This window comes from Mus musculus, chromosome 9 (assembly GCF_000001635.26).
Source record: "Mus musculus strain C57BL/6J chromosome 9, GRCm38.p6 C57BL/6J".
Lineage (NCBI taxonomy): Eukaryota > Metazoa > Chordata > Mammalia > Rodentia > Muridae > Mus > Mus musculus.
The window spans coordinates 15,002,068-15,133,885 of NC_000075.6; the positions used below are offsets into that span (position 1 = coordinate 15,002,068).

Consider the following 131,818-nt stretch of genomic DNA (forward strand, 5'->3'; position numbering starts at 1 on the left):
CATCCTCTGGCTCCATCTTCAGTGAAGTGACTCCTGAAGACAGCAAGAAAGACAACTCTCTTTGTTACTTGGGAAAGTTTTATTTAAGGAAACATCATAGCACAAAACTAAAGCACCATTTGCTGTTGTCTGCAGACACAACAGACTCTTTAGAAGAATGTCTGTGTGTGGGGCCAAGCACCTTCCATGGAAGCACCGAGTTCCAAGCACCTTCCATGGAAGTACTGAGTTCCAAGCACTTCCCATGGAAGCACTTAGTTCCAAGTACCTCCCATGGAAGCACTGAGTTCAGCAGTACAATAAGCTTTCACATGTTCTTGACACCATCATTTGGTCTCATCTTCTGGACTTTGTGGAATGAATCTGAAGATGAACTTAAGTGTTTAAATCCATTCTTCATTGGCTCAGTATTTTTACCAAATGACACAGCAAAAATAAAAATAAAAATAAATAAATAAATATTAGTAATCACTCAAAATTTAACTTAGCCAGGTATATGGCACATGCCTTTAGTCCCAACACCTAGGGAGGCAGAGGCAAGTGGATCTCTGAGTTTGAGGCCAGTCTGGTCTATGTGGTGAGTTACAGAATAGCCAGGGCTACATAGAGAAACCTTGTCTCAAAACAATAACAACAAAAACAACAGAAGAATTCTGTAGCCAGGGCTACACAGAAAGAAACCCTGTCTCAAACACTACCACCACCAACCCCCTCTCTCAGTGAGAAACAGAGAGAGAATTAACTTAGCTTATATACTGAATGCTAGCAAAGTGCAATTATGGTGTTTTTTTAAAAGGCCAACTTGTTAAAAAGTGGATCTGATGGTGTCTGTTTTTCTAGGGAACACTTGTCACATTGCAGAATCATACAGTTTTCTCCTGTGGTTGAGGAAGAAAAAAGTACCTCAAGACACAAGACACTTTGTAGTTTCAGGAACCTAAGAACAATTACTGATTCAAACCTACATGCTTCAGTGACAACTAACTTCACAGCTAAAAAGAGATCTAGAAACACAATACTTCTAATTTAATGCAGGCAGGAAAACCAACTACGAATTAGCACCTATTATACTCTCTGTCACTCTTCTAAGAGGGTTTCACTGTTCTTTCAAGAAATAAGGCTAAAATGCCAATGATTGCCCCAAAGGAGCCATTCATCGCCACTGCTCAAAGACAAAACGTTAATTGGTAATTGCACATTTTAGCCTGCAGCTCCTTTAAGAGGTTTATTCTGTATTGCTGAGACCAGGACCTTAAGACACCCACTTCCCTAGTCACTGCAAGAGAGCCTTGAACTTAGGCTCACTTGGAAAGTGGTCGTGACTCATCCCACATCAAAAGCTGAGAATCGCCAGTGTTCACAGAAAGGCTGTGAACTCCTTCCTGCAGCACAGCCTTCTACAGTCAGTGGAACAGCCCTCCCACTGCCCTCCTCCTGTGGAAGACCCTAAATGCCAACAAACAGGACTCCCTGCTGCTTCCCAGCTCTCTCACTTCAGTTTAGAGGGCCAGGGGTGTCTCAGGGTCTCCGTGCTGATTTAAGAGTTGGCCATACAGCAGCAAATCAAAGCGCCTGACCTTTATAGAGCTATTTGTGCTGCTCTTACACAGATTAAACCAAGCAGGATGTATATCCTGGGAGGCAGAGCCATCTTTCACAGGAACAAAGTCTCAGGGTCTTGGGTGGGAAAGAGTCGTAACAGCCTTTCCACATGTTAAAACATACATGCAAACCAGATGTACAAAGCCACATGGGAGTGTCTAGCCCCTCACAGTGCCACTGGAAAGCGTGGTGATGTCCTGTAAGTGGAATGCTGTCCCCTTCCTCCCTACACTCCAGAGATGCTGAACAGGGAAGCAGATGGGACAGAAATATGTGTCTGTAGCTTTAAAAGTCGCCCGCACGGGCCTCTCTGTGTCCCTGGGTAAACTGCAAATGTGCCAGAACTCTGCTTCCACAGTGATCGGTGTGGCTTCGCTGCCACCCATGTGCATCTGCTTTGCAAGCCTCAGTGGTCCACTAAGGAATGAAGTAGTTCACTAAGGCTGGAAACAAGGTTAGTGGCCCCAGGGCGGCCCTTTAGGGTCTGTGTGTCTGTAAGAAAAGGATGAGCGCTTACAAAGGAAATCTATCATCACTAGAGAAGTGCTCCAAGTCTCCAGGTCACCAGGTCACCAGACGGAAGGGCTGACCTCCAGGCCAAAACCACTGCTGGGCATCTGCATACCAGCCCCGCCAGCCCCCCCGCCAGCCCCGCCAGCCCCGCCAGCCCCGCCAGCCCCGAGGCTGCTTCTGTCCTGGAAGGGAAGTAGAGAAGGCAGCTAAGCCCAGCTGCTCAAAACCACAGTGCTACTTTACCTAAACTTCAACTTAGAGAACCTTTATAGCTGAAGTAGTCATTGGCCTCTAGGAAAATACCTAGAACGTATAAATCATTATCTGTGGAACTCAGTGCAGGGGACCAGAGTATGGCTCCTCCCACCACTACAGAGGGATTTCTATTTTCTGTGGTATTCTGTCATCTCTTAGTGCTCGCCTATGTCTTTACTACCTGTTGCTACGCTCTGATGTCACAGGCAGTAACAAGTGTGATGTCTGGGATGTTGAAGGCCCTCAAGGAGCTAGGGGTGAGAATGAGAGGGCCAAATGAAACAGAGGTCGGGGGCCCAGGCACCCAGTACACTCTTGATATTAGCTTTCCAACTTAGAAAGTATAAGCAAAACCTGCTTTTCTGTACACTCCCAAAGGCAGCTAACCACTTACATAACGTCTGACTTCACCAAGAAGCAATTAGACTAGGTAAACAACTGTCCCTAAGATTAGCCCAAAGTAACCTGGGAGGGCCCTGAGGACTGCCACTTAAACGTGATAAAATGTGAACGTATAACACATTCATGTGGTCAGAATGTCATCAGGCTTTAACGAATTTCAGGTCAGCATACAGCTCTAAGGCTGGGCCCGGGGCTCACACCTGTAGTGCCAACACGTGGGAGCCTGAGGGAAGAAGCGTGAGGAGAGCCTGATGGTGGCCTGAGCTATAAAGGGGAAGGGGTCCATGTCACAAAACAAAACCTAATCAGTGCTGGAATGTTCTTCTCAAATGACTTCAATTATATAAATCAATCTGCATTTTTAAAAGTCTGGCTTAAAGTTAACCAATGTGACTCTAAACAAATGGCTGAGGTCACTGTTGTATCAGTTCCATGTTCTGCTCTCATTGGACAAAGTGCCCCTCGCTGTGTTCTCTTCATGCACTTCAGTAAAACCTGCTCTCCTGTCTCAGGCACCCTGACATCTATCGATAACCTCTAAACTCAGGTTTCCCACTGGGAAGACTTCTGAAGCCTTCCTTCCGGGAGTCACCATGGTATGACTGTCTCCTTCCGGGAGTCACCATGGTATGACTGTCTCCTTCCGGGAGTCACCATGGTATGACTGTCTCCTTCCGGGAGTCACCACGGTATGACTGTCTCCTTGGCCGGGTTCAGTCGGCACTGCCTCAACCTGCTGTCCCTGCAGAGTCAAAGGGCAGCGAGCAGTGGGAGAGGACAATCAGCTGAGGCTGGGGAGTGACAGGACAGCTTGCCTGTACAGGAGCTGAGACCCAGGTCACAGCCAACTTAGGACACTGCCGCGCATGCGCACAGGCTGACCTCCCTGGTAGGCCAGAGAATGCTTTTCTGGTTCAACAGCGAGTAAGGGCACAGAGGGTGTCATTAAGTTTCATCCTCACATGTTTATTACCTCACAAAACAAAGCATCTTCCATGTGCTTGCTCTCTAGAAGCCCCAGGTCCTCTAGCACCTGCCAGTCCAGAATGCTGCTCCTCTGTGGCTGAGGCTCTGTGCTCTTAACAGCCCTGCAATGAGGACTTCACACAAAGCACACTTACTCTTGTGGGACGTTTCTAATCTATTCTTCTATGACGCTGTTGGCCATTATGTCTATTAGAGATTGGTAGGACACACACTACATCAATACCAAAAACATCTACTGCAAACTAACTACAGATCCAACAGGGGTGCGTCAGCCACAGAAGTCACAGGCTTGAAATTCAAGAAGGAAACCATTAGCAGGACGGATTCAGAAGCCTCTGGCGAGAGTTCTTCTCCCCATTGTTTGCTGCAGCCTCGCTGCTCAGGTCCAAATCTGTCAAAATTAAAAGCATTATTTATAAGGGAGGAATAGCAGGAGGCATCGGTGTTAGCCCACTGTGAAGGGACTTCTCATACATACCCTTTACCATGGCTGCTTCTTAGTCTAAAGTCTTAAAGTTGGGTCGAGAAGTCAGTAACCCCCTCTTTTAAGTAAGAAGTCACAGAGTGACTTTGGGAGCAACCAGCCACTCTCTTGGTTATATATGAGGCCTGCTCCATAGGAGAAAATTCACACCTGTACAGTAAACATGGCCCAAAGCACACAGCTCAAGAGATCCTAAGTGCTAGAAGAGAACCTACTACTGCTATTTGGCTAAATGGGCATGTGGTCGAATTCCCTTCTGAATATGTCTGTCCTTATAGATTGGTGATAGATTAATCTCTCAGACAGAGAACCCTGCTTTTGCAGCGGGCAGCTGTCAATGCAGAGACTCAGAACTGGCCCAAGCCAAGAGCAAGTGAGATGGCTGCTGAGTGCCCAGCCTTAAATAGGACCTCTAGTCCAACCCCCGGCCCTAGGTCAGGCTCAGGGAATGTCCATGAAGAGGAAATGGGGTTAGTGCCAGGGGCAGGGGGTAAAAGGCTGGCATCTGAACATGACATGGCCTGGATCATGGACTTGCTACAGCTCAGCTACACAAGATGAAGAGAGCCAACATGATCAGCCAGCGTCCCTACAGGAGGCACTGACTGAACTCCGTGGGTCACAAAACATAAAGACAATATGAGGGTGGGAATGGGATATATGGGGTACACACATATGGGGTACACACATATGAGGGAAGCTGGATATGATCAAGATACGCTGTAAACACACCTGAAATTGTCAAAGAACAAATCACAGAAGGACAAAGAGACCAGAGGTACAGACAGGAAGACAAGACAAAGATGTGGGGTGCTAGAAACCGAGGTGGAATATGAGACAGCACACAGAACACAGACAGAACAACCAGACAAAGCTGAGAGGAAGACAGGGAGAGGACAGCAGAGCCATCCTTCTTTGGAGCTAGGATAACACCAATTTGTCCCTGTATCCTTGCAGTCTTGGGCTCCTGCAGGATAACACTGGAGCAAGGGTTCAAGTGACAGGCAGGGTAGGGTAAAAAGGTGTGCCTGCTCAGAGAGCCCACCCTACCTTTGAACTCCACTCTCTGGCTGCCCTGGTCCTCTCCCTTGGTCTGTAGGGACGTGGGAATTTTTCCATCAATGATGTCCATCTTAATCATGCCCAGGTTTGTCAGGAGTAGCATGGGGTCAATGCCCTGCCCATTGCTTTTAATGTTCTCCAGCACCTTCAGACACTTGTACGATTTGAGCTCACTTATGTTCTCTTCCAGAAAAAGGTTGTAGAGGCTCAAGTCATTGTAGCCTTCAGACTTGAAATGTAGAACATCGAAGGTGGGCAGGATTTCATACACTTTGAGAATGTCCGTTTTCTGCCGGAATGGGATGAAGAACGTGTAGACGACCACGGGAATCAGCAGAGCATACACAATGAGGTTAATGAGGCTGAGCAGCTGGAAGATGCCCACGGCGATGAGCTTGCACTGGAAGCGATCGGGGATGGTGCTGTCATTTTTCAGGACGCCTGATTTGATGCTGCACAGAAACTCGTCCGAGAGTGAAGAGAGGCTGAAGTAATAGCTCAAGTAGATACATGCCAACAGTATAACCACAAATGTCACCAGCCGGCAGCTAATGTATTTCATGATTAAATGACTAGAGTTCTTTTTTGTCTTCAAGTACTGCTCCACGATTGGGTACTTGAAGTGGCTTTCAGATATCTCCCACAGACTGAAAAACAAAGCAAATAAAAATAATTGGGACCCTGGCCAGTCTCATCAAGTGTGAAAGGCACGGGCATTGTCAACACTGTCACACTGAAAACTTCAAACAGTAACTGTAACTTCATCTGACTGCTGCGGAATAAAACCATGCTTAAAAACCATTTTTTCACTAGGCAGTGGTGGCACATGCCTTTAACCCAGCATGCAGAGGCAGAGGCAGGAGGATCTCTGGGTTTGAAACCAGCCTGGTTAACAGAGTGAGTTCTAGGACAACCCCGGCTACACAGAGAAACCCTGTTTCAAAAAACCAAGACAGACAAACAAACAAAACCTTTTTTTTTTTTCTTTAAATGTTTTAGACATTTAAAATTTTATATGAGTGCTCTGACTGCATGTGTGCAGTGCCCTCGGGAGCCAAGAGAGGATGTCAGATCCCCTGAAACCAACACTCTGGCCTCTGCAAGAGCGGCAAGTGCCCTTAGCTGCTAAGTCCTCTCCCCAGCCCCATCTCTTTTTAATAGTTTAAAGACAATCTGCTTGGTTAAATGTGAGTTAATACTTAATAATCTTTAGGGTAACACCTGGTACCCACTGCTCAATGTTTGTTAAATAAATTTATCAAATCCAGAATAGCAGCTGGTGATCTATTATTGTTTTGAAATGATAATCTCCCACTAAGAATGAAACGAATGAAACATAGAAAAGAAATTTCCAACCCATGTAGAACACGTGTCTATCAGGGAGGGTGGAGGCCACTCAGGGACTCAAATGGTCCACAGCTCTCTAAGAAATTACAGAACAGTGTTTATCTATTATCTAGAAATAAAAGGGTGAAAAAACAGAAGCAAATAAATGCATTGACTTAATAATGTTGCACTCAAACCCAGTGTCTTGAATTGTGATGAGTTTTATGTCACCTTGACACAAGCTAGAGTTGGTTTACAGAGGGAACCTTGATTGAGAGAAGGCTCCCACCAGGCTGGCCTGTGGATAGATTTGTGTCGCATTTTTTGGGTTGATGATTGATATGGGAGGTTGGGCTCACTGTGGGCAATGCCATCCCTGGACTGGCCATCCTAGGCGCCGTAAGGAAGCAGACTGAACCACCGTTTAAGAGCAAGCCAGGAAGCGGCACTTCCCCAGGGCCTGGGCATCAGAACCTGCCTCCAGGTTCCCGCCCTGCTTGTCCTGTTCCTATTGCTGTGATAAAACACTATGACCAAAAGCAGCTTGCGGGGAAGAATTTAGTTTAGCTACTGTTTAAACAGTGCAACATTACAGTCCATTAGTGAAAGAAAACGGGGCAAGCACATGCTGGCTTATTATTGGTTTTAAACGACAATCTCCCACTAACAGGAAAAAATAAAAGAAATTCTCAGCCCAACTAGAACACATACACATCTACCCAGGAGGGTAGAGGACACTCGGCGGACCCAAATGGCATAATTAGTGTCTCTGGCTCTCATAATTCTTGCCCTGGTTTCTAATGTTAGCTAAAATAAATCATTCCCCTTCGAGTAGCTTTTGGTAATGGAGTTTTATCATAGCAACAGAAATTCTAAGACAGGAATATAGCAGGTATCTTTAGAAATAAAACAGCTGTTGCTATTGTTGTTACTACTAGCAATGACAGAACCTGAAGAAGAATGTAAGAGAGGGCGGGACCTCCACTCAGTGAGAGAGAAGGCGGGGCCTCCACCGTTCTCATCCTTTGTACATGCTTGGCTACCTTAGAATCAATCCTCTGTGCCTTTCCATTATAGGAGATCAAAGCAAGCAAGCTACGGGTGAGACCTGTCGCCCCTGTGAGAACTGCTTTTCAAAGGATGAAACTGGACAGGAAAGGATGTTAACCTGAGGACAGTGAGGTCTGGGGAGAACTGGGTCCCTGTCAGTTGACGGGTGACACCCTACCTACCCCCTTCCCACTCTTGGCAATCAGCACCCTGGGCCAGCACAGCAGGACAAAAGGGGCAAGGAACTGATCCTAGGGTGCCTATGGACAGCCCTCTGGAGCCATTACCTCTGCCCCACATTCTCAGTCACTCCTGGGGGTCCAGGTCCGTCTCTTAGGTCCAAATCTCGAGCACTCTTGGCAGCCTTGATGGCGCGGTTGTAGACTTTGTCAAGTTCCTCCATGATAAACTTCAGGTCTGAGCAGAGGTGTGGAGCTGCAGAGAAGCGCCAGAAGAGTGCGGGCAGGTACAGGAGTATGGCAAACAGCAGTAGGATGTAGGGGAAGAACTGAAAAGCAAGAGCCAGTCATGGTGAGCACCCCCTCTCGGAGCAGAACAAGCCTCCCTGGACACTTCCTGACTCTGCCAGGAGCTACTTGTGACCTCATTTCAGGGACGAACTCGCATCCCCACGTCACTGACAGACACCTGCCTGCTGCCTGTTGATTAATGCTTGTATAGATATCTGACCCAGAGCTGACCCCTTTCCATTCAATAGACATCAACTGGTAGGAAGTGGTGACTACATGGAGACAAATAGTACTTCCTTCTAATCACAGAAAAAGAAAAATAAATACATTTTCCTGTCCTGCAGAATGGTTCCTCATCACAGCCCTAATTAAGTAACAGGCAGATGTCACAGTGGCCTTCGCTGGGTTTTCCTTTCATTTGCTCCAGTTTAAAACTCTCGTTTTTTGTCTTGCTTTTCTCTTCTCTGGACACTGGGAAAATGCCAAAGAAACATTATGACAAATTCTGGCTTAGGTGGTCTGGTGATTATCTTGTAAAGCAGTTGGAATAAGCACCTAAAAGTTACAGGATGTGGAAGGAGGGACCCTTACCGCTGACCGTCACTCTACAGTTGGACAGTGTCTTGTGCGAGACGCCGCAGCAGTAACAATCACAGTGAGGCGCCAGGGTTGGGGGACACAGAGCAGACCAGAGGGATGTCAGGCAGTGGAGGGTGATCTGGAACTAGTCCAACTAGAAGCTTGGGAAGATATGGAGCCTCTGACCCTCAGTTTCCTTCTCTGAAGTGGTTGTGTGATACAGGAATCATGAAGATGCAACTGGATGGCTCAGGAAAAGAAGCTAGACGTGGCTGCTGTCTGGCCTGTCCAATGCACTGGAGATCACCAGGAAATACCAACAACAGAACAGGACCTCCTACCTGTAGCCCATAGGCCTGTGAGGATCACTCCTGTCTGAACAGGGGAGGCGAAGCTGGAGTAGGTTCTGGCTCCAGATCACAAAGCTGGCAAGTGACCCAGTTAGACTATGACGCCCCAAACTATAACTCTACACAGCATTTCACGACCCTGTTCTAACTTTACAGTCACTGTAGTGACACCAGGGTCATTCTGACTGGACACACATAGGAGTAGGCAGGCCCTGTGCCAGCCCTGGACTGTCCCTGCAGTAGGAGACTGAGGCTGCAAAGACCCTGTGGGCACTCCTAGGAACCCTACCTGCTTTCCAACAGGAATGCCTTCCACTTCCACCGCATACATGTACCTGACACATTACTATGAAGTGTAAAAATCTCAGGCTTTGGTTTGTATTTCACTGGCTTTCCATGGCCACTCTCCCTCCACTCTAAGACCCCAGGTGACCATGACCCCTGCAGCTGCTGTGGCTTCAGGGTTCCCTTGGTTTTGTTAGGACTCCTTGGGTTGTGCTTGGTTTTCTTGGAAATAATGTTTCCTTGTTTTTTTTTTTGTTTTTTTTTTTTTTGTCTTTAAATGCATGAAGCAACACATACAGGCTTACAAAGGAAATGGGTTGTGCTGATACAGTTACCAAAATATGAAAAAGCCAACTTGCACATGCTTTTGTTAGTAATCCTGAAACAGGGTCTAGTGGATGGCTTGATAGCCATTACAGTTCTTAGGCAGAGATGAGGGAACCACACTCCATTCAGAGGGAAAGTGACTTCACTGGGTAACAAAGCCCTTGCCCAATGTCTTGTACACGTAAGTTTCAAGTTAACGAGAAAGAGGGAATCATCTGTATACAGACATCCTGAGCCATGAGCTCTTCCAGAGAATCCTTGATGCAGAAGAAACAGAGAAGGAGACCCAAATGCCCCAAGTCCTACAGTACCCTCCACTTGGCTGTACTTTGGGGTTCGCACAAGACAGAGTCTTTCAAAGTTAGCCTGATCTGCAAAGAGCTGACATACAATGGAGCACACTGCAGGCTGGACATCGCAAAACTACACTTGGGGGGGGGGGGTTAGTTTACAGCTGGCTATGTTCATTCCATCCTTGTCTCGTCTACTCACTGACTACCACTGTATAAATAAACTAAAGCCATGCGGTGTCCAACACTGAGACAGCCAAGCACTGGAACCATAGGTGGCAGAAATCAATCAATCAATCAATCAATCAATCAATCTCTTTCTCTCTCTCACAAATTTGTTTATTCATTATGTATACAGCACTATGCCTGCATGTATGTCTGTAGGACAGAATAGGGTACCAGATCTCATTATAGATGGTTAAGAGCCACCATGTAGTTGCTGAGAATTGAACTCAGGACCTCTGAAAGAGCAGCCAGTGCTCTTAACCTCTGAGCCATTGTTCCGGCCCCGTGGCAGACATATTTCTAACTTAGGTTTCTGAAATATTTTTATAAGTCTTGTTTGTTTTGAGGTTATTTGAATAACATACTCACCTTGAATTTTCCCCCTAAGGGAGCAAGTATAAGTCTGTCTAGCACACCCAAGCAGTGTGGCATTTAGCCCAGTGGGCAGCAGAGCACAATTCACTGTAATTAGAAAATGAGTGTTTAAGGGTGTTACGTGGAGATGTTTGTGGTTTCCTAAATGTCCCTGTACTCTGGTTAACTCTGCAGGGACACATAGGAAGGCCTTGTCTACTAGTTTTCCCTAGGCTTAAATTCTCCCACCCCATTGAAAATACAGAAACCATCCTACATGCTTCAACAAGGCAGTCAACTCAATTCAACTTAAATACAAATCCAAAAACCACTAAATTATAGCCTTTACAATTCTTTTGCCAATTAAGAATGTGGAAAATAGCCAGGGTGTCGGCCTTAGGGGAGTGCTCGGCCACCAGTGCTGCCTGCTCTGTGTTAGGTCTGGGGTGCACATCATTCAAGGCTCTGACTGCACCCCTCGGTACGATGCCCCAGATGGCCAGCAGTGCGCTCTTCCCAAGACAGTGAGACCCTTCACAGAAAGACAAGCAGCCGTTCTATCTGCAACTTGTAGACTCCGTGCTCTGGAAGGGGTGGAGGTTACATGACCTGGGTATGAAAGGAGACTGAGGTGACCTAGAACAGCCCCCATCTGTGGTCCAGCTCTTGCCTCATCTAAAACAAAGATCCAGGCAAGCAGCTAAACAACGCCCTCCAAGGGATATGGCCCTCGCCTTATCGAATGTGGAAGGGGATGATGACTTAAAACATATTTAAGGCCCCGGGCATCTGCTTTATGCCAGGCAGTGCACAGGATGCCCCTGCCTGCCCCCAACACACACTGGTTCAAGTAGCAGCACCTTCCCAAAGACTACACAGCCTAACAATTAGAAATCAAAGCCCATGGTACACAGACATGTATGAAGGCAAAACACACATAAATTGAAAACAAAAAACCAAAACCAACAAAAAACAAGAAACTTTGAGTCTGAAACTGTTTGAAATATGGTCTCTGCAAACATAGTTAGCCAAAAAACTGGTGGCAGTAACGACAGGCCACAGGAGGGAGTCTGGTGAGATGAAGGCAGACACTGGACACCTCTGTCTACCATCCTCTCATCTCTGTCAGCATTTCCCTTTAGAGTTAGTCAATGGATCATGCAAGAGAATGAATCCCCACTGTGGAGTTTGTTCTGATCTGTTACAGTTTTTTATAGGGGCTCTGGGGAACATAAAATGTTAGCCAGCAAGGAAACTATAAAGGACCCCAACTCTTTTACACAGCAGGAAACCACCAGTAGAGAGTGGTCAAAAACACTTTTGCAAAACCACAAAGCCTACAGAGGATGCAGAGGCAGCAAGGCAGGGGGCACATAGCGGCACATCGAAGGTGAGAGGCTGGTAGGAGATGCCTCCAGTGAAGAAGAGCCTGGTGGAGCTACACAATAACAGGTGAGAGGAAAGGGAGGGTCTGGCTTGTGCTTCAGGTCCTGAAAGAACAGACAGCTGTAGCCAAGGGTACCATAGCACTGATCACCCCGGGGCGGGGGGTGGGGGGGGGGTGGGGGAGGACCCAGAGAGAGGAAGCAAGCTGGGGCCCTGCGATACATCAGGGTCAGACAGAGTGAATACTGGAAGGGACAGGAAGCAGGCAAAAACTAAAGCATCTTGTATTGAAAGACAAAAGTACAAAGGATGTCAGGCCTGTGCTGGGATGGTCAGATAAAAACTCACCTAGAGTCAGTTTCCAAATATGGGAAAAAATGGCAGCAATGAGCCCTGAGCAGTTTTCAGAATGGAGACAGGAAAGATGTCAAGGAGAAGACAATCAGGCTTTGTGCCTGTTGGCATCTGAGCAGCGGGTAGCACCTCAGAGGCCTGGAGAAGACAGCAAGCAGAAGAAGGAAAGGATGGAGCCAGAAGATTCAGAGCATCGTGCAAGAGGCAAAGCTCTGCCTGGGTCTAGATGTCACAGTGGTACTCTGCCCTTGTCTGAGAGCACTTCAGTACTGCAGACCAGACAAAGTTCTCCTGTGAAGCACCCTGACACTGGGAGCCACACTGTTACCTCTGCTGCCATTCCCTTTGGCTGCAGACTGTGAGAAGAGTGTGTAGATTAATGGGTAAGTGGTTACTGGTATAGAACTATATTTGGCTTTGGCTTGACAATATATGGTGTCACAGTTAGCCAACCTGACCTAGTGTTGTGGTCCTCAGACCAGTGGCTTCTCTCTCATTCCTGAAGCTGCCAGAGTCCCTGTAATGGCTAGCTTTGTCAACTTGACACAACTTAGAATCATCTAGGAGTCTCACTGAGAGACCATGTACATTGATTCGACCCAGGGCATGGTTGTGGGAAACTGCCCTAAGACAATCGATGTGGGAAAGCTAGCCCACTGTGAGAAGCACCATTCCCTAGGTGGGGCTGGGGTCCTAAACTGCACGAGAGTGGAAAGATCAAGCTGGGTACAAGCAAGCAATGACCACGTTGTATTCATTCCTCTCTGCCCTCGTCCGTGGATGCGATGTGGCTGTTTCAGGTTCTGTTGCCTTGACTTCCCCATAGTCAGATGTATAGACGAAGACATGGGCTATAACCTGCAGCTGACATTAGCTACTTCTCCTGTAAGCGGAATTTGTCAAGGTGTTCTATCACAGCAACAGAAATGAACTAAGCCAGACATGGAATTGCAGGTCTGAGTCGACATCCCCACAATGGCACACTGGTGTGCAGGCTCACACTGTCTGAGCAACAGCAGTCTAGTCTGGTGGCGCCCACTCAGGGATCCAAGCCTGCCCAGAATCTTGAAGGATTCTGAGAACACCACTTTCCTGGCACTAACCCCAATGTTAAAAGTTCTACTCTAGCAAGTGTGGGTGGGGTTCATTCCCGGGTTTGTACATATTCCAGGTAATGCCAGAGGTTTCCAGTGAATCCTCCAAGTCTCTATGACTCTGCTTTAGAAAAATATTTTGCCCACTTTGTTAAGTATTTTCTATTCTTTCCCGTTTTCTTTTAAGTGCTCTGTTTCAGAGAAATCTGATTAATCTTTGTCCATGATGAGCTGAACGAGACTAGAGAACAGAGTTCAAGCAGTCTTAGAGCGCCCTCTGCTGGTATCCTGGATGCACTCACTTGCCCAGCAAAAAATACCTGCTCTTAGTGCCAGGGGTAGCCATCAGCTGTGAAAAAAGCAGGGGTAGGAGTCCAGAGGAAGGGATAAGAGAAGGTCAGCCTAGTCAACAGGGAGAATTGACAATGCCAGTCCATGGTGACAGACACTTGAACATTACCCTGAAGAATGTCTCTGGAGTTTAGCTGGCACTGAATTGAGACATGCTTACACACACCCTGAACCCCTAGTCCCTTGAGAGCCATGCCTGGTGGACACACAAGCTAGGCGGCTGCCAAGAGCTGAGGAATGGGAGTTTAGTGGACACTGAGCTTTGTCTGGGAGGTCGGAGCTCAGTGGATGGATATGCAGAGGACTGTAAGCTGAACAACAGGAATTAAGCACGATTAGTCACTCAAAAAAGTGACTTAAAAAGACTGTTCTGAGGAAAGGGGTTTTGTAATCTGAAAATTCTCCCATTTCTTCTATTTAAAGCTATATAAGATCATCCTATTGCATTGTTATTTAACATGTAAATTGTACCACTATAACATATGTTTACTGTTTTTTTAAGTTTTAGATTAAACATATTTCTATATTTTATTTTTACAAGGCAAAAAACTGAAAAACATTCCGTGTGGGAATATAGCAGCTATGATTACTGATTTGTGCCCAACTCCAAAGCCACAGCTTTATGTCCAGTTGGCATGGGCTACTTCTCTAGTTAGGGAACAATCTTGGAAAAGTATATATTTTAGATTTACCTAATTTTTAATTATGTCTATGTGTGTGAGAGTGTGTGTATTAGGTATGTGTGGGGGTCGGATCCCCTGGAACAGGAGGTACAGGCAGGGGTGGATGCTAAAACTAAGAGCCTCAGAGACCAAGGTCCTCTGCAGACCAGAGCCTGCTCTTAAACAGTGAGCCATCTTGACTGTAAGCCCTGCTCATTTCCGGGACTCTCACAATCAAATCCCACACACTGCAAGGCCGTGGACAATGAGTCTTTTCTCTGACTGTTCTGTAGGCCAGTCCTACAGAACTCCCTCCGAAGGCCCTGGGGAGGCCACCTCCCCCACAAGTGTCCCCACATTCTCTCCCCTTGACGTGTGTCTATGTGCAATTTTTCTCCTCGTAAGAGGACACCATCAGCTCCAGGGTTGGTCCTCATAACTCACGACTGAATCTCTAACAAACTGTTCAACTCAAGTCATACTCTCAGTATACAGGGTTAAGATGGCAACATAATCTTGGGTGACAAAATTCAACCCCTGCCACCACACCCATGTCCTTCATCTTGGTCTCTGCCCCAGAATAGCCCTGGAAGCATCTGGCTCACCCTACTGTACTGACAAGCTTATATGTACAGGATAATCTGCCCTTTACTCCTGCCTCTCAGTGCCACTGCTCCCCAGAGTCTGTCCTCAGTAGCTTTGACTGTCAGCTTGACACAGCCTATAGTCACCTGGTGGGGAGCCTCGGATGAATTCACTTAGAGTGGCCTGGAGGTGTGTCTCAGGGGCAGGGGCTGTCACTATTACTAACTGATAGGAGGAAGTAGCCTATTGCAGGCAGCACCACTCCCTGGGCAGCTGGTGCTGAGCTGTGTAAGAAAGCTAGGTAAGTATGAGCCTGAGTGTGAACCAGAGTGTGAGCCAGAATGTGAGCCTGAGTGCGAGCCCGAGTGCGAGCCTCAGTGAGAGCCTAAGTGCGAGCCAGAGTGAGAGCCTGAGTGCGAGCATGAGTGCGAGCCAGAGTGCGAGTCTGAGTGAGAGCCTGAGTGTGAGCCTAAGTGCAAGCCTGAGTGCGAGCCTGAGTGTGGGCCTGAGTGTGAGCCTGAGTGAGAGCCTGAGTGTGAGCCTAAGTGCAAGCCTGAGTGCGAGCCTGAGTGTGAGCCAGAGTGTGGGCCTGAGTGTGAGCCTGAGTGTGAGCCAGAGTGTGGGCCTGAGTGCAAGCCAGAGTGTGAGCCAGAGTGTGGGCCTGAGTGCAAGCCAGAGTGTGAGCCAGAGTGTGAGCCTGAGTGTGAGCCAGCAAGCAATGTTCCTGGTCTCTGCCCTCATTTCCTTCAGTGGTGGATTACGACCTGCACATGAACCACATGAACCCTTTCCTCTCCATGTTGCTTTTCCTCAGTATCTTATCACAGGGACAGAAAGGAACTAAAGAGACACCATCCCTTCTACACCCTCGGTCTCACAGCTTCCACACATCACCCTGACAGGTGCCCCGAGTGGGCGCCACCAGACTAGACTGCTGTTCCTCAGACAGTGTGAGCCTGCACACCAGTGTGCCATTGTGGGGATTTCTACTCAGACCTGCAATTCCATGTCTAGTTTAGTTTCATTTCTGTTGCTGTGATAAAATACTTGGACAAATTTAATTTATAGGAGAAGTGGCTTATGTCAGCGCCCCAGACACCTGGCATGCTACCCCAGTGGTTGGTCAGCTGCTACCACAACACATAAGCATAAACACAGTGCCTGTCTTCCTGGGGTAGCTTTAACAGTGACTGTGTGGCTTTCAAGATCTCTTGGTGTCACCTTGTGATTGGCTGTGTGGTATCAAGCCCTGTGTGCTGTCGGCACGTTCCCTTCTCAGAAGCGCCCACATCCTTCCGCTTCTGTCCTGACCAGAGCCTTCCCTGAGCCTGACTGGTGGTCTCCACGCCTCTCCTCTCTGACACACTAGGCTCTCCCTGCTCCCCTCCTGCCGACCAGAACCCACCTCTGTAACTGGCGAGGCTTCCCCTGCCTCTCCTCTCACCACTAACCACCACCACGACTTGGCTCTGAGGACAGACTCTTAGAACCAAGCATACTGCCAGGCCCACGCAGCGGCTCCCACTGGTCCAGCATTTGCCATATGCCTGTTTGGCAGTCACAGATCCTACTCTCCATAACCCTGCTTCCATTCCACTGTGCCGTGGCCACCCTGCTTCCCAACAGGACGAAGCATCTCCGGGAAGTGCCTCACCCCACACTCCCAAGGCCAGTGGTTCTCAACCTTCCTGATGCTGCGACCAGTTTTACAGTTCCTCATGCCATGGTGACCTCCAACCATAAAATTATTTTGTTCCTACTGCATAACTGTTATGTGGCTACTGTTATGAATCATAATGTAAATATCTGCTATGCGACTCCCCCACAGGTTGAGAAGTGCTGCCCTAGGCAGTCCTGCTGGGTTGTTAGCTCAGCATCTCCATGTGGTCTCCAGCCTCTCAGCCACCTCGTTCTCGTGACTCACGGGACACAGTCTTCCTGGTCACACCCTTCCCTCCTGTCCACCCAGCTGTGTGTAAGGAAGGCACATTTTCTGAGAAGAACAGAGCCAGGTTTTTTGTTTCTGTTTTACCAATCACTACTTCTATACACTCACTCTTCACCCACAACCACCTGGCTGTCGCTTCACTAAAGCCCTGCAGCGGGAGCACTGAGGAATAACAGATCCAGTGAGTTGGGCTCCACTCGGAGAACAGCTGAGGGACAGGAGAACTCACGGCTCTGTCCCTGGGTTTCTGGGAAAACCATGCTTTATCTTTTCTGTCTCTCTTTCTAATTCAGTTCACCACCAGGGAGAATCTGAGAATCTGAGACGCATTCTGTGGCCCACTGCTGCCAAGCAGAGCATGAGGGCCCTCGATCAACATCAGCTAAAAGGAACTCCATGTCGCTGTCTGCAGCTAGGAAACCTGATTCCTCCAGCTCCCTGAGACAACCTCCATGTATCTCAGTTCCTCGAGCCCACTGGTAGTAGTGATGGGTCTGATCAAGACCTCCTACGGACATGTTTCTGTTGTGAGTTTTCTCTGGATTTTCCTCATTTGTGGTATGTCATATGTGTATAAATGCCAAACACCCTGCATAAAGAGCCAAAGAAAGCACACGGGTGATGCTCTAGACGATGTCCCTTTCCTCCAAGGGGGGGACTCAGCTTCACTCTGGCAAACATGTAACTTAGAGACATCGTCAATGTCCAAGTAGTCTCATTGTCCAGGCTCTGAAATGACTCAGACCAGTACTCTAGTCCCTGAAATGACTCAGACCAGTACTCTAACCTCTGGGAGGGAGGGAGGGAGGGAGGGAGGGAGGGAGGGAGGGAGGGAGGGAGCCCCTTACTCCCAGCTAAGCCTGAGGGTTGACCAGGCAGGTTTCTTCACTTTCTGTCCCCAGTCCTAGAGCCTGGTAAGAGCTGGGATACTCAGAACCGCCATAGCAAATGAGCTCAGCTCCAGAAAGAGCCTCAGACGCTCATCCCAGCAGGTCCCCTTGACTTGCAGACCTGGGTTCTGTTTGTGCAGCCCCAGACTACTCTATGACCCCAACATCTGGAAAAAAAAAACAAAAACAACTGAGGGTTTCTCTTGCTCCAGTGGTCTTGTGGCAGCTCAGGTCCCTGCCAACCCTTACCTTAAGCAATCCCTGCTACAATCTGAGGCTCAGCCAATGCCAACTCAGACTGGCCACAACTTGGCATTTCCACAATGACAATTTAACATGGACTTAAAACTACAGCAGCACAGACCGAGATTTACAAGGCTTCCTGTTTTCTGCAAGCGTCCACCTGTGCTGAAGGTCCTTACAAGATGATATGCTGACACACAAGGCCGACAAGAACCCACTCTGCACGCAGGCTGCACATTAAAGGGGAAAGGCCAACCCAGGCATCACGTGGTACCTCCACGTCAAATGTGCATGGAGTCTTGTAAGAGAAGAAGGCCGACTGGGTGTCCAGACGCAGTTACAGTAGCAGAGGATATGCAGTCAGCTCTAGCCCTGCAGAAGATGCACATCTGTGTTTTCAGTAGATTAGTATCAGATGAGACAAATGTTCTGGTTGGTTTTTACAAGGGGCAAAAGAACCAGTAGGACAGGCTAAAGCAGAGTCCTGCCTCGGTATGTGCAGAGGAGACCCAAGATCTCAGGGAAGACGCAGAGTGTGACACCACTGCTCACAGGAAGACCCAGAGTGTGACATCACATCACTGCTCACAGGAAGACCCAGAGTGTGACATCACTGCTCACAGGAAGACCCAGAGTGTGACACCACTGCTCACAGGAAGACCCAGAGTGACATGCTCATTCACAGAGAAGACTTGAGATGTCACATCATCGCTCATGGACAAGACTGAAGGTGGTCACTTAAAGAGTGCTCCTCTGCATACTTGCTAGCTCTGGCTACAGTTTCTTACTTTCCTGACCTGCACCTCTTCTCTCTAACCTGATCAGCCTGGCTGCCAATGCCTTTTGTGTAGTACTTCCCCTTCCGTTCAGTACATCCACCTACCAGAAAGCCACTCAAGAGCTGTGTAGGCAGGATTCACCCCCGGGCTTCTGGTCCTCCAGTAACACAATGGCCAGAAGCAACCCAACTATGCTAGTCTTTACTTTGTCTAAGTGAGCCCTTGTGTCACATTCTGCAGGGGAATTAAGGACACAACGGAGACAAAGACGTACAAGGTGCCTCTCACTGAAGAGCTAAAATTCAGAGAGCATCTATTTCTTATCTGCTCCCCATAGATGTCGGATGCAGTCACTGCTGAGGCTCTGCCGGTGGCTGACCACACCCTCTGGCATATCGTGGACTGTGGCTGGCACCGCCTTCCCAGGCCTCCACATCTCTATCTGTAGAGCATCTCATTACCTTGTGCAGCCACAGTGGGAGGTTTCCAGACTCGCTCTGCAGGGAGCTCTTCTGCTGTACAGCAGCCCAGCAGTATGAATCCACAAAGGCAGCCTGTCGCCAGGAGAAAGAACTCGGGGAGAAGCAGCTTATCTGGGTACCTGGGAAGCAAAGCAGATAGTTCCAAATGAATGAAGCACGGACCTGCCTTCCTCGCTCGACGGAACTATCCCCACGGAACTTAAGTGCTGTCTGTGGTCAGCGCTTCCTGCACTGAGCTGCAACATCACACACTAACTGAATGCAGGTATTTAAAAAATCTTGACAGTAAAAGGTTTCTGGATATGCAATGATCAAAAATTCAAATTCAAATGTGCAACGAATCCAAGGTTTGCTGGAAGTGCTCCTCCGTGTAGTATTGCACAGTCTCATGGAAACCTGGGTTCTGAACTCACAGTGCACACTTGGTACCATTCAACACTCTGAATCCTGCCAGAAGCAACTCAGCTCACAGCCAAGACTAGGGTACGCTATTGTACTCCACAGACGCTCTCAACTTGACACAGGCTGGAGTCACGCAGGAAGAGAAAAGCCAGTGGAGAATTAGTTCTGTCTTGCCTGTGAGCATGTCTGTGGGATAGTTCCTTAAGGATACAGGAGGGCCCAGCCCACTGTGGGCACCTGGTGGGCTTGCGTTGTATGTAAGTAACTGAGCAGGCCAGGAAGAGCAAGCCAGTAGCAGCACTCCTCCCTGGCTTCTGTTTCAGTTCCTGCTTCCAGGTTCCTGCCCTGGCTTCCTTCACTGATCGAAGTGTAAACCAACCAAACCACTTCCTTCAAGTTGTTTATGGTCCTGGTGTTTATCACAGTCATACAAGGCAAACAGGGAGAGTTACGAACTGTAGTTGTTTAACTGTGCATACAAAGCTCTCATGGAAGCATAATGGCTAAATTATGAAAAACAAAGACTAAATGTTGTCCTAATATCACTATTGCATAATGGCCAAATCAGTATACCTTTCGGATGAATTACGGCAACAAGCACACCCATCAGTACGTAATTTTATTAAAAAAACAAGAATGGTGTTAAAGACATATATAATTTATGAATAAATACTTGATTTGCACACCCACACACCTGAGTGCTCATAATGGCCACGAGTGGAGAAAGTTTAAGAAGCTTGGTCTGGGCCGTGAGCACCAGGACTGAGGAGGGGATGACGGTGAGGAAGGGACTAAGATAACACCCAGCACATACTGGAACTTAACACAGTGAAAGCACACCTGGCTGACACTGGCCCTGACAGCAGCTTGGGCTCTGCTGGGAGAATATTCTAGAAAGAAGTAAACTACCATAAAAACAACAGGGAACGGGAAAAGAATAAACAGAAATGCTGAAATGTTGCCTTTAGGGAGTCAACAAAGAAGTGGTGGGCAGACTACAAGGTCAACTCAACGCAGGTTCATGTGGGTACACAGAGTCCAGAAGTCAACCTTGAACAATCCTCCTACCCTTATTCATCCTCCACCTTCTTTCTTTTTTTATTTTATATGCATTGGTGTTTGCTGTATGAGGGTGTCAGATCCCCTGGAACTGGAGACAGTTGTGAGCTGTCATGTGGGTTCTGGGAATTGAACCTGGGTCCTCTGGAAGAGCAGTCAGTGCTCTTAACCCCTGAGCCTCTCTCCACCTTATTTCTTGATAGAAAGTCCTTCACTAGAACCTTTCAGAGCTTGGGCTAGGCTAGCTAGCCAGTAAGCCCTAGGGTCTTTCAGCCTCAGCATCCCCAGCAGGCATGTACTACTGGCCCATTGTACCACACCTCACTGTGCCACGCCCCATTGTACCAAGCCTCACTGTACCACACCCAACTACCACACCCCACCTTTTAGTGGTTTCTGGAGATCAAAGTCAGATTCTCATTCATATGCAGCACTTTACCCTGTGAGCTTTCTCCACAGCCCTCAGGGAAAAGAACTTGTTTTTGTCCTAAGAAAGAAAAGTCTGAAGGGACAATGACCACAGATGCCTGCTGGGCAAAGCAGTAATTTTCTATTTCCTCTAAAGGAAAAAGGTGGGGGGCATAAACCAAATTGTTTCCTAAATGGTTTAGATTTAGAAGGCAAATGCCAAAGACGATGAACTTCCCAACAGGAGATGAGGTTGTGTAGGGATGAGGACAGAAGACCTGGGTCCCACTCAGGGCTCTGTTGTAATGTGTTCCTCTGAGAAGGGACAGTGGAATGTGACCTTCTTGTGACTGCTGCGTTTATAAAAATATAAAGAGGTATAAGATATGTTCTATGGGGGTGTGGTGAGGCATGGGAGAAGGGGATGTCTCAACCGGCCAATACCAAGGCATCCTCCCTTGTGAGGGACCTGCCACAAGATGGTATAGTATAGAATGGAGTTTATTCAGGGCATAGGGAGGGGAGTTAAGAGAGTAGTAGAGGCAGAGGGAGAGAGGAAGAAGCAGAGGCTGGCCATGACCACGTGATGGGGGGGGGGGGGGAGAATGGGGAGAGAGAGGGAGCAAGAGGCAAGAGAGAAAGGCAAGAGGGCAAGAAGGGGAGGACGGGGCAAGCAGCCCCTTTTATAGTGGGTCAGGCACACCTGGCTGTTGCCAGGTAACTGTGGGGTGAGCCTTAGACAGAATCCTAACAGTGATGAATTGTATATACTCAGCCTAGGGAATGGCACTGTTAGAAGGTGTGTCACTGTGGGTGTACTGGCTAGTTTTGTGTCAACTTGACACAGGCTGGAGTTATCACAGAGAAAGGAGCTTCAGTTGGGGAAATGCCTCCAGGAGATCCAGCTGCAAGGCATTTTCTCAATTAGTGATTAAGCGGGGAGGTCCCCTTGTGGGTGGGACCATCTCTGGGCTGGTAGTCTTGGTTCTATAAGAGAGCAGGTTGAGCAAGCCAGGGGAAACAAGCCAGTAAAGATCATCCCTCCATGGCCTCTGCATCAGCTCCTGCTTCCTGACCTGCTTGAGTTCCAGTCCTGACTTCGTTGGTGATGAACAGCAGTATGGAAGTTTAAGCTGAGTAAACCCTTTCCTCCCCAACTTGCTTCTTGGTCATGATGTTTGTGCAGGAATAAAAACCCTGACTAAGACAAATTGGTACCAGCATAGTGCATTCCTGTGACAACCTGACCATGTTTTGGGGAGGACTGTGGAAGGACTTTGGAACTTTGGGCCAGAAGATCCATTCGGTGTTAAGAGCTCTGTGAGATGTTGTGTAGGAGCTTGGAAGATAATGTTGAAAATAGTGCAGAAAATGGAGGCCTGGCTTGTGAAATTTCAGAGGGAAAATTAAAGACTCTTTTCAGGGCCATTGCTATTTTGATTGTGAAGATTCTGTGGTTTTGGTTAGCTGGGGCTGAAGAATCAGCTGTGATTAACAAGATACCAGAACTACTAAAGTGAAAACTTTTCCTTACTGGGACTATTAATGCTGGTTAGCTGGAGCTAAGAAATTAGCGGTGATTAAGAAGAGACCAGCATCGTTGAGATGACATCTTCTGGGAAGTGTTTTCTGAAAGCACAAAGAGGCTGTGTTCCAGAGATAGCCAAGGTTGTACCTTGTGCTGTGGCTGGACTTGGTAATCTGTAAGAGTCACCCAGGTGGTACTGGTTTTGAAGGCATGAAGGGGTCATGAAGAGCAGTTGAGGTCACGGAAGCACTGTGAGAGGCCATGGAAGGCCATTAATGAAGGTGCAGCTTCAGTTGCAATTGCTGGCCCAGGACTGAAGGGATCATGCAAAGGAGTTGAGGCTTGGCACCATGAAGAGAGCCTATGAGAGGCTAGTGTTGAAGCCAAGTTACAGTGGAAGACAGCAGCGTTTTGGAGATGCCAGTATCATGAGATGACTACCAAGAACAGCAGCAGCAGTAGAGTACAGGCAGCTGGAGCCTAGAAGACAAGGTGTGTGCTACAAACGGCATGGCTGGAAAAGTGACCCAAGCCCTTAGAGGAGCCCAGAAGATCGTGAGTTGGATCCCAGACATTGGATGGTTGGAGATTGATTTTTGCTTTTGATTGTGACTGTGCCCTGATATTTTTCCCTCTTGAAGGAAGATTTTTAGTGAAGCCCACAGTTAAGAGACTTTAAATTTTAAAGTACTTTGAATTTTAAAAGATACTGGATATTTTAAAATGATTGAACTTTTAATATGTAAAGACTGTGGGACTTTTAAAGTTGTTTAGATCTTGGGGATGAATAAGAAACTAAGGGTTGAGGTTTCTTAGTGATGTGTTTGTGTGTCAAGTTGACAAGGGGTCAATTGTACTGCCTAGTTTTGTGTCAACTTGACACAGGCTGGAGTTATCACAGAGAAAGGAACTTCAGTTGAGGAAATGCCTCCACAAGATCCAGCTGCAAGATATTTTCTCAATTAGTGATCAAAGGGGGAGGTCCCCTTGTGGGTGGGACCATCTCGGGGCTGGTAGTCTTGGTTCTATAAGAGAGCAGGCTGAGCAAGCCAGGGGAAGCAAGCCAATAAAGAACATTCCTCCATGGCTTCTGCATCAGCTCCTGCTTCCTGACCTGCTTGAGTTCCAGTCCTGACTTCCTTTGGTGATGAACAGCAGTATGGAAGTTTAAGCTGAATAAACCCTTTCCTCCCCAACTTGCTTCTTGGTCATGACGTTTTGTCCAGGAATAGAAACCCTGATTAAGACAGTGGGTGTGGCTTTAAGACCCTCATCCTAACTCCCTGGAAGCCAGTATTCTGCTGGCAGCCTTCAGATGAAGATGTAGAACTCTCAGCTCCGTCTGCACCATGTCTGTCTGGATGCTGCTGTGTTCTCGTCTTGATGATACTGGACTGAATCTCTGAACCTGCAAGCCAGCCCCAACTAAATGTTGTCTTTCTAAGACTTGCCTTGGTCACGGTGTCTGTTCACAGCAGTGACACCCTAACTAAGACACTTCTCCACAGCAAAGTGAGAATGGCACCCTCTGCACACACAGGTGTGTGGATGCGGGGCTCTGAGCAGCAGTCACTCAACCCATGCGGCCTTAGGGTCCAGCAGAGCTGTGCCTCTTGTCCTCGTCCAGTGTTTATTGGGGAGGGGATGTGTCACAGGCATTGAACCACCTGCTGCTCAGTTCCCATTACCCTGCCCTCATCCCTCCAGTCCCCCTACAGATGAGGCACGCTCTCTTCCACAGCCCACGCAGGGTGAGTGGTGCTGAGTGCCTGGGCCCTGTGGCTGCATTTAAACCTCACTCTGCCACTTGGTTGGGTGACTCACTGCTGGTAAATCACTTAACCTTCCAAAGCCTGGGTCTCTAATGGGGATGACATTAATATCAACACTGCTGTTGTAGGGATGGGAGGGAGGGAGGGAGGCAGCAAAGTGGTTACCATAGTGCCGAGTTCTCATTGGTGGCTCTGTGAAGCCTGGAAGCCATGAGTTGACTTTTCCTGCACTGCTTTAAAGATTAAAACACACCACCATTGCCTCTACTACTCTACGGAGAGGGGGCAGAGACAGCGAGGTGAGTCCCTAGGCCCTAGAATATGGCAGGCCTCCAAGGGCCACCCTCCCCCGGGAAGGGATGATCCACACTTAGATAAAGATAAGGAAGTGGTGTGTGTTGTCAGGAGGGTAGACTGCTGAGGTGGTGGGCTGCACGGTAAAGGCCCTGGATACCCCTTCTTCCTCAGGAGGTGACTTGACATTCAGACATCAAGAAAGCACACATCAAGGCTTGGGAGAGATCACCCTGACGTCACGAGCTGTTGTAAAGCATCCTAGGATAGGGACAGTTCTTACCATTAAGTGGGGGTGTCAAGTATGAGCTGGAATGGGTAAGACATTTCCGGTGCTCTGGGCTCCTTCAACCCATTAAACTCAAGATCTAGCATTTTATAAAAACCAGGGTGCGTGAGTCTTCCAACACTCTTCCTGCATCAGTGTGACCCTGCTAACATCTCCTGCCATTACCTACCAATGTGTAAGTGTGCAATGGACACGTGGGATGAGTAGTCCTTTTGCTGATAAGCTATGTGCTTGGGAACATCTGGCCACATACTCATGAAAGCAGACAGTGCTGTCAGGAGTCCACGGAAGCCTGCCTGGCTCAGAACATTCCTGGATACCACCCTCAGAACACTCATGGGCAGTACTTATGCACATTCTCCCTGAGGGAAAGTGCTTCAAGCTCTCTTCTGGGGTTCAGGGACTTTCCTTCTGTAGTAGCAGAAACTCTTGACAAAGAAAATCATCTCAACGTTGTATAGCAAACATTTTTCAAGAGAATGGAGAAAACAGAGAGCTGGATATTGAGGAGATGCTGAGGTCCCAAGGAAACATCCCTAGTCTAGAGTGCAGAGACAGCACGCGACTGGCACTCACTGGACACCACCAGTTCCTCTGATTGCCACCTACTCAAGACTGCCATATGGGGGAGAACCAGCCTATTTCCTTTACCCTAGAGGGAACTAAAGCTCAAAGTGGTCCAGCCCTCCTCCACCCCTCTTTCCACAAGCCCCTGGACTCAGCGACTCCAGCAGCCTGCCTCTAGAGGAGTCCCCACTAGGGTGGCCTCAGCAGATGGCGCCCCCAAGTGGCTGGAAGTGGAGATCTTTCTGGCAATGGCTGAGAACATTCCAGCAAATGAAATAGATCAATACTCCAGGACTTGGTATTTTCTGCCTAGGAATGGGAAACTAACTCAAAAAAGCCAAAAGCCGTGCTAGGGCAGACACAGAACTAAGAAAAAAAGCTGGAATAAAGAGAGGACTACCAGGAGAGGGGCACTGGATAGGCACCCAGCTATACAGCCTACCGAGAAGCCTGCGGCCTCGACACTTGACAAAAGAACCCCATAAGACCCCCCAGCAAGTCTCGCAGGGTCCACACCACTGTGTCAGTCGCAGGAAAGCACTGGAATCTCCAGTGTTCTGGCCATCTCTATACAGAATGCGCATGTCATGACCTGAATTTCGAAATGTTCCTACAGGCTCACTCAGTCCCCAGGTGGTGGTACTACTCTGGGAAGTTCTGGAAACTTGGTTGTGTGGCTCTTGTGGAAAAGCAGATCGCTGGGGTATGCCTTTGCAGGATGTAACTGGTTCCCTGTCCTGTCCAGTCTCATTCTGCTTCTCTCCCCCAGGATCCCATAGTCCGAGGCCCACGACAAGCACCCACAGACTGCACTTATGCAACTATGAGACCAACTACACCATGCTCCCTCAAGTTGTTCTAAGGAATTTTGGGTCCCTGATCCTTGATTGACAAATAATTACTATAGCACACACAAGTTCAGGTTCATGCTAAGAAGAACAAAAAACCCTCTTTCTGGTTGGCTGAAATGTAGAGACAGCTGTGGGATTCACACCCATGGAGCTGGCAAAATATGGTGAGATCTTGAAGAGAAAAAAATGTGCTCTCCGGGGCTCCCCGAAGAAAGTCTCATCAGCTAAGCAGATAACCCGAGGCACCAAGGTCTCCCTTTACCTTGTAGGTACCTCTACCCTGAGCAGAAGAGCAGCCCAATGGCCTCTCCCACTGCCTAGATCCACATCTGCAGCAGCAGCATAAGCTTAGGCGAAAACAGAGCAGTGTGGCCCAAGACACAGGACGGACAACAGGGAGCCAGCCACAGTTTCTCCAGGACATTAACGCCAGGTGGGGTTGTCTCCATCTTCAAGCTGAACGGGGGGAGGGGGGTGGGGGGGTGGGGGGGTGGGGTGTGTGTGTGTGTGCTCTGGCCTACTTCTGCTACTGCTCCCCTTTCTTTAGCTCATACACAACACTGACACAGAACAGGGCAGGAGAGCAAGGGCAAGATAAGGATCGAGGCTGGAGTGTGTCTGTGCCTTCTGACAAACACCCACAGCTCGAAACCTGTGGGTTTCTAGAAAGTGCCACACTGCAGACTACAGGGGGCAGCAGAGGGCAGGGAGTGACATGGCCCTTGCTGTTCACTTTTGTCCCCCATTTACAGGGAGCAAAGGGAGGCACTCCTGACTAGGGAGAGGCAGGAACCCAGACTCCCCATTTTTAACAAAGAAAGAGGAAAGAGAAGGGACAGTTTCTGGGTAAAACTGGGTCTGAGACTGAAGACTTGGAAAGAGTTTGCAGAGGGTGACACATGCTGTGGCTGTGACTGAGGGAGACACATGCTGTGACTATTGTTCTGGGAGGTGCACAGGAAAGCAATGGGACCGGGATTACAGTGCTGATTGCTGTCTTCTGCACAGTCCTAAAGTCAACAAAGTGTTTTTATTTCACACAAAAAAATAATTATAATTCCTTTACTGTATATTACACACATGCACGCACACATCTATCTCATATAAAGGACTCAAGCAGACCATAAAACAACCTTCAAAGCACTGCACTTGAAAGAACCAGCTACATTTAAGGATGCAGGGGAAAAAAACCTGAAAACCATTCTTGTAAAGTCCCAAGTTCAGTGAGAACCATCACTAAGAGAATCATGAAGACAACATAGAAAGGAGAAGGGTGGCCAGCGCCTGTGCCACCAAGTCACAGGAGACAGGGCAGGCCAGTGAGCGAGTCTCAGGAGACAGGGAAGGCCAGTGAGAGAGTCTCAGGAGACAGGGCAGGCCAGTGAGTCTCAGGAGACAGGGCAGGCCAGTGAGTCTCAGGAGACAGGGCAGGCCAGTGAGCGAGTCTCAGGAGACAGGGCAGGCCAGTGAGTCTCAGGAGACAGGGCAGGCCAGTGAGTCTCAGGAGACAGGGCAGGCCAGTGAGCGAGTCTCAGGAGACAGGGCAGGCCAGTGAGTCTCAGGAGACAGGGCAGGCCAGTGAGAGAGTCTCAGGAGGCAGGGCAGGCCAGTGAGTCTCAGGAGACAGGGCAGGCCAGTGAGCGAGTCTCAGGAGACAGGGCAGGCCAGTGAGTCTCAGGAGACAGGGCAGGCCAGTGAGTCTCAGGAGACAGGGCAGGCCAGTGAGCGAGTCTCAGGAGACAGGGCAGGCCAAAACGTGCTGCAGGCGACTTAGCATGTGTGCATAATGGAACTGACTCCCCAACCACCAGAGAGCCAGCAAAGCTCCAAGAATTCCACAGTAACTTTTCCTTCCTCCCTCCTTGCACTTCTCCAGCCAACTTGTATCCAAACTCACCTTCAGGTTCAAACACAAGACATTCTGCAGTTAAGTTATGGAAGACCCAATTTGTCCAAAACTGCCTTCCCTTCCTCTGTAGGAATACTTTATAAGCATGCACATATTTCATAATAGTGAGAAAATATAAGCACTTTTTATAGCCTAGCCTTGGATGGAACTAAAGTGATTTTCGTAGCAGTTCGGCCAGGTTAACTCACAAGGACTCCTCTGCACCGGCCTGGGCCGTAGAGCCCACCTCTCTGTAACACTTGCTCTTTGCTAGGATGGGCACAGGCGTTATCTACAGGAGCCTCTAACACACCCCAGATACTTTACCACCAACTGAGAGAGGAGTTTCAGGAGATGATGCTCCTTCTCAGTCCCACAAACTGGACAAGACGCCACCAGGACAGCTCTGTCTCTACAAGGAGACAAGCAACATTCTGTCCGTAGCAGCAGTAGGAACTGGGATTTGTGGCCTGCAGCCAGAGAAACAAAAAAAAGTTGGCAAGCGTGGTCAGGGAAGAGTGTGTGACAACATAGCCAGACACAGGCGACCAAGACCAGGAGTATATCCAGGGAAACCGACAGTATGGAACTGAGTGGTGTGTGAGGTTTCACTCCTGTGCCAGAAGTCACTTCCAAAGAAAACTTGTACATACCTAACAGAAGTCTGACAGCCGTCCCATGAATGTAAAAGAACGGCACAAGAGGCGCTCAGTGGTACCTCAAAGATTAAAGAGAGAGAAAGGACTAAATTCTTTAAATACTTCTGTCACCTAAGACAAACTGCCTCAGACACATAGAAATTAGTTACAAATTTGTATCTTGGGCACACAGGACTTTAAAAGTGAAAGGGGATGTTGCTGTAATTACCTCATCCTTTTTCTTTTTTTCTTTTTCTTTTTTTTCTTTTTTCTTTTGGTTTTTCAAGACAGGGTTTCTGTGTGTAGCCTTGGCTGTCCTGGAACTCACTCTGTAGACCAGGCTGGCCTCAAACTCAGAAATCTGCCTGCCTCTGCCTCCCAAGTGCTGGGATCAAAGGCGTGCGTGCACCCTGACTTCCCTGAGAGACAACTATGCCTCTCTGTCAACACACTCCTAACACGTGCAAAGCATAGGCTCTCCATACAAAGCAAGGTGCACCTTCATTTGTGCTTGCCTGGTTTTTTCCATATTCTGGACTTCTGCACCTGGGGTAGAGCACAGGGAAGGCCAGGGCTTTTTCCTTACAGTGCCAGTTAGAGAAGCGTAAGATGCCAGCTTCCTGTTTAGCAGTGATGTCAGTCACCTGTGTTATTCTGCTGGGTGCTATGTAGCTCTCGTGACTGCAGACGTGACTTCTCTGTGAAACGCTAGGGATCTGGGGAAACCCACGGAGACTGTACACACGGCATCGTGTACACACCATACTCCTCTTCAGCTTGCTTCATTCATTGCTATGAGCTGGAAGCACCGGTCCCACTGGGATTCCCAGGACAGCTGTGATGGCTCGAGCCTAAAATGTTCCTCGCTCCCCAACTGCTGATGCTATGTGGGGTAGTAGACTCTCTGGGGGTGGGCAATGAGTAGAAACAAGTCATGAGGGTCAGGCTTTTGGAGGTCACAGCCAAGGCCTCTAGTATAGGCCAGGCCACCCTGTGTTTCCTTGTCTACCATGGTGTAAGAGCCACAGCCACAGGCTCCCACCACAACAGGCTCCGATGGGCTGAGGTTCCTCTGAAACCATCAGCCAAAACAAATCGTTCATCCTTTCAGTCATCTCTGTCAGGGAATTTGTTCACAGCAATAGAAAGTAACCGGTCCACACTGCATCCAATCAAAGAAACCTGTGAACTACTGCCATTATTCTGTGTCTTACAAATGAACTCAGAGCATTTAAATAATAGTCTAATCAATACTTAGCTAGTTTATGATTCAAGATATATATATATGTATATATGTATATGTATATATATATCGCATATGACTGGAGAGGGGAAAAAAACAGACAGACCTGTGGCTGGATCATGTCTGTATAATTAGACTCCAAGGTTAGCCAATTTACATAGAACACACAAGACGGCCAGAATCAACTCGAGAAAGCCAATGCTGAGCTGAGATGCAAGTTCATAAAAAGGTATCATTTAAACCACTCAGGTAGGCTGGACGGATGGCTCAGTGGCTAAGAGTGCTCGCCGAGGAAGCATGAGAAGCTGTGTTCAAATGTGCACACCCACATAGAAAGCTGAGCATGATCACGTGGGCCTGTAACCGGAGGTCTGCGGGGGACAGGAGGAGGAGGGCAAGAGGTCCAGGGAATAAGGAAGAGAGCGATAGGGCTTGCCCCATCTCAAGGGAATAAGAAGTGATCAAGCCAAACACTACACGCCCTTGGTGTGTACTCGGACGTGTGCATAGACACACACACACACACACACACACACACACACACACACACTCTCACACATGCACTACAGAGCCAGCAAAATTTGTTGCTAACAGCTGGCACACACAGACCTTACCCAAGCACCCAGGCCTCTGTGTAGTGTCAGAAAGGCAGTGGGGAGTCTCTGCATGGAGCTCACATGGTAGAAAGAGATGTCTGTCTGTCACAACTGAAACATATGCGACATATGAGAGCCAGGGAGTAAATCCTTTCAGCAATGCAGACTGGCCAAGCTTATAGTAGGGGGATTGTGTTGGTGGCCCTGGGCTTTGTTTTTAGAGGGTAGTTGGAGAAGCTGGCACAGACCCACAGTGGGCATGCAACACATAGAGACTGCAAGAGGGAGATGGGGGAAGTTAGCTCAAGAATAATGTAAAAGAAACAAGTGGTGTGACAACTTCCAAACATGCCTTTAAGAGCAGGTTGTTAGAAGCATTCTGAAAGTCCAGTAAATGTGCCCAAGGTTAAGTTAGCATGCAGGGGGAATCAGGTCAGGCCTTCCCTGAGGAGAGCTTCTAGGATCTCTTTTCTTTGCTGTTGCTTTCTAAAAACAAAACAAATAAACACAAACAATTATATTCAATAGGCACTTGGTTTTCTTTTCCTTTCTAACAGGTTACATAACTAACTTTTTTCATTTTAGGCATGAAACGAGTTGCCTGAGTTTGGCCCCCAAGAACACATAGGAAAAAAATCCCAGAGACAGTAGTTGGTGCTCATACCCCCAGTGCAGGGGAGGTAGAGACAAGAGGACCCCTGGGGGCTCGCAGGCCAGCCAGCTTAGCCTACTTGCCAAGTTCTAGACCAGTGACAAACTCCCCACTCCACTCCCCTGTCACACACACAAACCAAAGAAAAGGCAGCTCTGGTTATCACTTCTCAGCCAGCAGGGGGCAGGATGCTGGCTTCTTGAGTCTCGTGCTGCATTTTTTTTAGTGTACACATGATTAGTAATTCCTTACCTACTTACTAGTTTTATCTTTTAAAACTCTCCAGCAAATCCACTGCCATAAAGACAGTTCTTGAGAAATATGGACTTAATACTTAGAAATGCCCCAACCTGAAGCAAGACTCGGCTTAGCTGACGCCATCATTTCTCCCTCAAGGATATCCTCTAAAAGCCAGCTTTCATAATTCCTGATACAAAGAAACCTTCTGTGGATAAGCCCTTGAGCATCTCCACCCCGTACTGTCAGAGATTATAAGTGAAAGGAACCTATGGGGACTGTCACCATTAAGAGGACAGTGTCATGAGACTCCTGCAAAGCCAAGGACATGCTACACAGATCACATGGGTTTCACAGACAGATTCAAACATTCAAGTGGCAAGTGCTGTTCTTAAGGAGTCCGGTACGGAAAGGGGACTCGAAAGCTTTTCATCTAACATCCAAATGCGGTGTGACCCACCCCAAGATCCTGTGCCTACACTACACCAGCCAGAGCCTGGGGTCTGACGTACCAGGGAGTGTCTCTCCTAACTAGTATTAGTTCAGTGTCCTCACAGAGTGAAGCTGATCTTAGGAGAGGTGCCTTCTGGTCACATGTGACCGACCCAGCTGTTTTTGCTGTGGGAAATAAATACCTTAACTGTGTTCCCTTGGTTCTTAAAGAGGAATTGACTTTCTGCTCTCCTAGTCACTCCCATGTATGCACAGGGAGCAAATGGAGTGTTCAGGAGAGGAAGGAAGTCCTAGGAGGGGGAAGAATGCTGGGGGCAATGGTCCAAGGACGCGGGAAAGAGGAACAGCCAGTCCTTCCCACCCAGGCCCATCTCAGCAGTCAGGGATCCCACTCATGGCCTGAGTCTGAGTGGAGACTTGATTAGTGGAAACTTGCAGCACTCAACATTCATGCCAAATACCATCAACTGTGTCCACCTGCACTTCATCTCCCTCCCTTCACAGCTGGTGGCTCCACCCACTACCAAGCCAGAGCCAGGCTTCTGCCCTTGCTTCTGGGTTCAAACACTGAACCGGTACAACCTTCTATCTTGCAAATGACTGCCTGGTGCGGACAGAGAGGAGCAGCCTGGGAGCTCTCAGGAATCCCAGGTTAGACCAAGTGTGAAGTAGATGTTAACACTTAGAGGAAAACTTTCAAAGCCACTCTAACTTCCTAATAAAGTTTATGTAAAGCAGCTAACTGAACGTAGACAGAAAAGATGGCTCAAAAATGAAAGTAAGTCAGACAGTCTCTCTCTTTCTCTCTCTCTTCTGTGTGTGTGTGTGTGTGTGTGTGTGTGTGTGTCTGTCTGTCTGTCTGTCAAGACCTTTAGCTTTAAAATTAAAAGTATACTAGGCAGTGGTGACGCACACCTCGGGAGGCTGAAGCAGGAAAACCTTTGTGAGTTGGAAGGTAGCCTGGTCTACAGAGCATGTTTTGTGAGTTGGAAGGTAGCCTGGTCTACAGAGTATGTTTCGGGACAGCCAGGGCTCCACAGAGAAACACTGTTTCAAAACCACACAAGCAAAAGCAGAAGAAGCAGTTACTCTGCCCCACATCTGTAATCTCAGCACCACATCTGTAATCTCAGCCCCACATCTGTAATCTCAGCCCCACATCTGTAATCTCAGCCCCACATCTGTAATCTCAGCCCCACATCTGTAATCTCAGCACCACATCTGTAATCTCAGCCCCACATCTGTAATCTCAGCCCCACATCTGTAATCTCAGCACCACATCTGTAATCTCAGCACCACATCTGTAATCTCAGCACCACATCTGTAATCTCAGCACCACATCTGTAATCTCAGCACCACATCTGTAATCTCAGCACCACATCTGTAATCTCAGCACCACATCTGTAATCTCAGCACCACATCTGTAATCTCAGCACCACATCTGTAATCTCAGCACCACATCTGTAATCTCAGCACCACATCTGTAATCTCAGCACCACATCTGTAATCTCAGCACCACATCTGTAATCTCAGCACCACATCTGTAATCTCAGCACCACATCTGTAATCTCAGCACCACATCTGTAATCTCAGCACCACATCTGTAATCTCAGCACCACATCTGTAATCTCAGCACCACATCTGTAATCTCAGCACCAGAGGAGAGCAGGCAAGAGGCTAGGAAATTTGAGGCTGACCTAGGCTACATGAAACTGTGTCGCAAAAAAAGCCAGAAAGGGGGTGGGGTGGGGGTAGAGACAGACAGAGGTGGGAATCACTGATTTCCAAAGGATGGGAAACAATTTCACAAGGCAAGGATAACAAGCAGTCTTCTATCTCTACCGGCTGAAAAGTAACGCAGTCAGCCAGAAGGCAAGGGGTAGCCCCAGGCACTGCCAAGCGTGACAGCTAGAGCCCAAGACTCAGGAGACTTCAGTGAAATCATGTCAACAGGTTACTACAAACCTGGACATGACACCTCAATTTACGAACAACAACCTAAAAATGGGCAGCGCTGAGCCAACGAGATGGTTCAGAGGGCAAAAACATCTGCTAAGCACACCAAATGACCACAACTGGCTCCCCAGATCCCAGATCCCATGGTGGAAGGCGACCTGACTCCCTACAGTGCCCACTAGTATGAAAGAGGGATGCGTGCTCCTAGACACACACGCACACACACACTTTTTAAATGTAGAGTTTTAAGTCTGAGATTAGAAAAAAAAAAAAAAAAAGGGGCACAGAACTAAAGAGCCCTGAGCCTGCTGATAGGGAGCATAGGTTCTGAAGGGCTCCAGAGTGACTGCCTTCTCTCAAAGAGTAGCCTGGGGCCCTTTCCAGACAGAGGCAGTAACTAACACCATAGGCTGTGTGGCTTTCTACTCTACTTTCTCCAGATTTATACAAAACAGCCATTCAAGCTTTGGAGGTTACTTTAAAAAAAATGTATTAGATATCACATATATAATGTGAGGCAAATATATTAATGTTATTCAAGATAAATACTTTTTAAATTTCAAAGCTTTAATTTCTTTTAAAATGACAGTAGAAATAAATCATAAATAAAAGATGTTTGGGAAGCGTGCAAGAGAGCAGAGGCTGAGAGCAGCTGCTCTGGAGAACTGCTTGCACAAAGGCTGCCCTGAGCTGATGCATCATGACACAGCAGCTAAAAGACTGCGAGGAGCAGTCACGCTGACAGAGCTCTACCCCCAAGTAGCACAATGAGGGTCAGGAAGGGGCTCAGGGGTAAAGGCCCCTGAAGCACCAGCCTGAGGACATGGGGGTGGAGATGGAAAAACTGCCTACTCCCTGGCCCTGCCCCGTAGAGCATAGCATAAGAGAAGCCTGCCTGAACAAGGTGAATGCATGTGCCTGTCTGCACATGCATGCACACACATGTTCTCACCCCCCCCCAAGCAAGAGCATAGAAACATCCCCAAGGCATATTAAATGAATAATTTGCAACACAATGCATATATTTAAATCTTTAATATTTTCCCATTTATTTACTTTGTATGTATTTTCATGTGTGTGTGTGTGTGTGTGTGTGTGTGTGTGTGTGTGTGTGTGTTCTCTCCTTCTACCATGAAGGTTCAGGGGACTGAACCTTGGCTTTCAGGTTTGGCAGCTTCCTTACCCAGTGAGCTGCCTTTCTGGCACTGTTTAAATCTTATGTTAAAATGCTATCAGAGTAACACACACACACACACACACACACACACACACACACACACAGGAGGGGGAGGGTTTAGTTTTCCCTTTATGACTGGATCATTAACAAACACAGCCCAATGCACACAGACACACAGCCTTTGACAAACTACATTTAACATTGATGTTGAATAGTTATTTCCTGAACCCTTTCCTGCTAGAGGGAAATCAGGAGGCAAGGAAGACTGGCAAGAAAGTTGCACGGACCACCTGCCCTGCCCTGAGAGCTCTCACAGTGAACACCACAGGGAGACTCTTCTTAGAACTCCTACAAGCTGGGCTGGCGTCTTAGCTGCTGTTCTCCTGCCACCATGACAAAGCACCGTTTATAAAGGAAAGCATTACCAGGGAGCTTGCTAGCTCCTCTGTGGTCATCACTGCAGGAAGCAGATGGCATGGTGCTGAAGCAATAGCTGAGAGCTTCACCTCCTGACTCACAGGCAGCAGGCAGAGAAAACCTGACTGGGCCTGATGGGGGGCCCACCCCAGTGACACACCTCCTAATCCTTCCCAAACAGTTCCATCAGCTGGGGACCAGGGAGCCTTTGTCATTCACACCACTATAGACCAGGAAGGAAGGTTCTGTCCCCTGTGCAGGGTTCAGCCCCGGTCTCTGGAGGGAACAAATCTGTTGCACCTCCCTAGGACAACTTGGAAAACCATCTGAACAGCCATGGCACAGCGGAAGGCATGCCTGCTGGGTCTGACACCAAGGACACAGGGGGACAGTCACACTGCCCTGACAACTGCCTGCCTCAGCGGCAGCCCCAGGACACATACTGACAACCCAGGCAGAATCTGCACCGTGTGCCAGGACAGAACCTAGCACCTCCCCCACCCCTCCCAGTACCCACATGCAGCCCCTTCTACAATGTGCTAGACATTCCCATCGATCATTAATTAAGAAAATGTCCTACGGCCTGGCCCACAGCCTGATTTTCTTTCTTTTTTTCTTCTTTTTTCTTTTTTATTAGATATTTATATATATATATACATTTCAAATGCTATCCCGAAAGTTCCCTATACCCTCCCCCCCCCCCGCCCTGCTCCCCTACCCACCCACTCCCGCTTCTTGGCCCTGGCATTCCCCTGTACTGGGGCATATAAAGTTTGCAATACCAAGGGGCTTCTCTTCCCAGTGATGGCCGACTAGGCCATCTTCTGCTACATATGCAGCTCTGGGGGTACTGGTTAGTTCATATTGTTGTTCCACCTATAGGGTTGCAGACCCCTTCAGCTCCTTGGGTGCTTTCTCTAGCTTCTCCATTGGGAGCCCTGTATTCCATCTTATGACTGTGAGCATCCACTTCTGTATTTGCCAGGCACTCGCATAGCCTCATACGAGACAGCTATACCACGGCCCCTTCAGCAAAATCTTTCTGACATATGCAATAGTGTCTGGGTTTGATGACTAATTATGGGATGGATCCCCAGGTGGGGTAGTCTCTGGATATTCCATCCTTTCGTCTTAGCTCCAAACATTGTCTCTGTAACTCCTTTCATGGGTATTTTGTTCCCTATTCTAAGGAGGAATGAAGTATCCACACATTGGTCTTCTCTCTTCTTGATTTTCTTATGTTTTGCAAATTGTATCTTGGGTGTTCTATGTTTCTGGGCTAATATCCACTTATCAGTGAGTGCATATCAAGTGACTTCTTTTGTGATTGGGTTACCTCACTAAGGATAATATTCTCCAGATACATCCATTTGTCTAAGAATTTCATAAATTCATTGTTTTTAATAGCTGAGTAGTACTCCATTGTGTAAATGTACCACATTTTCTGTATCCATTACTCTGTTGAGGAGCATCTGGGTTCTTTCCAGCTTCTGGCTATTATAAATAAGGCTGCTATGAACATAGGGGCGCATGTTTTCTTATTACCAGTTGGAACGTCTTCTGGGTATATGCTGAGGAGAGGTATTACAGCCTGATTTTCTGTAGGCATCTTCTCAACTGAAGCTCCTTCCTCTCCAATGGCTGTAGCCTGTGTCCAGTCAATATAAAACTATCCAGGACATCTAGGCTTCCCAGTAAGTGACAGTGGGGAAATTAATTTACAGCAGTCTTGATATCTTATTGGAAGAACAAAACAGACCAAGTGGTAAATGTGAAATAAAATCACTAAAGATGGTTAGGAGAAAATAAATGGATGGTCACCTGCTACATAGGTGAGATAGACTTCTAGTAATGATGGAATAGGGAAAAACAAAACAACAACAAACAGGTTTCTTTTTGGTTGGTTGGTTGGTTGGTTGGTTGGTTTCGAGACGGGTTTCTCTGTGTAGCCTTGGCTGTCCTGAAACCAGGCTCTATAGACCAGGCTGGCCTCTAACTCATAGAGATGGGATTAAAGGCATGCAATAGGTTTCTTTTTAAAAAGATTTATCTAAGAGTGTGTGTGAGGAGTGCTTGTGTTTCCATGTTCACATGGAGGTCAGAACATAAACATGATAAAACTTCCAAACCCAAGAGTCGAATTTGCAGGAGTCATGTCTAGACAGTCCCCGCGGCGTGCTCCCTTAAACTTGGCTGAAATGCAAACTTAGGAGTGCAAGCCATTCTGGGAAATGAGCTCATCTTTCTGGAAACTGATACTGTTCTCATCTTCCCACCCTGCCCCAGTGCAGGGAGAAAGGGGGCATTTGCAGAGATTATAACAAGGAAAATGTCTGTGTCAGAGTTGAAATTTGGGAAGAATTTTCCTGTCTGTCACGGAGGACTGCTGAACTGACTTACAGCTAGACCATACTCTACTACAGCGTGTTTGTCATCCTGCCATTGAGAAGCCAGTCGAAATGGTTCGCTGGCTCCCTAAGCCTAATGACTCAGGTTTGAGACCCACATGAAGGAAGGAGAAAACCCCCTTTTGTAAGCTATCCTCTTAACACACATGCATATGTGGCACGCATGCACCCACACACAGAGATACACAGACGTGGGAAATAAATGGCAACAACAACAACAATAACAGCAGCAACAACAACAACAACAACAACAATAATAAACTGAGTAAGGTGACACTGATACAAGGTGATACAAAAAGTTCCAAACTGTCCCAAGTAGAGAGACTAGATTACTATGCTACAGTGGGCTGTTTACTATGATGTACGTGTGTGGATGCAGAGGGAGAAGAGGGCAAGCTGTCCACTACAGTCAGCTATGCACACAGTCAGAGGCCTGAGTTTACTACTTATACTTTAAAAACACCGACAAGGTCACATATCTGTGCAAGCGGGGCTCTGTGTCCCTCCACTCCTGCTCTTGTTTCTGAGTGTGACTTGGGGGTAAGCTGTTATGGGGAAGCACAGTATCAGCCCACGCTTACACACACAGTATCAGTTATTTGTAACAACATACGGAAGAGGTTTATTTTGGCTCAGTTAGGTCCCTCCTGGTAGGCGTGGCAAGCAGGCATCCCCACAGTGACAGCTACGGGCTACATCTCTGAAAACCCCAGCCAAGAGGAGGGAGCGCAGAGCAAAAACCCCAAGGCCTTCAGTAAGACGTGCCCAGCACACACTGCAGAGGCCTGGATGTCAGATGAAGAATGGCAAGATAAGGGTTGGTAGAGCAGCTGGCACAGACCCTCTTCTCCACGCCAGTGGCACCATCATGGTTCACCTGTCTTCTGCACAGTGCGAAGAAGTCTCAGAACTATCCACAGCAGTTGCCCAACTGAGTTCTGAGTTCTTATATTCACTCAACAAGCTCTAGTTCACTGACTAAAGTCTTCAAGATGTGAGCAAAGACTTGGAAGTTAAGAGCAGCTCCTTCCATATGTACTGGTCGCCATTGTACGGCCAGTTAGGACCAGTGAGCAGCCCTAGACCCAGGGGTCTGCAAAGACTACCAAAGCCACCTTGACCTCGGCAAGCTCTATCAGTTTCTCTAGCCTACATCACTCCTGAAGAACCTACAAGTCATAGGTAGAGCAAGGCCCAGTGAGTAGATAGACAATGCTGTTTCCACTGTGGACTTCAGCGGCCCCGACAGCGCCCCCCATCCTGGGCCTGTGTGAGCTGCTACAGCGGGGCACTGGGTTAGGGGCAACACAGAGTGGTGCTTTTAATCAAGTTTTCATCGACGCTCTTCTTCATCAATAGAGGAAAGGCGACGCGAAAGGGCAGTGATGAACAAGCTCTAGTTTTAGTTGAATTTAAAAGTTCTAATTTTATATCCATCCTCCTATGCACACTACAAAGCACAGAGTGGCCCGTCCCACCTCCACACCAATGGCCACGCCCACTCCAGAGGCAGCGGGGCTGCTGGAGCTCTGGCAGCCATGTAAGTCTCCTACCCCTAACTCCAACTCACCCTGCCTCATACACTAGGAATCTTCCTTCAAAGCTCGATCCTGTGCCCTGATCACCTGTGCCCTGACCCCTCACTGCTCTTGCGAGTGGCGGAACCCCTCCTTCTGCCTCACCCCACAGCAGTCTTTGATGCATAGCCTGGCTTCACTCAGAAAGCCCATCTAATAAAATACTATTTAAGGGTATTCCATGTCCCACTGTTCTGCTGGGTCATACCTGAAAGGCAGACTCTAAATCCTGCATGTTTCTACACTCTGCAGCCAAGCACTGGCAGGCTGCACCCCTGGCTCGGGAAATACCTGAGCGTACCCAAATGGATCACCTTTCATTGACTCAAAAAAAAAAAAAAAAAAAAAGTTTGTAAAGTGGCCTTGATGTACTGTGTAGCAGGGATGGATCAATAAAAGGCTAGGCACCTAGGAGGTGAAACCATCACATGGACAGGCTATGTGACAAGAGTATTCCAAACAGCAGAGAGGGAAGGGTCCCAGGGCCATGCTTGGAGCTGTCAGGTCCTACCTCACCCAAACTCCAGGGCTGTCCTCCCTGGCAGTGTAGTGGCCAAACTGCTCGTTTCATTTAAACGGCTCCACTATCTCTGGTTGTCTTACTTAATAAATACTGTCTTGCTGTAATAAAAACTGTGACCAAAAGCAGGTTGAGGGAGAAAGGTTATTTCAGCCTACAGCTCTCTCACCACACTGAGGGAAGTCAAGGCAGAAATCAGGGCAGGAACCTAGAGGCAGGAACTGAAGCAAAAGCCATGGAGAAGTGCTGTTTACTGGCTTGCTTCTCATGGCTTTCTCAACCTGCTTTCTTATACACCCCAGGACCATCTAGCCAGAGGTAGCACTGTCCGGTGACCTGGGTCCTCCTACACCAATCATTAATGTGACCAGGGCATCTTTTTGGTTAAGGTTCCCTCTTCTCAATGACTCTAGTCAGTGTCAAATTTTCATAAAACTGGCCAGCACCCTGTAGTTATTACATCTCTTTCTCTCTGTCTGTCTCTCTCTTGGTTTATTTTGCCCTCAATGTCACACAATTAAACTGCGCAAAATTAATCACTGACCATGAACACTGACCTCCCAGGACTTCTTTATCCCACACACACATCTTCCCCTTGAAACTCTTGAGCCCTTCAGAAGACAGGGGCATCTGCCTGAGCCTGAGAGTTCACCTAAGAGCCAGCCAGTCTGGTGCTCATAGTTCCCACAGCTGCCTCATCCTGAAGCCACAGACAGCAGGAAGTCACCAGTGAGCAGACAGTATCTATCTCGATGGTAAAGTCTCACAGGTAGAGAGAGGGCCATGCCTCAGAAATCTCCCTATCCCCCAGAGAGCACAGCAAGGCTTGCACACAGCAGAAGCAGACCCTTGCTGGCTGAACCCACTTTTCATGCCTCCCCCCACGATGCCTTCCACACAGCACATCCATCCGGCCCTGCACATCAGGTGCCTCAGAAGCCCATCCAGTCAAGGGACTTTACAGACAGTGATCAGCTCTTCCCTGTCGTCCCTCTGCCTGCACCAGGTGTCCAAGACTTGCTTCTTCAGCACAGGGACATTTATTCTTGGGGACTTGATGCCTGGCATCTGGTTCAGTCCACAGCTAGAAGGCAGAAACTATCATTGGGACCTGGTTTTCCTTTCATCCCAAGAACCAGGAACATAGAAAACTAACTTTGCACCATTACTTCAGCAACTTTCTGCCACCCTGACCAACTCAGCCATACATGGTACAGACTACACACGCCAGGCCTTTCCTAACCAAGCTTACCTCAATTCCAGGTCCCACCAGCCTGCTCATGCAGGAATACCCTCTTCTCTCCAAGGTCTGTTAGAATCTAGGTGCCAAGCAGCTTTCTGTAGCCCCTCCCTCATCCCTCAGGGGACCCATCTTCCTTCCTCCGCTCACCCCTCATCCATGCAGAAGCCCTCTCACCTGCATGCCCCAGGGCAGGTCCAGCTCTCCCCTCCTCCTACATCCAGAAGCCCCTCCTACATCCAGAAGCCCCTCCTACATCCAGAAGCCCCTCCTACATCCAGAAGCCCCTCCTACATCCAGAAGCCCCTCCTACATCCAGAAGCCCCTCCTACATCCAGAAGCCCCTCCTACATCCAGAAGCTATGTGCCCTCACTATGACTCACTGAATGCTGCTGTCAGCCTGTCTGTCAACAGCCTCCCAATCCCAGGTGAGTGAGCATGTGCTTTCTGTAGTAATCTGACCCAGGCCCATATACCCTCAGCTTCCCAGAGGAAGCCCTCTACTCTTGGCTGACACAGCGCTTTGAGCTTCCTTTCGGGGAACATGTAAGTCTCATCTCAAAATCTTGAACAGTCTCATCTGGGGCTACCCACACCTGACACAGGTGTTCCTCCAGGTCCTGCCCCACCTGCTATGCTACTTAGCTGCAATTCACACCCTCACTCAGGTTATAAAAGTTAGGATAAATAGGACCACTCACTCTGCATCATGATCTTGCCCACAACGCTAGCCTTTGGAATTGCACTAAACTATTAGGGCGAAATGAGAGCTTATATGAAGGGGATTGGGTCATTTCTTCATCTTTCATTCATTGCAAGGCTTAGGTTGAGGACGTCTCCTGCCTCCAGGGGCAGTTAATCCCCAGCACACATAACCCTAAGACAGAACTCAAGTATCATTTAAAGGCAAGACAGTGAAACAGCACCCTGTATGTGGAACGCTTGTCTTTACATCCTCCCTGGACCCACTCAGGAAATTATAGGTGACTGTACAATTACTGGAGAGAGGAGTAGGGAGAGCAGTTTTTGGCACGTCTCGCAGCAACAGGCTGAATGTAACTCCAAGCCACAATAATGAGGCGCAGGAGACAAAGGAACTGGAAAGAGGATACTAGGAAAGTCAACAGAGGTACCCAGGTTACACATGGACGAATAATGCTTCAGAATCGCTACATTAGGAGGGGCGTGCGGAAATGCCAGCTGCGTGCGGTGAAATTTCTCAGCAACCAACCTCAGACAATGCCAGCCTAGCCCAGACTGCCCCTGCGCCCCTGGCCTCACCGATGGAGATCTCCTGAGCGAAGGCCAGCGAGATGAGCAGCAGAGGTAGACCCACGGCAATACATGTGACCATCTTGTCCACCGCCAGCTCCAGTCGCAGCCCCTTGAACTTGGGCTCGGTGGGCTCCTTCAGCAAGAAGTCCGAGAACACATACTCCGTGGCCAAGTGGGCGATGGCCATGGTCAAGGCGCACCGGGTGCCGCGGGACGGGCAGCCGAGGGCAGGCGCCGGTGCTGCCGGCAGCCGGGGCGAGACGCCGAATCCGCGCGGTCACCGACCGGGCGCGCGGCTTCCGCTTTCCCTTCCCGGGCTCCCGGGCGGGCCCAGCATTGTACCGCCTTGGCTGTCGCTGCACCTACCCCGCAGGGACCGCACGGGAGCTGCAGCTGCCTGGGACCGCCCCAAGCAACGCAGGGTGCACGAGCCCCGGAGCTCCGGCGGTAGCAATCACTCCCGTGCTAAGCCCCCGCGGGCCCGGCGCGCGCGACACCAGGACTCCCTCCGGCCACTCCGAGCGCGCAGGGGCAACAACGTGCCGGGAACAAAGCTCTTCGCTACAGCTGCCCGCGCCCGCCCTGCGCGCTCGGCTACAGAACCGAGCTCTTCCGGAACCTACGCGGGGAAAACCGGGTTCCCAGGGGCGAGCAGTTTCCGGAAGCGCGCTGACGCGGGCGAGGTGGGCGCGGCTGCACAAGACCCTAGAGCCGTGTGTGTGTGGTTTTGCACTCCTTTCTGCTGACAGCCTCCCTCCCCGGAGCACGAGCTAGCCCCTTTCTAAGCCTTGTCCACCATTGAGAGCGTTGATGCTGAAGATGAACCAATGTCTTGTGCAACTCTGCACGCTAGACAAGCGCTTCAACCACAGCGCCACACTCCAGGGTGCAATCCGGGTTCTGTTCAAAACAAAACAACAACAACAACAACAACAAAAAAAAAAACCTTCAAAAACAACGGGTGTCAGAAAAAGGTCGAGATAATCTTGCGGTGATGACCGAAAGTATATTGTAGAGAGGGCCTGCATCTTTCCAGAGTTCTGTAAGGGGAGGGCATGCCCAGCCCTTTGCCCTTTCCTCTACCTTCCTGTCTAAAGCAGTAGTCATGGTTCCTGAGGCGCCAACTGCTGTGTATGTGGTGTTGGTGAGCTCCTTCTGAATACCTCACCTACAGTAGACAATGAAGCATCCAAGAAATGTTCCAACCATTTACGGCAAACGGCCTTGGAAGGTGAATGTGCCAAGCATAGACGCCTTCCCTGGGCTGTGTACATCAGCGGGGTCTGAGTAGGGTAACTCCAAGGCCCACATACTGGACCTCTAAAGACCATCAGAGACCTTCGCAGTCCTGTGCTGACAATGCTTCACACAATCCTTTCTCAGACCTCAACTACTGTCTTCTACCTTTCCCAAACCATTGTTGTTGGTGCTGGCACCCAAAGTAGAAGCCGGGTACTCCATTTTTAGAGTTTCCATCACTCTTGACAGCTGTGCCAACCAATTCTGAATTGATGTGCTTCTCTTTTCTAAATATGGCAGACTTGACCGTTCCCCACCTGCACAGCCAGCAACCAGCACCCAATTTACCCACCCATCCCTAACTGCTTACAGGAAGGCATCCTCCAGACCCTCCTAATCTTTCTCCAGATGGCTATGGAGTGCTGGGAGATAAAAGTGGTACTTGCATGCTTTAATTAATTTTACTCAGACGGTCCTAAGTGAATCTCTTTCACCTTGAGTGGTTTTTAAGTGACCCAGTTCCCACTCCTGTCTGTTCCTCGAAAGGCATGTGGCATGGGATTGAGGTGACACTGGGTTTCACAGCCTGAGGGGACGAGTCTGTTTGGGGCAGGCAGAACTGTCCTGAGTATTTTCTAGGAACCAGTAAGTCACACACGCAGTTTCTCTTCTCTTTCTGCCAAGATCAACTCATCCAAGAGGAGAAATGGCCCCTTTGAGAAGCCTCGCATGACCCCTCCCCTAGTTGGGATGAGTCAGGCACTCTCTTGGTGCCCCCAGTTCTCTAACACCCAGCTCACTCTGGGCCGGGCCGGTGATAGTGGGTTGCGTATCTGTTCAGTGATCACACATGGACTTCTGAGGCTCTCGGTTGGGTCTCGCAGTAGTTTTATAAACTTCCCCCACCCTGGCAGTTTTGTTCGTTCATTAAAACATCAGTCAAAGACTGATGAGCTTAAGAGAGAATAAAGAGAAGCTGTTGGGAACTGGGAAGAAGAGACGCCTGGCACTGGTGTGGGGTCAATGATGGAAGGTGGGGCCGGAGCATAGTCTGAACTTGTAGGGAGTGGCAGAGGGAAGTGCTGTACAGAGTTGGGCTTTAAAGCCCTTGCTCTTCAACAGTGTGTGGAGGGGCGTGGAAGGAGAGCTGAAGCAATGAGGCTTCCAAGGTGTGCAGGAGAAGTAAAGAAAGCCTCCGACCGATGGTAGAAACAAATGGGTACAAGAGCTGGGTATGAGAGCTGAGGGAACCATTTTCCTTACTCAAAAAAAATCAGACAAAAAAAAAAAAAATCTCTGGCTTGAGCCAACATTCCTGGGAGGAAAACAGAAGGTAAAAGCCATGAGCCCAGTGCCTAAGTTCGTTTCTTAAGCCTCGGTCTGTCACCCAAATAAGGATGGTTCGATAGGGTCCCCTCAGATTGTTCTTAGAATCCAACGGAATACCAGAGGAGTGTAGTGACACACATTGGCAGTCCCAGCACTTGAGAGGTAAAGACAGGAGGCCCAGAGCTCAAGGTCACTTATGGCTACACACTGAATTTTGGGCATCCTGGGCTACATAAGACTATCAAATAAGGGTGTGTTATTTTATTAACAACATTTCCTGAATTGTACACCATTCCCATTAATAATCTCAGGACTCTAACACGTCAAGTGAAAGCATGGCCAAAGTGTTTTACTTTATTTTTCAAAATAGACCCTAGGTTTTAGTGTAAAGTTTGTCTCTGTGTGGAAAGCAGAGGTCTATGTGAGCAATATTCCTCTATCACTCCCCAGCTTATTTTATTTTACTTTCTCTCTCTTTCTTTCTTTCTTTCTTTCTTTCTTTCTTTCTTTCTTTCTTTTTTTTTCGAGACAGGGTTTCTCTGTGTAGCCCTGGCTGTCCTGGAACTTACTCTGTAGACCAGGCTGGCCTCGAACTCAGAAATCCGCCTGCCTCTGCCTCCCAAGTACTAGGGTTAAAGGCATGTGCCACCACACCCGGCTTTATTTTACTTTCTTTTCTTTTCTTTTATTTCATTTTTGAGACAAGGTCTCTTGCTCTCTGAAGCTGGAGCTCATTAGCTCGGGGAGCAAGACAAGCTAGCCAGCGAGTGGCAGGTTCCCCCTTGCCCCTATCTCCCCAGCTGCCCTCACGGCCACGTGACATACCCGGCTCCTTTCATTGCTGCACACAGGCCCTCATATTTGTATGACAATCCTTTTGCCAATGAACCATCTCCCTAACTCCAGATTTCAATTTGATTTTAGTTTGTTTTCAGATTTTCAGAAAATGTGGGCAAATAAATGATTCAGAGTTCTCATATACCCACACTCCTCTATTCAAGTTCTTCAGTGCCATCTTGCAATAGAATTGTGCATTGGTTCCAATAATGAACCACTACAGAAATATTTGTGCATGTGGTGGGGGGCACATTTCTCATGTCCTCTGTTTTTATTTATTTTTTTATGACATTGCCTTCTGATAATTATAAGGAGCATTGGGGACATCAAGTCTTCCCTGCCCCGATCCCTTCTTGGCTACAGAGTGATCCATGGGGGGGGGGGGGTTGCTCTTACAGCCAGCCTCCCCAAACTTGGTTTTGCTTGCTTGCCATGCTTGCCATCTGATTTCAAGATCTTTAGCAATGAGAACAGTCAAAGCCAAAATAGTCAAGCTCACCAGACTGGCTGCGCTGTGTGAATGTTCAAGTACTCGCTGGCGTACTATTTGCTGAGCGACTGCCCTGCACTGTATGATGTCTGCACTGTATGATGTCTGCACTGTAGGTGCAGCAGCGAGCAGTACGGGTCAGAAGGTCTCACTTCCAGGGAACCTTCACGCCAGCCAAGATGCAGACAAAACTCGAGCTAACAGACAGAAATTACATGCTTTGATTCGTGCTACAAAGGAGAAGACGGGAGATGGGACAGAACAGAAGTGGGGGGTCACATTGGAAAAGGCAGTCTGAGAAACTCTTGTCTAAAGCAGAAACCCTAAGGGAGAAAAGTGGGATGCGGAGAGGGCAAAGGAGTGGAATGCAGAGAGGGCAAAGGGAACAGATTAAAGGGCATGGAGAGGAGAGTGTGCACAGGCCCGAACGAGGCAAGAACTCCCAGGAGTTCCTGGAGCAGAGAACCCAGGAAGCTGGAGAAGTGGGCACAGCCTTCACCAGGCCACAGAGACCCAGAGTCTGGAGCACTGGAGTATAATGGAAGAGGTTATAGTACTCGCCAGGAAGTGACCTGATCAGATCTGGGGGAGCATAGCAGCAGACAGCTTTGTGGATGGAAGGGACAAGATTGGCTTTGTGCAGGGAGCTGCTGCAATGACCCTGCCAAACCTGTGGACCTGCGATCAAAGCCAAGGTTGGAGAACACATTCTGAATTAGCATACAGGTGAAGTTCAGACTGTGGGGGTGGATGCAAAAGGGCTGCAAGTGCACACGGCAAACTCAGCGACTCCTGTTTCTTCTACTGCTCTGGTACAGTCAAGTTTGAAATCAATGTCAAGGTGTTGGTGAGATCAGACATCTCAGGAGACCCTGCTTGTGCAACTGAGACCTTTCCAGTTTCTCCAGCTATGTGCCTTGCATTTCTTGGTCCTTCCTCTGCCCCAGAAGCCAGGAGAGTAGTGTCTCACTTCAGTGGTCTTTGTTAGGCTAGAACCCCTGCTCATTGCCTGTACAGCTGGAAAACCACTTATACCCTCCTTCCCCTAACCTTGTCCTCCCCTGCCCACTTGGAGGAAACTCCTCCAGGCTAACACGTCATCACTCTTGTCTCTGCATTTCCCACAACCCACCCAAGGGAACCAATCAAGGGGGTCAGCTTTTGACCACGTATGAACACAATCCCAGCTCCTAGCTGAACATGGCCCCACTCCTCACCTAAACTCTATAAACCACTTGCGTTAGGCTACATGTACAACTTTACTGGCCTCCACCTGTGAGATCAGTGAGAGCTGCCTCTTAATAAGCCTGCCTTTCTCTACTTTTAATCTGGTCTAATCTGGCCCAAATCTTCTGTAGTCTCTCTCTCTCTCTCTCTCTCTCTCTCTCTCTCTCTCTCTCTCTCAACCTTATTTTTATATTATCTTATATTTAAATGTATTTTATTTATTTTTGAGAGAAAGTCTCTCTGTGTAGAACTGGCTGTTCTGGAACTCACTCTATAGACCAAACTGCCCTCAAACTCACAAAGATTTTTCTGCCTCTGACTCTCAGGTGCTTGGATTAAAGATACGAGTCATCATACCCTGCTTTATCATTTTATATATTATCGTTATTTGTTTATCGTTATTGTAGGGCTGGGGATTGAACTTGGGACCTTGTACAGTGTAGGCAAGAGCTCTTCCACTGCGCCACATGCCCAACAATTGCTTTTCTTTTAAAAGGATACTTGATTACGTTTAAGGATAATCCGAGATAAACTGTTCATCATCAACAAGATCCTTAGCTTATCACTCGCCTTCATATACACTTTCTAAGATCTCATTCAGAGCTTTGGGATGAGGGGATGGAACCTTCAGGAGCCTTGCTTACTGTGACAATAACGGAGGATCGGTGAGGAGTCTCAGCCCTGGAAGGAGGAAAGCTGGCTGGGGAGTTGTGCTGCAGAGCTCGAGGACTTATTGTCCAGAAGGCTCAAGACTGGGATGTAAGATAAAGGTGGAGACACCTCTGGGAACGCTATTGTGAATATCCTCATGATGATGCCTGCTTGGGGCTCAGGGCTCGGCTTACTGACTGTTGGATGATTTCAAGCAATTGATGGAGCATAAAGAGTCCTTGGGGTCAGACAGCTGTGGCAGCTCTTTACTTTCTACACTAAAGAGAGACTGTTCAGCTCCATTTTGGCCCTGGTTTGGGCCTTGAGGACAAACCCAAGCCTGGCTCAAGTTTCTGAGGCCTTGTGGGACAGCCTAAGCCTGGCTCAAGTTTTGAGACCTGTCTCAGTCACTTCCATATCGGGGTGACTCAACAAGACCTGTTTGGCCCTGCCTCTGCCCACCATTGCTGATGTAGAGCTTTGCCATTGGCTCTGTCAGTCACTCCATACCCTCTGTCACCCTTCCCTGCCTCCTACGTCATCTTACCCCACCAAAAATCCCCCTCCCTATGTTCCAAATTTATATAAGCAAGAGGCTGATGCCATAAAGTTGAGTTCCTGCTTTGACAGACTCCCCGCCCAGGTGTGTTTCTTTTGGGCCATCAACCCTCGCCATCCCACTCAGCCCCAGAGAGACCCTGGCAGGCCTGGGACCTCTCTCCTCTCATCCGACTCCTTGCTGGCAGGAGACGCTGGGTTATGAGTTGGGGAAGAATGCCCCTTGCTCTCCACTGTTAATGGTGGACATGCCCCAGTGGTGGACATGGCTGGTGACTTACCTCCTAGAATGATGTGGAAGGCAGAAACTGATGAAAGAGAGGTGGGACAATCTTTGAGAAAGCAGATTGAGGTGAGGGCCAGGGCGAAGTGGAAAGAGCCTGGCCCTGCCAGGAGCAAGGACTCATCCTCCACAGTGAGGAAAGGACATGGTGGCTAGCTCAGAGGAGTGAACTGATTATGGAAAGAACCACACAGGAGCGGCCATATTATAATATGTGTGGCGAGATATAATTCTGTTCCTTTAATAGGTACAACTGACTTAGTCATGATGGATAAATATCTAAGATAGTTCTGTTTTAACCACTACACACACACACACACACACACACACACACACACTATAATAACAGGTAATTTTGAGTGAAAACAAATGTATATAAATTGCCATGTGTGAAACTTTATTAAAAAGAGAAATAGTGAAACAAAACTACTTGTGGTTTGTTTCCATTAAAAAAAAAAACTAAATGAAAAAGGGCAAAAAACCTTTTATAACTAAACAGTCTTTGACATACTAAGGATAAGTAATGGATGCTTGCCCTGCTTCTGTGCAATTGTGCAGCCTCCCACGTATGAACGCCACAGAGCAGGTAGTTCAATAAGCCACGCAATCACACTGTCAGTAGTTAGCAGGCTGGAATTCAGAGTCATTTGTGTCCACTGTTTGACGATGCGGTCAAGCAAACTACAAACAACTATTAGTGGTTGCATCATTTTACCTAAGACTATGGCTTCTATCAATTTCCCCTCACCAGTAATAATAATAATAATGTTTAAAAGCATGAAAGATCCCTTCACCAGAGTATTTATTAGGTCCTACTTGTTCACCTGGACATTCAAGTGACCCACCACAAAGGCAGTGCTCTAACGTCATGTGTCTGGCAACAGCATCCCAGGGCAGCTTGCCCTGAGCTAAGGTAGAATTCCCAGTCTATAATAAACAATGTTGCTTTTATCAATCTTACCTCTAATGTCTAGGGAGCCTAAGGAGAGGGTGCATTGTGTTCTTACAGGTTTAGTTCTGTTGTTAAGCATTTTATATTTGTGTGTGTCTTGGCAGCTATATTTCTAATTTCTAACACTGATTTAATGGTTTAAAAAATACCAGGACTACTCTTTTCTAGCTGCCCCCACCCCCGCCAGAGGTCTTGTCTTTAACAAGCAGAGAATGCAGGATTTTAAAGGTCCTTTCTCCTCCTTGTCAATCAGTTGCATTGATATATGCCTCCTGCTACCCCTCATATGATGAAATCATAACTTTCATAGAAGATGCAGATGTGGAAAAATGCCCCCTAAATGAATGAAAAGTGAGAGTCGAGATTCTGGCAGAGACAGGGAGCCTCTGGCTTATGACGAAGAAGTCAAGCCTGCTTCTCCACTGATTTTAGCCCTCCTGCAGCCTGAAATAAAAAATGCCGTAGTCGATTTCTGAAAGTACAGGCATTGCCAAGGAGACACATGGTAAAATGTAGCATGAAGTGAATTGTAAACATTCAAGTATTCCTACAGGTTGAATTAAAATCAGCAGCAATGAAATAAATAACCATATAGCTTTGGTATGTATAACAAACAATGCGTGGCTCTCTGCGTTAGAGGGGGAAGGTCAGGAGAACTACGGGGGGCTCCGGAGGATTCAGGAGATCCCACTTCCATCAGTGCAGATGGACTTGGACCTCCCACAAACTCCTCGGGAGCTTGTCCACCTTGGAACAACTGAGGGCACAGTTTCATGTGACAGTGTTTAGCACCAGTGTGACTCCAGACAGACAGATGTCCACGGCACTCTAATGTTTTCTAGAAGCTACACATCTAGAACATTGGGCTACCTGAGGCAGCATTGTTTGACTTAAGTCAGTGAAAACATCTTCCAGAGGGTAACCTCCCAGTTGTTCACAGCAGACTGAGGGTCAGCAGCTCTCAATCCAGTGCATTTTCCTTTGTCGTGTGTTTTATACCTGAGAATCATTCACAGCCAGTTAAAAAATAAATAAATAAAGCACATTGCTTTGGATGACACATTCCAGAGGCCCAGAAGCCTGATCTAGGATACAGTGTCCAAGTTCCTTGGTGAACAATGCATCGGTCCCGTTTCTGTTAGCTACTGTGCGTCCAGTTGTGGAACCTGACACGCTCCTGCTGAGCAGGGAGTCAGGGCATTCACAGAGCATCCGTGGGGAGTGCACAGGACTGGACTTCCCTGTAAGCCATCTGCCTCCTTGAAGATCGGAGTCTGAGGGCGAGAACCACGGTGGCCACTAGAAGGAGGAGTCCCAGGATGAAAAGGATGACCAGGGCTGCCTTGGCTCCTCTTGGACGCAGATTCTTGCCAAAGAAATAGAGCTCTTCCTTGCCAGGTTGTTCTGTGGGAAAGAAAAGTGAGGCATCAGATACCTGCCTTTCCCTGGGAGTAAAACACTGAGGCACAACCACAGTAATGATTCATAGATGTCATTACCCTGGGAGGGCACTGTGACTGCGTGAGATCCTGCTCCAGAAGGCGTCTTGGTAGAATATGGAATCCTGTTGTCTGCACAAATAAAATAAAATAAAATAAAATAAAATAAATAACTGTTTCTAAAAGAAGACCTGTCCATGGTACATGAAAGTCATCTTTTACCAGTAAGAACTTTACCCTTCCAGTTCTGTCATCTTCATGCATTCTTACTGAGCTATTTCATACCAGTGTCAAGTATCATGCCCTCCTCAGCTTCCCTATCTCTGCTCATCCACTGAGAGCCCTCTTTAGATCATGACATTGTAAGCTCATGACCCAGACATCAGACACACCCTCCTGCTACTGCCCCCGGACGCTGTGCTCTGCATTCTATTTTTGTCTGTCTTCCTCCATCGTGATCACATATCCACGCATCTGTCTCTCTCACTTGACTCTGAGCCCGTCAGGGTTTGTACCTGTGTTTTTCTCATGCCTCCTGATTTCCAGGTCTACAGGAAGATTGGTGCCATGAGCTAGCATCACTGACAAACAGTACCTATGTTCCTGAGGACAGTGTAGGTGGTCTCCATGCCAGCATGAATGTGGTCGGACACATGGCAGTGAAGAAGCCATGTTCCTGGGTGATCAGCAAACAGCTCAATGGTTTGAAATGTCCCAGGAAAGAGATCATACACATCTTCTCGGTAGGACTTATCTATCTGCGAAAGTGAAAGGAGAAAAAAAGTAGAAAGAAAATGTAAAGCTGTTTTTTTTTAAACAGATCACTTTGATAAACTTGCAGTGACCACTGTCTCCAATGGCCTCAAACCCTCCTATCCTGATACTCATAATCTCCATGGTTCCCTCCTAAGCTGTATGAGGTTAGTCTGTGTGTGCAATAATGTATATGATCGAAGAAGCATTCCTTTGGATAAGGAAGCTATAAGGGACATATTTGATATGTTCTTCTCTTACTCTCTTGTCTTTTAGATTAGTCAGTCTGGGTGAAGCTGGCTCCCTCAACATACCCACAAGATGAGGAAACTAAACCTTTAGTCACAGACACCTATGTGAGCCTGAAGATGGAGTCTGTGGTCCCAGTCAAGCCATTGACAACTACTTGGCCCAGACATCTTGATTAGGCCTCATGAGAGACACTAACTCCAATCCAACTAGCCCACTCCTCCAGACTTCTGATCCAGAAAGAACAAGATAGTTAAGTGTTTACTGTTTGGAGCCACTGAGTTATAGAATCATTTGTTATGCATCAATAAGCAGGACTGCAAATCTCCTCTGACAGATTGGCAGGGGGAGGTGGGGAGAGAGAGACAGAAACCACGGATATGAGGTAGGAAGATGAACCCACTAAGATCTTACTGTGAAAAGCAAATATTGCAAACAAACAGCTCTGTGTTAAGAGATTACAATTTATAGACTGTGAACAACTGGAAAGATCACAACTGTTGGTATTCTGTCTAGATTCTACCCTCACAGTTCCTGGTAGCAGCCAGGTATGCTCCTCCCCACAGTTACCTGGCAACAGTCAGTTAGGCCTGGCCCACTAAAAAAGGGGCTGCTTGCCCCTTCCTCTTGCCTCTCTTGTCTCTCTTGCCTCTTGCCCCCTTGCTCCCCCTCTCTCCCCATTCCCTTCTCCCTCTCTCCACATGGTCATGGCCAGCCTCTTCTTCTCTACTTTCTCCTTCTCTCTGCCTTTCTCTGCTTCTACTACTCTCTTAACACCCTCCCCATGCCCTAAATAAACTCTATTCTATGCTATATGGTCAGGTGGCTGGTCCCTGGTGGTGGTGGTGGGGGGGTGCCTTGGCATGGGCTAGTGGAGGCACCACCTTTCCCCATACCTCACCACACCCCCATAAAACATATTCTTATACTTCCTTTCTCATTTTGTGATCACAACAACTATGAAATAATATTCAAGGAGAAATAGGAGGTGAATGGAAAGATGGTTCTGTGGTTAAGGCCACTTGTTCTCATAGAAGACCTGGACTCAAGTTCTAGTATATCCATGGTACAGTTCCAACCATCTGTAACTCCATTACAGGGGATCTGGTGCCCTTTTCTGACTCTGGGGCCACCAGGCATACCCATATGTGTACAAACATACACACAGGCAAAAGCTCATACACGTATAATTAATATCTATCTATCTATCTATCTATCTACCTATCTATCTGCTTTTTGAGACAGTATCTCTTTATGTAGTCCTGGCTGCCCTAGAACTCACTTTGTAGGACTAAAAATGGCCTTGAACTCACAGAAATCGTCCTGCCTCTACGTCTGGAGTATTGGGATTAAAAGTGCACACCACCACTTCTGGCCCAGAAAATAAACTTTTGAAAAGGAAAAAGAAGTGGGCAGCATGAATAATATTGATTCTAAAAAACAACACAAATCATATTACCACTTTCCAAGAAGTCCAAGTGACTTCATTGCAACTTCTATCACAGATATAAAAAAGTAATAGCGATCCTAAACAGGCTCTTCTAGGAACTGGAGGCCAAAGAATGCTTTCAATCTCCCTGACTTTACTCTGATTTAAATAAAAAATGCTTCTTAGTAGCCTGCAAAGAAGCTGATCTAGGGCTGGAGAGATGGCTCAGAGGTTAAGAGCACCAACTGCCCTTCCAGAGGTCCTGAGTTCAATTTCCAGCAACCTCATGGTGGCTCACAACCATCTGTAATGGGGTCTGGTGCCCTCTTCTGGTGTGTCTGAAGAGAGCAATGGTGTACTCATATGCATAAAATAAGTAAATAAATCTTAAAAAAAAAAAGACCTCAGAAGTAATCACTGAGTGTACAGTGGTTGTTTTTAGAGGCTGAAAGCATAGGGGAGGCAGGAATGGAGAGAGATGAGCAATGGGTACAGTCAGAAGCAGGAAGCTCTGCTGTTGTCTTATTTGGTGGGCTGACTACAGATAATGAGCTCGTACTGTATACTTAAAAAGCTCGATGACATGACTGTGATATTTGAGGAGAGCAAGATGGCTTCATTCTGATTTGCATATTATTTATGCAATGATTTATTTGCATATTATTCAGTGTGTACATAAATGCGAATACCACACTGTAGCCCAGAAATATGCATAAATTAGGCTTTCATGGATTAGTTAAAAATAAAACACAGAAAGACACAAAACTTACAAACTTCACCAAAGGATATGTAGAGATGGCAGGTAGAAACTCAAGACAATGTTCAGTGTAAGAGATAGCTAGTACAGAGTAAACTGGCCTACAGGGACAAAAAGCAGTAAAATCCCAGGCACAGGTATGGCCAGAGCATAAGAGCTCTCGTGTATCTCTGTGGGGAAGGACAGAGTGTACCACCTCATCAGCAACAGCTGGGCAGAGCCTCAGAAACGTGCATTTGCCTCATGGCTTAGCAATTCTGCACACTTTCTCAAGGAAATAAAAGTAGATTCGAAGATGTATGCATCTGTTTATAACTTTAACCCTCCTTGGAACCCCTGTCATGTTTCTTATTGGAAAAATTAATAAATTGCTGTGTGCATCAAGTGAAACAAACTTGTCACACATAGGAGACACATGCAGCAGATCTCCTCTGCTGGACTGGAGATATTGCAAGCTGCGTGGCTTCTTTCTACATGATATATATTCACAATATTGAAACTCCATACATCATCATAATCTGTGAAATTTATTAAGCTTAGTTTGTTTTTAGAATTTAATATTTTATTTTGCCTGTGTGTGTGTGTGTGTGTGCACATATGGACACCATAGTGCTTGTGTGGAGGTTAGAGGACAACTCTCAGGAATTGGTTCTCCTTATACTGGGGGTCCTCAGGGATCAAACTCAGGTCATCAGCCTGCAGGGAAGGCATCTTTGCCTGATGAGCCATTTTGCAGGTCTAGGAAGATAAATATTTTATTTGTAGTTTGGGAGGCTGGAAGTCCAAGATGAAGGGGCCTGACCCAGGAGGCACTCTTTCTTGCACTGTCCCATGGCTAAAGGCACAAGGATACAATGTGAAACGCAAGAGTTCAAGCTTGCAGCCTCAGCAATATGATTGGTATCTCTCTATTCTTGAGGACTCAATCCTGAAACTGACCACTTGTCATCAAGCCCCGCCTGCCACGTGCTAGGACTGGAGATCAAGTCTCCAGCATGTGGCTTTGGGAAACGCATCCAGATCACAGCAGAGACAGAAATAGAGCAGTACTCACCAAATGTTCAGCTTGGTCACTGGAGTGACCTACGGGGGTGATGGGAAGCTGAGGCTGGGTGGGCGATGAGGGAGAGCCTCTGCTTTGATTGCTGGTTGGACCTCTGCTTGTGCTTACAAATACTCAGAATCTTAAATTAAGTGGGAATTCGTGCAGTGTGAATTAAACCTTCGTTTAAATATACACAATGTGTGATGAACTTTTTATAATTTTACAATTTTATCATCTAACATTTAAAGTGTGTGCTGAAAAAGCCACATTCTGAAAACTACTGTTTGCTAACAGTCGGTGTGCTTTGAAACAGATGTTTCAGTGGATTGCAGTTGACCCCTGTATAATAGCATGAATGGGTCCTGCATCCTCACGTATCTATCAGATCTGGCTATACTCTCCATCCCCTTGTAAAGAGCACCGGAACCTGGGCTGACAGACCATTTGGACTTTATCCTTGAACATACATGAGGCGTGTTCTTTAAACAGCTCTGTAGTTGGCACTGCCCACAGGGCAGAAGGTCACTCATGGTGCATCCCAGCTCTCTGGGGCAAGCGTTAAGGTGAAGCTGCCCAAGCTGGAGCTCAAAAGATCCCCTCTACTAGATAGGACTGCTTGTTTAACTAGTCAAGGAGAAAAAGAGAGAGAGAGAGATGGGAGATCAGGGAAAGAAAGAAGGAAATAATAGGAGGTGAGGGGGAATGGAAGGGGGAGGGGAAGTGGGGAGGAATGGGAGGGAAGGGGAGAGGATGGGAGGGGAGGGAAGGAGCAGGGGAATCCCCAAACCCTATGGGAGTTCATATAAAGTGTTAACCACAAACTCCAGGGTGGAGACAATTATAACCAGACTACTGATGGCAAAAGTCTCATCTGAAACTCAGAGAGGCTGGTGGGCTACAAGAAATGATACAGACATCAGAAATACCCACCAGAAGAAGGTGTGGCCACCCTGTTCTGTTCTTTAATGTGAGCCTGCCATAGGACTTATTGCCAGCTAAGCCCATTCCTGTCAGAGATGCATTGAATGTTCCTTCAAAGTCCATCTGAGCACTGTTCCGTACTTACTTTGAACAGAAAGCTCTCTGCATGGTAATGGATTGTGTGTATGTCCACTTCACTTCCGATGCCCAGCAGATACCAGTTAGTCATTGAGTCTTCAGTCATTATGAGACCAGGGAGGTTTCCAAAAATCTTTCCATTAATGGCTAAGAAGATGAAGACAGACAGATGAAGACCCTCAGTCGGCAGAGGACAGGTACTGCTTATGGTAGTAATGATTCAAGGCCACTAGAATTCTTATCTGCCCGGTAGATAGGTGCCAACCACTCACACTTGCAATGGCCCCACTCTTCTAGATCTAAAATTCAGATAACCAAGACATCTTCACATGTAAGGATTGGGGAAAGAAACGCCCAAGTTTGCCTTTGAGAGCTATATCTTGAGTGACTGTGTGCTTATTCAACTATTCCTCATGCTTCTTTGAGAAGCAGACAGTGTGCTGGTGAGAAGTTAGATTTCGATTTATTCCATTCTATACATGAGCAGACAAAACCACAGAGACTCTAGTAGATATGTGTGTAAAGCATATGTATATGTAATGGATGAATCAAATATATTCTTTTATATATTATGTATATTTAAATACATACACACACACTCTGACTCTTTGAATCTGTGTCTGTTGTGTTCTTTTTTTTTTTTTAAGAAAGATTTATTTATTTCATTTATATGAGTACACTGTAGCTGTCCTCAGACACACCAGAAGAGGGCATCGGATCCCACCACAGATGGTTGTGAGCCACCATATGGTTGCTAGGACTCGAACCCAGGAAAAGCAAGCAGCCAGTGCTCCTAACCGCTGAGCCATCTCTCCAGCCCTGTCTGTTGTGTTCTTAATGTTTCACTTTCTAAGGATAACTGAGTCTCTAAAAAGATAGTGTCCTGCAGACTGAATGGGCCTCACTATGACCAAAGCGAGCTGGGTTGTACAGTGGTGACCTTGCTCCAACTTCCTACTAATTTTACACTCTGTGCATCATGGCACAACCATATAAGTTCCATTTGCTGAAAACCAAGATCAAACTAAGAAACTTCTGAGACAGGAAAGAAAGTGGGTCTGAGGGTGGAGCTGGCCAATGCGTTCTTACCCACATCAACAGCTTCGTGGCCCGGATCAAGGCCCAGCTGTAAAAGTACCTCTGGGTGAGAGAGGGTGCACATGTCTGTTCAAACGCACCACTCCTGCTCGAGCTATAAAAGGCAAGCTATAAGAGGGACCTAATTCTGTAACATACACACATTAAAATGAAATTCTTGAGTGACATTTCATGTCCCAGAGAATTAAACCAAACCCTTAATTTTGACTACACAGAAGCTGTGAAGGAGTCACATTAAAACTTATCAATAAGTCACAGTTTAGTCTTTTTTTTTTTAATTACTTCTTCACAGCTTAAAGATCTTAGCATTCAGCAATAGCTGTTCCTAAATAGTTCCACCAGAGCCATAGTGGCTAGGCTGGTTTGGTCTGGAAAGGGCTTCCGAAGGCTATTTCCAGACATCCCTGGGGGAAGACAAGAGCTCAGAAGAGGGGCTGGGGTGCCATGCAGGGACATCTCACCAACAGTCTTCTCTTTGGCTCATACCCTACATACCATGCATTTTGTTGCTCTCTTCAAAGTCGTCTGTGTGCTTGAAATCCCGTGGATCTTTATTGAGATACTTCTTGATATTGTCATCCAGATACCATGACTCATTCTCATTGAAGACCAGGAACAACAGTGCAAACTCATAGTCAACATCGCTTCTTCTTCCCTTTTCGTTTAGCACCCCCTCTCGACATGTGATCAGAGGCCCCATCAAACCACTGTATGTATCCTGGACGGAAAAAGTAACCAAGTTCAATGAGCGACTTAATGTGACACCCCATCCCAAGTGTCACCATCCTAATGTAGACACTCTCTTCTCTGGCCTGGCTCACTCCACTGACAGCTGTAATTTGTATATCACAAGTACTTAACATGTTTGTTATGCATAATTGAATAGACAAGCTTTCTACACTTCTCATATACAAATTTATTTTTCCAAGTGATCTGTGTGCTTATAAACCCTAGAACATTAATTCATAATATTTAATATACTACTAAGAAAAAGGGGAAGATAACTCCTCACTTTAAAAATGACCATATTTTGCATGGAATATGATTCTGGTTTGGACTTTGGTTTAAGACGTATGTTTAAACACTACTGTAGTTTTGTGTCAACAGGTACATGACTCAAAGTTATCATTGAGTCTTTAGTTATTTCTCAGACTATGATCCAGAGGTTCCATAGTTTTAGTTAAGCTTGGGATGTTCTTCTGGTCCTGAGCCCTGGACGTCATTCAACATGAACAGATGGGTCAGTGAGATGAGATGGCTCAGCCAGGAAAGGCCCTTGCCACCAGGCCTAATGGCCCAGGTTTATTGCTGGGACCCACATAGTGGAAGGAGAGAACTGACTGCTTTGCTAACCTTTAAATGTGTGTTATGCCATGCATTTGTGTTCATGCACGCATACATAAATGTAATTGAAAGGAAAAGATTTTCTAAATCATGAACAAATTCCTGTTCCTGTGGGATACCTGTTTCCTTTCAGACTGGAATGTTCTCATGTGATTCAAATTATCTTGAATGTTCTATACATGAAAATTAAATAACTTCATTTTTATATCTCTATACCAGCAGTTAGCAAACTTAAAACAACTATAAAGCATTGTATATATGTTAGTGTTGTTCTTATTTCTTTGTGTGTCCTGCTGCCTCTGTTACACCCATGGATGGTGCTAATGGATATATGCAGCTGGATTTGGCAGTGGACTGTAGTGTGAGAGCCCTGTTCTAAGTCACACCCCTTTCACACATGCCCATCAGAATGGGGGTGGCTCCAATAGTCCCCTTGCAGCAACCCTGGCTCCTCTCTCCACCTTACCTTCACAAAATTTGCTGTTGAAAAGTAAACCCATGGAATACAATTGGGATCAGAGGGCCCAGGACCGGATCTCTTCGGGACATTCCATCTGTAAGTTTTGATTTCTCCTGAAATTAAAGAGAAAGTTAAAATTGGCTCTTAGTTATACCTGAAGAAATACAAATCTTTAAATATTCTAGTCAGTGGAGATAATTTCTCATGTGCCAGACATGTTCTTATAAAACTTACACCTGGATTCCTATAGCTTCCAACTGATAGAACTTATCTCTGTGAACTCAGGCTCCAGCCTTTCCTTAGTTTGCCTGTTTTTACTGTCAACTAGCATTCAGGACCTAAAGATGTATTTCATAGTCCACTATTTATTCTACTATTTATTCCACTATTTATTCTGCCTGAATTTTGTGTCTTCTTCCCAGCCTATCCTTCAGTGCACTTTGTCCTCGAGGGTCTCAGTCTTAGCCTCTGGTACCCTAATGACTTACTCTGCCAGTTTGAGAGGGCCTTTACCTAGGAGACCCGCTGCCAAGCACACCTGTGAGGGATTGCCTAGATTAGGTTAACTTAAAGCATGTCCATGAGGGAATGAATACCTTGCTTAGGTTAACTGGGGTGGGAAGACCCACTGTAACTTAGGGTGGCATTATCTCATGGCCTAGGAAGACCATTGATGCACGTGTCACCTCATGTTTCTGCTACTGTGACTTCCCAGAAATGACCTGGAACCTGGAACTGTGAGCCAGAATTCAAACTTCCTTCCTTAAGTTGCTTTGCTAGAATATTTTACCAAGAAACAGAAAAAGGGAGGCCAGATGTGCAGGCATAATGTTTTTGTGCACTGTGTAAAGGTTATCCTTGTGTAATTCAAATGCTGATTTCTCTGACCCCATATCTCCTTTCAATCCAGGCATGGCATTGTAATACTTATGTCAAGAATCTCCTGTCTCAAATTTGTGTAAACAATGCTTATCATTTATTCTCTGCCTTGTCAATAAAACCAGATCAGCCAATGGCTGGGCAGAAGAGAGAATAGGATGGGACTTCCGCCAGCTGGGGCAGGGGATAAGAGAGGAGATAAAGGCAGATTGAGCCTCGAGGAGAGGGGAGTATTATGGAGATTTTGGCTGGGAGGTAGCCAGATTAGCTTAGAGGATTAAAATAGATCACTAACTGTGCAGGTATTACAGTAAAGCTTGATTAAATAAATCTTGGTCTCTCTGTTTTGTTACTGGGGAACTAATAACAATAAATAAAAAGAGCTGCTGTATTAATTTACAGCATTCATTTATGTTAAAATTAACATTTACACAGATGAGAATGATCAGGGACCTTTGAGTGCTCTTTCCTTGGTCCTCCCACCTCAGTCCTCCTCCCTCCTCAGTCCTCCTCCCTCCTCAGTCCTCCTCTCTCCTCAGTCCTCCTCTCTCCTCAGTCCTCCTCCTCCCTCCTCAGTCCTCCTCTCTCCTCAGTCCTCCTCTCTCCTCAGTCCTCCTCCCTCCTCAGTCCTCCTCCCTCCTCAGTCCTCCTATCTCCTCAGTCCTCCTCCCTCCTCAGTCCTCCCTACAGATCAAGGAAGTCAGAATATTGTGAGGCTGGGATTTAAACATCAATGTTTTGAAAGCTTCTCATACGGGACTGTGCAATGCGGCTGGTACCAGAGTAAGGGAGACCTAATTCCAAATCTCTACCGTGTGTGTGTGTGTGTGTGTGTGTGTGGTCAGAGGTGTGGAGGAGCAGGCAGAGTCTTGCTATATGACCTATGCTGTCCTGAAACTCACATTCCTCTTCCCTCAGCTTCCCAACTTCTCAGTATGCACTGACACATCTGGCTGAAACTTTCCATTTAACTGATATTTGACAAAGTACTTAGCTTCCCCAATCTATAATTTTCTTACAGGTAAACTAGGTTAGTCTCCATGTTTTAGGATTTTTGTAAGGTTTAATTGAAATTATATAAGTGACATGGGATGGTACTACACTCCAGCTAGTCAATAAATGTTACCTTTTTGCTTGTGTTTTCGTTTTCTGAAGCCAAGTCTCCTATGTAGCACTAAATAAAGATAAAGGGGACACTGAAGGGAAACAAAACCCTCAGTCACATGGTTTGATACAATAACAAAATCCACGGGAGAGGCCACCTCAGTGGAGTCAACACTCTTGTTTTCTGAGGGAGAAATCAAAGAGCCTCAACAGCTAAAAGAACCAGGCTCAAGGATGTCTTCTTACACCCTGTGACCTTTGACTTTAGCCTTATCAGCACCCCTCCATAAAACAAAACAGCAAGCCACAAATCACCTTTCAGTTTCATCTGTAAAACAAAACTAGAAGTTCTTCACAGCAGGAGAACTAAGCAAAGCAGGTCATTTTAAACTGAGTCTTTAAACTTTGCTTAACCTTTGAACCTGGTTGGAAATTACATCATTGAATATCAGAAGCTACAAAACCATGTGTGTGTGTGTGTGTGTGTGTGTGTGTGTGTGTGTGTGTGTGTGTGTATATAGCTATGGTTAAGATACTTTGAGCATGAGTCTACCTCTGGAGATGCTCTCTCCCCCCCCCCCAACCCCATGCAACTCCTTAGGTGTATTCTGTCCTCTTCTTAATGAACTCTTTTGCTTCATGGTAATCATGAAATTCTTTTCTATCCAGAAGTCATGATCCCTGCTATACCCACATGAAGTTTTCTGGAAAGGACTTTTTGAGTGTCATAGGTAACAATGTCATGTAGTGGGTAAGGGGTCAATTGACAGGGTTCATCTCCCATTGTTGCTGACAGACGACACTGGCCTCAGACTTGAGCACACTCACCTGACCCTCCTGAGTACTTTTATTGTAGGCACACACCACCACACCCAGTTGGCTTTTTATGCTTTAATAACAAATGTACACACCCCTATGAGTAGGCTGCCTTGAGTCAACATCTTCCTATTAACTACCACCATAGCCACATTGCAGAAGACCCCACCAAAAGCTTGTTTCAAGTCCTTAGTTCCTTTGAACTATGCACATCCCATCCCTATCCAGTAAGAACAATAAGCCTTTGCCTTAGCTGTGTACAGAGAAAGTAAAACAGAAGTGATGCTCTGATGTAACTTCATTTTCTTTTTCTGATATAACAGTGGGTAGTAATCCAACTTTGGGTTTTGGGATTTCTATTTTGTCTCCCTGAAGCCCCTTTGCCTTGTGAGTGATGAGGCAAACAGCTGGTATTTAACTTCAGAAAGGCAAGTGGCTGCAGCTGTGGTGTTATTTAAATTGGAATAAGCTGTTGTTTGCCCAGTGGCAATGTACAGATGCTCAGTAAACATTTGTTGAATAGATGGCTGTGGTGATCTGTAGCTAAACACTTGTTCCTCTGTTGGTGACACTGTCTGGGGAGGTTATGGACCTCTTAGGAGGTGGAGCCTTGCTGGAGAAGCACATCACTCAGGGTGAGCTTTCAGAGTCCCTAACTTCACCCACTTTCAGTCAGCTCTGGCTCTGTTTGCATCTGCAGATGTGAGTTCTCAGTTTTCCACTCTAATTGCTTGACACCATGCCTCCTCTAATCTTAAAGATCTTGTTCCACTGGAGCTGTGAGCCCAAATAAACTTCCTTCTGGAAGTTGACCTGAGCATAGTGCTTTTTCACAGCAATAAAAAGTAACTGATAAAATGGTTTGATTTTTTTTAATTGATAGGGTCTGCTTACGTTTCATTTCTAAAAATGCATCTATTGTTACTGTATGTGTGTACATGTGCCCGATGGGGTGTTGTTTAGAGTGTGTGTGGAGTGTGTCACAGTGTGTGTGGTGTCAGAAGAGAATGCTCAGGAGTCAGCTCTCACCTTCTACTTTATTGAGGCTGCAGGTCTCTTGTCTCTGCTGTGGGACATACTTGAGGCTAGCTAGCCTATGAATTTCTGGCTGATTCTCCTGTCTCTGCCTCCCATATTACCCTATGTAATGAAAAGATGATCATTGTCATATGTCACTGGGGCACTGCAAATTAAAGTAACGAGTTGATAACACCATATACCTGTTGGAATGGCCAAAGTTTAAAACAGAAAATATTGGTGAGGATATGGCAAAAGAAGGCCCTCTCACTCTAGGTGGGAACATAAAAGCATGGCCACTTCTGAAGACAGTTGCAGTTTCTTTAGAAAAAAAAAAAACCTTCCATTTCTTATCACACAATCCAGTGACGAGGGTTCTTAGTATGTATTCAAAGGAGTTGAATATTTATGACTATACAATAACCTTCATGTGACTATTTTTTTAAAAACCTGACCACCATTTAGAATTATCATGTACAACCTATGTTAGCATCAAAATTGTTCATCTTGTCTCCCTTCTCACCCCTCAACTTATCTTAGTCACTTCAGAGAAATACGTGATGAAGAGGTCGGATCCTGGAGTCAAATAAACAGGGTTTCCGTCATCATTCTCCAGGGCCCTGCCTAGTCATCTGCTATTCTGTGGCTTCATCATTTGTTAAGTGACAGAACCAGACATATTTCATCAGCTCTAAGGGTAAAATTATCACATTTAACATATCTGAAGTTAGGATGCATCACTAAATTTGTAACATGTTATATATAGTTCAATGGATGGTGTATTTCTTTTCTTTTTTTTTAGTAACATAACTCAACAATGGACTCAATGAAGTCAATTAATGACTTCAGAACTGGTGAAATATGTCTGCATTGTTGGATTGTTGTACGGATCGATTAAGGGTTTTAGTTGTTTCTTTTTAATTTCAAATGTAGAACATGATTTCTGCCACAAGGGAGCACTCAGCGTGTGTTTGTCATGAGTACTCCTGACTACACTGTGAGGTCTGGGACAGGGCTCTATTTCTAGTACTGGGTCATTGGATAGATAAGGAGCTTATACCCCGAGACTAGGCAGAGAGACTCATGGAGGACAGCTCTCCCAGGCCCTCAGAGACCAGAAGAGGAGATCCTGGTGTCTCATCAGGATGGGACAGACTTTGGTGTGACTTACCTGGCTTTGTGACAGGCACATTAAGGAGTTTTCCATTGTTTGAGTCCTCCACACCTTGGGCTGCAATGGAGTAGGGCCGGCTGGCTTTGTTCTTAAAGATAATGAGAATGGAGTCCCCCACCTCAGCATGAATCATTGGTCCTAAAGACAAAATACAACCAGGTATATCACAAATACTGTGCCATGCTTTGCTGACCAGCCTGAATTCAAGTTCTTCCTTCCCTTAACAGAAGGCCTTGGATGAGTCACGTGATCAGAATCTGTTTTCTTATCAGCAGAATGGGTTCACTAAGACTGTTGCCATAGGACTATTAAATAGCAGTGTGTGTGTATCATAGAGTTTATTATTGTTCAACAAAACCAAGTATTCAGTAAATTCTTCTTACTGTTGAGCAGTAGAGCTTCAGTTGTAATCTATGGTCAGTTGCATGAGAAGTGTCCCCATAGTCTTGGGCATTTGAATGCTTGGTCTCCAGTTGGTTAGCATTGTTTGGGAGGTGTAGGTGGTAGCCTTGCTAATGAAGTATGTCGGTAGGCATGGGCTTTAGGATTAAAGTCTTCACACTGTTTTCAGTTTGCTCTCTCTGTTTTGTCCTTGCCCTAAAGATGTGAGCTTTCAGCTTCCTGCTCCAGCTCCTCCCTGCCCTGACAGGCCCTTAGCTCTCTGAGACTGTAAACCCAGATAAACTCTTCCTTCTATAAGTTGCCTTGGTCATGGTGGTTTTTTTTTTTTCACAGCAACAGAAAAATAACTATTGCTCATACCTGTACCAAACATTAAGGAACCTAAAATTGCATATGCCTGATAAATAGATTTGTTACTAATGATGGGTATCAATGGGTAGGTAGTGAAGGAATTTATGGTAACACAGTCATTGCTAATACATGTCTAGTGCTGACTCTCATTATGTGGATATTGTGATGGTAGTTTAACTTCGACTTGACCCACCTGAGAAGAGTCTTAATGAGGGATTGCCTAGATCAGGCTGACCTGAAGGAGTGGGGATTGTCTTGATGGCCTTAACTGATATAAGGAGACAGCCTGAAAGTTGCAGGTTTGGGGCCTTGGACTTCCTGAGAGTAGAGAAAGCTAGCTGAGCACTAAGCATGCATGCATTCCTCTGCTCTTGGCTGTAGATGTGATGTGACCAAGCTGTCTCAGGCTCTGGCTGCTGTGACTTCACAGCTGTAGCTGTGAGCTAAAATAAAGGCTTTCTCCTCTAAGCTGTTTGTTGTCAGCATGCACACATACACACACACACACATGCACACACGCACACACGCACGTACACTCGCTTTCCTGTTGAGAGCAGCTGGTTTTTGTGTGTCCATGAAGGTGAGCCCCGAATCGGCTGGAGGGGGGAGGTTTGCCAAGTGCCTCTTGCTTTGCAGTGCTAGGGAAACACCTCAAAAAGATTTAGTGTGGAGACACAGCTTTGTGGTGCAGACTCCCCGCTAATCACTGAGTGTCCCTTCTCCTTCAGCATTTGGTGTGTTCTGCACTCATCCAGAGATAAGCCCTTAATTAGCTGGTAAGTGGTATGTCACCACCCACCCATTCATTTGGCACTGAAGCAAGCCTGCCTTTGATTTGAAGAGATATGGCTAAAGTTGATAATACATTTACATTTTGTTGAACTATAGTTATCTCCAGAAGTAAAAAAAAGAAACTGCTATGAATTTAAGCAGTAAGCATGGACACAGTTCAGACAGTTTGCACACATTAATCATTACTGTTCATGACTCCACTGCACAAGCCTTGCTGTGCTGGCTTAAAAATGATGCCTTCCGGCTGACAGTGCTATGTGATGGGACACACAGTAGTGGTGAACAGATGTGGACCTGTGCGTGTCCACTGAGTTTCTGAGAGTCCAGGTCACTGTAAGCTGCAGGTGACAGAAAAGGCTTCACTCTAACACTAGAGACACTGGGGCTGCTAACTTGCCCCCAGTGTAAGTCACTCATTTCTCTCAGTTACTGATCAAGCTGGGCTCTTGGGTCTCATGCCCCGCCCCCTCAGCCTGCCCAACCCTTTCCTTTGGAGCTCTGTGCATACTAACTGCTCCAGTGTGTGACTCATGGATAGCTCATGTGGACTGACAAGCAAGCTGGTGAGACAACAAAACATGGCGGGGTGGGGGAGGAGAGCACCTAATCACTGTAAGGCTGTTGGCACGCGTAAACCACACTTGAAAAGTTAGTGTGGTGTAGAAAGCATTTCTAAAATCCTTTAGGTTGGACTGGCATTGTTGATGGCCAGCCACACAACTGAGGTACCAGTCAGCCTGGAGTCCATGCATATATCATATGCCTAGTCAGGTCTGAGGCCCAGGGGTCAGGTCAGGACCTGTCACCCTCGGCAGCCACCTCACACAAGGCGGTCCTTTTTGTTCTTACTTGGTTTTATAGTATGTTCTATGTCACTGTGCACATGTGAACCAGGACCTTAAGGATGTCTCACAGACACTCTACGTGATGTCCTGAGTCATCAAACCTTTAAAAAGGGAAATTTCTCAGTTCAATAGAAAGGCAAGAAAGAGTATGAGACACCAGGTAGACTGCCCTGAGGACGAGGATCCTGCGGTGTGTGAGAGGTAGGCATGGGGCGGGGAGGGGGAACAAGAGAGATGCCCATGCTTGGGGCTGACAGTCTGAAATCCGCCATACCCAGGAGTTGAAGGTGCTCTTCTTGAGGTGGCCGAGCTTTAATCTCCACAAATTCTCCATTTGTATATTCCCTATAAACAACCTTCCTGTACTGAGAGCCAATCCAGTTTTCAGTGTGGTTCATAAATATATCTCCATGTCTGTAAAGAAAAGACATTAGAAATCAAGGTTGTCAGAAGATGGGGAGACTGTGGGTGTCTGTCATCTGGGGTGATTCTCCCCCAGCTGGGATCAGGGTCTCCCCAGGGAGTTGGCTTTTGCACCATCTCTGAGAGCAGGGCTAAAAATCAGTACCTCGGAGCTCCTTCTGTCCTTATGGGAGGAACCCAGCTCAGACCCATGGCCACCCTTGGAAACCATTACTGTCACCTGCTGCAGGGCTCTAAACTGGGCTAACCTCAGAGAATCCTAACAGAGGCTGTGCTTCTCTGGCTGACACTACACACACACACACACACACACACACACACACACACACTCCTCATAGCTCTGAAATCCTCCAGGTTTCATGGCCAGCCATCATTCTATATCCCTTGCTGGCATTCCCCCACTCCCACCCCCACCCCTGCACCCACACAGCTACCACTGCCCACCGCAAGCCTGGAGGGTGTATACTGTGAATGTAGCTGTGTACAGATGAGTAATTCTTGTTATTTTTATTTTCTAGAGACCTACACAAATAGTGGGTTGTATGTGTAGCTGTTCAAAGACACGTTAACAGATGTCTGTGTTGTGTTAACACTGACCTCAGTTCACAGAGCTAACCTGAAGGAAGCTTCTCCTAGTCTTTTATTTTTCTCATAAACACAATTCCAGCACTATTGTGCCAGGAGAAATGAGAGAGGGCTTCTGCACCCCTCTTCTTTCTAACAGCAGACCATGTAAGGCACACAAATGCAAAACACAGGCCAAGAGCACTCGATCATAACAGCAGAGCTGGAACGGGACTCCAATCTGCTTTCATTGATGCTGCACCAGGCCACGGATGTTTTTGCAGCTCTTCAGATATTGTCAAATTGTCACAGGAACATCAAGTGTTTCTGAGGGATTCGGAAATACTCTGAGGTGGTGCTCCCTTCCGGTGTCTCCAGGGCCTTCCTGAAAAGCTGGCCTTTCACACCACTCTCTGGGAGTGGGGTGTGACAAACAGATTTTAACAAGTAGGCACAACACTTGTAAATGGTGAAGTTTGTGAAAAGTAAGTTCTCTGTGTCTGTCACCAAAGTAGGTCACAAAAGCTGGAGAAGAAAACTCAAGAAGAGCTGGGCACAGTGGCATGCCTATCACTCCAGCTGCTTGGGAGGCTGGCAACAGAAGGATGGCTAGTTCAAGACCCAACTAGGTACACAGTGAAATAGTGTCTCCAAGAAAAACAGTCACTTTCCTTTCTAAAATAGGGTGAGTCTAATGTCCTTCCACCTCTCCCAAATCAACTACCTGTATTCTAATCTAAGTACAGTTCTACATGGCTTTCCCAGGCCCCTACTCAACTTCCTGCTCTCCACTCTGCAGGCAGAGTGGTCTGCTCCAAGTCCAACCCTCTCTCTCTTCCTGTGGGAAACCTCTTAGTGCTTCTCTCTGCAGACCTTCTCAGTCTGCCTCAGACCCTGCATTTTCTTTTTTTCCTAAGTCCTGAACCTGACTGGCTGTCACTGAAACTCCCAGACACAAGGGTCATTCTAGATGTTTGCTCTCCTTGGCATGGTTTGCCCTCAACCCATCCTAGCTTTGGACATGTTCATCTTGCTATTGCCCACTTCTTCCACTGTCTTACACTCCGCACCTCATCTCAAAGACTGCTTCCTCCAGGAAGCTTTTTTTAAGCATGACCCTCCCCCACCACTCCCCACGATGGGGCTGTGACTTATCATTGAACTGTCCTATCTTAAAGATTGCTTCCCTTCCTGCTGGGTCCAGCAGTGTCATCAGCCGTCTGTCCAGTGGACATTCAATAATACATATGCACCTCTGACTACACTCATTGCCAAGAGAGAGAGAAAGAGAGGAGTCTACACTATACTAATGTGTGGGTCTTAGCTGTGCTTGTGACCAGCACAGGCCCAGAGCTGTGCTGTTTGCTATTTCCCAGATCTCCTCCATATGAAAGGTACACATCAATTGCTGTAAAGAACTTTATCACATCTGATGCTAGGAAGATGCTGACTGGATGAGTCACTGTGGTGCCACCATGACAAATTGTTTATAGAAGTCTGAGCGGAGGCCTGGTGCATAATTATTGCTTGGTAGGTGCTCATTATGGTGACCCTGGGATGACTAAATTATATGCATACTGCTCTTCAAGCTCAGGCATTAGTGCCATAACTTCATTTTCCTTTAACAACTTGGTCTACTTTTTCAGATTTTCTTTTGTTGTACACATCTGATGCTGACACTGTGCCAGCAGGTCCGTGTGCTGCCTTTCAGGCATCCCGAAGTCTTCCCAGCACGCTCTGAAGAAATTTGGATATGGAGGTGGTGCAGAAGGTCTGGGCAGGTCAAGGCAATAAGTGTCTCAGAGATGGTTTGTGTCAGGAAGTGGGTCAAAGTAATACCCTGGGGCAAAACGGGATGCATAGGCCAGAGGTGTGGTCTAGACACCTGAGAGGTGTGGTCTAGGCACATGAGAGGTGTGGTCTAGACACGTGGAAGCCTCTCTAGTGGCTGAAGCAGGCGATCGGAAAGTGAGTTCCAACCTGGGCAACGTAATGAGCCCCGGTTTTAAACAAGCAGCTGGTGCTATCAGTGGTCGAGTGCTTATTTAGATGGAGGAGGTGTTAGCTTGATCCTCAGTACTGAAAAAAGAAAAAGCACGGGCATAAAAGCTGGGGTAGAAGGCACTGGTCCTTCAGCTTCTGTCAGTGGAGAGACTGGATGTGTACCCCAGGGCATGCCTTGTAGGGGGCTTAGGCTTAGTCAGAGGACAACTCCTGGGAGTTGGTTCTCTTGCCCCACTGTGGGATGTGGAGACTGAACATGGGTCATCAGGCTTGAACAGCAAGCCCCCTTACCTACTGAGCCATTTTGCTGTCCCTGTGCTTCATGGAAAGCTGACAAAACTATAGAATTTGATACACTTCAAACATATGGCTGCGTCCTTATCTAACCTCACTTTTGTTGGTTTATGGTCTCTAACCAGAGCAGTAGGGAATTAATTCATTTTATTCCTCTTTCCTACCAGCACCCTCCTGTTTTCTGGACTGTTTAGCCCAGAACCCCAGAGCTAGAAGTACACACAGAAGTATAGATTTTTTCTTCTCATTTATCTCTAAGGTGGCAGCCTTACAATAGCTCTTCCTTAAAACAATGGCTAGTAAGTAAGAGAAGGAACCCATGTGTTGAGCTTATGGGAAGCAGTGTGCAGACATGAAGGAGATGGGTGGTAAGGAGAGCTTGGCCTAGGTACTGAGAGCAATGACGAGTGCAAGGACAAAGGACAGTGTGGTATGTTGGAGAGAACATGGATTTGCCCTGGTAAGCTCTGTGTTCAGCTCCTGTTCTCCCACAGACTAGCCGGGTGCCCTCACTCTTCCCTTGGAGGCCCCATCTGCATTCCAGGGCAGTTATATCCAAGCAGCAGGGAGTTGTAATGCAGAGGGTGTTAACTTAGAGGAAGCACAGTCTATGCCCGAAGCCTTCCTTGTGTCCCGGGAAGCTTGATTCTTGGACTCCAGAACTAGGACAGTAGAGGGAGAACCAGGACTGACAGATCTCTGTGTAGCTTGAGCATTGCCGATGCTTCAATATGTGATCCTGGCCAGCATCACTTCAAGGAAGTGTCAGTCTTTGAGATTTGCTGGGTAGCTTGGAGATCTGCTCTTCCCGCCCTGTCTCAGGAATCTCTCTCAAGGCAACAGCCTCAGTTCATCCTTGGATGTCCCCACCATGTCCCCACTGGGGTTCATGTTTGCCAGCACCAGTTCCCCTGCTCCCCTTCCCTGCACCACTGAGTCTAAAGCAGCCCATCCTCTCACCCAAATCCACATACCTTTTCTGCCTCACCTGCTTCACTTTTCTTCCTCGAAACACTTCATCTGCATTCTCATTAAAAAGTCTGTCTGTCTGTCTGTCTATCTATCTATCCATCCATCTATCCATCCATCCATCCATCCATCTTCCTCAGTCATGAAGTAGACCAGCCACAGTAAGGGGACTAGAGGTATGGGAATCCACTTTGGAGCCCTTAGGATGACCTCTGACCTACTTCCAGGCCAGAAGACAGAAGCGTCTCTCATTTTCTGCGCTCATAAGGAAGTCTCTGCCTGTGGAACTATGCACATAGAGCCCGGCCGCTTGGTTTGCACGGGTGCTAAGGCCCACAGAGCATGCGTATTCCCACCGAAGAGCCGTAGCTTCGCCCATGGTACCTTTCCCCTCCTGCGTCCAAGTGCTGCTTTTCGAACTCCCAGTTTTTGTTAGGGGCATAATCCCATTCTACCTCTTCAGCGGCGATGAAAAAGGTTCTTAGCATCCCGTAGGGCGGCTCAGAAGGGTCCCTGTTGCCACAGCTGCTGATCTCATAGATCTGACCCATGCCTCTCGTGAAGTGGGGTAAGGTGGAACAGAACACCTTGAAAATACCTGAGGAGAAAAGGTGACCATGACTTGAGATTTCTGGTAGTGATGATAGTACTAAACTTACGTATTTTATTCCCACGTCAGTAACCAGTAAGATGGACTTTTAGAATACTGATCTGAGCATTTGAAATGTAAATGAAGAAAATACCTAATTAAAATTTTTTTTTAAATTAAAGAAAAAAGAATGCTGATCTGCTGGTAGGCATAAAGCAGAGCTTATGGGGAATAAGTTACTTTTTTGGTTTTGACTCTAATAATTTTGGAGGGAAAAATACTATAAAAATTTCATTTGTCGTAGGGGAAAAAATCAGGATATTGTTACCAAGAAAGGCTTCTCTGGATCATCCCTGTTGACACACCCCTTCTTACAATCAGTCACTCCTGGAGAATTCCTAATGACTCTCTCAGCCCCGCCCAGTTTACAGGGAACTAATTACCTATGAGATGAAAGACCTAGACAACGTTCAAATTAGGCCACGCTTAGGGATTCTGCCCTGAAGGATTTCGTAAATTATAAAGCATTATGCATGAGTCAAATCGATCACGCCACTACAGCCTCCAGCCAGGGGAAGCTCCTGAGTATCATGATGTAGGTAAAAAGAAAGAAAAAAGATCAACTGCCTTTCTCCTAGCGGACCAACAATGACTTCTGACAGAAAATTATGTAACTTAAAAACTACATTTCTAGATGTGTTGGCATTTTTCACCAGACAATGATGTGAACGGAAATCATTGAGGATGTTAACTGTCAATGAAATTATTGAATCAATCTCCCCGTTCTCTGACAGACTGCTCCTAGAGGCAAACGATTAAGGAGCTTGTTCGTAGCCACCCATAGGTGCAGGGAGGGCCACTTACACTCACTTTAGCTGGTGTCTAGATACTGGCATCCCTTCTGCATGAGCAAAGCCACTGAGTTCTATATGTCTGTTGAGCCCACTTTGAACAGAATCCCAAGAAGACACAGGAATCCAAATGTATTATGAGTGTTATAGACCTAGGAAGATCTTTGTGAAACCTCAGAGAAGACACCTGGGAGAAAGACCTCTCTCTACCCAGATTGGACCAGATAGAACACAATGATTTACAACCAATTGAGTACGTCAATGGAGTCAGGTGGAACACTGTAGGAGAATTCCAAGACAAGAAACACAGAACTTCTATTTGCAGGAAGCTCTTGGGCAAAGGTTTCGAAGGGTCAGTCTCAACTTCTTAACTGACCATATAGCCACATCTAGAATGAAGTCAAGAAGTGGAAAATTCAGGCTGGAGAGATGGCTCAGAAATTAAGAGCACTGGCTGCTCTTCCAGAGGTCTTGAGTTCAATTCTCAGAAAGCATATGGTGGCTCACAACCATCTGTAATGGGATCTGATGCCCACTCCTGGTGTGTCTGAAGACAGCTACAGTGGTATACATATACATCAAATAAATAAATGAATAATAATAAAAAAGAAGTGGAAAGTTCATTGTTACATGAGGTTTCTATCAGGTGCTCATCTTGGAGACCATAACCACAGCTCTTGCTGACACTGATAGAGACGTTGGGAAGGAGACAGGTTGACTGCCCTGCAAAGTAGCCATCCTCACTGGTAGATAGCATATGCTCTTACATGTTCGTCAGTATCTCTTCTGAAAATACCCTAATGGTCCCTTTAATTTGGACTCTCCAAGGAAAGGAAGAGATTCCAGAAACAACATGGACTCTAAACCCAAGGCAGGTTGCTTGTAGAGAAGCAAGGATGCTCAACAGAATGGGGGGGGGGGGGGGAAGCAGTCTTCAAATAACTCATCCCCAAACCACGCTCCATCCCCAGGAAGGAAACCAGGCTCCAGCGACAGCTCGATCCGTAGCTCCATAGCCTGACGCATCCACTAGGCTGTCCGTGCCAGGCAGGTGCTTCAGAGAATAGCTCCAGCTATGTTTGTGCTTAATGAGAGCAAGAAGGGTCTGGGGTTTTTTAAACAGGGATCTCTCTCACTGATATGAATTAACATATTTGCCTAGTATTCATAAGGATTCCCCTCAGATTCATGACGATTCAGTGGAGGTTCACGTGAATTCACCAGAGGGTTCACCAAGGGTTCATCTAGGTTCACTTGGATTCAGCTGAACTCCCCGGGGTTCCTTTGGGTTAACCTGAGGTTCATGGGAACTCACCTAGGGGTCATGCAGATTCCACTAGCTTCACGTGAACTTGCCTAAGCTTTATGTGACTTCCATGGGATTGTGAGCAAAGTCATGTAAAGGACTACCAAGTCTGCTTCTTGGTTAACAACTCCTTTATCTTTTACACTCTATATCTGTACTGAAATAGCCAGAAATCTGATTCTAATCAAAACTATATCTGTTTCTAGAGTCTCTGCCGTGCCAAGGCATACCAGCTTTTCTTGGATGATGATTTTGTGAGGTCAAGTTGGAATCTGAGCCCCTGTGATGGCCCTGGCAGGTTTACCTGAATGGTCTGGCTGCATGTATGCCGTTGTGGCCATATGGGGAAACAGAGCCAGGGAGTCACGATGAGTCCCTCGTAGGTGGATGGTGTTGCCTTGGAAATAAACTCCATGCATATCTGTGTCGGTGCCCATTCCAATCAAGTGCCAGGAAACTCTGTCCTTCTTGCACATGCTCAGGCCTGGCTGGCTGCCGTACATGTAGCCGTTAACAGCTAAGAAGAAGGGAAAAGATGGTGAGTGTCCTCTATGACTCTCTAGTCATATGAAAAATACCATCTCAGAGCACGTTTTCAGTGTGCTCGTCGGGGGAGGGGGTCTCAAGCATGTGAGCTGGATATAAGGTCCTTATTATTAGAGAATGGATACTACTAGAGAAAATGCTACAAGGTGGCTAGAACTAACAATAAATCTGAATATAGACTAAAATTATAAAACACGTTAAAATTAGCAATACATTTTTCTAAGACCAGAATTCCAAGAATCACTAAAGAACAAATCAAGTTGTTTTTTGTGTTTTTTTTTTTAAAAAATGACGACACTGTCAACACATTGGCATGTCACAAGAGCACCATCCTTATAAAAGAATGCCATTTGAGGAGTCTGGAGAGATGGCTCGGTGGTTAAGGGCACTGGCTCCTCTTCCAGAGGACCCACATGGCTGGGAACTAATCTGGCACACCGATTTGTAACTCTAGTCCCAGGAGATCCAACTCCCTCTTCAGGCTTCCATAAGCCACATGATACATGGGCAAGCATGCAGGCAAAACACCCAAAAACATAATAAAATAGTTAAAATATTTTTTAAAATATAGTGTTGATTGACTTCATTATCTTCCCATATTTGTCTAGAAAATTCTTGATATAAAATAATTTTCTTTGAGGTTCTTGTCTTATTATTTCCTTGCCATGTGACTTCCTCAGTTATTAACTTGCTGGACTCAATGCATTTGACTGAGACACTCTCATTTGCAAATGCCTTTGCATTTGCTTCTCAAAGCTACCAGGTGTTCATAGATTCTGAGTAATTTGCAAGCGTTTCAGTAAACAGGCATTTGCAGATATGATCAGTGGCAACAGATTGGAGTTTGTTAAGAATCGGTGTGTTTGAAAGGCTAGGACATATGTAAATAAGCCTGCTGTATGGTAACACTCACTGTCTTACCCCCCTGAGATACCTGAGAGGTCTGTGGGTTATGTGGGCCTTAGGACTGTGACAGTAATTTCCACTGATGGCCTGACCAGATTTGGAATCACCTAGGAGACACACCTCTAAGTGTGTCTGTGAGGACATCTCCAGAGAGGTTTACTGAGGGAGAAATGCCTACCCTGAACAGAACAAAAAGGAGAAAGCACCCTGATCACCAGCATGCCAACATTCCCCCCTTCCCCCTCTCTCCCTCCTTCCTTCCTCTGTCCTCCCTCCCCCCTTCTCCCTATTTCTTGCTCTCCCTCTCCCCCTCCCTCCCTCCCTTTCCCTCCTCCTCCTACTTCCTGCCTTTTTGACTCTGAGTACAATGTGAGTAGCTGCCTCTTGCTCCTGGTACCATCTTTTCCTTACTATGATGGATGGCCCACTCAAACTCTTAGCCAGAATAAGCCCTTCCTCCCTTAAGTTGCTTTTGCCAGGCATTTTGTCAGCAGGAAAGAAAAGAACAAAAGAAGAAAGAAAGAAAAAGACCCACCCACCATCAAGAAAATAGCTAATAAAATGAATAAGCCCTTGCTTTCAGGGTAATCAGTTAATTTTGCCTTGTCTATCAATCCCATATATCAATGGTAGCTCTCTAGGGCAGTGTCTTGAGAATGATGTTGAAGCATTACGTCCGATTTAGTATGGATGAATGTTAGGACTGAGTAGCAGTGTTTAGCTGGTGAGTTCATGAAACTATAACTTGGTATCTGACTCCCAGCTAATGCCATAAGCAGGGAAGCCTAGCTACCACACACATGGATGGTCTTCTGATATAACGTTCTTGTAAAGAAAATTTCCTTTCATTTCTGTCTGTCGTGGTACTTACCAAGTGTACTTAAATTTAGGATTTTTAGTAGAAAGCCCTGGGGTGTCTAAAAAAAAACCCCTATTTTTTAAAGAGATATTGATAATATTTTTTTTAACCAGTAAACCAAGTCTTGTCTACAGAATTTGAAAGAGACTTATCACACTTGGCTGATTGAAGAGGATCTTTCCTGACTCTAAACAGGTATTTAATGCTTCTATTTCTAGACCTTTCATTCATTCTCATTCATAAATACCATTTGAATACACACAGCCCACAGCAGACCCACATATGAAGCCCTTTATCCTTAGTGTTTTGGTTTTTCTTCCTTTCTTGCCATGCAAACAAGACTGGAACTCAAACCTAGTTTAGTTATAGCAAAGCTCTCCTGAAAGCTGATACCAAAGGTCATTGTTCCCTGAATTCCACAGGTCCAAGTAGGGTCTCTGTTTGTCCTCAGTACTGGGGATCATGGGAGTTAGCCACCTGGTTATTGAGGGTTACTGTAACCTTGGACTTTAGGGACTTCCTAAAGTAGGGAAGGATTTGGGAGCCCATTTATGCATTATTTTATGTTGTTTTAAAGGGTAGTAAACAAATATTGTGCTTAGAACTGAAATGGGAGGCCTCATAGCCTCACATGCATACATTGAAATGTTACAGTATATTAGTAAGTTGGGCAGCTGCTTGCTCCTTGCATTCTGGTGTGTGACCTCTAGCTTGCTCCTTGGATACATTAGGCAACATGGCTGAAACCAATAGACTCCCAGGCTAGTCACAGATAATCACTGGGTGGCTTGCCATTATGCCATTAATTCCAAATTAAGATGACATGGAACCACGTGTGTTTAGGAAATTAATCCTTGTAACAGGTGCACATTGTAATGGCTTTGGTATACTTCGGTGTGTGTGATCTTTCTCCATGATCTCCTGTTATCAGACTGGATATGGGATTTCATCAGTCATTTTCCATATTCTGGATCATCTGTGTTCTTTGCTACTTTAAATTCTGTATTGCTCGCTGGGCGTGGAGGCACACACCTTTAATCCCAACACTTGGGAGACAGAGGCAGGCGGATTTCTGAGTTCGAGGCCAGCCTGGTCTACAGAGTGAGTTCCAGGACAGCCAGGGCTATACAGAGAAACCCTGTCTCGAAAAAAAAAATCTGTATTGCTTTGTGTACAGATGGCATGATGTTTCAGAAGTGTCAGATTCACATTATCTCTGGGAGTTCATGAATCTGAAGGCATGAAATTATTTACTTCCTGACCAGGAGCAATAACAAAGACACCAAAATCAGGCAGGCTCGAGTGCACTTCCCAGCTGCAGCCCAGCCTCTCGTACCATGCATCCGATTGGATTTCACAAACTCCTTGTCTTCTTTGTCAACACTGAAGGGATGCCAAGTAAACTTTTTGATGTTTTCATCAAGATAGCTGCTGAAATTCTCATCAAAGACTGTGAACAGTAGGTAAAATTCCTTGTCTATTCCTTTCTAAAGAAAATGAAGAAACAAAGACATACAACATACAGCTTGAATTAGTTCTAAAATTCATGAAAATGCGTCATCAACATTAGCCATAGATTTACCCATCATTTCCGACACTGAGTGTGGCCTGACCCTTGTCCACCTGTCTCTAACATGCCTGCTATCCTTGCCACCCTCTGTGCGCTCTCTCTCTCTCTCTCTCTCTCTCTCTCTCTCTCTCTCTCTGCTGTTGTTTGCCTCACAGGGCTCTTCAGCAATGCTCTCCTATTGCCTCTCTCAATGACATGTTGTAGGCTCAGTGGCTCCTCCCTACCCACGTGCTCTTCCTGTACTCTACACATTTCTGTCATTGTGTGGTGAGAAAAAGAGAAAGAGAGAGTGAGAGGGAGAGAGAAGAGGAAGAAGTAAGAAGTGGAGGAAGGGAAATAGGAAAGGAAGGAGGGAAGAAGGAACAAGACAGAACACAGAATTTGGGAGTTTCATTGAATGGTTATGTGTAGGCAATAATGGTCAGAAATCAACTTTGTGTCACCTGACCATAGTCTGTGAAATCCCTTCACCTCTGGGAGAGATACTGACAACTCACTGGAAAGAAACACTCTTCTCTAAGCCCCCGACTCTCTCCACCTACCCAGAAGAACCCCGAGCAGGTTTCAGTCTACAGAGAGTCTGACACACACTCTAAGGCACATTTCACACTAATGGCTTTATCTGGGGACAAATGCTTTTGTCTCTCTACTAAATATCAGGTACTTAACTGTGGGGTTTTGTTTGTTTGTTTGTTTGGGGGGTTGTCTTTTTTCATGAATTTGGAATAAGTAGTCTCACTAGGAATCGTATTTGACTTAGCCATATCCTCTGCAAACTCTAATTTTTCACTGAGTTTTTCATTTCTAATTTTTCCACTAAGTTTTCATTGAGTAGATATAACATGAAAAATGAAAACGAGAACTATTTTACCAGTAGCTCTTGGCCCTCTGCCTTTTTGGCTCAGGACTTGCCAACACAGTGAGGTGCAGGTAGGTTAGTGTACCAGAGAGGAAGGGTGAGATATCAAGTCCTACGTTCTGGTGGCCTTCAAACTTACTAGGAATAGTTCCTTGAGTCTCACTCAGTGTCTCTGAGTCTCAGTTTCTCCATGTCATCTCTTTCTTTCAGCTACCATGATTAATTTCCAATGACTTGCAGCAACCCTTAGCTTTGGCACAGACTGGAATCACCAGGAGATCCTGATTGGTCTGGTCTGGAGTGTTTGGATGCAGTGAGCATGTGCTCTGTGCCTCAACAGCAAGAGTGCTTGGATAAAAGATGCTGAAAATGTTCATGGATGTGCCCAAGTCTGAGAAACCTCACTCAGCAAAAGAGATCCCATCACATACCCATATATGCCTCTGAAGTTTCCAGAATCAAGGCAACTTACAGGTAAGGAAACCAACCAGATATCAATGACGCCACAAGCAGAAATCATAAGATATAGGTCAGAATCTTAAAAAGAACCATAGAAGTTGCAGAAGAGACACGGTTTTGTTAGTGGCCATAGCTGCTTAATCTCCAGCTCCCACCTACAGCCCTGGAAAGAGTGTGGTGACATTGGTGGCCCACCTGTGTCCCATCGGCATTGAGCGTGCCCTTTTTGCAGACCAACAAAGGCCCCACAAGCCCAGCACTAGTGTCCTTGATAGGCTGGACCGCTGAGAAGTAAAGATAGGTCAGGCACGGGGGGTCTTCATCTGTCGGGCTGACGCTTTCTGGCACTGTCCACCTGTAGGTGAAGGTTTCACCTGGCTTGACGTGAGCCCCTGGTTTCAGAAATCCTGAGGATATAAATGAAACGGTTGGCACACAGCCAAGAACACCAGGCTTGCCAGGCTGGACCCCAACCCTGGCAGCTCTCTCTGATGATATATTTCACAAAAAGAAGGCCGTTTTTCCTCACAAATTCTACCCAGAGATTCCCTGGGCTTCAGATGTTATTTTATGAGGTAAAAGTTAAAACTGAAGTGTTTTCTTCTTAGCAGATTATATCCTATAATGTATTCATGCCATGTTTAGCTGATATTAAGAGAATTATAGTGATCCATCCACACAATTAAATACAAATCTGTAAGATACCACCAAACACCTTCTATGTGAAATATATCATACTCAGTCCTGCAGCAGACACCTGAATTGTTAAGCAAGAATCCTATCTCTGGGGGCTAGAAAGAGGGCTCCACAGTTAAGGGCATGTAGTACTCATGCAGAAGACCTGAGTTCAATTCCCAGCACCTGTGTATGAGGTGGCTCACAACTGCGCATAATGCCAGCTGCAGGAGATCCGATGCCCTCTTCTATTCCTAGTAGGGTTACACATATCCCATGTATACATGCACAAACACACATAAATAAAAATTTAAAAATAAATTGTTAAAACAGAGCCCTATCTTTAACAAGCTTAAAATATGAGGGGACAGTGTGCAAGTTTAGCAATTAAGCCAAACAACAAAAACAAGAGTGTGTGAGCACCTGCGCAGGGTTCTGCAAACAGGCAGCTCTGACTTCTCTGAGCTGGGAAAAGCTGTGAGCTCACTCTGCATCTGATCTAACTGTGAACTGCTGCCCCCCATCTCAATTACTCGGAGCATCTTGAATTGGGAGTGAGGAAGACAGGCAGGGGTGCAATGAGCACAGGAGACAGGGTGGGTCTGAGGGACATCTCCCTTCTCTTTTCTGCTTCAACCCTCAGCATCACCATTAAGCCCACTCTCCACTGCTCCTGGCTCCATTCTAGATCACAAGGAGTTCTCTCTGGTGGCCATGATGTCCAGTGCAGAGGTGGGACATATGCCAAACGCCTGGAGTCTCCCATGAGCAGTATCAGCAATGTAAGGGTAGTTCCTGCTGTGCCTTGTGTGTACAGAGAGCCTGTGCTCCCTGCTCTGTGAGGGACAGAGTCTGTAGACATTAGCCCATAATACTGACTTTCAATAAATATCTCTGTGAATACACACAGAGAACACACGTGACATGGTTTTGTCAACTAAATGATGAGATCAGATTTTACCCTCAGGTCTCATCTCACCAGCAGAATCCCCTGCAACTCGAAGCAGACACGCTCTCCATGTTGGAGAACTGCATGAGGTTATGGAATCAGTCTTTCTGTAACTGAGGGAAAGGCAAGCAATATTTCCTAAGCGATGGCTGTAGGCTTGAAGCTTGAATGTGCTCAGCCCTGTCTAAAGCCCTGTGAGGGTGTTGTTCTAATCTGTAATTGATAGGCAAGAAGAACTACATTCACAGAGTTTAGGAGCTTGCTTGGAGATGGGAAAAGGAGGACTAGAGACTTAAACCAAACTCGCTCCTTCCTGTGTGTATGGTGAATATACTTGTTTGTATGGGGGGGATGCACACATGGGTGCATTCATTGAGAGGTCAGTGGTCAACTTTGGACATCTTTCTCCATTATTCTCCACCTTATTGGATCACTGAACATGTAGCTCACTGATTTCTATACTGGCCACCCAATGAGCTTCAGGGAGCTTCCTTTCACACAGACACACACACAGACACACACGTCGGGATCATTCACAATGCTCCCTACTTCTCCCATCTTTCACATGAGCACTGGGGATCCAACACATAAGCATCTCCCTCCGCTCCCCCCCCCCCAGACATCATCCCAATACCTCTGTCTCTCTCTTTCTTTCTCTCTTTCTTTCTTTCTCTCTCTCTCTCTTTTTCTTTCTTTCTTTCTTTCTTTCTTTCTTTCTTTTTTTCTTTCTTTCTTTCTTTCTTTCTTTCTTTCTTTCTTTCTTTCTTTCTTTCTTTGATACAGGGTTTCTCTTTGTAGCCCTGGCTGTCCTGGAACTCACTCTGTAGACCAGGCTGGCCTCGAACTCAGAAATCTGCCTGCCTCTGCCTCCCAAATGCTGGGATTAAAGGCATGCACTACCACCGCCCAGCCTCTGTCTCTTTCTTAATCCTTTCCTGTCTCATACTATGTCCTTAGGAACCTGGGTTGAGGCTTACCATCTACATTTGGAGCTGCATCTGATGCTTTGTCATAGAACACGCCATGGGGTAAGATGCTGTAGACTTTGTCAGCTTTGTTGGCAAAGGTCACTAGCAGGATGTCACCCACCTCTGCTTTGATGACTGGACCTGGGAAACAAGAGAAAAGGATGAAAAGAGTTGAAGAAGTAAATCAGAGTGAGCAGAGGAGCACACCCCCTTCAAAGCATCAGGATGCATGTACCAAGGATTCCAAGATGGGCTTCTGAATCAGAGGGCATCTTTCTTCTACTGAAAGTGGCATCAACATACTCCGTGTACCGAGCCTTCCAATATTTTCCTCCTATTCTGTTGTCAGCTTGTGTGAAGTACACTGCAGAGTCACTGTGGGAAGACGTGGGACTCTGAGAAGACATCCAGGCTCATCTCCAGATGAGTCCTCATGGAGCTCACTCTACACCACCTAAACACCACCCCTACCCAGCAAAACCTGCACAGGCCCCAGCACAACACCTAGGGATCACTGCCCGACAGCCTAGGGATCATCGACAGCCTAGGAGCTGGTTCTCAAGTCCATTTCCCTCTTCACCCTTGCACCTCATTCCCCTGAGGTTCCTCAACCAAAGACGTCACAGGAAATTCCTCATTTACCAACAATAGGGTTCCAGAACAGTGTCTTAAGAAGCAATAAAGAGCTTCCTGGTTTCTCTGTAGAGCAAACATCCCTGTAGCTCTCACTGAAGCCAATGACTAGGCTTTGTATATAATAAACTCTTTTATACCTGACATGCTTAAGAAGTGGAGATTGAAGCATGATGTCTAGTTAATCAAATGGTTTAAGCCATGGAGAGTTGTCTATAAACTATATGCCTGAAACACCTAATTTCAGAATGATACTGCTTATGATTCGTGCTAGCTCTCTGTGTTCTTAGTGTGTCCAAGATGTCACTACCCAAGACTCTGTAAGTCACAAGTTCACAGCCACTTTTTTAAAAATCAACTTGAAAAGAGGCTAGGAGCACTGGCTGCTCTCCCAGGGGACTCAGGTTTGGTTCCCACCACCCACATGGTGGCTCCCAACTATCTCCAACTCCAATTCTAGAGGCTCTAACACCATCTTCTGGCCTCCACAGTAATCAGGCTTGCACAGGGTGCATAGACATACATAGAGACAAACTACCTATATACATAAAATTATTTTCATGTCAACTTGAAAAATACGATGTGTTGTGGAAGCCAAGAGACTCAAGACTGGAGAGGTGAAGATTTCAGTTAAGAGGCAACACTAGACTTGGGTTTCATAGCATCTAATTAAGCAGGGAGGCAAAGGACAGAGAGGCTGTGTAGCTTACACAAGAATGCCATTAGACCACAATGGCTTATCTCCACACAGAGTCCTGTCTTCTTCCCTCTCTGATACTGCTTCGCATGGGCAGTCTGTAGTCAGTGCTTCAAATGGCCCTGACCACTATTGTTTGCACATAGGAGGTGCTAAGGAAATGTTTGATTAGAAAAGCAAAAAAATAAGTGAGTAAATGAGTGAGTGAGTTGATGAGTGAGTGAATGATAACGAGTAACTGAGTGAGTGGGTCTGTGAATGACTGGGAAGGAGGGAGTAACTAGGTGAATGAATGGCAATGAATGGACAAGTGAATCAGTGAATGAATAAATCTGTGAGTGAATGAATACATTAACTGAATGAGTGATGACTGAGTTAATGGGTTAGTGAGTGAATGCATTTTTCCTGAGTTTTGATCTAGCCAACAATCACAAATAACCACTCTCCCAGTTCTCAGCAGTGTCCTCAATAAGAATTGTAGCAGCTCTGACATCATGTGTCTGCCATCTGAGATGCAGTGAGATCACAGGGAAGGGCCTGCTGTACACTGCTCTGGAGAAGGACTTAGCAACACCAGCAGAGTTCTTACCTGCCAGATGTATTCAGGGGAAATCCAGTGAATTTATCATAGCCTTGGGGACCATAATCCCAGAGGACTTTTTCAGCCGCTATGAAGTAGCGCCGCTGTTGACCCTGCACCTTTGGGTGAGGAGCATTACCCCTGCAGTTGCCCACGCTGTACTGTCCCAGCATACCAGCTGCAGAGGGAGGAGACACACACACCAAGGCATGGATGAACCGCCCAGGAGAAATGGAACAGGTTTGAAACAAGCATCAGCATTTGAAACAAGTAGAAAATTGAATGATAAACAAAGTTAGCAACAAAGGGTAAGTAGGGGGAGTTAATATATTTACATGCAATAAATATTTAAAAATGAAAAATTAATCATTTTAAACATTAAAAAAGTCCCCAAATAGAAAATGGGGGAGGGAGACAGAAATGGGTTGTTCAGAAAAGAAATGACACCAGCCAGTAAACAAATGGAAAAGTCCTATCCCAATTGCAATTATGCAGCACCATTGTTCACTGATAGCTGAGATAAAATCTAAGAGTCATAATTCCCAGGGTTGTCAGTCAGAGGGAGGGCAGACATGCTCACACGCTGTGGGTGGATAAGTAACAATGCTGGTAGGAAATCAAGCAGTGTGGGTCTGAAGCTTAAAAAAATCCAAGTCTGACACAGGAATTCCAAATCCAGGAGTTTAAGAAGACATGTCTGTAGATTGTTATAACAAATGGGAGAGCGTTCAGAAGTGCTAAGCAGCACAGGGGCGTCAGTGGTCATCTTGCTGTGACATTGGAGGCATCAACACTGATAAAGTTACTCTGCTCACTCACAGGGAAACACTGATAAAATACATCAGTGAGTAGGAAAATGAGCTGTGGGAAGTGGAAATGGACCAGCACCATCTCAGAAAGTAGAGCAATATCTCTCGATGGGATTTTTTAAAAATCAAATTACAGGGCTGGAGACATGGCTTAGTGGCTAAGAGCACTTGCTGCTTTTATAGAAGACCTAGGTTTGGTTCCCAGCCCCACCTGGTAGCTCACAGCTGTCTGTTACTCCAGTTGTGAGGGATCTAACTCCCTCTTCTGACTGCCATGAGTATTTTACGCACATGATTCACAGACATACATGCAGGCAACAATTCATATGCATAAATATGAATAAATCTTTTTAAAAATCAAATTGCACAAATTTATAGTTTGTAATATTTCTGTGGGCAATTCAGATTGGTCAATGTATAAATATCCATTTATGGCTACTACTACTACTAGCCAAACCAAGCTGTCATAACTGCTTCAAACGGCTGCTGTTGTCTTGGTTTAAATCTGGACTTTGAATTCCTACATCGGAAAGTTTCTTCCCAACTTTAAGAGCGTGTGCTACATTTAGAATAGGAACCTGGGGACTGGAGAGATGGCTCAGCAGTTAAGAGTACTAGCTGATCTTGCAAAGGAATCAGCTTCAATTCTCAACATCGTGGTGGTTCACAACCATATATAACTCCAATTCCAGAGGATATGGTCACCCCTTCTGGTCTCTGTGGGCACCAGACACACATATATTGCATAGATTGACATGCTGGCAAACACTCATGTACATGAAAATAAAGTAAATAAATCTAAAAAGTATTTGATCTTTCCATACTAGTATCCAAAACGTATTAACTGGGCTGAGTATAGTTGGACTAACCCAGCCAACTGACACCGGGATTAACTGCAGAAGGGTGAGAGGAACAAGAAAATGTTATCAACATGTCCTGAATGTCAGGACTCTACCTGTTAGCATCTGTATGTTGTAGTAGCATCCACATTTAACCAGACATTAGCCTTCTGGGTCTCTGACACTGGCATCTTAGTTTCCCCCCCGCCCCCAGTGTCTGCTCTGCATGTGCCTGCTGCTGTTGATCATCCCGGGCTGATGTTGATCATCCTGGGCACTGTACTGACCCCATGCAACAGTAGTGTGCCTGAGGGTGTGGATACTGCACCTGCCTGCAGATAGCCTATCACCTCCTCAGCCCAGCCATTTAAATCCCTTCCTGCAGGGTTCATCTACCTTCCTAGTCTCCCCCATCACCCTTCCTTCACAAACCTCATGTCAAGTGAGGAGGTATTTTGGGTTGTCCCAAATAACCAAGACCAAGATATCCAGCAGGCACATAAGCCAGCTTATTTTTCTTTGTAAAGCCCACCTCTCCTGAGCATGGACTATGCCAACGGACTTTTATCTCACTATAAAGAATGTTCTTACAGAGATGTTTTTGGATCTGAGCTGAACTGGCACAAGGACTTAAAGATGAATGAAGGGAGATTCAAGGCTTGGGTGGGAAATTGACTCCTGTTCTTACCAAGTACTTTTCTAGGGTCAAATGTGAATTGTTTCATTTCCAGTCACTGGAAGAGAATATGAACTTTTTCAGTTTGTGTGGCCTTTCATCCCTTCATCCACCCAGTTCCTCCCCACACATCTAGGCTCATGTTACAGGTCCATGGGGAATGTATGTCACCCACTTTGTGTACTTTGTAAATGTTGAAGTACTAGTTTCTAAGTTCCTTTAAGGCTTCAAATTAATCTTAAGAACATCATAATAAATATATAGAGAGGATGCTAAATACACACTGTGCTTTGCAGATGCTAAATAGTCAAGTAAATGTGGTGCATATGGAAATCTACTTAAGAGATCCTGTGACCATGGTAGAACCCAGTCCTGGGTTGGTAGTCTAGGACAGTAGAACCCATCTCGAGCCCCTCCACACCAGCCTCCATTGAGTTTACCTTGCAGGTGGTCACTGACTTGGCAGGTTATCATCCATTTCCCAGGATTCTCCACTATCATTTCTGTTGTGAGGAAGGTAGCTGGAAACAGGTTGACAACATCTGCCCGGTGCCCTCTGGTGATGAAGGTGTTACCATAAAAATAGATGGAATGGATGTCTATCTCATTCCCCATCCCAAACAGGTGCCAGGACACAGATTCGCCAACGCACATCTCAGGCTCAGGCATGTTTCCAAAAAGGAATCCATTGAGGGCTGCAAACACAAACACACCAGTGGAAGACACTCCCCTGAAGATGGGAGCAGGACCAAAGCTAGACAATCCGTGTGTGGGTCATTGCTATAATGTTTTCCTGCAGCAATCCCCAATCTAAAACAATCCCACTATTTAGAGTGCTGAGAATACGGGACTCTGAGCGCTGAGTCCTAAGTGGAACATCTTTACAAACCATCTCCAGGAAAGGCTCAGAAAGCACTGTGTGATGAAGTGACCGGACAGGAGGGCACTGTGAAATGCTGCCTTCTGGATGGAGCATGGCAGAGGCACTCTTGAGTGCCCAGCATCCATGGTATTTGTACAGGGTTAACACTTCGACATCCCACCATAGATAAGGATAGGCAGTCAGGAGTGTCTGGTGTGTATCTGGTAGCTGGTGGATACTGAGGGAGAGAAGAGTCCCTTTGCTCTGTGAGTATGGTCATTGGTAGGTTGCCCATGGCCCAGTAGGTGGCCATGCCATGCTCATGCACAGACGGGAAGCATTAATTGGACTCGGTAAGTTAGAAATAGACAAATTTTAAGTGGAAAATATGAGGTTGGGACAGAAATATGGTGGAGATACTTGGAGAAAGGAGTAGAGTGGATATGACCAAGTAGACTATATAAAATGTGTTTTCCCCCTATATTCTATACCACTGTCTTGTCTGTCGTACCTAATGTAGCTTGTGTATATGGCCTTTCCTTTCTTTCTCAGACTATTGGGATTCAAGGTGTGTTGTGTCTTATACCAAATCACTGCCATCCAAATCCACACATCTTGAGAATAAGGTCTAGGGTTTCCATGTGTCTTGCTTCCCTGAAGTACTCATCATGCAGAATGCCTGTTATGCATCATGGTACACACTCACCATGCATCTTGTTGCTCCTCTGGAAAACAGCATCACTTTTGTCAACGGAATTTGGATTAGTGCAGAATTGCTTGATGTTGTCATCCAGATACCAGCTCTGGTTCTCATCCACAAGAGTGAACATGATAACAAACTCTCGGTCCACATCAGTCCTCATCCCTGAGTATCTATTCAGTACACCTTTAAGGAACATTAAGAGTGTAAAGAAAAAGCAGTTGGAGGTAAACTAAACCTTAGGGTGGCCCCTCTCCTGCCAACAGTGTTCAGTAAATGTGAAGGGATAACCTGCATCCCACAGCATGCAGTCAGAAGCCAGCTCTGGTGCAAATGACAGGATTGTACAAAAGTCATGATCAATACATCTGGGAAAAAGCTTTTGGAAATGGAGACTGCCTACCTTCCTTACACACCAGCAGGGGGCCAATTAGCCCAGAGCAGATATCCTTAGGGGCATCAATGTGTGAGTGGTACACCCAGGTCAGGCAGTTGGCATCTGCTGGAGCAGGTGCATATTCTTCTCTCACTGGCCAGACATAGGTGTAGTTTTTGCCAGGGGGGACCATGTCATCTTCCTTGTTCCTTCCAGATGTCCCATCTGGGTATAAGGCTCCTTTTAGAGAGAGAGAGAGAGAGAGAGAGAGAGAGGGAGAGAGAGAGATGACATTTAAAAACTCAGATATTTTATATTACAGTAAAGAAGGCAAAACTTTGAAATCAAATGTAAATGGATTTAAATGTATTTGCCATAGAGCCTGAGGTGAAGCCCACTGAGTTCTTAGTAACCTGGCTTTCACTGGTAAAGCTAGAGGCTGAGATCTACCCTGCAAAGACCAGAGAGCTCAGCAGGAAATGCACGGAATGCTTCTCCTAGACACAGTCTTTCAAATAAAGATGCTGGGTGATCCTGTTGTACCAGTCTAAAGGGTTTCAGTTCTCCTCACTTGTCATTGTCTTGAGATGACAGAGGAAACACTAGGTACCACTTGGGGGTCTAGTACAGAATCATCTCATCTCACAAGAGATGAGAAGGGAGGCTTGGAGTTTCTCCAGGGTTACAGAGATATTACCATCCTGTGAGAAAGACTGGAATAGGTTTTAGGGATGTGTGGACAGCTGGAGACTAAAGTAAAGCAGTGTGAAGAATATAATTTGAAATCAGAATGCCCAGGCAGAGACCCAGGAGGGTCAACCCCACAGTAGGTAAGGTGTATAATTACACAGCAGGTAAGGTGTATAATCACACAGCAGGTAAGGTGTGGAAGGCTGCCCTCTGCTACATTTTATCACTAAGATTCTGCATGGAATTTTTCGGTTAAGGAAAGTTCAGTGCACAAAATAGTGTGACAATGTATGCGGAAGGCAAGTGACCAATCAGGGCATAGTATCATCATCATATAATAATGGATCTGCTTCATAATGAGATAGGTTCAAGGGACCCTGAAGGACCAGGAATTTCAGGTCTTTCACTGAAAAGGACTTTCGCTTTTACTGAAAAGCACAGAGGCCAATTAGGGATAGAGATTGAGATGGATATCCTCTAGGTCCACAGCCATCACTCATGTGTCCAATGGCTCATCCATCAACAATGCATTGGATATAGACCACATGCTAATGAATGGGGTTTATATTACCAGTCAAATTCAAATAAGACAACAACCCTAAGGAGAGATACGCTTCAAATCTAATGTTATATTCTTAACAAATTTTACTATAAATGGGTAGTTTGATGTTTGGAGAAGATATGAGAAGAAAACAATATTTAAACCTACTGTACACCAGGGGTCATGGACTTGAGGACTGAAGCCAGGACTCCAAGTATGCTAGCTAGGTCTAGCACTGAGCTGCAGCCTCAGACACATATCTATTCTTCAGTGTAACCCACTCCAGTACATACCAATATCTATTTCTTAAACACTTTCCCGCATAGGTGAGTGAGATTTGAAACAATTTATGTCTGACTTTCTATCAAAATTATTGAGAAGAGAGTCTCTGATACTTATTCAACAATTTCTTTTTGATACCAACTTTCAACAACTGTATGCTATACAACAATTAAAGATAAAAGACAGAAATATCTGTTGATAAAGTCAGAGGAATTTTCCATTAAAAAGCAAGATATAAATTTGATTAGCTAGATCCTATCAGGAATAAGGTTATATTTGGGTTATACTGTTAGATATAGACAGTGTATAATAGAGTAATATAAATAAGTTATATTATTTATTTCTTCTGTAAAAGGAAACTTAATAATTGCTAGTGAGCAGTTCTGAAAGAAAATCATGTAAGAGGCCATTTTATACAATACATTACATATGTAATACATTACATTTTCAGTCTTTTTAAAATGAGTTCTGCATTGTCTTTCAATAAGAGGTCAGGATATTTAAACAAGGCTATTTTTATTCAGCATTAGACCACTATGATTTATTACTTTTAACTTGATAAAGGATTTAATTTTACAAAGAAATAAAGTAAAGAGGAAATCCAGAAGGCTACTGTCTATCAACTAACTCCCAGAGTCACTTTGAGAATCCCTAGGTGATTCCTGCAGTGACCTTCTAGGCCTTTCCTCTTCAGTCTGTACTTCTAGCTCTTTCATCTCTGCCTGTTGTCATCATCATGTGACTTCTCAAAATAAAATACAATGCTGGCTCCATCTTCCCATGCCCAGCACAGCTGCCCTGCCTGACTGACCCTCGCCACAATGCCACCCACCAGGAACACAGGTCATCTTGACTTTAAGACACCTGAACTTCATGCCTGTGCTTCGTGCTGACACCTTTTTATGTTGCATTTCTGATGTAAATTTTCCCAGTCTTTCTCAGAGTGCATGCCTGTGTTGTCACTCACCAAGCCTGTTCTTTTGCCAGCCTCCTGCATCCAAAGCCACCAACAATCAAAGCCACAGGTCTGAAGCAAAAGCGCTACTCTCCCCTGCCTCCCCTTCTTTTCCCCTCTGCTGGTTCTTACATTTGTCCATTCTGCCCCCTGTGCCATCACAGCACTCACCCTAACTGTCACCTATGGTCACTTCCTAGCTGGCTTTCCTGCATCTTTTGCCTCTCTGGTAAGAGTTCTCTTTCTCATTGCAACTCCAGTGCTTTCGTTCCCTGCTCAGTCATCCTACAATTAATCTTTACTGAAGACAGAGATGAAGGTCAAATGTGTTCTGTGTGGATCTTCACAATCAGCATGGGCTAGCTCAAGCAACCCTGAACCCTCTGACAGTTCTCCAAGTGCATTCTGAGCAGGGGCAGCAAAGCCACTGAGATTAGACAACCTAGAATCAAACCTCCCGACCATGGCGTAGCTAGACAGCCTGGCAATCTCTTTTAAAAAAAATAATTTCAGACTATAAAATATGAAAATTATAATACCTACCACATAAAGTTATGGGGGCTTATGTGACATAACATCTAAAAGGGCTTGTCACTGTGCCTGACATATGGTAACTATCCAAAAAATATTGCTTGGTCATAACATTGCTCACATTTAAAATATAAGTATAAATGGCAGCTAGTGTATGCATGTAAGTGCTTGATTTATCTATAGCTTTCATGTTAAACTGTAAAAGTCACAGAGTAGGGTTTATTATTACTCACTGTACCCACAGGGTCTATACCACTACCTGCTGTAAAGGCTGCTCTACACATGTCTGTTGAAGAAAGAAAGACTCCATGCTATTGCCTCATGGAATCTTTATCCAGAGTCCTGTAAGGACGATGTATGGTTGGGATTGCACATGGACAGACACAGGAGGCAGATGTGAGGGGAGTCCATCGATAGGTATGGGACTTGACTTGAAGCTTCCCCTGGGATTCCTGTTCTTGCTTTGATTATGAAACACATATGGGTATGAATCATAGTTCTTTGATTCAGAATTCATTGTGTCAGCTTTGTTCTGATAGGAACTTCTAGTGGCTACCGCTGAAATGGAGGGGCCAGAGCCCCCACAGAAAGGCTTGGTGCCAGTTTTCAAGAGGAAGGGTATCATTTGAGATCCAAAATTAAGCGTGAATATAAAGTAGGAAAGTGATACTAGTCCCATGCACTGGTCAGCCTCCAAGCTCCTTTCTCTACTCTTCCCCTAGAAGAATGGCTAGGAGGTGCTGACTGTGTGGTCACTCATTGTTGCAGTCCTACTGTGCATCCAGCAGTGTCTGGTTCACAGTAAATACTAAGTGGCATTAAGCAGAGACCTCAAGACTATAAAGCTTGTTCCTAGAACCAAGATAGAAACTGATTAAAGGAGAAGGAGGGGCAGCAAATCCGAGGACTCAAAGGCTGGAGGAGCAGGGAGCTGCTGGAATGCTCACAGGGTCTTGTTTATTCCCAGGATGGAGGTAGGGTTGAACGGTTGGAGGTACCTACAAGGTGGGACACACCAGTTAAAGAAAACTGCAAAATGTGTTTCAGTTCTCTGGAAACTGAATAAAGGCACCTAGCAATGGTGTTTGAGCAACTGCTAAGGACTGGGCAAGAGCAGGGCCCTGCAACATCCCTGACTCAGGTTGCTCTGGGCTTACTTTTCATCTACCCTCAGTGGTACCTAGAGGTAGTTTGATCCAAATGATCACAAATAAGGTCCAGCTGTTGCAAACATGGTAAAAATTGTTTTGGTCTTTAATGGTGGGCATTGCTACACGTCTTAGGGTTTTACTGCTGCAAACAGACACCATGACCAATGTAAATCTTATAAAGGACAACATGTAATTGGGGCTGGCTTACAGCTTCAGAGGTTCAGTCCATTATCATCAAAGCAGGAGCATGGAGGCATCCAGGCAGGCATGGTACAGCTGGAGCTGAAAGTTCTACATCATCATCTGAAGGCTGCTAGTAAAATACTGGCTACCAGGTAACTAGGGTGAGGGTCTTAAGCCCAGGCCCATACTGACACACCTACTCCAACAAGGCCACACCTCCTAATAGTGCCGCTCCCTGGGCCAAGAATATACAAACCGTCACACTACATAAATTTCAATGTTATTTAGAAGGCATTATCTGGGGAGCAAGAAGAAAGTATAATGATTTGTCTGTCCTAGCCTGAAGTCATAGAGATGCTTGGAGCAAGCAGATTTCTGGCTAGTTAGTTAACAGTCAGACTGTCTATATACAAAGAGAAAACACAAGGAAGGATGGCTCAGTGGTTAAAAGCACTTGCTACTTTTTCAGAGGATCGGTGTTTTGTCTCCATCAACCATGTCTGTTAGCTCACAACTAAGCAACTCCAGCTCCAGGTGACCCGATGCCTTCTTTTGGCTGACTTGAGCACACACACACACACACACACACACACACACACACAAATAAAACAAATATGTATGTTTGAAGAGGAACTGTAAAAAGAGAGAGACAGGAAAGTGAAAGTGAGACCAGCTGAAAACAGCTGGCAGGCATTGTCCAATCCACTGACAGCACAGGACCATGCCTCAAGATGCAAAGCACAGCACTGACTTGGTGGCCACTAAGCTGTGCATACCAGAGAGTCTAGTCTTTAAAGTAAAACGCCAGACTGAGTGAAGCATAATGAGCATACTTTATCAGGAAAACAGATCCACAGCCTGGGCCTGGCACCTCGATAAACAAAAAAAAAAAAAGATAAAAGCAAGCAACCACATGGAATAGGTCACAATCCAGACCTGGTAAAGTTTTTTGGACTGTCCACTTTTCAGCAGAGAAGTGTCAGATGGCTTGTAGCAAAGCACACCCCTCTGTAAACAGCATAGGCTTGGTTTCAACGTTTCAGGCCAGGTGATAGAGCTGGAGAAGGGACTCCTGCCGGGGGTCCTGGGTAGAAGTGCTCTTGTGCCTCCATTTTCATTCCTAATGGCAGCATTGGGGAAATCCTGCTGGAAACCAGTGTGAAGCCTGAGGGAATAGCTCCTAGAGCTCTCGCTGTGACAGCCCACCTGGCTCCTGCACACCAGGACAGCGTGGGCCCTGGGTAGCTGCACTTGTTGTTTAACTGTTCTGTATACAGAGTTCTTAACTTAGCAATATGAAGAAATAGACATTGTAATGGCATGCAGTAGTACTTATGCCATCATTTAGTCGACATCTCAGACTGATACCATTTTCTTTGTATGTTAGTTATAAATGGTACAAATGTTAATTAATATTCAGGTGATGATATATGTAGTATTTGAAAGTTATTTGTAACCTTAATTCAGTTAAAACACTGTATGTCAAAGGAATAAATAACACTGGCATTAAAATCACTACACTGAGGCTGAAGAGATGGCTCAGCAGTTAAGAGCACTGGCTGCTCTTCCCAAGCACCTAGGTTCAGTTCCCTTGACATGGTGGCTTACAACTGTCTATTACTCCAGTTCTGCAGAATCTAATGCCCTCTTCTGGCCTTCGCTAGCACCAGGTAAGCTTGTGCTGCACAGACATACATGCTAGCAAAACATCCATATACAAAGAAGAAGAAGGAGGAGGAGGAGGAGGAGGAGGAGGAGGAGGAGGAGGAGGAGGAAGGAGAAGAAGGAGGAGAAGGAGAAGAAGAAGGAGGAGGAGCAGGAGGAGGAGGAGGAGGAGGAGGAGAAGGAGAAGGAGAAGGAGAAGGAAAAGGAGAAGAAGAAGAAGAAGAAGAAGAAGAAGAAGAAGAAGAAGAAGAAGAAGAAGAAGAAGAAGAAGAAGAAGAAGAAAGAAGAAAGAAGAAAGAAGAAAGAAGAAAGAAGAAAGAAGAAGAAGAAGAAGAAGAAGAAGAAGAAGAAGAAGAAGAAGAAGAAGAAAGCATTATCTCCTTATAGTCAACATTACATTCATGAAAGTATTGCATGCATGATGGCTGGGCAGTGGTGGCATATGCCTTTAATCCCAGCACTTCAGAGGCAGAGGCAGGCAGATTTCTGAGTTCAAAGCCAGTCTGGAGTGAGTTCCAGGACAGCCAGGACTTAAATTCACTCAGGGTTGTCTTCAAAGACCTTTCTGCCATGTGAATTGTTGAGTGATCAGTAGAAAGCAAGGCCCCTACAAATGCTACTCTCTGGCCCTTGCTTTTGCACAATGACTCCAACCCAGCTGTCTGACATCACCTGGGCCATCCATTTTGTTGCAGATCTCAACTCTGTGTCACCTACTCTTCATCACTCTGGATGGTGAGTTTAATATCAGTGTTTGTGATTGCTTTGGGGTTACCATTAAAATCAGCCTTAATGAAAGCAAATCGACTTTACTGCACTGGAAACACTTAACATTTTGTCAAGTCCTTCTGAAAGTACTTAGTCAAAAACAAAGTGCCCAGAACCTTTAGAGCATTCATGCCCAGTGTCTTTCATACTCAGATCTTCTTTTATCTCTACTGTCTAGCCCCAGAAACAGCAGTGAAGACAGGCAGCACTGAGATAGCCATCCCACCGTCCAGGCTGGGACTGCAGATAAGAGCAAGCTGCCTTTAGCCAGTGTTTCCATGAAACTCCTGAAGGGCATGTAGGAAAGCCAGTCATCTTGAGGGGGTTTAGGGGCTCAGAACCCTGTTCACTGTAGTCATAAGGAAGAAAAATGAAGCTGGGCTTGTAGCTCAGTTGATAACAGTCCTCCCCTGGCATGCGTGAAGCTTTGAGTTCAGTCCTCAGCACCACATTAAACCAGAAGTGCACACTTGCAATCCCAGCACTTGGGAGTAGAGGCAACAGGACCAAAGTCAGCCTCAGCTACAAGAGAGCTTGTCTCAAAAAAAAAAAAAAAAAGGCAAGAAGAGAGGGAAATAAAGAGAAGAAAAAAGAGGAGGGAGAGAGCAGAGAGAGACTATGAGAGAGCATTAGGGCCAGTGTGCCCTTTGACCCTGACAATGTCAGTAAGTTATCTGTGTGATCAAACAGAAACAAGAGCCAGTGGCAGAGAAGGGCGACTCACCTTCCGAATCCTTGTCGTAGAAAACACCGTGAGGGTGCAAAGAGAAAGGTCTGGAAGCAAAGTTCATCAGGTGGATAACGATCACGTCTCCCACTTCTGCCCTCAGGATGGGACCCAGAAACCCCAGCCAGGGGGGTTTGGGAATCTCCGTGGAGTAGCTCCCATCTGTGAAGTGTCTATAAACCGCCTTCTTGTAGATCCCACCTATCCTGTTGGGCCCTCGCTCCAGAAATAAGGTCGCAAGTCTGGAAGCAAGAAGGAAAACATTTTCAGTTGCAATTCAAAGAAAAGCCTGTCCAGTTGGTCCTTAAAGGGTCATTAAGCTTGCTATCATTTCTAACTGTGCCCCCCAAAATTACTTTCAGTTTGCCAAAGTGGAAGGGATACGTCAACAGGCATGAACAGTACTCACAACCAAGCCGTAAGAAGAGCAGAGTGCTCTGGGTCACACTGTCCACTGACCCCCTCACAGGCCACAGGATTCCCATCCAATCTGTGAATGTGTCTGAATGCATGTGTGCGTGGTGTGTGTGTGTGTGTGTGTGTGTGTGTGTGTGTGTGTGTATGTGTGTGTGCATGGTGTGTGTGTGTGCATGCGTGTGTGTGTGTGTGCATGTGTGCGTGTGTGTGTGTGTGTATGTGTGTGTGCATGGTGTGTGTGTGTGTGCATGCGTGTGTGTGTGTGTGTGTGTGTGTGCGCATGTGTGTGTGTGTGTGTGTATGGTGTGTGCATGTGGGGGGATGTGCATGTATACGTACCTGCACTCGAGAGAGAGAGAGAGTGTGTGTGTGTGTGTGTGTGTGTGCATGTGTGTGTGTATGTGGGGGGATGTGAATGTATACGTACCTGCACTTGAGTGTGTGTGTGTGTGTGTGTGTATTTGTGTGTGTATGTACTGGTCTATGTATACATTTGTGTGGAGGCCATAGTCAAATCTCAGGTAGCTTCCCTCAGCCACTCTCCACTTTGTCTTTTGAGACAGAATCTCTTGCTTTAACCTAAACTTGGTGATTCAAGTAGGTTGCCCTGCAGTGAGCCCTGGTGACCTCTAGTCTCCACCCTCTAGCACTAGAATTACAAACACAGCCCACCAGTGTGATAAGGACTTAGTACCCGAGCCATCTCCCCAGCCCCCTCAGCTTTCATTCAGTTCACACTTACTGTGCCCTCGATGTCTCCCCAGTGCTGTGGAGGTCTAAAAGGACTCTAATTGAGGAAAAGCCAAATGCTGGACAAAACCCTGGGAGGCCCAGTGTTAACTGAGTGGCTGATAAAACAAACACAGGCAAATCTTTTCTTTTTTATATAATATCTTTATTAATTCCTTGAGAACTTTGTGTTACATTCAATGTATTTTGATCATATTCACCCCCTGACTCCTAACTCTTCCCAGGTCCAGACTTAATCACAAGTCCACTTCCCAAATTCATATCCTCTTTTTAAAAACAGTTAGAAGTGCCAAGTGCATATTGTGCTCCTGTATGCTCCGGGGTGTGGAGCATGGCTGACTACCAGAAGCCACAACCCTTAAAGAAAACCCTTCTCTCACTCGCTCAGCAACTTACAATGTGCTTCAGTTGCAGGTGAGGGCTCATGAGCCCTTCCTACTTCCTGCTAGAATGGTATCTGACGTGATCGTGTGCAAGTCTTATACAGGCAACTGGTTTGATCGTGTGCAAGTCTTGTACAGGCAACTGGGTTGATCATGTGCAAGTCTTCTACAGGCAACTGTCTTGATTGTATGCACAGCTTATACAGGCAACTGGCTTGATAGTGCACACATCTTATACAGGCAACTGGCTTGATAGTGCACACATCTTATACAGGCTACCACAGCTACTGTGAGGACACAGTCAGCATTTTTGTCATACCCAGAAGACACAGTTAAACACTGGTCCTCCCAACTCGTGGCTCTTACAGTCTTTCTATCCTCTCCTCCATGATCTTCCCTGAGCTGTGTGAATGTGTAGGTGTGTATGTATGTGTGTGTATGTATATGTGCATGAGTATGTATATGTGTGTGTGTGTGTATGCATGTGCCTGTGTGTATCTGTGTGTGTGCATATATGTGTGTGCGTGTGTGTGTGTGTGTGTGTGTGCAGGGAGTGACACAGATGTCCTGTTTATGACTGAAAACTCCACAGACACTTACTCTCTGCATTTTGACCACTTGTGAGTTTCTCCATTAGCCATCAGCATTGCACAATGGAACTTCTCTTGTGAGTTCGGACAGTTCAGGCAAAACTTTTTTAGAAATATGGATAGTTCAAAGAAGTCACATGCCTTTGAAGAAAGGAAGGAAACATAAGCTGTGGACAGAGCAAGCAATGAGGAAGGAGAGGAGTAAGTGATAGATGGACAATGGGTTACATGCCGGGTACAGGACTGACAAGATGAGTCCACGTGGCTACATGTGTGCTTTTGGGTGGTCAGTGATAAAAACTTCAATTTCAGTTTGAAGAACTTCCAATTTCCCTGGGAAGCACTGACTGGGGTTTGTACAGCATTCCTGACAGGGTAATCAGTTTTTAAGGACTCTTCTTATGGCTGTGGTATAGAAATTTTAGAGGATGCAGGCAAAGAAAAGAACACAATGAGGGGTGGAGAGACTGAGAGGAGAAAGGAAAGGGGAAAAGAAGATACCAAAATTTAAGTGCTAGATTCAACAGGAGCCCTCAGGGTTATTATATGTTAGTACAACATTGACTAGCTGCAAGCTACCAGCAGTCTTGATTCTGAAGAGTGACTTTGCCCACCTTACAGGTATCTCAGAGTAATGACACATGTCTAGTAGCTAGGACCCCATCTTCTGGTGAGCAGAAGATGGGAACTTTCTAGAAGGTAGAAGCATTTAGGCAGACAGAGGAGGAGAAGACATGTGAGTGAGGCCAGAGACCCAGGTGCTCAGTCTGCGTGGCTAAATTACCCTACAAGAAGCCAGCTCTCATTTCCTTCCCTACCTGTTTTCCTTTCTCTTTGTTCTAAGTTCTCATCTTCTTCATGTTCTTGGCACACAGCACATCTGCCCATGTGTGAAGCTTCCACAACAGGTTTGTGTACCTGAACATTCAGTCCCCAGATAGTGGTGCTATTTGGAGACAGATGAACCTCTTGGAGGTGGGGCTTATCTAGCAATCATTGGAACTTGGGAACCAGGGTTGTTTTCTGGTTCAGCAAGATGTAACAAGTCACACCCAGGTCCTGCCTTTATCTTGTCCCTGTGTTAATGGACAGTATCCCTTAGATGGTTAATCTAAATTCGTCCCTCTCTACTTCATTTTTTGATTGTTTGGTTGGTTGATTGGTTTGCTTTGTTTCTCTGTATCTACTTCCAAGTATCTTTCAAAGTCAGTTGAAATGTTTCCCTTTTTATATATGTTTTATTTTATGTGAGTGCATTTTGCCTGCATGTATGTATGTAGACCACATGCATGTTTGGTGCCACAGAGGTCAGAAGAGTGCATCAGATACCCAGAAGTGGAGCTATGGATGGCTGTGAATAACTGTGTGGATGCTGGAAATCCAGCCCAGATCCTGTACAAGAGCAACGAGTGCTCTTAGCCATGGAGCCATCACTCCAGCCCCAGCTTCTTCCCTTTCTCTGTAAACTTAGTGCTCTGTGCAGATACCAGTAACAGAACGAGTTCTGTCTGTCCGTGAAGGGTATGCTTATCAAAGACAAACAACTTTACTATTCCTAACTCCCACTAATTTCCTAAAGTCTAATTTTCTACTGCAAATTCCATGGAAGCATTGCTGTTTGCCTTGAAACCTAAAATAAACAAACTAGCAAACAACAACCCTCTGAGTTTGCCCATAAATTGGCAAGTTAGAGGTGGGAGAGTGTTGCAAGCTATGTTTGCAGAAGAGCTTGGGTTGTCATGCCCGAGGCGTATCCTCCAGGCATGTAAGAATGGCAGGCATATTTTTGTCTTTTGTTTCATCTCTGGTATTAACTGCTTAGAAAAGTAGTCAGGGCTGAGGTGTGTCACATGGGGAAACGAGGGCGGTCACACAGCTGTCTGCTCTGGAGCTGATCTTGTCTGTGCTCAGGCCAGACAGGAGGCTGCATTATGCTTCAGGATCTTGCACGGCCTGTCTACACACGGATGATGCAATGCCTGGCACACAGTTGAGTTCTTCTGGAATGCTATGTCCAGGGAAAACTCCTTGCTTGCTCATATACTAGGTGCCCCTGCTAATCAAATGACACAGGCATCATCCCATGATGCCCAGCTCCAGGGTAAAGTGTGGCCATCATATCTCAGAAATCCAAAACATGCTATTATTGGCTTTAGTTTTCTGGGGCTGCCTATTAATGCCGGCTGGCCTCTTACAAACATCTTGCCTTCCTTTCAGTTACAAACAGTAGCAAGTTAAAAACAAAAGCATCTAAGCAGATATAGCATGACACTAAAGGCAAGCTAAAGCAATGGGACCAGTAAGAGGTTAGCAAGAAAAGGTGACACCAAGCCTGAAGACTAGGGCTTGATCCCTGGAAGCCATGTGGTAGAAATTTAGAACTGAATCCCACAAGTTGTCCTCTGACCTTCAGATGAATACTGCCACAAACATATACCACATGTACACATGAAGATAACATTTGGAAATGACTTTGAAGGAAGAGGGAATTCCAACTTGCAAAGATTCTCTGGGCGGAGGATTGTTCAGGACTGAGAGAAAGGCTTTGGTTAGTTTCCTATGATGGAGTTAGGGGACATGTCAGGGAGACCCCAAAGCTGTGTCCTTATAATAACAGGTGACCACTAAATCCAACTCCAAGGAGGACTGGTCTGTGGACCTCAGAGTAAGCATCATTGGCTCAGTCAAAGGGAGGTTGAGCATTTCCACTGCCTCACTGCCTTCTCTGCTCAGTGGTCAGCCCCTCCTTCAAGTGAGAACTGAACACAGCTTTGCAGATATCAGTTGGTTGAGCCCCAAATCACTCACCTGCCCAGGCACTGCCTCCCTGTTCTTCCCTGGACACTACTAGGACATGCCAACCCTGCCCACCCTTCATACTAATCACACCAGCCAGGAAAGCTGCCATGATGGCAGAAGCGATGGCTTCAAGACCTTCAGGAAGGAGTGGATCCTGCCCAGAGAAGAGTAAGTATCCCAGGAGCCATAGAGCCAGAACCCCAGAAGCAGAAACCTGGGTCTAGCTTCCAATCTATACAACAGGACCAACAAGGTGGCCATTTTGTTTAAAAAGTAGAGAATGGCTGTAATAAAGTCTAGAAAACAGACATGTTCTTCAACAGGTGCTATGTAAGTAACAGGATGACAAATCCATATCACATGGGGTGGGGGGGTCGTGTCAGTGCCATATTGTCACCAAAATACCAACACTGCACACCAGAATATGAAGTACAACCCATCTGCTTGGATGTTTTAATATACACATGAGAACATGCAATGAAAGCATCTAAAAATCCACTGGATGCCTGACAGAGACCACAGGCAAGAGTGGGGGATGGGATTGCTTATCTATTTATACTATAGGGGTTTTTATTTTGTACATATGACCTCACTTTCACTGTTAAAAATACTATACTATAAAATGTAAAAACACACTACTTAGAATAGAGGGTTTAGGCGATATAGCTACACCCTAGGGTTGGTACAGTTTAAACCAAAAAGGAACCTTGGATTTCCATGGCCACATTTCAGATTTGTGCACACAAAATGGAAATGTATTTAAAACATTGTTTTGGGGGTGTGCTGATTTGCTTTTTCTTGGGGGGAGTGGAGAACTCTCAGTAAAGCCCCTAATTGAACAGGCTTAGAGGAAAGAGTGAGTCACCCACGAGCTACCGAGCAGCACCAGCGTGGGCAGAGCTGCCTGATAACAACTGACAGACACTAGGTCACCCAGCAGGGCAGTGACAACCGCGATACTGTGCCTCTGCGCTCAGACTGATGGGTAAGAGGTTGTGCAACGGTCCTGGCCACTCAAGCAGGCTTTAGGATGCTCCACACTTCTCCACCCTGTCTCCTGGCACGCACAGGAGATCACATGAACTGAGCAGGCATGCTCACACACTGCTGGAAGGTCCTGACCCAAACCCCAAACCCCACTAGAGTCTTCCCCATCACCCTCTGAATCATAGGTGTTACCATGACTGGCCTGGAAAACCCATCAAACAAGAGAGGGGACAGAGCAGCAGGGGAGGAAAGTGTGGCTAACCTCCCCACAGCAGGGCAGCATGTCACACAGTTCCCTGAGTGATACAGCGACATGTCTTGCACGTGCTTAGGCAGATGTCAGTCCTGTCCCTCAACGTATGACTGTGGCTGAGATTTCTGTAGCAGTTGCTCTCTGATGTCACTAGGCAGTTTCATGGCAATCACTAGGGACATTTGTCCCATTTCAGGGCCACTGAATCAGACTTCCTGGCAAAGTAATAGCTTCCATATTTTCCCCACTCTTACTAAATTATTTTTTGGGTAAAACTTTCCTGAGCTTGCCCGTCTGCCTCGTGGTGGAAAGGTCCTGTTTCTGCACTAAGTTGTAACTCTAGGCTCCCAGCACACAGGGTGTCCATGGAAGTGGCACAAAGCATTCCTGGGTCAGGGCATGCATCACTGTAAGACCCTCTGCTCCTCTGCTGACAGGAGGGCTTCTATGAGGAGTGATAGCTCAAAATCAAAGCAGCCAGGACTTCCAGGTTCTGGGACAAAGGCTGTCCCTGGAGCTTGTCTGTGGCACTCTGTGAACAAGCCCTTGAAATGTGAAGGCTGTCACTGGCCTTGTAACCTGGCTGATGGCAAATGCATGGCTCTGGTATGCAGCCAGAGTTACAAATCATTCCTGTTGTCATCCATGCCATACAACAAAATCTATAGCGACCTGTTCTTTTGCTTTTGTTTTGTTTGGGTTGTTTGTTTGTTTGTTTGTTTGTTTGAGACAAAGTCTCACTATACAGCCCTGGTTGTCCTGGAACTCACTCTGTAGACCAGGCTGGCCTGGAACTCACTCTGTAGACCAGGCTGGTTGTCCTGGAACTCACTCTGTAGACCAGGCTGGTATAGAGACCCACAGGCCTCTGCTTCTGAGTCTTACCTGGCTTGTAATGAAAACTTTGACTGAAAAATACTGAAAGTAAAAAACAGTATGAGACCATATCAAACACCAGGAATAAATTTTAAAATAGTATTTTTAAAAAAGAAATTCAAAATGGTGGGGGGGGGGAAGGAAAAGAAGAAAGAATAGAAAGCCAGGTGCTTGAAGCAAGAGTTTCTTTGATCATCTACACAACACATGTCTGTGAGTATCCAGTGTGTGTAGAAGTCACAGGACAGAAGTCCTACTGCTGTGAATTGTAGAAGGCAATCCTTCTCAAGAAGCAGAGGCTCACTGGAGCTGAGCACAGCAACAGCTGCTGGCTAACAGAGAGATATCAGGTTCTCCTGTGCAGGAGTCCACTGTGGGCCAGAAGGTCCTCCGCTAGCAGCTGTCTGAAAGCCAAGGCGGGGAATTCCGTTGCCATTGCCAAGGCCACACTGATGGAAACAGTGACCTCCAGAGGCCAGTCAGATTGGCAGTGGTCAGAAGCTGTCCAGCCATGCTGAGGTGGGCTTCCGGGCTAGGGTCTGAGGAATTCATGGCTCACAAAGTGTGTGCACCCCACCAGAGATTCATCCCCTGCACATTTGGGGTTTATTTTTTCATCACCTTTCATGAAGCAACTGAGGTTTGGAACTATACATGGAGGCCAAGGTGTATCACTCTCAGTTCCTGTACTCAAGAGAGTTACATTTGACTGGGAAACCTACACACAGGTAAATGGCAGTGCCATGGTTTTGATGTTGATGCCAGTTATGCTATACAGAGCTGGAGTGATGGAGGCATGTGGATATGGGTAAAGATGAGTGGCAAGCTAAGGTCAGCAGAATATGTGACCCGGGCAGGTTAGGCTCTTAGCGTAACAAAAATGAAAACAGGACCATGTTAGACCAACCAGCACTGGGCAAGAAGGGTGGAGGCAGATTCCATGTTAGAACTCAGAAGCCACACCTTCCCTAATTAGATGGGTAATTGTTAACAGCAATCTGGGTTATGTGCTCTCATGTAATTCCTTCATTACGATTCCTGTAGTTCGGCCTGAAGCTTGGGTCTTCCTTGTCTCATTTGATTTTCATGGAAGTCTCTCGAAGTACACAGAACTTGTGTTTTAAAAAATTTCCTTAGCTGGGCTTGGTGGCGCACGCCTTTAATCCCAGCACTTGGGAGGCAGAGGCAGGCGGATTTCTTGAGTTCGAGGCCAGCCTGGTCTACAGAGTGAGTTCCAGGACAGCCAGGGCTACACAGAGAAACCCTGTCTTGAAAAACAAAAAACAAAAAACAAACACAAAAAAATTCCTCAAAGCTTTGTGACTAAGTGTGTCTAGTACAACAGAGCTCACACAGTTTTCGCTATAATCATTTCTGGTACAGCTTTCTTAGGTTAAAAGAGATACATAGCCACTTCAGTCTTTCTCTTTCCTAGTCTCTAGAAGTCCTTGAGATAAAAAGAGTGGTGACCATTCCTTATGAAAATGGAGGTCTAGATTGCAGAGAATCGGTCTCAAGCTAAGGAACACTAGACACCTTCAAAAGTCCAAGAGACAAGGAACACTGTCTGTCCCTTAAGACCCACAAAGAGTGTGGCTTTTATTTTATACTTGTAACTTCCAAAACTGGGAGAGAATAAATAGCTAGTGTCTGAATTCACTTAGTTTGTAACCAATTGGTCGAAGGCATAAGAAACCAATATACCCCCAAGTGTTGTTAACCCTACTTTTCTGAAAGATGAAGTCACTCTGGGGAAAGTCTATATGCCTGTAGTTCTGCCTGGAGCTTGGGTCCTACCTTATCTCATTTGATTTTCACAGTCTCATTGCCTAGAATCAGATGGGTCTCTGCAACATACAAAACTCAGAGTACAGAAAGGATGCTGAAATCCTTAGCTGCCACACTGTGTGTGCTTTAGATCACAGGGGCCCAGCAATGGAGGCAGGAAGAGCGGGAAGGAACAAGGAAGATGTCCCTGACTGCTGGGAGTGAGGAGACAGGAGCTTCCAGATGCTCATAGTGTCAATGGTTCCCCAATTTTCCTCATGACAGAGTTGAATTCTATCAAGAAGCACATACTGAATGATGCTATTTTCCAGTCTCCTATGAGTATCCACTGAAGTATATCAAAATTAGCTCAGTGGGATTTCTTCTTTTTCCTTTGTACTGGAGATTGACCTTGGGGCCTCACGTATAGGGAAGCACCCTACCACTGAGCTACATTCCCAGATGGTTGCGTGAGGTCCCCATGGTGATCCTTTAAAAGCTGATGCAGCATGAACACTCTTGAAGAAGGAAGCTTAGTGTTAGGATAGTTGGGCCAAAAACACAGACTATCCCTAAATTTCCACCATGCAGTCTGTCTACCTACTTTAGGATGCTCACACTTGGGCTGCCTTTTAGCAAATACAAAAATCCTAATTTGTTCAACCTGTTCTTTTTGGAGAACTAAAATGAACTACTTCTCAGTAAAAGATATAACAACAGCTCCAAGCTATTCATGGTTTTTAGAAATCTTGTGTTGTTGTTGATGATGTTGCTGTTATGGTGTTGGTGATGTTGGTGGTGGTGATGGTAGTGTGTGTGTGTGTGTGTGTGAGAGAGAGAGAGAGGGGGGGGGAGAGAGAGAACATATGAAGTACAACCATCTTGAACTTCCACTTTGTTTGAAATAATATCTCCCTCTGTCATGGCATACATGAGGCTAGCTGGCCTTTAAGTTCCCAGGAATTCTCCTGTCTCTACTTCCCATCTCACAGTAGGAGTGCTGGGATTTCAGATGCACACTATCATAATTATATCTGGCTCTATGTGAGTTCTGGAGCTCTAACCTCAGGTCTTCATGCTTACAAGTCAAGTATTCTCCCCACAAAACCATTTCTCCTGTCCAAGTTCACAACTGATGCCAATGGGAAAGAAACTTGAAAGTTGCTGTTCATCCAAGACCAAGGACTAATGAAATAAAGCCCCTCCCTTTGCTCTGTGGAATCCTGTCTGCCACCTTCCACCTTCCTGTTGCCTCTATCAGCCTTTCTTTGGACAGATGAACATCCTAGGCCCTCCACCTAGAGACTATGCAAACGATGCCCTACCAATGGGCTGCTCTGACCACAGTAAGACGAGCTTTCTCTAGTACCCCCTCCAATGCTGAGGCTTTGACAGAGAACAGCCAGCATCATAATCAAGCGCACCTCACATCCACAGGCAGCCCTGCATTCCACTGGGAAGAAGATGCACGCGCAGTGCTTGCCTAACGAGGTCTGTGGTAAAAACTCTGGCTTTTAAGATGACCCACTCAACCCCATTAATGACCAGGCTTTACCACTGAAGCACAGTCACGCCTTAATTAAGTTCTTTATGAGGCCCAGCAGGCCTGGCATAGATGGGTCAGGATGCTGACAGTGATGCCAGGCAAATCAAAGGAGCCGGTGTCCCCATTCCACCCAGTGAAGAGGGAGAGGAGAACAGAGAGACAATGTTTCTAAATAAAACACACGTCTGAAATCCTACACGTTCTAGGGAACATTAGTGGTTGGCACGCCAAGCTGTATTTTTGAACACTGTGACCAAGCACAGGTTTGACTTTGGCCTTCCAAATGTCTTGGCATTGCTGAAACCTGGATACTCACCCTCTTTTCTCCTATTATCTTTTCCTTTGCAATTTTTCTTATCCAAAGTGGAAAAAGCCAGGGTAGCTGCATAGATAGAGCAACTTGTTTTGACTCCAGAAACTTGGGATGTCTGGCTTTTGGCCTGCTACACATGGTATGGCCACCAACAAGTGTCTGTGTTGTGAGAGGGGATTCATAGGTTGGGCTCTTCACCTCCGTCCTCCTTTGGCTTTGGAGGTAATGGGTGAGAGGGAAGGAGAACAGATGGCCTCTATGTATGAAGAGGAACCCAGTCCGGTGAGAAAGGAAACAGACTGGATCCACACAGGGCTGTAGGAGAAAACTTTATAAACAAGGAGTTGGCATTTGCAAAATATGGAGGGGAGTCTGAGAAAAGGGTCATCTTTTCTCTTGCTCTTGCAGAGGATCTGAGTTTGGTTCCCAGCACCCATGTGGGAAGCTCTCTACTGCCTATAACTCTAACTCCAAGGAATCCAAAGCAAATGGCCTCTGATGGCACCTGTACATGCATGTGTGCATTCACAGACACACATTTTTAAAAATCTATTTTTGAAAATACAGAGAGAGCAAATAAAATTAAATACAGAACCCTCCTAAAAAAAATCCCATATGCACACTCTCATTCCTAGGTCTTCTAAGCCTTCAATTTCAAGGCTGATGGGAACCTCTCTAGAACTGGAAAACTAGGTAGAATTTTTTTTATTTGGTTTCAAAAATAAAATCTGATGTTCAACTGATGTTAGAGATTCATTTCAGTTCCATCTTTAGCCATGTTTAGAAAAACAATACATAGTGTGACACATTCAACACCACACAGCAAGCAGAATCTAGAAGTCTAGATTGTTTTTCAAGATTGCTCCACTGTGGTGGAACATTGGGCACATGGCTTCTTGGATCTTCTGAGTGCTAAACATTCGTCTGAGTACCCAAACAATGGCCTGCCAAGATGGAATCTGTCCATCCTGATAAAGGGACTTGTTTTTACTTTAAAGATACAATGAGATACTGCCACTGAAACAGTTCTGTGGAAAGAAAAGTTATTCAATATATGTTGACGGGCATTCTCCTCTGTTGCCATGGTGCTTGAGTGAGTCCAGAGTGTGACAGATGGGCTCATATATGTCTTTCCACCATGGCCTGGATATGTTCTGGAGACTACAGTCAAATCTATCAACTACAAAGATACTCCTTAGTAACTATCCCTGAGTCACCTACCATGGTTCCCTTCAGTAAGCACCATGGATTAATCTGCATTCCCCTTTCAAGAGATAGCCATAGCTCTTCTCATAGATGACCCTCTGTAAAAAGTAAAGCCTTGAAACCCTGCTATCATCAATGTGACATCACCTGTGCCAGCTGCTTCCAAAGCCAGGAACTCACTTCTATTGAGCTAAAACTGATGTGGGGCTGCCCCACTCAGATCTGGTCCACAGAAATGGCTTCTACGTGTCTAGTTTCTTTTTCACCTAAGAATTCTCATCTATGGCATTGCTCTTTATTAAAAGCAACTTTTTCTTATTGAAGAGATTCACAAAGAGACCCCCCCCTTTTCATTTTGTACACAGTTTTGTGGAAATTTAGTCATGAGCATTTACGTTATTTGGAGGTTTTAAGCAAACTCAGGAAGTCAATGTGACCCCAGACCATTGTGTGGGAGGTCGGTTTGGCCACTGACCATTCAGGACCATTTTCAACTTTTCTCTGAGAAGGTGGCAGGTGAGATAAAATGCACTCTTGAAGACTTTTCTAGAAAGTTTATGACATTAAGATCTCTCCCTTCCTTTAATGCTAGCTTTAGCTTGGGAAGAAATGGTCAACATTTCCAAGAAATAGGTTGCATGGAAAAAGGAAGCATGGGCCTTGGGATCCAAGCCAGGTGTCTGCTGAAGCCATGCGCCTACTAAATCACAGCAAGTAGTCAGCCTCAGAGCCTCCTTCCTGGTTGAAACAATGGGAATAATGACATCCATGGACAGATGTGGATTTAAGAGTCCCTAATACAAGTCCTGGGTCAAAAAACAAAACAAAACAAAACAAAACAAAACAAAACCCACAACAGCTTCCTGGCCACATCACACTCCATGTATATATTCTGAATAGTCTAATGCCCTATAGCTGTTCACACTGGCCATTTTCCAGTGCCTTCTCTCTCTGGCAGCAAAGCTCTAATTAATGTCTTGTCCATTAGTTAAAGACCACTCCCATGATGGAGAGAAGTTAGAGGACAAGAGTGTATCAAATACTTTCTTTGGAAATAATCCAACAAAAACTTTCAGTACAAAGCTCAAGGAAAAAAAAAAACTCTTTGTCCACCAAATTGGCAGAATCCTCACTAGTTTTTTTTTTTTTTTTTTTTTTTTTTTAGAAGACTGGACATGACTGCCACAATTGTGTTAGAACAGTGGGAAGTTGAATACCAAAGCCAACTGGATCTTAGGTCTTTCCTCTAGACAAAGAGAGCTGGCTCCAGAAGATTTATTGGCAGACTCCATGCCATTCCTGAATTTAAGCATATAAGCTAATCTTTAGTAAACAGAAAGTAGATGTTGAATATAATGGGTTCTGGGTATCAAGAAAGGAGTATAAATTCAGTTGCCAGATCTACAGCACTGAGAACCACGAAGTCAAAAGCACACAGTCACAGTTTACAAAGCCAGCAGGTGGCTTCAGAAGGAGACCATGGAACAAGTAAGATGTCAGAGACATTGAGCCCTGGAGAGGAGGGATGCTCTCTGCTAAACTTAAAAGCCAGAGATATTCCAGCACCATCTTCACCAAATGTGTCGTTGAGTCCCTGCATTGAGAAGGCATTGGCCTTTGGGATGAAGGGACCAAATGGATCAGTGAATCAAATGGCTCAACAGAGGACACATTTCTGAGTAGACTCACAGGAAACTCTTTATGACCACTTCTGTTATAATCACCCTTGTTTTACATCTTACATCACGAAAGGAAAACAAGACTGTATACAGCCTGGTAAATACAGCACATTCCCAAAACACCACTAAGAAAACAGCTCTGACACTTAGTTCTTGAATTCTCACAAGTTTGCCTTTGTTTTTTGTTTTTAACAGAGTCCCAAAATCCTCTAGAAGCTGCCAAGGAAAAGCTACTATTCAAAACACCTGGTTGTGGATATCTCTTAACAGGCAAGAACAGCAGGTGGCTCAGTGAGAATATAGAGAGATGGGAATTTCTCTCATAAGTTACAGACACACCTGGGTTAGGGATCCTTCAGCAGAAGTGAAACCTGCCTTTCCACTTCCATCATAGCCACCTAACGAACACAACCAACACAACCTCCCTGACCCAGAGTTGCCAAGAGGTCAAACCAGGGAGTCTATGGGGACCCCGAGTTCACTCACTTGTCTTCTGAGAAACTCTTCCCGGTAATAACATCCTTCCCTTGAGGCACATAGTTCCAGTATTCCTCCACAATCCCAATGTAGTATGTTCTGGTGACTGCACCAACTAGTCCAAGCAGACCCAGGAACTGGAGAAGGATGCAGCCACCCGGCTGCTTCAGAAACATTTGTGAATGTAACTCCGGTAGGCAGCCTGAAAAGGGAGTCAACCTGGTGATCCCTCCCCCTCAGAGCGAGTTATAAATAAGGAATGGACTGGACTGGCCCCTCCTCCTCAGGAGGTTGGGATTGGGACATGGGCTGACAACTTGTGCAAGCAGACCTCCCTCAATGGGAGAGTTGCGATGACAACAAACTTGCCAGCCACCCAAGAGATGCATGACTGGCTTATTCACTGCCAAGCTACACGGGCCTGTTTCTGAAAGTTCTGGGTACTCTGTTCTACATGAGTCATTTGTCTTTCCCAGGAACAGCAGGGTAACCATCTGAGAGATGGGTTCTCCCCTACCTCTCCTCCTTTTCTCCACACCTATTCCAGAACATAGTACAATTGGAAAAGTGGGCTGGCCAGAGTGGACCATCAGGAAACAGTCCAAGCATAGAAAAAGGTCTGATCTCTTTTGGGATGTCAGAAAGGATGATGTAATACCTTCTGGATTGTTTTATGAAGCTACAGGAAACATTCATGTCAACACATAAAGCTCTAACAGCACCATAAACCCCACTACTGACCCATCAACTTTCTCATCTCCCTGAAATACTTTCAGACCCCACCAGCAAAGCTCAATGGCTTGGTTGCCCTAGTCAACGAAAAGCTTAGATTTTTGACACCCCTAAATCATTTCCTCAGGATAAAAGACATCATCAGAGGAGGAAGTGCCCTCTGGGCCACAAAGATAAATTTCAGTAGCAGATCTTTGAATAAAAAGGTAATGAGAGTGCTTCCCCATATGCCTTGAGTGGTGACCTAGAATCTCAGTGTGGAGAGCAACCTTGTCCAGCCTTGGAAAAGAGGCAGTCCGATCACACACAGAGCTCTTCCTGAGCCAGCAACTTCAGTGTGAAGCAAACAGCCTCCAGGGCTCTGAAGCTGGACAGACTTGGATTTGAACCCAAGCCCCACTGCTAGCCAACTTCACAGCACTAGGGAATCAACTGATTGCTCCAAGGCTCTGTCTATGAAACCAGATGGAGGAACACTCCAGAAGATTTAAGAGGACAATGTCTCTTAAGTCTCTAATGTCTCTCATGGAAGTGCCCACCTCCATTCCCAGCACAGTAGAGGTGCTCTCAAGCCACTCAAGTCCTTGTTACCATAGCACTGAGAAACCATACAGTATTGTCCTAGGTCTTACTTTATTTTTGTTTCGCCCAACATTCCTTTTTCTACTTTTCTTGCCAAAGTTCTACCCAACTTTTGCCTTCTGTAAAACAAGCATGTACCATAGAGATTCCACAGCACGGGTTTTAGATATTATCTCTCCCAATAAAATGTACACTGCTTATACTGTTTCATCGCAAAGTACTTTACAGTTTGGATTTACTAACACCACCCCTCTCCCAGTAGAGTAATTTCCACAGCATATTTTTTTCTCTCAAATCTACTTCTGACTCTATGATTCTGGAAGCTTCCATGGAGTTATAACAGTTATAGCCACTCTAGAGAACCCCCAGGGTAGCTGTGAGTACCACCTTGACTTGTGGAAGAAGTGGAAACCTTTGGGATATGGAAATGTCACAGCCAAACAAATTCTTAATCCAGGAGATCAGGCTGCTCTGAAACTACAACAAACCTTCCCCAAACAAATCCCATTGGCATAAAATTCTTTCAAAAAACAGAACCAAGAAATACATTGATGCTTCAAAGAGAGAAGAGTTAACTTTCCAACTAAGAGTCCTACACTCAGTGACCTGCTGTGATGCTGTCTGTGATTCGAAGCCACATCTACAGAATGGACCATGTCCCATGCCCCAATCCTAGCATCCAAGAGGCAGGAGGGCCCAGAGTTCAAGGCCAGCTGCTCTAGTGCTCTAGCTACACAGATAATTCAAGGCCAGCCTGCATTAAAAGTGTGTGTGTGTGTGTGTGTGTGTGTGTGTGTGTGTTGGGGGTGGTATACAAGGATAGATCAGAGTTGCTACAGCAGATACAATCGACAGAACATAGTCACTGAACAACAAATGACAAGGAAAGAGTCTGTTTCAAACGACAAGACAGAAGTCTTGAAAAACAGTTTGAAAAATTTCCACCCCAAGGCAATAAATGTTCAAAAGGCATCTGTATGTCCCAAAGAAAGGAACCTGGCCTCAAAGGATTCCCTGCTACCAAAGAACAGAAGAAAGCACATAATGTGATTGACAGGACCAGATGTGGTTACCACGGATGTCAAGAATCCAGTTAGAAAGCCTGTGAATAGCATTCACTTTCAGCTCCGCTGGGCAGAAACATCGTGAAACTTGTCATTTATCCTCCAATGGATGGGACCCTCGGTTCTCCTCAATAAACTCATTGGGGTGGATCTACGATGATGTGACACCACACATCTCTCTGAAATATAGCATGGGTATTTTATCTATTTATTGACACTTTACACAAGTATAAAGTGGATTTTGATCTTATTTGCCCCACTGCCCCCTCACTATCCCGAGTCCTACTTGAACCTTTCTTCCCAGAAAGTCCACCACCTCCTTTCAGGTCTGAATGTGAGCCCCTGGATTTAGCTAGGGTTGCCTACATGAGCATGATAGGTAGGTGATTTGCTGGAACACAGGTAACTAACCAGTGGCTACACCATTGAAGAAAATGACTTCCCCCCTCCAGTAGTCATTAATTGGCTCCTCAAAAATGGGTGGAACCTCTCCTTCCCCTATGATTAAAAGTTGACTGACAGGTATAATCTTAAAGCTCGGGGTGTTTAAAAAACACTTTTGGTTCAAAAACAACCAAATCAGACCAGTAATGTTTTAGGTAACCTTGGCCAAGGTGTCCGTTTTACATTGATTAATTGACTAGTTGATTAATTGATTGACTGATTGATTGAGAAAGATAGGGAGAGCTTGATGGAGCCTTGGGTACCCTGGAACTTGCTAAGTAAACCAGACTGGCTTCTAACTCATAGAGAGCCACCTCCTTTTGCCTATAACATGCCCAGTCTGAGTTATCTTTTTAAAATAGTAATTATAATAACCTGTCTTAATACTACGTGCATTTTTAAAAGAAATAGATTAATTCTCCTTCAGAGATTCCTACCATCCCAGATTCTGACCATGATCCATCAGTCTTCTCACCAGTATAGCAAACAGTGGCAGTCCAGCCTCATCAGGACCCTGACTTACTTGGTAGAGTCTCTTTATCTCTCATGTGGAGCTCCAAATTCCTAGCTTCTCTTACCGGTGCCAGAGTCAGCTTCCCAATGTGGACAGAACCAGGCATCTCCACTGCTTGAGGGTTTTCAGTGACTCCTGTGGCTTCAGGACAAGGGCTAAGGGCCTTGACATGAGTCTGCAGGTGATCCTGACATGGTCCCAGGGACAAGGGATTTCTTCTCATTCTTACTCCACTCTGATGGCAACCACTGTGCCCTTCATCTGTGCTCCAATCGGAGCAGAAGCTATTTGGCATGCATTTATTCCAGGGCACAGTAATCACTATAATCTATTCATCTGCCTTCCCACACACATAGCACAGATATCTTATGGGCAAAGATAGAGCACTGTTCATTTCTGTATCTCTGGAGTCTGACCTTGCAGAAACTGGTAACATGATGAAAGTAAAGAGGCCAGCTCAGGACCTTTGGAAAATTCCACCAGGCCCCTCCCCTCCTGGAAGAGAGGTTGTGGAGCATGTGGCACCCCTTCCCTCCAGAAGGGAGAGGCTGATTTCAATCCTCTGAAAGATCACAGGGGGGTGGGGGGCAGATCATTGGCCACCTGCAGATAAGGGAAGCCCTTGCTACTTCATTCTCTAAGGACCAATCAGTTTAAAAGTCATACTGTTCTGCCAGTTACATTGTGCCTGGTGGCTGTTGCTCTACTCCACTCATGGAAACTGTATGAAAACTGGCCAAATAGGCCGTCCAGACTCACCGCTTCTCCTTTGGGTGCACCCAGGAGTACCCCAGTGCACTGGAACAATAAATTCCTCTTGCTTTTGCCTTGATATCCGGCTCTGTGTGGTTCACTCAGAGGGTCCCCAATAGCTAAGAATCATCAGAGTCTTACATTTGGTGCATTGGTCAGGAATTGACCCCCCTGTGGGGACAAACTAGAGAGCAGTAAAGGAACGGCTCCAGCAGGCACTGAGGTTCTAGTCTGTCTTGTTTGTCAAAGTTTGAGTCTGTAAGTCTGTTTGAACTTTCAGTTTGCTTGCAAGCATGGGGGGAGGCAGTGAGGGGAAGCTTGGAGAGCCTGTGGTGTCTGGTGTGGTCAACTGCAGTGGGCAACTGTGCCTTAATGTTGCAACTGTGGGGAGTCTGGAGGACTTGTCAAGCCCCCCAGAAGGAGCCAAGAGGATTCTGTTCCTTTTGGAAATGCAAGACAGTATCTGCGGGAGCTGAGTCTTGCTATAACCTGGTTTCTGAGTCCATGGAAGGGGTGAACTATCTGTAACTGCATCCATGGAAGGGGCAAACTGTGTGTTGATTGTCTTTCTCGGTGTTTGTTGGCATTGGTTATCTTGTTCTGTGTTCTTGGACCAGGACTGATGACATTTTTGGACATTGGACAGACTGAATCTACCCCATTAAACATCCTAGTTAATCACTGGAGAGAAAACTTGTCAGCAGTAGTAAAGAAGGGAAAGTTAGTCACTCTCTGCTTCTCCAAGTGGCTGGCCTTCAGAGTAGGGTGACTGCCCATAGGGACCTTCGACTTGCAGGTGATCAAAGCAGTAAAGGAAAGAATCGTTAGGCCAGGATCCCTTGGGCACTCAGACAAAGTGTCCTATGTAATTACCTGGAAGACTCTAGTGGAGGACCCCACTCTGTTCCCCCCATGGATAAAAGCCTTTCTTTCCCCAAGACCCACCTCGAAGGTTCTGGCTGGCAGGAAGAAGGAAACATGGGAGGAGGGAATCAGACCTGAGAAGAAGTCAATCTTCTAAGACCCTTCAACAGTGGATCTGTTGCTCCAAAACCTTCCTCCTCCACATTCCCCTACCCTTGCCCCCACAGCAACAGCACTAGCCCCAAGGATCTTCAGCCCATATGGGACCAGGGCTATTGTACCCCCACCCTTTTACCAGAGGAACTTCCCAGTTCCCATAATGGGGACCCAAAATCTGAGAGCTACCTCCCCTGATACCATGGTGGCTCTCCCACTGAGGGCATATGGGCCTCTAGAAAAGTGCAATCAGGCTATGCAATATTGGCCCTTCTCTTTGGCCGACTTGTACAACTGAAAGGCCCAACACCCCACCACCACCACCACCACCACCACCACCACCACCACCACCACCACCCTTCAGATAACCCCAAGAGGCCAATTAATCTCTTTGAGACTGTTTTATTTACTCATCAGCCCACCTGGGATGATATCCAACAACTTGTGACAGTGCTCTTCATGACTGAAGAGTGAGAGAGGGTAATGCAGGAAGCCAGAAAGAATGCCCCCTCAGACATGGAAGCACCATGGATTAAGCTCAGGGCTGCCATAGACTTATACATAGAGAGGATGGAAGAATGAATCACCCACTCTCAAGAGTCCCTAACCTCCCTCTCTAAAGTAGTTCTACAGATCTGCCATGGTCTAGATTTATTCTTTTTACAAGAGGAAGGGCTTTTCACAGCCCTAAGAGAAGAATGTTGCTTTTACCTTAACCACTAAGGGGTAGTTAAAGATTCTATGGCAAAAGTGCAGAAGGGACTAACCAAGAGAAAGAGAGAGAGAGAGCAAGCCCAAGGATGGTTCAAGTCTTGTTTAACAACTCCCCTTGGTTTACTACCATGACTTCTGCATTGTTAGGACCCCTGATCATTTTGTTCCTGTTTCTGACCTTTGGCCCTTACATTTTAAATCGCTTAGTTGCTTTTATTAAAGATTGCATAGGTATATACAGCTGATGGTCCTGAGACAAAGATATCAAGAGCTAAATACAGAGGACCAGGGATATGAGCTGCATAACTATCCACAATAGCTTCAGGGTTGAAGCATCCACAAGAAAAAGGCGGGGGGGGGGGGAGGAATGAAGAGGTCAGCTCAGGACCTTTGGAAAATTCTACCAGGCCCCTCCCCTCCAGAAGGGAAAGGCTGATTACATTCCTCAGAAAGATCATGGGGGGTGGGGGGGGAACAGACCATTGGCCACCTGCAGATAAAGGAAGCCCTTGCTACCTCATTCCCTAAGGACCAATCAGTTTAAAAGTCACACTGTTCTGCCAATCACATTGTGCCTAGTGACTGTTGCTCTATTCCACCCCTGAATACTGTATGAAAACTGGATGAACAGGCTGCCCAGGGTTGCCCCCTCTTCTTTGGGTGTACCCAGGAGGACCCCAGTGCACTGGAACAATAAATTCCTCTTGCTTTTGCCTTGTTACCCGGCTCCGTGTGGTTCACTCGGGGTTCCCAGTAGCTAAGGCTCAGCAGAGTTTTAGAGAAGCATACATATATGAATAAACACTGAGAACATACAGAAATGCAATTGCATGCTATATAGCATTTTATATGAGTTAGCCCTAGACAACAAATAGAAACACTCAAAGTGGATTCAACAGAGAGCAGCCTGGGACCTGCAAGCCTGTGCAGTCACATCAGGTCACATACAGATCATATCAGCTCCTGCATGAGGCTGAAGTTGAGGTTGAATAAAAGGGACACTCTCTCTTCCTCCTCTCTCCTTTCTCCCCTCCTTTCCCCCTTCCTGCTTATTCCCAGTAGTGCTGAGGATTGAACCCAGAGCCTTATCCATGCTAAGCATGTATTCTCTAGGCACCTAGGAGGATCCCTTTAAATAATAAAAACAAGCAGACTTGCCAAACAAAATTTTAATCACAAACAAAAATTCATCCCAAGGTATGTGAAATGGAGTTAAGCCCAGAGTAGAATAGGCCATTGCTGGGCTGATGTCCCAGCAGAAGTATTCTTCATGGTGGGTTATGGTTCCAGTTTTCAGGCAAATATACAAGGGCCTCACCTCACAGTCTCCAGGCTTTGTTCTCTAGAGTGATGTAAGTAACTCCATTTTGAGTCTGGCAACATTCCTACGTATTCTCTCATTGGATTATTATTCTAACCTTAGGGTACAAACCATTTTTGTCTTTGTCTGACAATTGGGGGTGCTAAGGCTTAGAATGCTCAGGTGATTTTCTCACTAAGTACTCCACACCCTGAAATGATAGAGTCCCTTCCATCTCCAAAGCTAGCCTTCCTACATGGGTGTCCAATAAAGAGAAGAACAGGGTAACAGAGAGTACCCATGGGTGACTGCTTCAAACCATTGATGGAAATCACCCTCTATAAAGAAAAATGGGCAAGATTATTCACACCTATCCACTGTAGAAGAATGCCAAAATGGCCTCTTGGGTGCAGCCCATTCACTCCTGACAGTCCAGATAAAACCCAAGGGCCACAGAAAGCCACAAACTCTCCACAAACATACCATTCTGCCCTGCTCCTCCATTTTACTCCCAGCCTCCTCCCACCCCACCCTCTACCCCCAGGAAATTCCTTCCCGTATCCTCCAATCCTTCTGGGTGCTTCCTCAAATTCCTGCCACACCCAGCACACCAGCCTCCACACCCAGTTTAATCACTCCTTCCCCTGGGTTCTTCTGGCTTCCTCTGCAGTGAACAGCTGGCTTGCTGGCTTAAGTGCCCTTGATGGCTTAAGTACCACTCTCCCTTACTCATTGGCATCTCTTTGGAAACAGCATCTCCCCTGTCCTCCAGCATCTGCCCTTCTGAGCCAGGGGTCTGTTTAATTAGATTACAGATTCAGCTCAGGGGCCACCCAGCCTCCATCTGCCAGCTGTGCCCCACAACCCCCAGTGTCTAGACTCTTGCTCCTAACTAGGTGAGTGTTATTCCCTCCCCTGACCTGACCCTGCCTTCACCCTAACTCCCCTGATGGTGGGGGTCAGAGGAGGAGCTAATTTCCTTACCCTGACCCCATGTTGTCATCTTTCATGGCCTCTTTCATAGGCTGGGTTGAAGAGCTAGCTTTGCTCCGACTGTCTTACCAGGTTGAGGAGATTAAGCACCTATCTCTGAATGCCAGATGACTAGTATGGAGCCAGGTCTCCAGCGAACCCCTAGGAAACAGCATTATGGATGGAGTAGTACTTTTAATGAGTGAGGCAGTGTGTTAACCTCCTAATGCCTCATCTCTTTTATCCTCTGAAAATGTAATAGCCTGAGAGGGAGACATGACACATCAAACCCCAGGGAGGTCTCACACACAGTGAAAATAGCTGAGTCAAATTTCAACTCAGCAGCTCACACCACAGACCCCAACCCTGACCCTCGGTAGCTCTGTGTTATCCTGCAAGCCAAGCCCAAGGCTGCCCTCTCATGGAAGGAAACAATAAAATTCTATGAGGTCGTCTCCAACATAAGTAAGAACCATACCGTGTCAAGGAACAAAACTACTAAGCACATGAGCAAAGTGCCCACCAGCTGAAGTCCCGTCATGAAGTCATCAAGCTAAGCACCCACCCGGCAACTCTTCTGTTCAGTGAGGATGAGGTCCACACAGTCCCTGTCCTCAGAGACCATAAATGCAGTTAAGTGAAGTTCAAATGGATCCCAAAGTGAACATGTATAAAGAGACCTTGAGCAGTGTCTGGAGAGTGCCTGAGAGCTTCAGGTGGGGGGCCCAGGAGCTTGCTCTGAAGCACACTTTTATAGGGTGGAATAAACCCTATAAAAACCCTAACCTATTAACATCACTTAAAAAAAAAAAAAAACAAAAAAAAAACCACCATGCCTTTAATCAGCACTTAGGAGGCTGAGACAGGTGGCGCTCTGTGAGTTGCAGGACAGCCAGGGCTACAGAAATACCCTGTTCAAACAAACAAACAAAACCCAAAAGATACACAAATGGATTGCAACTGTAAAGAGAAAAAGATGAAAGTAAACCAACCTCCGGCGAGTCACATGACATCAGACCCTTCTGCTGACTCAGCATGGAGAAGAGGGGAAGGGTCATGCTTTTAGGGTTTTAAAACTGATCTCCGGACCTAGAGACCTGGCTCAGCAATGACAAGCACACTTGCAGAAAACCTGGATTTGCTCTTCAGCGCCCTCACTGGGCAGCTCACAGCCACCTGTACCTCCAGTTCTAGGGAAACTAATGCCCTTTCTCTGGGTCCGTAGGCATTGCCACTCACATAGTACAAATATAATCAAGCAGGCCCACAGATACTCATAAAATATAATAAATAAATCTTTAAAGAAAACAATTGGTCTCTGTGTTCACGGATACACATAAAGTACAATTCAATAAATCTTAACAACAACAAAAACCAGTTTTTCTCCATATTCACAGGTACACATAAAATACATCTTTTAAAACAGCAATTGTTCTTTGCTTACACCTGACTTTGCAAACTAAACTGACTCAATACCAATATTCAGGGCTTTTATTATGAAGTAAGGGTCTTTGTTTCTCACATGGGAGAAGGACCTGGAGATGCCTCACATCCTATAAGCCTGAGGCAAACCACCATGGAAGAGACTAAAGAACCAGCTTCCAAAAAGGAAGAGCAGAGAACTGGCCCTTCAGTCTCTGCAACTCCTCTCTCCACAGGAAGCTTTGCAGCCCGAGGAGAACTCCAGGCCCCAGCACTCTGTGATGTGTGATCATGAGGAATTTGGGCAGAGCTACCCTTGGGTGTGGGTCAGAGTGGCCTTACATAAACCATTGCACATCACCACAATTTGCAGTTACTGTTCTAGTAATCCAATGTCACAGTGCCACAAAAGAAGCACTATCCCCACCATAAGGAGCAAGCTGGTCCTTGAGACCACCTTCTGAAGCTAGAGCCAGAGCTAGCCACAGGGCTCTGGAACAAGCCTGTGACACTAGTCCCCAAGTACCCAGCTGATCTATCAGTCCTTGGGCACAAGTATCCCAAAGAGGAACATGAGAACAGAGACCAGATCCCAAGGGCCATGGAAGTTCCTGCTTGGGCTCAGAATGGCTGGCTCAGATGACACAGGTCCAGAAACCAGACAGAAGCCATCTTTGAGGAAAATACTCAAGGAACAAGAACAAGGGACTCCCAGAACTTCAGTTTAGCACAGGCCTTCATCATCTGGATCTAAGGACTATCCAAGGATCAGACCTTCAACTCCCCTCTTGAGTCAGAGTTTAGGTTTGTTTTCTAATTGAAGAGAGAGAAGCAGAGACAGGAAGATCCCTGAGTTTGACAGCCAGCCAATCTAGCCAAATGTACAAGCTTTATGTAGATACAGCTCAGTCTCTGGCTTACATGTGTACACTCATATGCACATACAAATGAACACACATGCACATACATACATACATACACATACGCACACATATACATACACAATGAAATATTCTTTAAAAGTGAGGGCTCTAGCAGCAAGTGGAAGCTGTCTGAGCTGAGGTCTCCCAGGGACACATATTCCCAGGAGAGCCACTTCGGGCAATCAAAGTACCAACTGTTCTGGGGAGAAGAGTTTTATTGTAGGGATTCATCTCCCAGCTCGCAAGTATGGGCAGGTAGACACACGTAGCACAGATTCTGGAATACAGCCAAGACCCTGCCTGGCCTCATGACTGAGGTTTAAATTCCACCATCAGAGAACTCTTTCTTTACAATAAGATGAATCTTGTAAAAAAATTTAAGTATCTCACAGTATTGATCTCACTGGTGTGGCTGCCACAAATTGATGCATTTATTAGGTCTTTTCCCATGAATAGGATTAGATTGAGAGGAGGATCTGAAGGAGCATGACACACACTAAGACTGTTTCAAACCAGAGGGAACCCAAGAATACATCTAGGTCAGAAGTCATGCCATCAGCTCACAGGTTGACTCCAAAATATCCTGTTGGTCTAAAATAGTATCCAATAAAGAATCTGAACTTCATTTCCTTCGAGGACATGACTCTTCTAGCTCATCACAGATCTTACAATGTCTCTAATATATTAGTCTGCATCACTAGTTCCTGTGAGTCCTGATTTCCAGTTGTTTCAATACCACCATCCTCTACTTACCCATTTGTTCACTCATACATTCATCACAAAGTGCATACTGAGACTCTGGCCAGGGAAGGGGACAGGATGACTGCAGTTCTTCACCTTTTGCCTTCTCCTTCAAATACAATCCCCTAATCTCACCCCCAGCTCTATAACAGAGCACCTTCTGCAGCTTCCCCTCCCACCCCCCAACCCCACCTCCATCTCTAGTGGATAACACAGACCTTGCTCTGCAAACTTTCTCCCTGCCTCCAACACCAGCAGGTTTTCCCTGGGAACCCGCAGGTCACTTCAGCAAGGGAGCCAGGGAAGCAAGTAGCTTAACTATGGACTATGGAACAATTTGTTTGTTTGTTTGTTTGTTTTGGTTTTTAGAGATGAGGTTTCTCTGTGTAACTCTGGTCATCCTGTAACTTGCTCTGTAGACAAGGCTGGCCTGGAACACAGGTAGCCACTTGTTGGGGGTTTGATTTCTGCATACATGGGAATTTGCAGGTCCCTAAATTTTGCAGGTTTTTTTTTTTTGGATGGGTCAATAAAGAGCCAATAGCCAATATCTGGGCAGGGTGAAAGAGGCAGGACCTTTAGGACTCCCTGGCATAAAACCCAGAGGAGAATAAGAGGGGATTCCACCAAGAGAGAAGCACAGGATGGACCACATGGTGAAGGTGAGACAGTAGGGGAAAGTGGCCCCATGGGAGGGCTGCCCAGAAGGAAACAGGGCAACAAAAATAAAATATAGGTTTAGAAAGTGTTAACTCAGGAATACCAGAGGGGACTGTGTAGTAGCCATGGGGAGATTTGGAAGTGCCCAATTTTGAGCAAATAAGGCATATTAAAAATACCTTCAATAAGACAAAAGGACCACCAACAGATTGGGAAAGAATCTTTACCTATCCTAAATCAGATAGGGGACTAATATCCAATATATATAAAGAACTCAAGAAGGTGGACTCCAGAAAATCAAATAACCCCATTAAAAATGGGGCTCTGAGCTGAACAAAGAATTCTCATCTGAGGAATACCGAATGGCAGAGAAGCACCTGAAAAAATGTTCAACATCCTTAATCATCAGGGAAATGCAAATCAAAACAATCCTGAGATTCCACCTCACACCAGTCAGAATGGCTAAGATCAAAAAATTCAGGTGACAGCAGATGCTGGCAAGGATGTGGAGAAAGAGAAACACTCCTTTATTGTTGGTGGGATTGCAAGCTTGTACAACCACTCTGGAAATCAGTCTGGCGGTTCCTCAGAAAATTGGACATAGTACTACCAGAGGATCCTGAAATACCTCTCCTGGGCATATATACAGAAGATGTCCCAACCGGTAAGAAGGACACATGCTCCACTATGTTCATAGCAGCCTTATTTATAATAGCCAGAAGCTGGAAAGAATCCAGATGCCCCTCAACAGAGGAATGAATACAGAAAATGTGGTTCATTTACACAATGGAGTACTACTCAGCTATTAAAAAGAATGCATTTATGAAATTCCTAGGCAAATGGTTGGACCTGGAGGGCATCATCCTGAGTGAGGTAACCCAATCACAAAGGAACTCACACAATATGTACTCACTGATAAGTGGATATTAGCCCAGAAACTTAGGATACCCAAGATATAAGATACAATTTGCTAAACGCATGAAACTCAAGAAGAACAAAGACCAAAGTGTGGACACTTTGCCCCTTCTTAGAATTGGGAACAAAACACCCATGGAAGGAGTTACAGAGACAAAGTTTGGAGCTGTGATGAAAGGATGGTCCATCTAGAGACTGCCATATCCAGAAATCCATCCTATAATCAGCTTCCAAACGCTGACACCACTGCATACACTAGCAAGATTTTGCTGAAAGGACCCTGATATAGCTGTCTCTTGTGAGACTATGCCGGGGCCTAGCAAACACAGAAGTGGATGCTCACAGTCAGCTATTGGATAGATCACAGGGCCCCCAATGGAGGAGCTAGAGAAAGTACCCAAGGAGCCAAAGGGATCTGCAACCCTATAGGTGGAACAACATTATGAACTAACCAGTAACCCGGAGCTCTTGACTCTAGCTGCATATGTATCAAAAGATGGCCTAGTCGGCCATCACTGGAAAGAGAGGCCCATTGGACATGCAAACTTTATATGCCCCAGTACAGGGGAACGCCAGGGCCAAAAAGTGGGAGTGGGTGGGTAGGGGAGTTGGGGGTAGGGTATGGGGGACTTTTGGGATAGCATTGGAAATGTAAATGAGGAAAATACCTAATCAAAATATTAAAAAAAAAATAACGCGTATCTTTCATTCCTGAGTCCAGAGCTCTTAGGATAGTGCAGAACCATGGTCATACCCACTGGGAAATTTAGAGCAGAACTTTAAATATTTTCCAGTACATCCACCTGCCTCTGCCTTCCACGTATAGGGAATAAAGGTGTGCACCACCTCCACCTAACCTAATTATGAATCTTAACCCTCCCTCCTCTTCTCCATATTGGATGCTCCAGTCTCACCCCCAGCTCTGTAGCAGACTCCCTGTTCTGACCTCTCAGGTTCTGGTGGAATAGCCTGCTTTTCTCCCTCCTGTGGATCTTCCTAGTCACTCCCCAACACACACACATACCTAGACTGATCCCATTTCTAAATGTCAGACCCTAATACCTAGAAAAACATTTTACCCTGAACTTCCATTGGTTAAACCTAGCAGCATCCCAGAAGTTTCTACCAGGCAATAGCCACTTCACCCTCCTAAGAACCAAAGAATGACAGAATCCAAGGAACAAAACAGTAACCCAACAAAGTCAAGATCAGAAGTCAGAACCCAGAATTATAATCTTCCATACCCAGATGCCTAGATACCAAAATAAAAACACAATCAATAGCAGCCAGAACCATATGTCTCTACTAGAACAACCCAACTGCATCAGGCCCTGAGGAATGCAATACAGCTGAAGCACAAGACAAGGACCTTAAAATAGTCTTTATAGAGGTCCTTAAGAGGAAATGAATAAATACCCTAAAGAAATCTATGAAACACAAATAGTGGAAGGAATGCGTAAAACAGTTCAAGACTTGAAAGAGGAAATAGAACCAGTAAAGAAAAACTGAACTGAGAGAAATCTGGAACTGAAATTTAGGAACTCAAACAGGAACATCAGAGGCAACCTCAGTAACAAAGAGAAATAAAAGAGAAGGAAAGCCGGGCAGTGGTGGCACACGCCTTTAATCCCAGTACTTGGGAGGCAGAGGCAGGTGGATTTCTGAGTTCGAGGCCAGCCTGTTCTACAGGGTGAGGTCCAGGACAGCCAGGGCTACACAGAGAAACCCTGCCTCGGAAAAAAAAAACAAACGAACCAAAAAACAAACAAACAAACAAACAAACAAAAACAAACAAAAAACAAAAGGGGTGGGGAAGGGAGAGAATCTCAGCATTGAACACATAATAGAAGAAAATATTGAATCTAAAAACTCCTTACAGGAAATTTGAGACACTATGAAAAGACCAAATCAAAGAATAATATGAAGAGAGGAAGGAGAAGAAACCAAGGTCAAAGGCACAGAAAATATTCTCAACAAAATTATAGAAGAAAGTTTCCCTAACCTAGCAAAGGAGATGCCTATCAAGGTACAAGAAACATATAGAACACCAAATAAACTGGGCTAGAAAATAAATTTTCTTGCCATATAACAACCAAAACATTAAATGTACAAAATGAAGAAAGAACATTAAAGGCTACAAGGGGGAAAGACTGGGTAACATATAAAGGTGGGCCTACTAAAATAACACCTGACATCTAAGTAGAGACTTTAAAAGCCAGAAGGCCTGGACAAATGTGCTACAGACTCTAAGACACCATAGATTCCAGCCCAGACTACTATACCCAGCAAAACTTTCCATCACAGTAGATGGAGAAAGAAAGATGTTTCATAATAAAACTAAATTTAAGCAATATCTATTTACAAATTCAGCGACACTGAACACACGAGAAGGAAAATTTCGACCTAAAGAGGTTAATTACACCAAGAACACACAAATAATAAATAATCACAAGCCAGCAAATCAAAAGAAGGGAAACACAGGCACATGTAAACTCACACTCACACATACACATGCACACACAGAGACACACACACAGGTATGCACATGAACACTCACGCAATAATAAAAGAACAGAATCAACAAACACTTCTCATTAATATCTCTTTACGTCATGGTCTCAATTCCCCAGTAAAAAGATGCACACTAACAGAATGGATGAGAAAACAGAATCCATCCTTCTTTATCCAAGAAACACTCAACGTCAAGGAGAAAGAGCACTTCAGAGTTAAAGGATGGAAAAGATGTTCTAAGCAAATAGACTTAAGAAGCAAGCTCATATAACATATTAATATCTGATAAAAATAGACTTTAAAACAAAACTAATCAGAAGAGATAAGGAAGGACACAATATATTTACCAAAGGAAAAATCTACAAGGTGGACATTGCAATTCTTAGCATGTATGCACCAAACACAAAGGCACCCAATGTAATTTAAAACAAACAAAACAACAACAACAACAACAAAAACCTACTGCAGCTTAAATCCCGTATTGACCCTCACACATTGATAATGGGAGACTTCGATATCTCACTTTCTCCAATAGATGGGTCATCCAGACAAAACTAAACAGAGAAATGCTGAAGCTAACTGATGAAATAAACCAAATGGACCTAACAGACATCTACAGAACATTTTACTCAAACCCAAAATAATATACCATCTTTTCAGCACCTCATAGAACTTTCCCCTAATCTGACAATACACTCAGACACAAAGCAAGTCTCAATAGACACAAGAAAATTGAAACAGCACCCTGAATCCTATTTGACTACCATGGATTAAAGTTGAATATCAATACAACAGAAACAACCCAAAGTTTACAATTTATGGAAATTGAATAACTCACTAATGAATAAAAGATGGGCCATGACAGAAATTAAGAGAAAAATTAAAGGTTTTCTAGAATTAAAAGAAAAGGAAAATATAACATAGCCAAACCTATGGAATTACAATGAAGACAAATCTAAGAGGCAAGTTCATAGCACTAAGTGCCTAGTCTATTTTTAAGAAGGAGGAGGAAGAGGAGGAGGAGGAGGGGGAGGAGGAGGAGGAGGAGGAGGAGGAGGAGGAGGAGGAGGAGGAGGAGGAGAAGAAGAAGGAGAAGAAGGAGAAGGAGAAGGAGAAGGAGAAGGAGAAGGAGAAGGAGAAGGAGAAGGAGAAGGAGAAGGAGAAGGAGAAGGAGAAGGAGAAGGAGAAGGAGAAGGAGAAGGAGAAGGAGAAGAAGAAGAAGAAGAAGAAGAAGAAGAAGAAGAAGAAGAAGAAGAAGAAGAAGAAGAAGAAGAGAGCTCTTACTATAACTTAACAGCATGCCTGAAAGATCTAGAACAAATAAACAAATAAATAAACAAATAAATAAATATATATATATCATACCTGAGAGAAGTATATAACAAGAAATAATCAAACTCGGGGCTCAAATGAAACTAACAAACATCAGTACAAAGAATCAATGAAACAAAGAAGTGGTTCTTGGATAAAATTAATAAGATTGACAAATCTTTAGCCAAATTAAAAGGTAGAAAGAGAATATCCAAGTTAAAATTAGAGATGAAAAGAGGAACATAAATAACAGAATAGTAAGAACATACTTTAAAGACCTGTATTCCACAGACTGGAAAATCTAAAAGAAAAGAATAATTTTCTGGATATATATATAGCACTTACCAAAGTTAAATTAAGATCAGATAAGCAATTTAAACAGACCTACAACCCCTAGGGAAGTAGAACCAGTCATTAAATGTCTACAAATCAAAATAGCTCAGGGCCAGATGGTTTTTAGCTTAGAATTTTACCAAACTTTCAAAGAAGAGGTAATGTAAATACTCAAATTATCCCACAAAATAGAAACAGAAAGAACATTGTCCAAATCATTTTATGAGACCACAGTTATCCTGATACACAAACCATATAAAACCCAACAAAGATAACTGCAGGCCAATTTCTGTTATGAACATAGATGCAAAAATTCTCTTTAAAACACTTGCAAACCAAACCTAAGAACACATCAAAAAAATCATCCACCACAATCATGCATTTATCCCAGCATGCAAGGATGGTTCATCATATGTAAATCTATAAAGGTAAATAAATTTAATAAATAATAAGCAAACTGAAAGAAAAAAAACACATGATCATCTCATTCAATACAGAAAAGACCTTTGACAAATCTGACACCCTTCCTGATAAAAGTCCTGGAAAGATTAGCAATACAAGGAACATACATACCTCAATGCTGTAATGGTAGTTTACAGCAAACCTATAGTCAACATCAAATTAATTAAAGAGAAACTCAAAGCAATTCCACTAAAATTAGGAACAAGACAAGGCTGACCACTCTCTCCATACCTACTTAGTATAATACTTGAAGTCTTAGCTACAGCAAAAAGACAACTAAAGGAGATCAAGGGGATACAAACTGGAAAGGACAAATTCAAAGTATCTTTATTTGAAGATGGTATGATAGTATACATAAGTGACCATAAAAATTTCACTGAGAAACACCTACAGCTGATAAATAATTTTAGCAAAATAGCAGGATATAAAATTAACTCATAAAAATCAGTAGCCTTTTTATATCAAATGACAAATGCACTAAGAAATCAGGGAAACACCTTTCACAATAGCCTCAAATAATATAAAATATCTTGAGGTAACTCTTACCAAGCAAGTGAAAGACTTATATGATAAAAACATTAAGACACTGAAGAAAGAAATTGAAGAAGAGATCAGAAGATGGGAAGATCTCTCATGCTGATGAATCAGTAAGATTAACATAGAAAAAAATGACCATCCTATCAAAAGCATTTTACAGATACAACACAATCTCTATGAAAATTCCAACACAATTCTTCACAGATCTTGAAAGGACAGTTTCACCTTCATATGGAAACACAAAACACAGAATGGCTAAAGCAATCCTGAATAATAAAAGGATTGCTGGATGTGTTATCATCCCTGACCTACAATTGTACTGCAGAGCTATAGTAATAAAACAGCATGGCATTGCCACAGAAACAAACATATTGATCAATGAAATTGAACTGAACACTGAAACACAAATCTACACACCTGTGGACACCTGATTTTGGATAAAAAACCAGAAATACATATTGGAAAAAAAGCATCTTTAACAAATGGTGCTGGTCAAACTGGGTGACTGCTTATAGAAGAGTGCAAATAGATCCTAACTTATAATCCTATATAAAACTCAAGTTCAAGTGGACCAAAGACCTCATCATAAAACTATATACACTGAAGTTGATAGAAGGAAAAGTATGGAATAGCCTTGAACTCATTGGCACAGGAGATAACTTTCTGAACCAAATACCAATAACACAGGCACTATAATCAATGATTACAATAAATGGGACCTCATGAAACTCACAAGCTTCTGCACTCCAAAGGATGGCGTCATTTAAACAAAGCAGCAGCCTACAGAATGGAAAAAGGGTTTTTAGTTAGTTAGTTAGTTAGTTAGTTAGTTTACCAACTATGCATATTCAACTAATATTCAAAGTGTATTTTAAAAAATCTTTTAAAGCTAGTTATCAAGAAAACAAACAATTTAACTAAGAAATGGGCTATAGTTCTAAACAGAATTATCAGTAGAGGAAACTCAAATGGCTAAGAAACAGTCAACAAAATGTCCAACATCCTTAGGTATTAGGGAAATGCAAATCAAAACTATTGTGAGATTCCATTTTATATGTGTCAGAATGGCTAAGATCAAAACACAAATGACAGCTCATTCTGATAATGATGTGGAATAAAAGGAACACTCATCCATTGCTTGTGGGAGAGCAAACTTGTACAACCACTATGGAGATCAGTGTGGATGTTCCTCAGAAAGATGGGAATTGATCTATGTCAAGATACAGCTATACCAAAATTAGGCACATACCCAAAAGACATCCTGCCACAATGATACTTGCTCAACCATGTTCAGTGATGCTCTACTCACAAATTCCAGAAACTGAAAACCTGGATGTCCAACAGAAGAATGGATAAAGACAATGTGGTAATTTTCACAATGTACTATTACAGCTGTTTTTAAAAAAATGGCATCATGAAATTTGCAAGCAAATGGATGTGACTAGGAAAGAAAAATATCCTGAGTGAGGGAACCCAGATCCAGAAAGATAAAAATAGTATGTATATGCTTATGTATGGATATTAACTATTATACAAATGAAAACCAAGCTACAATCTATATACCCAGAGAGGTTAAATATAGAAGAGACTAGAGGGGGAACACATATCTCCCTGGAAAGAGGAAATAAAATAGATTTATGGGTGAACTAGGGGAAGGGACAAGAATGGGAGAACCATGGAGTTGAGGGAGCAAATATGGGAAGAGTCAGCTATAATGAGGGGCATTTGTTGGGTAGTATGGAAACCTAGTGTAATAGAAACTTTCTAAGGTATATGAAGGTGCTTCAAATAGTAAGGGAGAGAGAATCATAACTGTCCATCTCTTGTCACCAAATGAAGCTTCCAGTAGAGGAATAGATTATATTCAATGGAATTGTTGACCAAGGGATTTCCATGGAAATCCTCAAACAGTCCAGACTGTTGCTAAGACAGTAGGTTGCTCTCCACAAACTGACAGCAAGGACTCACTGCTAAAGACAAGACCCACACAATTCAGTGAAGATGGAGAAGGTGCAAACATAGAACTTCCACTTGTATGTTCTAGTGTCTTTGGTACAGAATGGTACTCTTCAGGCTATCAAAAGAGAAGCATAAACAACCCAGCCACAAATCCTTGCCCTACAATGTTGCCCTGTCAACAAAACTGCTAAGGCAATGGTAGTACTCGGCTTGAAGGAGGAACCAACCAACACCTAATTTGACTTAAAGCTCACTCCAGGAGATGGAACCCATACCCAGTCTTGCTTATGTGACCAAGAACAAGATACTAGATTGCCCAGAGACCTAGGGTTAAACCGAATATGACTAGTCTTAAAAAATAAATAAATAAAATCCTGATGGTAGTCTGCTACACTCATAGATTAGTGCCTTATTCATCCCTCATAGAGAAGCTTCCTCCTGCAGCAGATGGGACCCAATATAGAGACCCATAGCCATTTATGCAGAGAAAGAGTGAAGAAGAGGAAGGGGGAGGGGGAAGGGAAGGGGAGGAGAGAGAGAGAGAGAGCGCTTCACAACACACAGCTCTACCAAATATCTCCCCTCAGAGCCTCAAAGCTCAGGAAACCCCATTGAAAAAGAGGCAGAAAGAATGTAAGAGCCAGAGGGAAAGAGGGTAGCAGGCAAACAAAGTTCTCTAAATCAACCAAGCAACGCTCATGTGAGCTCAGTCTGAGGGAGGAAGCAAGCGCAGGGTCTGCACCAGCTCATCTATGTATATATTACGGCTTTCAGTTTAATATTTTTGTGGCAATCCCGAGTGTATGAATGAGTGGGTCCCCGATTCTTGTGCCTTCCCTTGAGCTCTTTCTATTCTGTTGGCTTGCTTGTCCAACCTCGATGTGATGGTTCTTGTTTTATCATACTATATTCATCCTGTTGTGTTGCTGTCTCTTAGAAGCCTGTTCTTTTTTTAATGAGAGATGGAGGGGGCATGTATCCAGTTAAGAGGGAAAGTGGTGGCAAGGGAGAAAACTGGGAGGAGAAAGGGGAAGAAAACTGTAAATATGAATTTTAAAAATGTATATGAGGACAAGAAGTATTGACTAGTGGTACATTTTAAATGTGAGGATCTTGAAGCTTGTGAGACCATCTCAGTAAAGTTAAGGATCTCATTAGTTGTAGGGGACACAAGGTTCTTGTGCTCACAGAGCAGCACTAGAGAAACCAGAATGTTAAACATGCAGGGTTTTCTCCTCAATGGAGGAGAGGTACAGTTGTTTTTCTCCTGGAAAGCTGGGAATGGATGGAGTTAATAACCTGCACTCTCTGTAAGCCAGGCCACAGCTGAGTCTTTGGACTATTATGTTTACCCCAGACTCTTCCCACCCTAGACCTGTATCATTAGCTCTGTATCTTCAGCCAATAGAACCCATCCTTATGGAAGAGGTCATATGTAGTTTGCAATAGAGTTGTAGTCATGGCTAAAGCTTTATCGTGATAATCATCACCAGGAAATGCTTTCCCAAAGTTGTGCTATACTTAAATATGTCTAAAATAAACTACCAGACATCAGACTCCAGAAGTTTGAACCAGTACCAGTTTACTAAGTCACATTAAACCAGATGCCTTTCTTGCCTCACACAGACCATTACTCTGCCTACTCTGGTGTTGGCAGAGACCCCCAAAATCAGTTAGGCAATAATCTTTAGTTTAGGAGACATATTCTGGGATCAGAAGTTAACTTGGTAATTGAGGCTCTGTTAATATCTGTAAAGTACATTTGGTGTCATCAAGATTCTTTCCCATGTTGAGACTACATGAAAATTAGAGGTAAAGATCATAGAGATTGGCTTTGCTGGGCTGCCTGAGGTTGACCTCAGTTGAGTGGAGGGATACGAGAAGTCAAGGCTCAGGTGAGTAACTGAATTCTACCTGTGATGCTCATGTCAATCTGGTCCAGGAGACCAGGCCAATATCAATCCACCTGGTTGCAGCTGAAGCTACCCTGCCTTCTCTTCCCCACAGCTCACTAGTGCTAGATCAAGATCTCATAAGGAAAGCCTATCTTCAGAGAGAATTCTAGAGTATGAACTCTCATTCTGACTA

General features: G+C 45.5%; 2 protein-coding genes across 3 annotated transcripts; both read right to left on the reverse strand.

The window, feature by feature from the left end:
• Positions 1-3,717: 3,717 nt before the first annotated feature.
• Panx1 (pannexin 1) lies at positions 3,718-43,411 on the reverse strand. The gene is made up of 5 exons (NM_019482.2): positions 42,790-43,411; positions 19,315-19,454; positions 7,969-8,189; positions 5,294-5,952; positions 3,718-4,150 (listed from the first exon to the last, which is right to left on the reverse strand). The coding sequence occupies exons 1-5, from the start codon at positions 42,968-42,970 to the stop codon at positions 4,071-4,073; spliced, it is 1,281 nt and encodes a 426-aa protein (NP_062355.2). The 5' UTR covers positions 42,971-43,411; the 3' UTR covers positions 3,718-4,070.
• A 6,362-nt stretch (positions 43,412-49,773) lies between these two features.
• On the reverse strand, positions 49,774-110,103 carry Hephl1 (hephaestin-like 1). Of its 2 annotated transcripts, NM_001164797.1 has the most exons (20): positions 109,871-110,041; positions 95,816-96,060; positions 88,353-88,565; positions 87,956-88,135; positions 86,828-87,082; positions 84,073-84,241; positions 82,389-82,528; positions 82,163-82,294; positions 79,757-79,968; positions 78,010-78,160; positions 74,667-74,879; positions 72,001-72,214; positions 67,637-67,776; positions 64,970-65,110; positions 59,989-60,095; positions 58,674-58,896; positions 57,088-57,227; positions 52,384-52,546; positions 51,849-51,920; positions 49,774-51,753 (listed from the first exon to the last, which is right to left on the reverse strand). In NM_001164797.1, the coding sequence occupies exons 1-20, from the start codon at positions 110,035-110,037 to the stop codon at positions 51,551-51,553; spliced, it is 3,480 nt and encodes a 1,159-aa protein (NP_001158269.1). In that variant the 5' UTR covers positions 110,038-110,041; the 3' UTR covers positions 49,774-51,550. The 2 variants fall into 2 exon arrangements, 1 of the variants encoding a protein (NP_001158269.1); XR_003947897.1 differs by lacking the exons at positions 49,774-51,753; positions 51,849-51,920; positions 52,384-52,546; ... (1 more) ...; positions 58,674-58,896; positions 59,989-60,095 and having other exon boundaries at positions 72,072-72,214; positions 109,871-110,103.
• Between the last annotated feature and the right edge of the window lie 21,715 nt (positions 110,104-131,818).

What these genes read in the sequence shown, in the direction of transcription:
- Panx1 (NM_019482.2), bottom strand. Translation starts at nt 42,970, where the DNA reads ATGGCCATCGCCCACTTGGCCACGGAGTATGTGTTCTCGGACTTCTTG. An exon ending in TCCCACTGTGGCTGCACAAG is followed by an intron (nt 8,190 to 19,314) that starts GTAATGAGATGC and finishes CTTGCTTTTCAG; the next exon opens with TTCTTCCCCTACATCCTACT. An exon ending in CCAGAGAGTGGAGTTCAAAG is followed by an intron (nt 4,151 to 5,293) that starts GTAGGGTGGGCT and finishes TAATTTTGACAG; the next exon opens with ATTTGGACCTGAGCAGCGAG.
- Hephl1 (NM_001164797.1), bottom strand. Translation starts at nt 110,037, where the DNA reads ATGTTTCTGAAGCAGCCGGGTGGCTGCATCCTTCTCCAGTTCCTGGGT. An exon ending in CCTGCTGGTGTGTAAGGAAG is followed by an intron (nt 88,136 to 88,352) that starts GTAGGCAGTCTC and finishes TGTTCCTTAAAG; the next exon opens with GTGTACTGAATAGATACTCA. An exon ending in AGAGCACCTTCAACTCCTGG is followed by an intron (nt 65,111 to 67,636) that starts GTATGGCGGATT and finishes TTTTGTCTTTAG; the next exon opens with GACCAATGATTCATGCTGAG.